This window comes from Callospermophilus lateralis, unplaced genomic scaffold (genome assembly GCF_048772815.1).
Source record: "Callospermophilus lateralis isolate mCalLat2 unplaced genomic scaffold, mCalLat2.hap1 Scaffold_86, whole genome shotgun sequence".
Classification (NCBI taxonomy): domain Eukaryota; kingdom Metazoa; phylum Chordata; class Mammalia; order Rodentia; family Sciuridae; genus Callospermophilus; species Callospermophilus lateralis.
Window position 1 is genome coordinate 2,223,510 of NW_027516693.1, and position 144,179 is coordinate 2,367,688.

At 38.4% G+C, this 144,179-nt stretch overlaps 1 protein-coding gene across 1 annotated transcript; it reads left to right on the forward strand.

The window, feature by feature from the left end:
• Positions 1–21,460: 21,460 nt before the first annotated feature.
• On the forward strand, positions 21,461–111,598 carry LOC143389219 (secretory phospholipase A2 receptor-like). Its single transcript, XM_077108513.1, is given in 20 exon segments — positions 21,461–21,621; positions 31,002–31,255; positions 32,384–32,541; positions 34,395–34,493; positions 37,674–37,786; positions 47,135–47,180; positions 47,183–47,303; positions 47,769–47,776; positions 57,331–57,463; positions 58,185–58,220; positions 58,676–58,833; positions 65,169–65,233; positions 65,720–65,823; positions 67,573–67,712; positions 75,637–75,754; positions 76,402–76,532; positions 77,196–77,343; positions 81,436–81,674; positions 110,799–110,997; positions 111,243–111,598. Coding segments are annotated over 20 exon segments (2,787 nt in total).
• The last annotated feature ends 32,581 nt before the right edge of the window (positions 111,599–144,179 follow it).

The window sequence follows — 144,179 nt, forward strand, 5'->3', positions numbered from 1 at the left end:
AGGGGTGGGAAAAGTGAAGTGTAAGTGTTTAGGTTGCTAGTTCAAAAGCACACAGCCCTGTTTTCCTGAAATTCATGTAGAAATTAGGGTATAAAAGTTCTCCTATAGGGGACATGAGATGAGGGGACAGAGATTGGATCCCCCAGAGTTGGAAGGTTATGATCTTCAATTCCAGCCCACCCTTCACCTGGTCATGCCTCTTTTTTATGAGTGGCATATTTCTGATCTATGTTTTTAAGTTTTTCCCTTTTCTTTCATAAGTGAATCTACAATTTAGTGAAGAAATAAAGGTTAAATGTGTGCTGCTTTCAATCTAATGATTTCCAAGTTTATGACATCTCTTCTTCTCATAAACAGCATCAGCACCTTTATTTTTCCCATCCAATTACTTGAAAACATGTCAGATTTATTTAATTTAACAAAATACTCAATTTTTCAAACTTTGATAAACAAAGAAGGTACTGCTTCCCAGTGGAAATGTGTGCCACCCAGACAGAGCCATATATAATAGCTTAAATTAAGATGCTGAATTTTCTACTGGAGTATAGAAATTCAAATGTGAATTACCATGGGAAATTTAGTGGGTTAAACAAAAGTTTAAATCAATGCATTCACTGTGTATGTGCATAAAATTCTTCAAACCTTTCTTTACAGGTTTTAGTTTTCAATCATGGAATCATTATTGGAATTCATTTCTGTAATATTTTAAAACTCAGGATGGCTATTAACTTTGGGGTTCAGGAGATCTGGAAGTATTGGCTTAACCAAAATCAAAGATTTTCAAAAGTTGATTGAAGGGGTGGTTTCAAATCCTTTCTTATCCCAAAGAATATTCAAGAATTCATCACATTAAGTAAGAAACAGTGAAACAGAACAACTTTATGCTCATATGTTTAAATGAACAGACACAGTTCCACATTTCTTGCACCTTATTTTTGTTTTGGTAAGGTTATACCCCAAAGGACACATGTACAAAGAAACTCCTACCTTGATTTTATACTCAAAAGGACTGAATAATTTATTTACCAAATAGATATATATATAAATTATCATATATATATATATATATATATATATATATACATACATACATATACATACATACATACATATACATACATACATACATATATATGGCATAATTCCTCAGTGCTATTCCTTACTCTGAAAACTCCAGGCAATACTTATTTCACTTCCTACAAGGACAATGTGTGCAATGAGTTGAGTGGTCCCAGAGTGATCCCAGAACAGTGGTGTGGCCCACTTCTGCATATCATGTCTCTATCTCATTCAGGAAAAAGGAAGATGATTATGTCAAGTGGTCTAGAATAGGTACTTGCTTAGGGATTCCAAACATTTTCTCTGTGTCAGGGACACCTTTGGCAATCTTGAATGAATGAAATTTCTTGAATAAAAATAATGAATGTTATTTTTCAGATAAAAAGTACTGAATTCCTAAAATAAAATATATATGACTACAGAAACAATCCAATTAAATTGCAACAGTTATCAAAATATTGAAAAGCAAATTGACATTATTGTAACACATGTACCTTTTTATTAACACTTTAAATAACAAGGCCAGTGGCAGATCTAATGATTATAGTGATTTCTGAAGATTGCTAAGTGTTGATAACATTTCTCAATATCTGTAACAACTGTAAAGTAATATGAAAAATCGACATGATTTATCTTAGTGCAAGTTCCAGGTATTGGTAATATTAACGTAGTTTGCTGCCTACAATGAAGGGAAATGTTTAATTTCAGACTAGGATTGCTGCAAATGAAGATGTAATTTTTCCCCTTTCAAGGTCATAGATTCTACATGTTGTGTTAGTAGACAGACCACAGGAAAAACGGATATATAAGTAAAAGGATTGTTTCTAGGTAAGATATAGGCTATCAGCACTCTGGAGATCATACAGACATCTGCTCAGGCAGCTCATAGAAGGCCCACTGCTGGTTTGAAGTCAACCCCTGGAGCTTGCTGCTGGAACCTAGCACAGCACCTTGCAGGGTTTGCGGCTCACTGCCTCTCTGCTCAACAACTGTCTGAAGAAAGGAACCAAGAGACAATGAAGTAGGGTTGGACTTGGCTCCTAAGGGCCCTAAAATTCTGAGACTGTGACAAATGCAGAAGGAATTCACTGAATCCAGCTCAGAGTCCTGTAGCTGCCAGGAGTGACCACAGGAGACAGCGCAGGCAGTGGGTGGAGCAGCAGGGCAGTGCAATGGGTGGGGTGAGGCTGATGCTCAGCACCAAGCTGGAATTCTCTCCCTTGGGTAAAGATCCTGAGCAGAAAAGGGAAGTGCTGCAACCAGTGACCACAGAGGGTAACCAAAGGACAGAGAAACAGCTGAGCTGCCCAGCTGTTTTCTTTTCTGCTGCACGTCTATCAACATGGGCAAACAAACAGGAAATTCATTCAGCAGCATCCTGGCTTCATGAGGCTTAAAGAGCTTCTGTGTTTCTGACAAGTGTTATTAGCAGAAGGTACCTCCCCCTGCCCCACCTCTGCCACCAAGAAAAGGAAGAGGAGAGGCTGCATTCATACAACCTTGTGGAGATCCTATTAGAAACTACAACGACGATAATGTCAAGCAATTATAGGGTTAATAATAGTCACATAAACTAGACACAGATGAATGAAGTTATTTCATTTGGGACATTTACACAATTTAACATTTTGTAATGGGAGACCTCATATCATACAAAACAGTATTAATCAAAAGTGTTAATAAAAATGACTGTCGTGTTGAAGGCATGCCTACTACACAGGTAGCCTGTGTCATTTTATCTCACATAATTCTCCCAACAACCCTCTATGAGTTGCTAATACCTGGAGTGGGTCAAATGTTGGCTGCCTCCAAAAGATGTGTCTGCCTTCCCAGAATCTGTAGATGTGGATCTTTGCAGACCCTTTATATTTGTTACCATGTCTCCTTGGGCTCCTCTTGAATTCTCCCCATTTCTCTGGCATACAGAGAGGTAAACTAACCTGCCCACAGCTTCATAGATACTACGTAGACGAATTGGCCTCAAATCCAGGAAATCTGACTGAAGGCATGTGGCTCTTAAGATGAAATCATCCCCAATTTTTTTTGGGGGGGATGGGTCCAAATTCATGATAAGTGTCCTTATAAGAAGAAGAGACAGAGAAGGAGAACACCAGAGCAGAGGTCCATGTGGAGATAAGGCATCAGAGCGACGCAGATCGAGGTCAAGGGGTGCCAAGGACTGCTGGTGACTATCAGAAGCCAGAAAAGAAGCAAGGGATAATTCTAGTGCTCCCACGGGAGCCAGGCCTGTAGACACCTTGCTTCTGGACTTATGGCCTGAACTGTGTGAGAGAATCAATTTCTGTTATTTTAAGCCTCCTTATTTCCTCTAAGATCTCCCGAAGGCTCCAAGAATGAGCAACTATTGTTCTATTATTGAAAACTGTCTATGTAAGTCCAGCCAGTCACAGACCACCAATGAAATTACCTGGGCCAGGTATGCATACCACTCCACCATGGTGCTGCCTGAACTGACAAGTAACTCAAGCAATTCAAGATGAAATAACATGATTAAGATATCAATTGTTTAGTACAGAGGTTAGACACATGTCTACAGACTGCCGGGATTTGAGGCCAATGTTTCCTCCTAGGAACTCTGAGGCTGGGGGCAAGTCAGTTAGCTTCCTATATGTGACATCTGTTCTTCTGTAAAATGGGGAGAATTCAAGAGAAATTTAAGGAGACATGACTACAAATACAGCACGGTATCTTGAGGGGATCCTTGAACAGAAACAGCAAAAACTAAGGAAATCTGAAACACTACAAACTTTAGAAAACAATAATATATCCAATGCTGATTTATCAATTGCAACAACTGTACCATACCAACCATAACATGTTAATAATAGGGGATAATAAGCCAGGCAAGGTAGTGCACGCCTGTAATCTCAGTGGCTGGCTGGGGAAGCTGAGGCAGGAGGATTGTGAGTTTTGAAGCCAGCCTTAGCAACTTAGCAAGGCTGTAAGCAACTCAGTGAGACCCTGTCTCTAAATAAACTATAAAAAGGGCTGGGAATGTGGCTTAGTGGTTGAGTGCCTCTGGATTCAATCTTCAGTACTAAAAAAAGAAAAACAATGATGATATGAATCCAAAATTGTTCTAAAATATTAAGTTAAATATTTTTTTTAATATCAGTACCTCACCTCACAGTACGATAAATTTAGAATAGTGTCTGACATATTTTAGGGGCCACTGTTAGCTATTATAATTTTAGGATTAGTAACAGGACCAAAGAATTCATATTTGCAATATTCCATGAAACAGGCTATAAAAAAAAGTAAGATGACACTACATTTTTAGAGTAAAGTTGTTAGAAAATGCTATTATAACTTTGCCTAGTTACAAAGCTAGGTAAAGCCAAATAAAATAACTAAACATTCTTTCTAACTCAGGGTTTCTTGGTTTTTTAGATCTCCTCCAACTGTGTTTCTGACTTCCAACCTACTACTTGCATGCAATTTATGTGAACAAGATCTAGCATGTTTATCTGAGAGATGTGAAAAAGGAAGACTTGCAAATTGCAAATATAACTTTGAAACTTATCATTATGCTTTCCCCCTCCTATCTGCTATGGAATTCAACCTTTTAAAAACACCTATACCATATTTTACTTTTTTCTAGAAAACCAAACGGAATGGGTAATAGTGATTACTATTTTGACATCCAACAGAGTGAACAAATGATGCATTTCCTATGTTCACTTAGATTCCCACAACTAGGAAAGAATTAAACTTCTGATAAAACCAATCATACTAAGAAGTAAAGACTTTTTTCAAGAGAATGATCTAGTATCAAGAGAGGACATTCAGATTCAAGCAGATTGGTCCCACCTGTGTGAAGTCTGCATCTTAAGATACTAAGAAAGCAGCAGAGACAATTTGAGAACAAATTTTGCACACTTTATCACCTGAAATGGTGTGCCCTACCCCAAGAGGAGAGTGCTATTGCTTTAAGGGAGCTACACTTCTGGACCTTCTATAAATGAGACAGGTAGATAGACACACAGGCAGATGAGAGTTTGGGGACATCGCAAAAAGGACAATGAGAGGCACAAGCAGCAACTGATTCCTCTGCCCAGAGAAGGGGACATCACAGGAAAGTAACAGATGACTGTGCTTGGAGCCCATTTCTCAAGGGAAACCATCCTAGGTCATTCATACTAAAACTCTCAGTGTCTGGACTTTTTAAGTAGCCAAGGTCAAAGCCCCAGTCTGAGTCTGGAGATTTATAATGAGCTATCACTACCTCAAGTACTTTGTCTGAATCATCAACAAAATGGATCTGCCTTCTGAGTTCTCTTGGAGAATTTTCTCCCAGAAAACCCATCTTGAAAGGTCTTTGAATTGGAGAATGTATTTGAAAGAGAGCAGTGAACAAATGATTTCACACCTGGGTTTTTTTTCTTAAGAAATGTGGTTACACTATTATGAGAAAACTTTTAAATTTAATTCTGTGTTTCCTTGATGGTAGGCTACATAAAATTCCATAATGCTTCCAGTGTATCTGTTCTCACCATTAGCAGTTCTGAAACTACATTAGGTGAGAAAAAACGCAGGGATGCCCATAAGTGAATAAAGAAAAACACTTTTCTGGGGAAATGGGATTTTGTTTAATTGTTAAACAAAGATTAGCAATTTTCTTCCCTATAGAGCCTCTTGAAGTGTTTACTAGATTAATGAGTATCATGAATTTCTGATAGGGGGATTTAATAGTCTACATTAAATAAACTATAGGAACATATTCATTATCAGGACAAGGATTAACAGCTTCCTTCAGAACACAGTTTGGGAAACCATGCTTCTTCACTAGAGACAGACATAAAAATAAATCATTCTGTCAGTTAACATTTAAATCCCATCCTCCTAATCCTTGATTGCCTAAAGTTAAGGCCATAAATCATTTTAAGAACAACTGATACTGTGCAACAAATGTCCAATAATCCACCAAGGTCTGTTCTGAGACCAGGGCTGACAACTGCATTTTCCACTCTATTGGTCACCATTCCATGCTATTGGGAATTCAAGATAACAATTTCATCAATATGTAATGAAGTTTGTCCCCTACTATCTCCTCAAATATTTGATTTTAACGGCAATTTTCTTCTATCAAAAAAGCTTTTACTGTGTGTGTGTGGGGGGGTGTTTTTGTTGTTGTTTTTGTTGAGACTTTAATATTTTGAACTCCCTGATATATAAAAAAGATTCACTTCCTTACTCCAATGTTGAAATCACTGTTGAGCCCTTAGCAGCATTGCCTGGGTTGAGCAGCCTGTTACACACTCAACAGCTAGGGGGCGCTAAGAGGGGGCTCCAGAATTAGTTGCAAGTGAGGCTCCACCAGAGTAGCCAGGAGGCCACAGTTAGCACTGCCTGTAGATGGGTTTTCTACTCCCTCAAAATCTCTCACATCTGACAGCGCAGGGAAATCACTTTTGGTCTGAAAGTAAGTATGCCCAACAATATATAGATTTCTTACTTCCGTTGCAGTGTAAAAACCCAACATACCGTCTTTAATTAGATGCCAGCTGTATTTGCTTTTAAAGGCTTTTTTTATTTCTCATCTTCTAATTCTTCAGACATCACCAGCTTAATGACATTTTGATTAGCTTGTTAGAATAATTTATTGTTTAGCCTTTTTAACGATTAGGGTGTTCACATCATACTCAATCCTTTACTCTATTTGATTTTGTGTAAACTTTCAGCAGGATTCAGTGAGTGGACATCAGAAACAATCAGGAAAGTTCATAAAATGGGAGTAGAAAGTAATAAATCCTCCACCGATCTCCTCAAGGATGCTCCTCAAACAATCACTGGCCATCGTTTCTCCCAGCTTTTGAAAGGGTAACAATCATCCCTACTGTCACAACTGCATCAATTCCATCTTTAAGGTCAAAAGAAGTATGAAGTCCTTCCACTGAAAGTTTTTTTTTTTTTAAGTAAAATATTTCCATCTCATCTTCCTTCTTACATGCCCTCATGAAGAATGGAGATGGATAGGTGATAGACAAATATACATGTAGATAGAGAGACATACTTAAATCTGTTAAGGGGCACTATTATGTTACTGACCTTGGTGAGTCTACCATCACAGCCATGGAGGATTACACACCATAGGGATTTTCCAGATTTTCTTTTGCTCCCTCAGTGCAAAGTCATGGGGAATTCCAGAACAGAAGAGGCTGGCTAATCAGACTTTCACTGGACTGGAGGAATGTTTGCACAAGCATATAAGCAATCTCACAATAGAGGACTGGCCTGCATGATTCAGACCTCTCTGCTTCTATCCCAGAGAAACTTTTGCAGTTATGACTCCTCATGGCTCCACAGGTCATTGAAGGAGATCAGAGCTCACTGTGACTCCAATGATGGACAGATATTGCACCATGTCTCTCTGATGCAGCTGGAGCAAACTGTCAGAGATGGTGGGGTTATCAGGTGGGGCCTCCACAACTCCCTGAGTCATCCCTGATCCCTTGATTTTTCTCCCTCCCCATGAGCAATTCATTTGCATATCCTGTCTCATAGAAGTATGCTCAGAATCCAACCACTTTGAACTACTTTCCTTGGGTCCACCACAGTTCAAGTAATTCATTATCTGTGACTTTCAGATGCTGAAGCAGCCTCTGGTCAGCCTCCTGCCTCCTGTCCTTGCTGTCTCTACTGTTCACTCAGAGTGATCCTTCCAAACATAAGCTCCTTCGCATCCAACCAAAACTCCACAAGAGCTTCTCTTCTCATGCAGAATACAAACTCAGAGTTCTGACCACAGCGCTGCATCCCAACCCGAACCCAGACTCTCCTTCAGGAGCTCCTGATGGCTCTTGTACCTCTCTGGCCTGGTTCCTACTACCTTCCTCAGATCACCCTCTCACTCCACTCCAGCCTCACTAGCCACATTGCTGGTCCCCAAATATTCCTCCCCAGGTCTTGTACTCCCTCTTCCCATGGCATGGGCTGCTCTTAGAGACAGCTATGTGACACCCTCCTTTACTTCCCCAGGGCTCTGCTAAATGACACCTTTTCAGAAAGCTTTCTCTAGCCATCCCACCTCAGCCATCTCTTACCATGCCTTATTTTTCTTAGCATCTGTGTATGTGTTGTCTGTCTCTTTCACCAGAATGTAAACTCCAAGAGGCAAGATCTTCTTGGCTTTAATCAGAACTGTGTTCCCAGAACTGTGCACAAATTGTGTCTGTTGATGGTTGCTGAATGAGTGAATGAATAAATAAATCAGAATTCATTTTTACTGTAACATATCTGCCCATTGCAACCCTAGAAGACATGGTTCTTATCAGAAAAAAATAAATGCTCAAAATCAAGGAATCCTAATCCTCAGTTGGATTGCTTAACTTATCTTTTAAAATGAAAAGAAAAAGAGATGCTTATCACTTGTGAAGCTGAGTATGAGTAAATCCCTTGGCAATCAATGTCTGTTTGTTCACATGGACTTCTTGCCTTGGCTGACCACTAATTTGCTTCATAGATGGGGAAAGAGCGGCATAACAAGTCTTTTTCTCAGAGTCAAGTCAGGATTAACTCACGCTTGCTAGCATTTACTGGAAAACCTCATCTTTGGATTTATTCCACAACAAAAAGACAAAAAAGAGCTCAGTTCTTTTGGACTTCAAAAGAATTTCCGAACCCTGAGGTGAGGGACTTCTCAAATGGTCTGATCACAAGGATGGTTTTCCTCTGACTCCTGTGCACACTGCGCTCTAGTGTGCATGGGGCCTGGGGGAGCTGAGAAGTCAGGGGGGCTGCCGATCAAGCACCAGGAGTTAATCCTGAGTCATCTCCTGGCCACAGGAAATGCCCTGAGTGCACTCCCCTGTACTCAGTGCCAGGCCTGGCTGGATTCTTCCTGAAGCTGTTTCCTGCTGCCTTAAGGGCCAGGCAGCTTGTTTTGTTTCATTTTGTTTTTAAGTGATTGTACTAGACTTCAAGCAGAGAAGGAATAAGAAAGGATTGTACAATCCAGGATGACATATTTTTCTCATTTTTGGTGATAAATGATTCACAGGATGAACAAATAAAAAAGAGACAGCCAGGTATAGGGCCAGAGATAAAATGAGAGGGCTAAAGATACAGCCCTTTTTTTAAAGTTTCTGGTAGAGTTTCATTTCTTGTGGGCACCTTTTTTTGTTTGTTTTAACTCCATGATTATCTCTTATCCACCGGGAGATGGTTTGCACAGTAATACGACACTCAGGTTGGAGGGCAGTGGCCTTATACCCGGGTGGCCTCTTGAGCAGCTGTGTGATGGTGGGCAGTTTATATAGCTTCTCCATGTCTCAGTTTACTCATCTGGTAAATGAAAATGAAATAGTCCCTATTTTATGAGGGTTTTTCGAGAATGAAATCAGGCAATACTAATAAAATATTCAACAGTGCCTGACACTTGTTGGTGCTTAATAAAGGAAGCTACAGTAAATATGAATCCTAAAAAAAATAAATAAAATATAAAAAATAATAAATAAATACAACTCCTGAGGGAAAACCACAGAGGGGCCCCCATTTTAGGAGTGGGAGCTTAGGAGTGGTGGGACCTGTGAGTGGCTGGAGAATGGGAAGCTAGATTACCATCATGAAACATTCTTAGGTAAGCATCTCTGGTGACTTGCCTAAGGTGATAACAAAACAAAACAAAACAAAGGACTAGAATCTCCAAGGCTTCAGTAACTTGCTGTCATGGCTTTCCCCCCTTATTTGTAATAAACATGCACTTTCACACCTCATTGATTTTCAATTTTACTTTCCTTTTCTCAAGGAAAGCCCCCAAATTGTATATTCTTCAGGTCCCACAAAATCTGGTTTCTTTCCAAAGTGGTATAATTAAATTTTCACCATGATCCTAAAGGTGATAATATCATTGTTTCAAAAATCTGAAAACAAAAGTGTTGAGAAAAAAAAAACATTATCCCCACAGATAGACAGCAGGACCTGGCAGGACTGCAACTTAAACACAGGTTTCTCTATATCTGGAACAAAACTCTTGCCATTATACTGACCTTCCCCCACCACGAGCATCTAAAGGCTTTAAAAAGTGAGATCTAGAAAAAAATAGGCATGTGTACATCCATGTTCATAGCACCACTCTTCACAATTCCCAAAAGGTGAAAATAACCTAAATGTCCATTGACAGATAAGTGAATAAATAAAACATGGTATATCCATATAACAAAATGTTATTCAGTCTTAAAAAGGAATAAAATTTTGACACATCCTACAACATGAATAAACCTTGAGGGCATTATGCTAAGTAAAATAACAGAATAGTTAAATTCATAGAGACAGCAGAATGGTGAAGGGCAGTTGCAGGAGAGGCAGCTACTGGGGGCAACTAATAGGTAAAGGGTGCATAGTTTAATTGGGGAATTAATTAATGGGCAGCTATTAGGTAAAGGGTACAGAAATTAATTTTCGATGTTGAAAAAGTTGTAGAGATGCCTTATGGTGAAGGTTTTACAATATCTGAATTTACTTCATGACACTGAATTACATGTCTGAAATTTGCAGTGGGGAGACCAGGGATTGAACTCAGGGGCACTCGACCACTGAGCCACATCCCCAGTCCTATTTTTTTGTACTTTGTTTAGAGACAGGGTCTCACTGAGACGTTTAGTGCCTGGCTTTTTGCTGAGGCTGGCTTTGAACTCTCGATCCTCCTCCCAAGCCGCTGGGATTACAGGCATGTGCCACCGCATCTGGCTGAATTTTTTTTTTTAAATAGTAAATTTTGAAGGCTGGAGATGTAGCTTGAGCTTGGTGGTAGAGCACTTGCCTAGTACACAGGAGGCCCTGGGTTTGATCCCAAGCACCGCAAACAAAAAAGGGTAAATTTTATGTTATGTATATTTTCACACACACACAGACACACACACACACACACACACACACACACCAAAAACAAATAAGCCCAGCCTAGAATGTAAGGCTTAAGCCATAAAATATTTCCATAGCATTTAGAATATTATGGGCATTATATACTAGGATGACAAAAAGTTGTTACGATAATTCTTTAAAAGAATTTTCCTGAATGTCTTGAAATGTGAGACAAAGATAGCAGCTTCCAAATTCCTTGTTTCCTATGTTACACACAACTACAAGTCAGCCATGAAATTCTGCAGACAATCCACTGTATATGATGTCACAGAGCTACCTCAAAGGTAGACTCTGAGCTACCTCAAAGGTAGACTCTGAGGCAATACACCCATCTGTGCTGTCTTCTTGGAGCTACTTCCTGAGATGTACTTGTAGAGAGACACACAGAAGTAGAAGACTTGTCATTGGTGCTTGAATAAAGCAGGGAGCACGTTAAAGCCCAGCCCAAGGTGATGGTCATTAACTGGTTCCCAGTGTTTCAGATGGCTCCTGGCGGGCTTACTCAGTTTCCCCTCTCCTGGGAGTGTTTTGTGAGGGCCTGAGCCAGACCCAAGTGGGCCCTGGACTGTCAATTTTTGATGTGGCTGAGTGGCAGTTTCCAGGAGAGACCCGAGCTGAATGCAGTGAGCCAGAGGTATATATGGTTCTCTGAAACCAGGGTCAGATGAAAACAGCTCATTTGAAATCTCCCAAGCAAAGTTGCTGCTGAGAGGCTGGAGTGCAGGGGGGCTGCTACCCTGAGCTCTGAACAACTAAGATAGTATCCTATGGGCTCAGCCAGCCTGTCTAAAAGTGTCAATAGCAAGGATACAGAAACTCTCTCCACCACCCTAAGAAATGGGAATTTGTTGTAACAGTATATATTGCTCTAGGAAAGCAGGGTCCTGGAGAAAGCCAGGAAGAACTGTTCTTAAAGAGATCCAACCTGGAAGTGCATTTGGGATTACAGCCACTTGAGACTCCTTGAGAAACTCAGGAGAATGAGTTTGTGGATCTGACTCTACTGCTTTTCAATTAATGTAGCTCAGGGTCCTTCTCTATAGATACCTCAACCCACTCATTTTCAACTCAGTGTTGCTTCCCCTTGCCTTTGGCTTCTGCCTCCATGTAGCTGCTGATTTCTTCTAAAATTGGACTGACACTTGATGCATAATCTTTCTTTCCTCCAGCCTGATACATTCAATCTCTCTCTCCCTCTCTCCCCCTACCCTCCCCCCCCTCTCTCTCTCTCCCCGATCATCCTGTCAGTTTTACCTTCCGTTATGAAACTTTAGATTTTTCTGCCTAAATTTCTCAGTTCAAATTCCACATAGTCTTCCCTTCTACATGGTTTGGCTTTCTGAAGTTTCAGAGTTATCTGGTCAACTGCAATCCAAAAGTATTAAATGATTCCAGAAATAATTCATAAACTTTAAGTTGTGTACCATTCTAAGCAGTACAATGAAATCATTTTTAAACAATTTTTAATATGTTCAGTTTTTAATAACAGGAATGTTTTATGAACTATTACTATGTCGAACAGCAAATGAATACTTACAGTGATTTTTTTTCCAGTGAATTTGAATTTTTTTTCTTCCTTTAAATTTTTTTTGTTGTTGTTGTTAATTGTCTTGCTAGAAATTGAACCCAGGGCTTCATGAGTTTGAGACAGGTGCTCTACCACTAAGCTAAACCCACAATGCCTTGAAATTCTTTTAAAAAGAAAAAGGTTTGGATTATATAAACATAGCACAATGAAGTCTTTTACCATCCTATTCTGTTTCACACAGGGTGTGAATCATCTTTTTGTCCACTGTATCCACTTTTTATATGCTACCCACCTGATTTAGTTATCAGATCAGTTATCAGATCAACTGTCATGGTATCAAAATACTTGTATTAAAGTAACCCATATTTTACTTAAAAATGACCTTTAAGTGCAGGAGTAGTAATGCTGACAATTCAGATATGCCAAAGAGAAGCCATAAAGGGCTTCTCTTAAAGTAAAAAGATGAAAGTCCTTACTTAATAAGGAAAGGAAAAACTTATATGCTGAGGCTGCTAAGATCTATGGAAAGAACAAATCTTCTGTCCATGAAACTATGAAAAAAGAAAAAAGAAATTCATTCTAGTTTTCCTATTGTTAGAAATACCAGGGTGTGCCAGGTGCCATGGTGCATGCCTGTAATCCCAGAAGCTTGGAAGGCTGAGGCAGGAGGATCATGAGTTCAAACCCAGCCTCAGCAACTTAGAGAGGCCCTAAGCAACTTAATAAGACCCTGTCTCAGAATAAAAAAAAATTAAAATTGGCTGGGGATATGGCTCAGTGATTAAATGCCCCTGGGTTCAATCTCTGATACACCCCCCACCCCAATTGTCCCATGCCCAACAAGGAATCAAACATGTGCACTGAAGCAGCTTGGCAAGGCAAACTTTATTTTTGCAGAAGGGCGTGCTACTGATTATGGTAAGCAAGCACACGTGAGTGAACAGTCAACCTGATTATATCCCTAATGCAGCACTGCCCCTTGCTCTGATATGAGGAGCTAAGGGTTATAATCTACATGATTGGCTCATTTTAAATTGGGGAAAGGCTACAGTTAAAGGGAAGAGCTATAGTTAAAATGGCTACCATTGGATCTTACATCCTAATTAAGGCTAAATACTATATTGTGAAAATGGAACACCAAACTTTCTATTTCTTACAAGGTGACATCTCAAACTGAGAAAGCTACAGTCACAGTATGTGATAATTATTACATTCTGATAGAAAAGGCATTAAATTTGTGTGTACATATGTATAAGAAAACAACATAGTATGTATAGGGTTTGGTCCTATCCTTTGTTTCAGGAATCCTCTGAGGGAATTAGAATTTATCTCCCATGGATAAGGTGAACCACAATAAGCAGAAACAGAGGGAAATAATCTGGTTAGTTAAGGGGACATGGTTTCCATTCAGGGCATCTTGAGAGTTCTGGCAAGCATGGATTGGCTGCTCATGGGATAACAAGGCTGCTCCTTTCACAGTAGTGTGAGTACAGCAGTTCCCAGGGGAGGGCACCAGGCACTACATCTTCAGGAAGCAAGACTGTTTCTTCCCTGTGCATTACTGCTTGGTACCAGTTATCCAGAGCAGTGCCAACATGAATACAGAGTGTGAGAATATTTTATTGTACCATTACTTCACTTTATATTTTCTCTTAAATTCCTCTCTGCATTTTCTCTACCCTACATTTTAAGCTTTCATCATAGCCCAAGCAGGGGACATGTTTTACCTCTCCTGGTTGCTTTCTGTACCCTCCTACACCATTTATGCATGTACTCACCTATGTACTCAATATCCGTTGAATGCCTGCCCTGTAACAATACTGGACAATAAACTACTGGAAGTCTTTATACAGTATGGCACAGGGCACTCAATGTAAAGCACAAATTCAATTTCACAGGTTGAATTGGGTCTTGGGAGTTCTCCCAGGACCTTGTTGCTGCCTGCATCCTGTTGGCAGCGGGAATGAAATTTTATCCACTCCCACTCATGTTCCATTGGCAAGAGCTAGTCACTGGGGTTCTCTTAACTTCAAAACAGGCCAGGAGAGTTAGTCTGATTGTCTTCCAAGAGGAAGAGATTTTGGGTGGTAGCAGAACCCCAGAGAAGTTTCCACAGAGTGGGCAGATAGACAGCTGTTCGGGCATCCCTTACTCAGTTCATCCAAAGAGGCTAATAGTAGCTACTAGGGAGGTCTGTGTGCAGACAACTCAGGACTCATTGAATACCACCAGATTCATATCTTTCAATCCAAGCTGATGATCCCAATCTTACAGTTCATGCTTCAAACGTGTCCCCATTTTTTAGACTTCCATCTCCAGTTGCCTAAGTGGCATTTGGTTATCTTCTAGGATCTCAAACTGATCATGTTCTTATTCACATCTTCTTTACCCAGCCTAACCTCTCTCAGTGAAGAGTATCACTCAGTTACTCAGACCAAAAACCTCTCCCTTTTTTTCATGTCCACATCCAATCCATAATCAGTCGATTTTCAAAATATGTCCTGACCACCTCTTTCTAGTTACAACCACCACCGTGTCTGTCCTCAACAGCCACACGTTATTGTTTTGCCCCAAACACCTTCCAACCTTGCCACAGGAGTTGTAACTTCCACAGCAGCCAGAGTGATTCTCTTAAAATGTAAATTACATCAGATCTTTCTAGGTTTTCTATGACACTCTAACCAGTTTAGAAAAAAATTCAAGGTCAAGACTATGTATAATCTGACTTCTGTCTTCAAAACACATCATTTTTCCTTTCCTTTCTTATAGTCTCAGAGTCTTTACACTTTCCTGTGTCATCCATGTCATCGAGAGCTCTGTGACATAGCACTGGTCAAGGAGACTCTCCAACTCTCCTACATAAACCAACACCTCCTCACTGCCCCCCTTCCTTTAACCCAGCTTTATTCTTCATCCTAGCTCTGATCACTGTCTGAATTTGAGTCTCTTTCCACTGCTCTCCGGGAGTATTTGCTGCAAGAGTTCAGTATTTGATTTTTTTTCAAGGACACAATCTGTTTCAAGGAGAATATCTGCATTATGAAAAAGAAAATGGAGTTCCTAAAAAATTAGAATTAGAACAATCATATTTATCCAGCAATCGCACTACTAGGTATATATTTGAAAGAAGGGAAATCAGCCTGTTGAAGAAACATCTGCACTTCCATGCTTATTGGAGCACTATTCACATTAACCAAGATAGGGAACCAACCTAGGTGTCCATCAGTGGGTGAAGGGATAAAGAAAATATATTGTATGCGCAATGGAATGTTATTCAGCCATAAAAAAGAACAAAATTCTGTCATTTGTAACAATATGTATAGAACTGGGGGTATTACATTAAGTGAAATAAGTCAGGCACAGTAGGAGAAATGCCACATATTCTCACTTACATGTGGAAGATAAAAAGTTGATCTTAAAAAAGTAGAGAATATAATAGTGGTTACTAGAAGCTGGGAAGGATGTGAGATAGGGAGGGATGGAGAAAGGAGAATCAATGGTTATAGGGAGAAATAATTCCAACTATTGTAAAGCACAGTAGGAAAACAATGGTTGACAACAATTAATGAAAATTTCAAAATAGCTAATAGAGAGGACTGTGAACACTCCCAACACAAAGAAAGATTCGCATCTGAGGTGATATATATGCTAATTACCCTGAACGGATACATTGTATGTATGTATTGAAATGCCACATTATATAAATAAAATAAATTTATATTTTAAAAGAAATTAAAAATATATATATAATTAAAAGTGATATTTGACACAAAACCAATACTCAGTAAATATTTATTGAATGAATGGATGAATAACAAGCTAATAGTGGATTTTTAAAATGCAGGCAATATCCAGGGCACTGGAAATGGAAAAACAAGCTAAATAAACTTTTAAATAAGAACAGTATATGGGAAATGTCTTTTATCCAATGAAAAAAATAAGAAAACAGTTTTCCCTAACCCTAACTTCTAGTCTGCCTATAAAATTATGTTTATTTTTTATTTTTCAGACTTTATTGAAATTCTCTGCAGAGGATTTAACATGGAGTACAGAAACTTGAGGTATTTTCATTTAGCTTGTTTTTCTTTTTTACCCTCCTTACCTGTAACTTAAATGCTTATGTTTTATTTCACATCTTTGCTGTTTTCATTAAATTAAAATCATTGTAGAAGCAATCCTATTTCAGTTGTTCTTTTGACACTTTATCGATCAACATTTCACTAAAGGTATCAACTTTCTCTAGGATGCAGAGAGACTAATAAAATTTACACAAAAATTTCTCCTAAATGAATTTCCCCACCTTCTTGGTTATTGTACACCTGCCTTCCTTATAAGGAGAACAAGGAAGTAAATCATGTGGAAGTTGCTTTTAAACACAGCTTTTCTTCTTTACCTGTCCAGGTAGCCTCTGTGTTCATTTCAGTCATAATGAAAACTTTTTAATTTACATCTCAAGTTTCATTTCAAAGCAGTGTAAGTAGTATTTAATATTTTACACTTCAAGAAAGAAAGCCTTTAACGATCTTCAGCTTTGGTCTTGTAACCTTGAAGGTAATTCATTTTTTTAATCTGCACTGCGAGAACTGAAACGAATGGGGATTGAGCTGCTCTTCCTGTTCTTTCTATTTCTAGGAAGGAATGATCGTGCACAAGGTAAGACCTAAGTTCTCGGATATGTTGCTTTCACGATATGATTGACAAATCTGTCATTTGGTTCAGAAACTAGAGCCAAAGTCATTTTTTATTTGACCTGTTTGATGGCTCTTTTGCCACCGAGTGAATACTTTCACAAATTACAGGCAAACACAGGGCTGGTCCCACCGTGGATGTTCTAGGCTTAAGGTAAATAAATACAAAGGTTACACAGGCATTTTAATGAGGAGAATTAAACAACATTACTGCACAGTAGGACTTCTTAATGCCTTTGTGACAGTCCTTTTGGAAACTTCTGTTTTATTATACAAAAAGTTCTTCCTCTTGAGAGTAATAATCTTGGGAGAGAAAAAGGATGTTATTTCACAAACAGAAATACCACATTTATAAGAGAAGCATTTTAAATGGTTACAAATAATTTTTAAAATTAAAATGACAGGTATTTAATAAGAATAAAAAACAGGATGATTCTGTATTTGTCAACAACTATTTTTAAAAAAAGGAAGAGGATGATAATTTTTGGCTTATAAGGCACATGTATTTTCAACGTGATAGATGTGAAGTGTAAATTTTTATGTGAGAGTTGCTAGTATTTTGAGAATTGATTTTTGAAGACAAAAATGCATTTTGATATTGTTTTGTTCAAGTAATTTAAGAGGCATAAGTCTTGTAAATGGAATGAATGAAAGTGTATTTAATTCCTTGCATCTTGCTGAATTTAAATGTAGGTGGCTGTGCCTTGGGAGGTGCAGAAACCTGTGGAGACTGCTTTCTCATTGGACCTCAGTGTGCCTGGTGTTCTCAGGAGGTAAAACAAATGACCTCAACATGTTTTTAAAAGCTCTGTGCAGTTAGACTTATGTTGATTTCCTCAATGATAGCTCAGATAATGTCCTTTTTCTGTGGGGTTATATGAGTGAAACAAATCAAGAAAGGATAATAAAAGTATTAGTGGATCAAAGTGGCATTGACATGATTGCTTTCAAACACAATTCATGGGAGGAATGCATGTCAAATTATTCTAAATAAAATAATCAACTCAGGGTCCTTTATTTGACCTGGTTCCTTTTCTTATTTTAAGGTAATTTCTCATGGTTAAATGTAAAATGTCAAGCCTTTCTGGACAATCAGTAATCATGGAGATGTTTTCTGAAGTTAAACACACATTTGATATCAGTACTATAGCTGTATTCCATCCGGGAACCAGGATCCAATGTGAGTCACTGCTAGTTTCTACAAGGAGCATTGTAGTATTGGGGAAAACCTTACTACTCAGACCTTATTCAGTTCTTTTAAAACTTATATTTTCATGAGTTCAGTCACTCTGTATCATACCAATGACAAAGCCCCAAACAGCCATTCCTTTTCTAAAACTGAAAACTATGTAGTGTGAAGATGCCTGGGGGCATATAGCAAGCCATTCTAAGTCACTGCCTGTGCTGTGACACCATAGAGTGATTTGCAGAGTTATCCTGATAAGATAGAGATGCACTAACTCTGAATTTTAAAACAAGTCTTTCCCCAACTGGATCTCATAAAGATAATCTAAACATCTATTCTTCCCATGCTCTAGATAGGGCAGAGGCATGGGAGGGGAAGGGAGGGGGCAGGGGGTTAGCAATGATGGTGGAATGTGATGGACATTATTATCCAAATACATGTATGAAGACATGAATTGGTGTGAACATACTTTATATACAAACAGAGATATGAAAAATTGTGCTCTATATGTGTAATAAGAATTGTAATGCATTCCTGTATAATATATTTAAAAAATAAATTAATAATAATAATAATAATAATAATAATAATAAAAAGAGCACAAACCTGGCACACTTCCCCAGTACTCACTTGATGGATGGGGGCCACAAAACAACATTCAGGTTGAAGAGCATTCAGCTCTTTTGATTTCAAATGCAGGATTGAGAATGTAAATGTGGGGGGTAGGCATAATTTTTTGGACATTGGCTTTCTAAAGAAGACAGCTTTAATTTCATTCCAGAGACAGAAAATGGCAAATCATTCTAGAATTTTTGTTTAAATGCACTTTTTAGCAGTCATTTGAGAGAGTTTCTCATAGCCTTACTTTTGAATGACCCTTGGTAGCTAAATGATTGTCAAATTTTATGGCAAGATTAAGAGGTCACTCCAGTAGTAAAAGTAGTTATCAGTTTATCAACTGAGGTAATTGGAACAAAATGTAAAATAGACTTCTGCTTAGGAAGAACAGAAAATATGTTGTGTGATTAACACCACCCCTGACCTTCTGGCAAAGGTTGTGACTACAGCCGATAGCAACTGCATGGTGTTGAGAAGGCGCCTCTATCAGCCACTGTTTGCCTTCCTTACATTTTGAGACGTTAGAGAGTTTGCCAGAGCCTCAAATACACAAAAGCCTGACTGGTAGATGACAAATTATATTCTCAAAATTTAATTTCAGAAGAAAGATAACTTTCCTACTTGCTGAAAACAAGTGGCCTTGAATTCTAAGGGGCTAGGAAAAATATGGACATTGGTTCAGTTCTCTCTAAGCATGAGAGTCAATGGGTTCAACTTTTCCTAGTGCCAGCTCTAGAGTAACCTTGTCATCAGGTAAGACAGGTACCTCTGGGCTCCATTTTTTCTGCTCTTGATGCTGCAAAAATGGAATGGCCACATATCTGCTGGGAAATACTATACCTCAGTGCTCATGTGAACCTAATGAGGCCTGGGAAACTCCAGAGTCCTGTACAGAAAAGCAGACTTTTAAACCATCTTCTAATTTCCTTCCTTACTTCCAAATCTTGGAGGAAAGATCTTGAACTAGAACACTTTAAGATACTGAGTTTAAGGTCCCTGAGAGGTCAGTTTTAGTGAAATAATGCTAATCAGGGCAACACACCAATGATTAAAACTAGTAAAGTATCAGACAGTGCAATGTCATAATCCTTGTCCTTTAGAAATACATAGAAAAATCTCTATTTGCTACCGGATTTGGTAATAGATGCACTGTAAAGCTTAGACAGGCCTAGGATTCCAATAACCAACAGTTCATTTCAAAAAAAAACAGTAGACTGAAAAATGTCAACTCGATGAACTCAACTATTTCAAGAATCTTGTCATGGCAAAGGAGAATCTTTAAATAAATGAGCTTTTAAAAAAACTGCTAATGAATTCAAATGAACATAATTAAAAGGAGACTCCATCTTTACTCATAACTTTGCTGGCAGAATACTCTGGCTATTCAACTATAACTTAGCTTTAGACCTACAATCAATGTCAGTCATACAGGAATATGATGTATTTAGGATGGCAAGATGCTTAACTAGGAAAGTATATAAAAATTTTAATTACTGCCATCTTATAAAGAAATACAGATTTGTCTTCTTTTTCTCTACTTTTTTCATTTTTAGAATTTTACCCATCCATCTGGAGTTGGTGAAAGATGTGATACCCCAGCAAATCTTTTAGCCAAAAGATGTCAATTAACCTTCATCGAAAACCCTGTCTCCCAAATAGAAATCCTTAAAAATAAGCCTCTCAGTGTATGCAGACAGAAAAATAGTTCTGACATTGTTCAGATTGCACCTCAAAACTTGATTCTTAAATTGAGACCAGGTAAGTTATGATTTTTTAACAGAAGGGGAAGGGTCTTTCAGAAAAAAGAAAAACACAGAAGTGTCTGTTCTTGTAAATAAACATAATGTTATGTGTGTAATATTGCTATTGCTTTAATATGGATGCTACATGTCACAGATCATTGATTATTATGCCTCCAATTGCCCATTTTTAAGGAAATATGAAATTTCGGGACTCACATTTTTCTTTGTTCACGTTGGCCACTTTTACTCCAAATGTGTTACTGAAGAAGTCTTTTCTAATAGTAACCATTTGAATTACTTAAATGTTGCTTAGATTTGCCTCACATTTCTTCAAGAGTTGAAATGTAGATTGAAACTCCCCTTTATTTTGTTCACCTGTTCTAAAACCACACACAAAAAAGTTCAGCTTATCTTTCATCTAAATGGATGCTAATTCTTCCCAGGAGATATAAAATATCCTAACTTATATTTCTTCAGTACTTATAAACTCAGTGCTGAAAGATGTTTGTGGGCTTACTCATTTATAAACTCTACCACTTAGTACATCACATGGTATGTATCTTCAGTAAGTTCTTAAGGGAAAGAAATAGCTAGCTGGTGGGGAGATTGGCCAGTTGCAAATGAACCTTCCTGTGTTTTATGAATTTGCTTTCCATGTGGGGGCTCTGCAGGTGGTGAGCAGACATTGCAAGTGCATGTCCGCCAGACCGAGGATTACCCTGTGGACCTGTATTACCTCATGGATCTCTCCGCCTCCATGGACGATGACCTCAACACAATCAAAGAGCTGGGCTCCCTGCTTTCCAAGGAGATGTCTAAATTAACCAGCAACTTTAGACTGGGCTTCGGGTTTTTCCACAAAAGACCCGTCTCCCCTTTTATGAAAACAACGCCAGAGGAAATTGCCAACCCTTGCAGGTAAGTGATTCTCTGGCATCTCTGTGCACTGATTTCCACAGCGATACGCCGCTGCCCGCCCTGAGCCGCACTTGCCAGGAACTTGCTAACTCCCTGGCATTTCTATCTGGCTGTCTGATCTCACAGTTCTCTCAGATGCCCAAGTTGCTCGCAGCCTCCCAGGATCTTAAATGCATGGTTCTAGCCTTCCAGCCTCTGCAAAGCATCTGCCTCCAGCGATGGAGGGCGTGGCCAGGGGGCGTGGCCAGGGAGGTTTTGTGTTCTGTGGACAAAGGGGACTGTACATTCCATTGGATTTTATCCCCCTCCCTGCCCTTGGGAGACCTTCAATCCCCAATGACCACCACTGAAGCTGTCTGACAGTAACCTCTATTCGTTTTGAGTCTTTTTCTACTGCAATGACTTCTGTCAAAATAATAATTTTTGTGACGTCCTCTGTCGTACTTTGGGAAATATGGGTTTTCTTTCATTGTTTGGAGAAGGCCTTTGCAGCCATCACTGCTACTAAATTCACAGGAAATGAGTCAGTGACTCCATTATAATGTGTTATAATCAGCTATTAAAACCGTGTCTTCTGCAGGATGGCCAAGGACAAATAGCTTTGTGATGGCTTACCTGTGCAGCCAATGATATGTTCAAAATCAAATTATTTAATACCCTTCTATTGAGAAAGAGCCACCATCTGCTCTGGGCCAGACCCTGCACTGAAGGCTTTACATACAGACCTTATTCAATCTCTATAATGACAGGAGGTTAAGGCAGGTTTCATTAGCCCTATATTCAGAGGAAGAAACAGAGGCTCTGCGTGGTTAATAATTTGCCCAAGGGCACATGACTAATAAGTATACCAAGATCTGGTTTGATCCCAAACCAAGCCCTTTACTACTATGCATTTAGTATATATGAAATCATTTTTAAAATGTTAATTTTTAATATTCTTATACACCAGAGCAAGCAATCCCTATAAAAGACAAACAGCTTCTATCGTATTTAAAAACACATCAGTGCACTTCTCAACTATAATCGAACATAGGTAAAAATTATTTAACTGTGAAAGTAATTTACCACTGATTATAACTCTTAGGAATTGTGTTTGGTTAAGAGTATCAGAAACTGTGACTTTAAAAGGAGAGAGTTTTTTTTTTCTCTCTTTTACACAAAGTGAAGTCGGGGCTTGGGTGACAGTTCCACAAACACCAGAAATCCATAACTTCTGTGTTTTTTTGCTCCACCATCTTTAGCACTTGGATTTTGTCTTCATGATCCAAGAGGCTGCTAGGGTATTAAGCATAATTTCTTCACTCCAGGCAGGAAGAAAGGAAGAAAAGTGGGACAGATTAGTTAAGGGCACTATCTGACCCTCTTAAAGTATAATTGACATGTACTTTAAATGCACACATCAAAAATACTGTTTGAAGACTCTTAATAATTGAATATACCAGTATAATCAACACCCAAAACATGATGTAGGTATATTCATCACCTCAGAAAGTCTCCTCATGCCTCCTTCCAGTCATTTCTACTTCCTCAGAGGTACTCACTTTGTGATTTCTATAATTTAGATTGGTTTTGTCTATTCTTGGATTTCATACAGCTAAAATAAAATAGTATACACCTTTGTGTCTTGCCTCTTTTGCTCAGTGTAATGTTTTGAGATTTTATAATGATCTTGTGTATACTGAAAATTTGTTCCTTTTTGTTTTAATAAGTAGTCCATTAATGGATTTGCTACATTTTATTTATTCCTTCTTCCACTGATGGACATTTGAGTTGTGTCATTTCTTGGCTGTCATGAAAAATGCTGCTACATACTCAGCCCTTTTTTAAAATTTTACTTTGAGACAGGTTCTTGCTAAACTGTGGAGGTCAGCCTTGAACTTGCAATCCTCCTGCCTCAACCTCCCAAGTAGCTTGGATTTTAGGCATGTACCACGGTACCCAGTCCCCAGGAGTATTTTTTTAAGTTCATTTTTCAATGGTGTGCTGGTGATTTATAGAAATGCAATTGATTTTTCACATTAACTTATGTAACCTTAATAAATTTTCCCATTTATTCTAGTCTGATTTTTAAAGATTCTTGTGATTTCACAAGGACAGTCAAGTAAAACTAGTATAGCTTTTATTACTATCATGAGTGCTTGCTGGATATATATATATATATTAGGACTACTTTGGACACGGGTTGAGGCACCAGCAGTTGACTACGCTTTCCCATCATCAGAGCTCCTGTCAGCACAGTAAAAAAGGCAAATGACATATTTGCACACTGTGAAAACAGTGTGACCCTAAAAGTCCTCTGGAATGTCCCAGGAACCCCAGAGTCTATGCACCATTCTTCACAAACCCTTTTAGGACTGGCGATGTAGCTCAGTGGTAGAGCACTTGTCAAGCATGTGTGAAGCCTGGGGTTCAATCCCCAACACTGTAAAGAAAGAAAAAAAATGCTACTAGGGATTGAACTCACAGACACTCGACCTTTGAACCACATCCCCAGCCCTATTTTGTATTTTATTTAGAGATAGGGTCTCACTGAGTTGCTCAGAACTTCACTTTTGCTGAGCCTGGCTTTGAACTCGTGATTCTCCTGCCTCAGCCTCCCCAGCCACTGGGATTACAGGTGTGCACCATCACACTAGACAAAATGCTACCTTTTAAATCTAATTTCTAATGGATTTTGGAGTATTTTTTATTTTTATTGGAAGGAGAGTCACTAAAAGTTCATTTTATCGTAAGAAGGCTGAAGCACTAAAAATTCATTTTACCCTGTAAGAAGGCTAAAGCAGCTTACAGTTTTGAAAGAGTTCTCTTTGCTTTTGTCTAAGATACAGAATAAAAGAAAAGTTTTCTTCATTTCATATTTATAAATGAGTCATAATGTATATTTTAAAATACTTAGCAGCACAAAAATTAAATTTTTCCCTCCATCAAACATTTTGAAGAATTTCTTCTTAACATCAATCCGCATACACTATGTTATGATTTTTTTTAATCTCAAATTTGGCTTCAATGGTGAGTAATTCATTGTAGTTTTACAAAAAAGGAGACAGAGCCATGGAATACTTAAATGGATTTCCTATATATATACATACACAAAAGCATATATGAGTATAGAATGTACAGTTTCTTATTGCAAAGTTAATAAGTTCATGTGACACAAAAAGAAGAAAATCAAAATAGGTTCTAACCCTAAGAAAAAGATGATGTTAAACTTTTAGTATATATCATTATAGTTTTTTTTAAAAAAAATGTATTTACTTATTTAATTTTTAAATTTGTTTTAATTAGTTATACATGACAGTAGAATGCACTTATGCACTTTGATATATTTTAACAATATTTATTTTAAATTTAACAAAATATGTAAGTAGTACTTCTTTATATTGTGTTTCTCAATTATCCTACAATTTAAATGTAAATTCGTTGTTGTCTAGGAACTCAACATCCTCCATTGGTAAGAGATTCCTACTCTCTATACTTGCTATACTCAGAAAGCAACATCCAAATGTGAGCATTCATTAGAGTTATTCTAGTCCAAATAAGGGTTTCAGTTCCAATTCCAAGGGCAACCCCCCCTCTAATGCTCTGCTTTGCTTTTGCCACATGTTCTTCCATCACATGAATCCGCTCAGTGAGTTACATTAAGATTTCATCCACTTTTCAAAAGCATGGACTTCTGATAATTAGAATTATCTGCTTGGGACATAATTTTAACCAACAAAGATGCAAATTTCTCACAGGAAGGTAGGACTGCCAGTTCTTTGGTTCTAGGAGATGCTCCAGCATCTTTTGGTACAGGGTAAATCAACAGCCCCAAGTGAAAGATTAAACAAAAAATTTCCAAAAATAGTTAGGTCCTAGGGACAATGGAATGACAAATACAGCTACCTGCTTTTTATCTGAAATAAACGTCATAGCAACTTCATGAAGTAGATGTTATCATACCCATTTTATGGATAAGGGCACTGAGGCCCAGGAAGCTTAATTAACTTGCCCCAGGATAGAACTGTTCTGTCTTTTATTCTAATTTTAATGAATTTTCTATCACTTCAGAGCTACTCTAATCATTACGGGAGTAATTACGACACATGCTGATTTATCATCATCAACCAATTGGAAAAAAAACTAGAGCTCTTCCTCATATCACACTTTAAAATACGTCTCATATTTGAGGGTGGGTGGGGAAAAATTGACTTTAATAAAAAGTTTTAAGGTATGTATCAAAAACATCAAAGACAAAAGGTTAATATTTTTCAGAGAGTTCTTCAAATTAAATTGGAAATAAAAAATATACCAATAAGAAAATAAACAAAGGGTATAAACCAGCAAATTGGTAAAAGAATAAATACAAAATGTCAATAAATATAGACAAGTGGATCAGTCTCATTACTAATAAAATAAAAGTTAAAAATAAAATTCAGATTTCACTTTAGCTAATCAGCTATTTTGTTTTGTTGAATGGTACAGTCTCACATACAATTATCCGAAATGACAGCTGATACAAACTTATCTGAAAAGAATTTGCAAATAAGGGCAAAAAGATAACCCAGCAATTCCCTATCAAAAAATTTATTCTAAGCAAAGATACAGACTAGTTTCCAAAAATATATGAAAAGGGATCACCATATTATCTAATTAACAAAAGATTTCAAAATAAATTCTTAGCAAGAGGAATGATTGAACTCTGATATATCTCATAGGCATTGCAACCTTTTTAAAATTTCTTCTTCACATTTTCATATAAAACCTCATTTTTTTCAATGAACAAAAAAGGCATTTATTTTTAATCAGAAAAAAACACTATTCTAGAGATATCATTAGCCAAATCCATGCATTATTGTCCTGAGGTCTGTGCTAATCTCTATGTGATTGATGTAAGAAAAACACTAATGTTTGTGAAGCCCCAATCCCAAAAAGCTCATTGTGCAGTGTTCTCTGCATATTTTGTTTCTTCAAGCTTCACAACAACCCTTCTAGGTAGATACTATCAGTGGGCAAGACTTCAGAATTTCAGAGAAACCTGATACATGATATTGTTTAAAAAGGGAATAAGATTAACTTCTGGGAGTTAAGGTAAAATGTAATGAATCAGAAAGAAATATAAAAAGTGGCCTGGAAACAGCAGACTGGCTCCTGGATCACTAGAACAGCTGTGTTGGTAGCACTGAAATAATAGATGGTCCTGGTGGGTTGGGGAAAGACAGAAAAAGAAGGGTCACAGAATACATAGGCATTCAAGAACCTCAGCCAAGTCACTTCCAGAGTTTCCAGCCCCATTGACTAAAAGGACTTATGAAACATTTGATAGTTGAGGAGTTTGACCACAGATGAGGGAGGGACCAGATGTAGTCAAGAGCATCTGTTCTTGAGATGGCCATCTTAGGATAGCCCAGGCTGTGCCATTCAGTGTTCTGAAATGTTGGAAAACAATGGATTCTGACCTCTCTCCTTGAAAGTCTACTGACAGGAAGAAAATCACTTCCCTCATGGACACCGACTTGCTGGTCTTCGTGAGAGCTTTACTACTCAGTATAAAAGAATCCACAGCCATTCTGATTTGAATGAACATTCGATTCTCATCACTTATGGTAGTCATTCTATAAACTTGCCTCAGGCACTGAGTTATTCTAATACTGAACATTGCTCCAAAGGGAAAAATAGGTTAGAATCCTGTGAGTCTTTAGTTATAAGTTTAATCAACTGACCAATATATTACCTTGTTTTTTGTGTGTTTATATTTAAAAACATCTTGCTTAATAGATAGTGTTGATTCATTTCTATTATTTACGTTATTTACACTGTGAGCGATGACTCGAGAAAGCAAAACATCATCTTGTTTGACCTCAGCAGGTAATGTGCACATAGGGAAACTCACTTTTTTTCTTCTCTGTGTATATCTACAAACGATGAAGAAAATTATTTATTGATTTGCTAAAGATCAATTTTAGTAAGTAAGTGAAAATTCACAAATGATGAGGATGTATAGGCAGATGAATCTGGTAACAGGAGTCTGACCCTGAAAGACGCACCTGCTCTCTAAGTGCTAACAAGAAAGCCTGCCACACCTGCAAGCTCAAGGCCAGGCCCTATGTGTGCTCCACAAGAATCAACCAAGGCTCCCAGGCAGTGCACCACAGCCTCAATGAAGGCTACTCCTATCTGTCTCTGTGCTGTCAATGGTTGTCAAACTTTAGTGTGTGTCGGAAAGGTTTGGTACAGTACGTGTTGCTGAGCACATTCCTGGCATTTCTAAGGCAGGAGATTTGAACTAGTGCTCCAGATTTTGCATTTCTAACATTTTTCCATGTGATGCTCATGCTGCTGTATCAGGAACCTCACTTTGAGAACCTCTGCTCCATACCATTATCCTGCTTTTATAGATGAAAGCTCAAAGCTCAGAAGGGTTAAGTAACTTGCTCAAGGTTTCGGGCACAGCTAGTAACTGACTTTTAGGATAAGATGTAGCTGAACTCATGATCATCTCTATATGTTCTACTATTAGGAGCAGATTTCATCCTACCATGATATAAGCGGGGGTTTTATTCCCAGGTTGGTCCCCAACAAAGAATTCAAGCATGGTAGAGTTGGACTCTAGAACCTAGGCCCTGCTAGGTTTTTTTTTTCAACCTTCAATAATATCTTTTTTAAAAAATATTTTATTTGCTCTTTTTAGTTATACATGACAGCAGAATGTATTTTGACATATTACACATACATGGAGTATAACTTCCCATTCTTGTGGTTGTACATGATGTGCAGTTACACTGGTCACATATTTATATGTGAACATAAGAAAGTTATATCTGATTCATTCTACTGTCTTTACTATTCCCATTCCCCTGCCCTTCCCTTTATTCCCGCTTGTCTAACCCAAAGTACTTCTGTTATTCACTACCATCCCACCACTTATTGTGTGTTAGCATCCACATATCAGAAATAACATTTGGCCTATGGTTTTAGAGGATTTATTTATTTCACTTAGCATGATAGTATCCTGTTATTATTTCTTCGAGTAAGCTTTCTACCCTTTCAGCATTTTCAAGTCCTTCTTGAACACCAATAACCCCAGATGCCTCATCCACATTTACTGGCCTTGTAGTTACACTGCAAGGTTCTACCTGGCCCTAGGCAGGTAGATGAACCAGCCTCAAGTTCCTATGTCATACCTGTGGCCACCCAAGCTGCATCACATCCTGAGCCCATAGCCCACTAAGACCAACACAAATTGGATAGGAGCAAGGCTCACTCTATGGGCTGCCTATTGATGAGGTGGACTTGTGGCCTATTCTGCCATTAACTAGAATAGAAATACAATAGACTGAGGCCATGTATCTTCCTCTGGCACTGGAGCTGTTCCAGAGGCTTCATCTGTAGGCAGGCCTGGGGATGAACCCACAGGATCTGCCTGGTGTTAAGTTGGTTCACCAAATTAGCACTGAGGTCTAGGGCAAAGTCTTGTACTTACTACCCTCTCCTACCCACAGTCAATGGCATTTTGCCACATATTATACTGCCCAAGGTTGAGGTAGTGTTGTGAAGGCAGTCCCTTGGCCACTAAGACTGTCACTAAGCTTAACACCTGAGTCTCATAGCTGCAAAGGCCTGCACAGTCTCAGGGGTATTCTGAGGCCCATACCACAGATGGCAGAGAAACAGGCCAAAACATGAGTCTGTGCCCCTGGAATGTAGGTCTTTCTAGTTCATGAGCAGTTCTAAATCACTATCTGAGAGCACTGCCCTCAGTGGCAGTGCTGGCTAGCCGAGTTAGGTGGCACACGCCTGTAATTCCAGTGGCCCGGGAGACTGAAACAGGAGGTTTGCAAGTTCAAAGACAGCCTCAGCAAAAGCAAGGCACTAAGCAACTCACTGAGACCCTGTCTCTAAATAAAATACAAAATAGGGCTGAGATGTGGCTCAGTGTTTGAGTGGCCCTGAATTCAATCCCCAGTATCCACCTACCTCACTCCACCCCAAAAAAGAAAAGAAAATAGCTGCTGTCTGAGACTGGTGGTGGAAGACACCAAGGCTGAATTAAACTAGGTTGTACTTGAGTCTCATAGCTGCAGGGGCCTTACATTCTCAGGAAGAAGATAGGTGTACCCGTTTCATTCTACAGCCAGAGATGATGCAGGCAAAACTTAACCGATCTCCGGCTGATGCTGGGGCTGATGCAGAGGCTCTATCTAGGAGTTGTGGCCTGTGAATGAGGTCTTCAGTTTCTAAGAGGTTCTGGGTCTCACTGCAGTGGGCCTGGCACTGGGGCTCCAACACAAAGCCCTGTGCTAGCTTTCATGCCCTGTTCCCCAAGAAGGGAGTCCTGTTCCCTGCTCTGCTGCTGGAGATTGGAGGAAACTTAGTGGAGACAGTCAGCCTAACAATTTGTGGGGGTCAGTCCACAGGAATTGGTCTGGCAATAGGGGCCATGGTCACTGGTTTCACTATGGTGGGCCTGGTATTGGGTTTCAAATTGAAGACCTCGAACATGGTTCTCTCTACTTCCCCCAAGCGGGAGGCATCTCTTTACATGCCAGACTGCTTGGAGTTGGAGAGAGGTGACACTTTCCTTCCTGCCTTCTTCAGTATGCCCTTTCATTTTGTACTAAAAGCAGGGCCTAGAGTCTCTCATCTGATTTCCTTGGCTCTTGTGAAGGTAGTTTGGTGCATGAATAGCTGTTCAGCTTTGTGTTCTGTGGGGAAACATCACTGGAGGATCTTACTCATCTCCATCTTTGGGGTGGGGGCACTGTGCACAGCAAGCACACAAGAGCGAACATACTGAGGAGCAGATCCAGCACCTCCCACATGTCAGGCAGGCGTTCTACCCCTGAGCTGCATCCCAGCCCTCAACCACCATCTTGCTCTGCCACACCAGGTTCTTGCTTGGCTCTACTATTGCTTCCGTAAGAAAAAGTTCCTCCTTCACTTTTTTATCGTACCTTTAGACTGAGGTTTAAAACTCCATATTTTAAAAGGATTCTGTGTGGCTTTGTTTCCTAACTTGAAAACCACCGGATGATGTCTAAATATTCTACATTCTCGGACTATGATTCTAATTGTTGTCAGAGTTCAACAATTAGAAGCAATTTTAAAAGAATGTTTTCTTCCCCAGATAGCAGTGAAATCATTCCTAACCCTGTTAACTAGCCCTGACTTTCAGCTTTTGTTGTACATGATCTTTGTAATGTCTCCTACTGCTTTGTGCCTTTCATTTCTCATCTGGAAAATAAGGAGCTGAGATTCATTAGACCTTAGATGTAGATCTAGATCAGAGACTAGGCCCTTCTCAATTCTGAGGATCTAAAATTCCACAATTTATATGTCATTGCATTTATTTTGATTTTCACATTTTCAAAGTAATCATATTGATGGCATTTTAAATAAAGAGTAATAAGTCATGTTAAAAATAATTGTGGAAAATTACATTGCTTTTTGCTGAAAAAAGATAAAGATGCTTGGAAATATCACGCTACCCACTGTGAGCCTGGCTGGAATCCCTACAACCGTAATTGCTACAAACTTCAGAAAGAAGCAAAAACCTGGAATGAGGCTTTGCATTCTTGCCAGTCTGATAACAGCACATTAATAGACATAGCTTCATTAGCAGAGGTGGAGTTCCTTGTAAACCTCCTTAGAGATGGTGAGTATCTTTGCCTTAGATTTAAGAAGAATGAAACATGATGCAGTAACTTTTTAAAAAAATATTTTATTTGTTAGTTGTAGTTGGGCACAATACCTTTATTTATTTATTTATTTATTGTTTTGTGGTGCTGAGGATCAAACCCAGGGTCTCACATGTTCGAGGTGAGTGCTCTACCACTGAGCCACAACCACAGACCACAGTAATGTTTTATTAGTGGAGTTGAAAAGAAATTTAAGCTATTTAAAAGTGTTTTGGGCACATTTATTTAAAGGTTCTCAATAGTATTCAAGAATGCAAATTCATTGGATTTTTACTAAATACATGTTCAGAAACTTTGTAACTTCTCCACATATGCCAAATATGATTAGATGGCTTTTAATTGTTTTAAGGGGTAATATCATTTTCTGAAACTTCTAATGCAAAATGTAAACCTATGATTTAGTTTTATGCCCATTATGTAGTAGTTGTGTGCTGGTCATGTAAAGGGAATTCCTTAAGCTAATAATTAAGTGAAATAACTTCAGGTATAACTTATGAGAAAGGCATGATTTATTTGGCGTGGTGATTTTCAGGCAGTCTGTCATGTGTGGGTTCCTGGCTTCCAACCTCTTCTACCTTCAGCCCTTCAGATCCAGTCTGCTCCTCCCTGTTCTATAGTTCACAGGAATCCTGCTGGAAAACATTGAAATCATTCATTTCATTTTTCAGTTTTTAAAAGTGAAAAAAAAAAAAACAGATACTACATTTGATCTTCTTTTAAATGTCCCTTTTCATAATCCAATCAACCTTCCCATTTTTTTCCCTTTCTCTAGGCAGAAGCAAAACCATATTTTTCAGGTCTATTTTACTCACTATAATAGGAACTAGAGTCCAAGGAGTCTGACTTGCTTTGGTTTTGTCATTGTGATGGCTTTAGCTCACCCTTTGCCTCACTTAAAAGATCTTGAAGCAGATCTGAATATTGTGGGAGGGGAAAGTTTAGACAGGTATTTATATGAAGCTTAAACGGGTTTCTTCACATAAAGCAATTACATGTAAAGTAGTATGTTTTGGTAATAACTTCAGTGCATTATCACCTTTGCAAATAATAGGATCTCTTAAGTAATTTACAATCGTCTCTTACAGAAAATGCATCCGAAACATGGATTGGTTTGAGCAGCAATAAAATTCCAGTTTTCTTTGAATGGTCTAATGGCTCCTCAGTCATCTTTACTAATTGGCACACACTTGAGCCCCGAATATTTCCAAATAGAAGCCAGCTATGCGTCTCAGCAGAGCAATCTGTAAGTTGATTTGTTTTTTTCAATGCTCATGTTGCTGGACCTGTGTCAAGGATCTCCTATGCCTGGGACTTGGGCCACATCACAGACCAAGACACTTACTTCTGTGACACCTTTATTGTTGTGTGCTTAAGGCCTGCGTAACATATGCAGTCACAATTATACACGTTAATGCAGTGCCTCTGAGTTCCTTTGGGGGAGGGAGAAACAGTGACCTCCTAAATCTTTGTCATGGGTCTGACTCTGCTGAAATCCACCACAGTTCATGCTCCTATAGTAGAAACATTATTGACTCATTGGTTTTGATATAATTAAGATGACCTTCATTTCCTATTGACTGACAAGAATATTTCACTTAGCTTTTTTATAGAACAGGAGCCAACATTTAGATAGATAGTATTATTTTAAAAGAGTGAGGTAGGTGTTCTCCTCTAAGTGGGATATTCTGTAACCCCCTTTGTAACAGCTTATTTCCTTAAGTAGTAGGTATATAAAAATTAACACTTATTTTCGTCAAATAATCCTTACAATGAAATACTCATTATATATAACAAGTTACCTAATCATGATTAACACCTAAATTTGAATGTGAAAGCTTAGGAAAACCACTCATTCATCCATCTATCTATCCAACAGTCATTAAGCAACTCTGGTATGCCTGACTATTCTATAATTGGATGGTTTGCTGGAAGATTCCATGGGGAGGGACAGTGCTGCTCTTACATGTGAAAATGTCAGCCCTTGACAGAGTATGCAACTGAAGGTCACGGAAGGGCTCCATATTCCCCTAAAATTCCGTATACCTGAAATACCAACTGAAATTTGAATTGTGTGGTTTTAATCTAAAGTTCTGACTCGAATTAAAATAAAAAATCATTTGGGAAATTAAAATTTTAATCTGCTGGCAGATATTATATTATTATTAATGAGGAATCTGAGAACAGCCGTTGGTAGAGCTGAGAGAAGACAGCCTGTTATATAAAGAGCTGAGTGATGCTCTGAAAACTTAGTGATGGAGAAGGACTTTAGGGGTTGAACGTGAATTTCAACCATGTGAATGTTATCTAGGATGATTCACAGTGGCTTCCAGGTATTTCCCCAGCATCAAGTTTATACACAAAAGCAGCAGAGGCTTTGATTTAACACTTAGAAGTGGTTGGGAAGAGAAAGCGGCACCCTCAATTGATCAGAGGGATGACTCCATCCACGTGGTTTCTCAAGGCATGACCTTAGACCGACAACATCACCATCACCTGAAGCCTTTTACAATTACAAATCCTCAGGTCCCACCAGACCCACTGAAAGAAAAATCTGATCAAGGGCTACAGCCATCAGTGTTTCAGGAGTCCCTCCAGGTGATTCTGTTACACACTAATGATTTTGAACCATTACTCCATCCCATCTTTTTAAAAGAAAATTTGAGAGCAGCTTAATGCAAAGCCAGACTGACCCAGATATCAATCCTAGCTCTAATTTTTTTTTACTGACTATAGAACTTTGTGCAAAGCATCAAGCCTAATCTTCAAATTAGAATAATTGCTACCTGATAGAAACATTGAAATTCATGAAAATCACCCAACATTGGGTCTAGTACACAGCAGCAACCAAGAAATATCAGTTGTGTCCTCCCTCCTAACCCGTTTCTAAATTGTGGACATCAAAACTGTTGCATGCTGGAGAGAGAGTGGGGCTTCCCATCCCTGGAGGGGCTACTGACCCTTTCGTAGGCAGGGTCCTGAAACATGGCCCCACTGGAAACACTTTCTATTAATCAGATATTGGGTCATAATAAGGGGTATTGCCCACAAGCATGAGCACTGAGTGTATTCATTCATCTCATAACATTTTCCACATAGGAGGGACATTGGAAAGTTAAAAATTGCGAAGAAACCTATTTTTACATTTGTAAAAAAGCAGGCCGTGTTCTTCCTGATGCTGAATCAGGATGTCAAGAGGTAAGTACGAGTAACACTGCAATTTAGGTACAGGGTCTACATAGGTAGAATAATGTATCTGCCCTCAATTTAAAGTAAATCTCTGCCTTCCCCACCTTTCCTTTACCTTCCCTCTCTTGGCTCTCCATTCCTCCTCTCCTTCCCACCCCCTCTCTCTCTTTCTCTCTCTCTCTTTCCTGAGTGTGGGCTACTCTTTACAAACCAAACAATTCCCAGATAGAGGCACTTGAAGGATTTACAACCCTGAGAGAGATCGTTGTCTTGCTGTGCTCTTTGACCCAAGACTACTCTTTTTTTCCTTGAGATAAAAAATGTAAATGATCCTGTTATGCCATCTGTACAAACAATGGCTGTGGCACGATGCCTCCTCTCACACATGTTTTTCATAGTTCTCAAATGGGATGTCAGAGAGAAAGCGAATGTGTTCCTTGGAGTCACCGTGAACTTCGGCACCCAGCATCTTGCCTTCTTCTTCCCCTTCTGAGACTTAAATATTGGAACAGAATAAAATAATGGAGAGGAGAGCATGCTTGTGATATATTCTTTATTTGGAAATGCAATAATAAAGATACTTTAATATAAGTCACAAAGTATTTTAGATGGTTTAAATAAAAATATGTAATACTTTAGGTTTAAACCTAAAAGGGAGAAAATTATCTCTTTAAAATTTCTTGACTATTTCCTGCCCTGAGATAAAATGGCATTTAAAAATCAACTTCTCAGTGTCCTCAGCATATGGATCCATGTTCTCTCTCCTTCCCTCTGCCCCCTCCCTCTTTTTCATCAGAAATCTTCATGCTACGTGTTATTCTCAAAAAGTTCCCAGGGGCTGAGGCTGTAGCTCAGTGGTAAAGTGCTTGCCTCTAATGTGTGAGGTACTGGGTTCAATCCTCAGCACCATATAAAAATAACTAAAGATACTGTAAGTTCATCTACAACTAAATAAATATTTTTTAAAAATTCCCAGACTGATTTTTATGTAACTCCACTTTAAATCTTTTCTTCTTTAATCCAGTTATTTATGTTAAAACTAAACAGTGATCCATCTCTGCAAAAACTGTGTTCCATTTGTTAATGAATGCTTATATGAACTACAGCTTCAAACTCCAGATGGATAATATATGTACCATAGCTGACATATCACCAAACAGTTTATCTAAGGATTCCGGTTCCTGAATTAGTTATAGCTGACCACTGACCTAATCTCTATCTTATGTGGCTTTCAAGGCAACTCCACATGTTTTATTTTTGCTGAATGAGCAATCAACTTCTTATACAAAAAAGCAGAGTGCTCTATATGAACTTTACTGCTTCCCTTTTCTGTCTAGAATTCCCAGTATTTCAAGATTCTGAGTTTAGAGCTAGTTCTTTTGTTGTATAAAAAAATTCCTGATAATTTTTTGCTTTACATCAACCTCTGAGTATGGTTTCCAATGACTCCTTTCTTTTAGCCATTTGTTTTAGTGGAACTCTCTAAACAGTGTCCCCTTGCAACATGAATTTACAAAATCAGTCTTATTCAAAGCCAAAAAAAAAACAAAGTGATTTATTTTTTCCTCTGAGTCACTTTTTGGGGATTGGACAATATAAGCAAATGCTTCAACATTATTACCCTCATCCTTTCATTTAGAAATGAAGTGGCAGATAGAGTATACAAAGGGTGATGCTCCTGTCACTCTCCACTCCTCCAATTAGGTGGACAAGGGCTAGCAGTGCAGAGGTTTTGTTCTCCTGGTTACTACTCAGCCACTTCTTTTTACCCTCCCTTTTCTTGAGGCTGTTCAGTTCTTGGATTTTTGTTTTGCTAAGCTTCCCATGATCCAAAAACTGCTAATAAAGAAGGAATAGTTAGTTAGAAAGGTCAAATTGTCAGCCTCCCTCCACCTGTACTTCCAGGAACAAAAGCAGTCTAACCTCCCTGCCCCTGGCCCACAGAATGCTCACAGGAGTCTCTCTGCAGCTGTCAGTTACACAGAGAGGATCAGGGGTGAGGTAGAGGGGAGTGAGTTCAGAGCAGACCCTGAATGGCTGGATGTGGGAGCCATGTGAACCACATCATTTCATGAAATTTTTTGAACCAAAATATCAGATTTCTAAATTAAGGTTTTCTTTAATTGACAAGACTGAGACCTTTCCAAGAAATATTCTAGAAATCATTTTATGCCTGATCAAAAGCAGGTAAGCATTTCCATGGCACAAAGTGAAAGGTATTTCAAAACTGGTGAATAAGTAAAAAAGAAAAAAAAGGCACATTTAAGCAATGTGGTTTAATAATACTGAAGCAAAAAGACCTAAAATAATTCAGTTGAAATATAATGAAAGTATGACTCCTGTATCATGTGATTTTAAAGAACAGAGTGACCCTAATTTGCTCCTAGGGCTAAACCATAGAGCAATATATTTGTCATTTTTGTCTGAGTGTCAAAATTAGCTTTCTTCCTCTCTAAAAGGCCATCCAGTTAATTTAGGAATATAATCTTTGTCATATATATGTGTATATATTTTTTGGCCATTCTCTATTTGGAAGTATCATGATCGAACTGAGACCATCCTCAATTGCATGAGAATTGGGTTCCAGGCTCAGCTGGTCCACTGGTTGGTGATTTTATTTAAGTCCCTAAGCTCAAAGAGATAACATGAAACAATATGAAAGAAAGTTGAAAAAAAAAAGACTCCAATATTATCTAGACACTTTTCTGCTTTGCTCATACTGATTTCCTGTCTCTACTCTAAGATCTCTGCCTGCATTGATTCTTTTTGATTCACAATAGCCCGATAAATATTGTACTATACCATTTTACAGATGAGGAAACTAGATGTGGAGACATTATACTTATTGAAATTCATTCAACATTAATAGATAAACCCACATTGTGGTTGGATCCAAAGTTGGGGTTCTTTTGTTTGCCATGTTTTCCCCCTTTATTTTCATTTGTGTCAAAGTTTTTGCATTTTTAAGTTAATTAAAATTTCTAGTTTGTTCAGATAATTTTAAAAGTGTCGAAGTGGCTATAGCTATTGGAACCACCAGATAGGAGAAATATAAAGGTAGACAAAATTCAAAGAGATTTGAGTGAGTCCGAGAAAAAAGTTATATATATATGAGAAAATGCAAAAAAAGACCTATTGGTATTTAATTAAAATAAAACACACTGTTAATTTCCCCTTTTCTTGTTTAAGGGATGGGAGAGACATGGTAGATTCTGTTACAAAACGGATACAGTCCTTCGCACCTTTGACTAGGCTTCCAGTGGTTACTACTGTCCTCCTGCTCTTGTGATCATTACAAAGAGGTAAAATTAAATTTTTCTAGCTGAAACATTAGTATTCTTTGATGTGAGGGCTCTTGGGATGATAAAATCTAACCATAATCAGAGCTTCTTAAAATGTAAAGTGCTCTGTAGAGTAGGGTATTCAATTACCTAAAGCATTTATGGAGGTGAATTTAAATCTTCTGATGTTATTCCTAAATTGATTTTTGAATGACAAATAGTAAAATTTAAGATGACTTGAACTTTCCACAAAGATTTATTAATTATTAGCTTTGCTAATATATTCAGTTGTATTTAGGCTTTTATCTTCTAACTGCTTGTCATGGAAAACAAATATTTACCAAGTATTTTTTAAACACAATATGTATAAGCTGCATGGGGTCTTTCTTTAGCACAAAAGGAAGTGTAGTGAAAATGTGGAGGGTATTCAAATACCTCCCCATTGCTGCTTAGGTCTATTTTGTTTAGACTTAGACTTCTTTGTGCACAGATGTCTTCCTGATCCTGCAGAGGGTTGTGCCTTTTTACTCTTCATATAATTTGCAGCATGCTATACTGGGGATAAAAAGTGCCATAACAAAGATGACCTCCTGTAACAATAAATGTCAAGGACAGTGAGGGCTGGAAGGCCAGTTTCTCCATACCTAAAACAGAAGCAGCAGGACAGAATTCTTCAGTGGTTCCACAGGAAAGACACCTGCAAAACAAGTCTCTTGCTTTTGTGCCAAGGCCATTACCTTTGACAATATCCACTGAAAACTGCATGTGGTGGTACATACCTGTAATCCCAGGTACTTGGGAGATTGAGGCTGTAAAATTACTTGTGCAAGACCAATCTGAGTAATGTAGTGAGAGATCTGTATGAAAAAAAATCCACTGACTACTAGGAAATAGGAGAACTGGTGCTTTGGTTTTGTCTAGAGACTCTTCATGCATCTGTCTACTTTGTAGAGAGAACTTGTATGCTTTCTCTGTTCTCCCTTGACTTGGGAGTCAACATTCTTAGTCACCAGTGTTTTTTCTCTTCTCTCACCCTCTTTCTTTCCTCACTCCCTCCATCTGTCCTGAAATCTTTTCCAGTATATACTCCAAAAAAATGCACAGGAATGTGCATGCATGTGTGCAGAGAAATGGATTAATACACTGGGGAATGGGTTGACATCGAGTGGCAGACTAAATGACCTTCTTTAGGGTATAATGCTACCTTTGATGTATCTCAGCATTAGTTTTAGTTCTGCCATTCTCCCTCCCAGGTATAGGTACCAGGCAGAATGAAGCCTTTATTCCCTCAACTTTCTAGGCAGCTTCCACAAGCACTTTGGATCAGAAATCCCCAGTCAGCAAGTCAACACTGGACATTACAGGAGCTTGACCAATGAAATCAGGGTCCTCTGTTCATTATAATTGAATTGTTCTGTATTGAAGAAAATAAGTATAATTGTTTCATCTATTTTTATGTATCATTCTTCCTTTCTTTTTTTTTTTTTTTAATTTGTGTTTGTTTGTTTAATGTTCATGGAGATCTTGTTACATACCAGGCATGCTAGTATTTTATTTTTCATATGTTATCTGACTATGCAAAAAATTAATAGTCAAGAGTTTATTTAAAAAGTATTTATTGAATGCCTGTTTTGTGAGAGGCACCCTATTAAACACCAACAAGATTTTAGTTAGGTAGGTAGATAGATCAATCAATCGATTGATCGATAGATAAATGGTATAATTGTCCAGTGCCTTTTGCAATATAGCAGCTGACGAAAGAGAACACAGACATGTGGAACAAATGAAGAAGATAGAGTAACAGGACAAAGTGATGAACTCAAAGTCACATTATAGATTGTTCACAGTGCCAAAGTGACCCTAGCTAGGGTGGAAATCAGCCTTAGCGTTCAGAGGCTTCATATTCTACCAATGCTTTGGGGACCTCATACAGATGATGAATAGTGTCGGGGGGGGGGGGGAAATCTGTTTTGTTTCCCCAAAACTGGATACAAGTGTATGTTGTGAACATGATTTTTTTCTTTGCTTAACTACATTCAGTAGCCCACATTCATGTGTGTTCCAACTCTGAAGCAAAATTATGGCAGAGGTAAATTTGGTTTTAATCCCTATTTCAGCTACCTAGGCCTGTCCAAGTTGTCTTGCACTGACCACCAGCCCAGTTGCTAACCACACCTGCAGGACCACCTCTGAGTAAATGAAGCCCTTCCAGGTCAGTTAGCAGCAAGTACACTACTGGCAAACAAGACCACATCCAAAGCAGGATGTTGGAAAAATGAAGAACGCTGGACTCTTGGTCTTTATCCATTCAGACCCCAGGAGGCAATAAACCACTCTTTGAGTAACACACACGTTGGAATGTTCTCCAGCAGTATATTCTGTCTGAGAAGGCTGGACAGTAGATGGAAAGCCTCCTCAGACCCAGGGGCGTCCACTAGCCTTAGTAATCATTTTCTTCCATTACTGATTTCCTGTTTGAGTTAAGACACTGCTGTCACTCGTCAGCACCCAGGCTTGTAGTTACTAATTGATTTTCCACTCTTCTGCACAATTGAGTGACGAGTTTGATGGGCACAATTAGAACCACCTGCTACAAATTACTTATTTCTTTTGTTATCCAGCAACCACTCTTGCTCTAGGACTTTTTAACACTTTGTGGAATAGAGAAAGTCAGAAAAACAGACCCTTATTACTAAGTAACAGATTTTTATTTACTGGTGTACTATTACAAAACCTTTTCAGGTCCAGTGACTTTGCTGCTTATAAGAGCAGGAATGCAAAACTCCAATTCCATAGATAATTGTCTAGGTGCTTGTATGTTGAAATCTTGATCAATCAGCTATGGAATATTTAGCAAAAAAATAATACAAATGATATTTGATTTTGTGAAGCTTACCCAGAGAGAAAAATCCTGCAATGTCTCACTTTTTTCTGTTTAAATATTCATTATACTTAAGTATTAAGTATTTTTAAAGTTTTGCCACTTTCCTGCAACTGCCATATCCCAAACACCCTGGCAGTTAACTTTTGTGTCTGTGTGGGTAAAATACACATAGCATAAAATTTACCATATAAACCACTTTAAGTGTATCATTCAATGGCTTTAAGTGCATTCACATTGTGGTACAGCTACTACCATCTCCATCTCCAGAGTTTTTTCATCTTCTCATATTGAAAAAAAAAAAAAAAAAAACTCCCAATTCCCCCTTACCACCAACTCCTGACAACTACTGTTCTATTTTCTGTCACAGTAAGTTTGACCACTCTAGATTCCTCATGTAAATGAAATTATAGAGCGTTTTTCCTTTTGACTCTGGCTCATTTTACTTAGAATAATGCCATCATGGTTTACACATGTTGCAGCATACATCAGAATTTCCTTTGTTTTTAAGGGTAAGATAGCCTGATATGTATATACCACATTTTGTTGACCCATTTGTCCATCAGTAATTATTTGGGTTGCTTTTGCCTTTTGACAATTATAAATAATGCTACCTTGAACATGAATATACAAATTCAAGTCCCTGCTTTGAATTCTTTGAGTATATCCTCAGAAGTAAAATTGCCAGGTCATATGATAATTCTATTTTAACTTTTTGAGAAAGTGTCATACTGTTTTCCATGGTTGCAGCACCATTTTACACTCCCACCAGTAGTTCACAGGGTTCCAAGGTCACCACACTCTGGCCAATTTGTTATCCTCTGGTTGTTTTGTTGCATTTTGATAATACCATGCTACTAGATATGACATGGTATTTCACGGAGGCTTTGATTGCATTTCCCTGAATGAGCATCATTTCAATATTGGCCATTTAGAGACACGTGTATTCAAATATTTGGCTCATTTCTTAATTGGGGTGTTTGTTTTTCTGTCATTTAACTATAGAAGTCATTTATATATTCTGTATATTAATCCTATATCAGATATATATTTGAAAATATTTTCTCCCATTCTGTGGGTTGCCTTCTCACTCTATAGTGCTTTTAATGCACAAAAGTTTTTTATTTTGATGAAGCCAACTTTATCCATATCTTATTTTATTTTCTACACTTTTGATGTCACTTCCAAGATATAATTCCCATATACTGTCGGGAATCACTCTGGAAATACACACCCTTAAGTCCTAAGCAAGAGATACTGAACATTGTTGTGCCCCACAGAAACTTGGGCTTTACCTCCACTTGGATAATGAGGCTTGGCTCCAGGAGTGGGCATTACCCAGTGGGGTTGAGTTACACTCACCTGTTCTTTTGTAATCCTACCCCTTGCCTCGTTTGGACGGCTTCTCCCCAATAAAATAGGGTTCCAGGCATGCTCATTCTCTTTCATGCCTGACTTGCCTCTTTTGTTGGATCTGGGTAAGAGGAGATGTCAAAGAACCCAAAGAAAAAGTTATCTCTCTGTCTCTGTGTGATTATTTCATGCCAGCACAGTTCACCTGGAGTGACCCTGACTGGTTTAGTCATGTGTCACAACAATATACAATATTGTTGTATATTGTTGTGATACATGATTTTCCCTACATTTTCTTCTAAGAGTTTTAAAATTTTAGGTTTTATATTTAAGTTTTTAATTAACTTTGAGTTCTTTTTTTTAATGGTATAGGAATCCAATTCATTCTTTTGCAAGTGTACATGAAGTTTTCCCAACACCATTTATTGAAAAGACTGACCTTCTCCATGAATGGTATTGAACCCTTGTTGAAAATCATGTGACAATATATGCAAGAGTTTTCTCTGGGCTTTCTGTTGTTCCATTGATCTATATGTCAGTCTTTCTGTCAGTACCACAGTTTTGATTACTGCACTTTTTGGTACATTTTTTAAAATATAGTATAGACTTTATTTGGATTCTAATTGTAATAAGTTTTGAAATCAAAAAGTGTGAGACCTCCAACTTTTTGCTCTTTTTTATTCTTTCAACTATTCAAGGTCCCTTGAAATTCCATATGAAATTTAGGATTACTTCTATTTCTGAAAAGAAAAATTATATATATGTATATAGGATGTTGATAGGGATTATTTTGAATACATAGATCATTTGGGATAATACGGACATAGTAATAATAGTAATCCTTCCAGGCCATGAACATGGGAATGTCTTTCTGTTTATTTGTGTTTTTAATCTCTTTCATCAGCATTTTGCAATTCTCAGTGTACAAGACGTTCTCCTCTTTGGCTGACTTTATTCTTAAGTATGTCATTCTGTCAGGTGCTATCCTAAATGCAATTGTTTTCCTAATTTCCTTTTTTGGACTATCCATTGTTATAGAACACAGCTCACTTTTGTGCGTTGATTTTGTATGCTGTAACTTTGCTGACTTCAATTATTAGTTCTAATAGTGTTTCTGTGTGTATAAAAAGAAGCTATTTTTTTTAAAGAAAGAGTGAGAGAGAGTGAGAAAGAGGGAGAGAGAGAGAATTTTTTTCAATATTTATTTTTTAGTATTTGGCGGACACAACATCTTTGTCTGTATGTGGTGCTGAGGATCGAACCCAGGCCGCACGCATGCCAGGCGATCGCGCGACCGCTTGAGCCACATCCCCAGCCCCAAAAGAAGCTATTTTTTTTAAAGTCACATCTTAGTTATCCACTTTAAAATAAGACAATAAAAAAAACTCTCATTAGTAAAAATTAAACACCAAGAATATAGACTAAATAGTGACAGTGCTCCTTCACCTACTGTCTATTCTCTTCTCTTCCCCAAAAGGAACCACCACTAACAGCTTGGAAGTTGTTCTTCTAGGTTTATTTCTTCTGTCTATATTAAGTATGTTTTCTAATTCTACATTTGTTTTCTAATAGTTTTCAAGAAACAATTTTCAAAAATTTAACATTCCTGGTTATTACAGGAGGCCACTAGAAACTTGTGACAACAATGATCATGGTGCGTGTCTCCATCTTAAAACTATTGATAGTCTATTTCCGTTCTTCATTTACAAGAAGGAAAAAGAAGCTGATGATTTTTATATTTTTCAACAACAAAGTCTGTTATTTCAAATGGCATAGAAAATGTTGATAATTGTGTAATTGGGAGAAAGCAAATTGCAGTTACTCAGTTCAAAACCAAGTCATTCCAGTGAAATTTTCAACTTCTCTCACACACACACACACAACCACTATTTTTTAAATTTCATTTGCTAACAATAAAGCTATACTTTCTATGTGTTACTTTTGTTTTTAATTCATTTTGGATAATACAAACACAATCGTTATAGTGCTGCTATCTGCTACGTGCTGTGATGTTCATAGACAAGAAACCTTTTTTCCAATTACATGCCAATTTTTTTCCAGTTAGCCATCACTGCTAAACTGATGAAGAAACATAATGTTCACTTATATATTAAGTAAAAAGTACCTCCTCTTAAAGTATGTACTTTTAAAGTGCAAAATGCTTATTCTGAAGTGAAAAAAATTTATCAATGCATATTAAAAATATGTTGCTATCTTTAAATTGCCTTTTTAAATGAAAATGTAATGTTTAGCACCGTGAACAATTTTTTGGAAACATAATGGAACTTCAAGATGTATTTTTCTTATTTACATTGAAAACACAAGTGATTTCTTAACTTTTTCTAAGGCATTAATTGGAAAAGTTAATTTCTTTCTGACTGCAAGAATTATTCTCCTAGAATATTTGATTTTGTAAGTAGGTGCACCTAAGCAAAATATTCTACCACTTTTTTTTAAGATGACAAATAGTTTTTACTTTATTCAGTTCCTAGAGATAGCATGCTATCCTGGTTCAAATAACAATACAGAAGAATGTACATTATATTTGGTTATTTTTGTTTCCTTAAATCCCAACAACATTTGAATTAAACAAGCTCAGCAAATCAGACAGAGACCAGATAATACAAAACTCTGGAATGTTCTCTTATGAATTATTCTAAAACACAGGGTTAGAAAAGCCTCTGAAAGATGATCTTCTATATTATTGTAAGGCAGAAGTTTTTTTTTACCCTATCAGTGTTTGAAATAGTGAGTAGTAAAGAATATAAAATGACCTCTTGCTTCTTTACCGGCTGGAAACTGATACTCGAAGATATTATCCAGATTTAATATCTTCATATTGTTTAGAAAAAAAGAAAGTTTTTTTAGATTTTTTTTTTATTCTTTAGAAGAAAGACACATTTGTCACATTTCTTCACCTTTTAAAACTGGATCAAGAAAACCAGAGTCTTGTTTTGAGTTGAAGGCTTTAGGATTTAATGTATGAGTATTATATACACTACTTCAAAAATACACTTGCCAGTTCAAAAAGCCAAAGGTTTCTATTGTTTCAAGCAATGATAAATAGAAATAAAATAGCAAATCAAAGGGGACTAAATAAATCTACAATCAACAGGGGACACAAGCAATATGTTGTCATGAATAATGATACCCAAGGCCAAGTTCACAGACAAGGTCATTTCCCTGCATTATCTGATAAATGCCACAGTATAAGATAATGGAAAACCCAGCAACACCCCCAGACTAAACACTGGCACAAGAAGCAGTGCCTGATCATCGCACCCATGGTGCACAGTGCCTTGCTGGCCTCTAACACAGCAATTTCAGGCACCATGTGGGGACAATAACCATGCCATGCTGCCTCGGAGGGATCAGGAAAGCAGACCATATGTTAAGACACACAAACCAACAAAGTATAAGGAAAATTATGACAGCATCCAGGAAGCATTCAGCTTGATATACCTTCTTTCTGAAGCACATTTATGTAAGGTTCTGCCCCTGTGTGTAATTACAAAAGAATCTGTCTAACTTCAAATGGGTGCGATTTAGACTGTTAATAAAGTATTTGCAAAAAATATTTACTAAAGCATGAAGAAAACCCATGAGCTCTGCAAAGATGCATACCACGGATGTTTTTAGTCACTAAACATTTCTAGTGGTGTCATTTCAAATTTTACTTTTTTCTGTTCTCCCCGCCCCCCCCCCCTATTTCCTTTGTGACACCTCTGTTTTCCAATGATCCCATTGTTTTACTTCCCTTACCAAGTTAAGAATGCATGGAAATTTTTAAATTCCGAATAGTATTTTAAAAGTCTAATTTGCTTTCTCATTGTGTTCCTGGGTAACTTCATCAGGACTTCATTTCCCATTGACTCAGCTGAGCTGGCCAGAAGTCACCACTGTTTGAAACTTCTTCTAACTTTATATATTTTGAAAATAGATTTCTCAAGACAGTTTCAAATTTAGCTTTAAATTCTTATCAGGTATGCATTGGCGTTTTCTGTGTGAATGTATTCATGTTGGAAAGGAAGAATTGCTAACAATCATTGAACACTAATTCATTCAGCTGTTTGGGGAAAATGCTAGTGGATGTACTGGCTTGTAGTAGCTCCTTCTGCTTGAATTTGTCATCAGTGAAAATGCACATTTGAATAATCCAAGAACTCCATGTGCCTGTGAACAAACTGATTAGGGAGACACACAGTTACTACTTATATTCTTTTCTCACCAAGCAAGTGTGGTGAGTGGGTGTGTGTGAACTCTGTAGTGTTAAACACAAATTCAGAAAAATTTACTATTCTTCCTTCTCTCTCCTGCCAGCCCCTACCTCCCTGCACATTATGGCATGGTGTGTGGTATGTGGTCTAAACACAAAACAGGCCCCATCTTACTCTAATAAATGTGTGGTTGGCTACATGGACTTTCCCACCTACACTGTGAAACCAAAGTCAGCCTCTGTTCCTTGAAACAATTTGTTAACAATTTGAATATGAGATTCTCCCCAAAAGCTCTTATGTGAATGCAATAGGTGAAATGATTAGATTATGAGGGCTGTAATCTAATCAGGCTATCCTCGTTTGATGAACTAACTGGGTGGTAACTCTAGGAGTGTGGGGCATGGCTGGAGGAAGTGGGTCATTGGGGGGCGGAGGTGCTGGAAGGGTTCATTCCCTGTGTCCCATACCACTCTCTGCTTCCTGGCCACCATGAAAAGACTCTATCCATCATGCCTTCATCACCCCTCTGCCATGATGTTCTGCCTCAACCTGGAGGCCCAGAGCAATGGTATTGGTCAACCATTGGCTGAACCTCTGAAACCATGAGCCAAAATAAACTTTTATTCCTCTAAGTTATTCTGGTTGCTTATTTTGGATACAGTGATAAAAGGCTGACTAACACACAGTTATAAAAGTCTATAAGAATAAAATTCTCCTCATGTATTTCTGGAAATTACACTGACATTTGGCATTTATTAGTAATGTTCAGTGTCTTAGTGTATTTTCCTGCTCCGTGTTCTAAAGAATTAGCAAGAAATGCTTACTCTGGTGCCATTCTGTGCGCTTCATTATGTTTTAATGAGATTTTTTTTATTGCCTAGAAACGTAATGTAACCATTTCCTTTTCGCCTTTTCAAGGTTTGAACAGGCTTTTATTACCAGTTTGATCAGTAGTGTGGTGAAAACAAAGACAGTTATTTTTGGATCACTCTGCAAGACCAAAATGACACAGGAGAATACACTTGGAAGACCACAGGACAGAAGTCTGAGTTGGTACAGTACACGCACTGGAACGCACATCAACCCCGTGAGTGGAGAGGGCTGCAGCACCTACTCCCCCTCACTTTTTCCTTCTCTTTTATTGGTTCCAAATCCCTTCCACCCCTTGGTCACCTCGTTTGAGTCTTCCTTAATGTTTTCTTACTGCCTATGTTAACTAAAATAATCACCCCGTTTGCAGGGGGTAACAAGATAGTCAGTTTCTAACATATAGTCCACATGAAGCTGTATAATTTGGGTAAGTCACTTAATCTCTCCATATGTTTCCTCGTTATTAAGGATAGCAATAGTATCTACAGAATTACTCTGAGGACTAAGTGAAATATTACACAGTTCCTGCTGCACTGTAAATCATAAATACTAGCTCTTACTGCAGAGAAAGAATGTGTAGAATTTTTTCTAAAGACTTCATAGAATATAATATCATGGTTTTCCTGTTAGGATTCCTCACCCATACATTCTAAGATGTGGGGCCTCCTCTGTGCTGCACCAGCCACCAAGGTGAGCACCCTGGAAAATCCCAGGACCCTACAGGAGGGTCTGATTGTTTTCTACATGCTTAGATTTCCTCAACATTTATGAGCCAGATTTAACTGTTTAAAAAAGATTCCCTAAACTTCCTGAGGTTAAAAGAAAGAAAAGAGAGATCAAAGAAAATCCGTTTACAGTCTCTCTGTTGAATGCATGGTTTAAGTACCGGTACTTTTTGAAGACTTCCAATTCCCAGCCCCGCATGTAAGAAGCTTAGAAGTTGCCATGCCATCCTAACAAGCAAAGAGCTGAACAAGCTGAGAAACCAAAATTCTTCTTAGAGCCACCAAAGATATGAGATCACAGAGCAAACCACTGCCCCCAAATTGGAGAGAGAGACAGAGGATACAGACATCACAACTTACTGGAAGAGAGACTGACCAGCAGAAACCTCCACTCAATCCAGTGCTGGGCTTAGAAATCCTGAACTGCAATGGACGAAGTTGCTGGAAGCTCCGTGTAGACAACTCTGAGAGTCAAACTCCAGGAGGGCCTGGGTCACAGGAGGCGCACACACTGTCACAGCTTCTTCCTCTTGAAACTCTAACAGGTCCTCACAGTGAGGATCAGAGAAAATTTTCCTTGTGCTTTCACTTGAAGGAGAAGGAAAAGAACCTCTATTTTTTTGGGGGGGGTACTGGGAATTGAACTCAGGGTCACTCAACCATTGAGCCACATCCATAGCTCTGTTTGGTATTTATTTAGAGATAGGGTCTCACTGAGTTGCTTTGCGCTTCCCCGTTACTGAATCTGACTTTGAACCCATGGTCCTCCTGTCTCAGCCCTTCCAGGCTGCTGGGATCACAGGCATGCACCACTACGCCCAGCCAGGATCCTTTTTTGAATACACAACATTCTGTTAACAGAGTCTCACCAGAGCCTGACCTGCTTGAGTTTAATCAGAGCATAACCTACCTGAGAGGGAGGGGAACTACCGGGCTCCAGCACTCTCCAGCTGTTCTATCACACTGAGGAGAGAAAAACACCTGAGAAGCTCTCACTGATGAGGGCCACAGTCCAGAGGCACAGGGCGGATCATTTAAAGACTGAGGCCAAGTCATAGGATGTGGACACTCCCTTTCGCCCATACTTTCCACCATCTTACTAGAGGCCTGTTTCCTGGAATTCCTTTTTCCAAGTACATTATGTCCACCTTTCAACAAAAACATTACAAGGCATACTAAAAGGCAGAAGACAGATGGAGAGTCTAAGAAAAAAAGTGAAAATGAAATGCTATATATAGATATATGTATTTATCAGAATAGAAGAATGTCTTGGCGGGCTAATGATTCACTGATGAAAGAATCTTTGAGTTTGAGGATGTGACCATAGAAATTTTCAGAAGGAAAGGTAGCAGAATACAACAGTCATTAATATGGTATTATGTAAAAATGTGGATGTGTAACCGATGTGATTCTGCAACTTGTATTTGGGGTAAAAATGGGAGCTGATAACCCATTTGAATCAAATGTATGGAAGATGATATGCCATGAGCTTTGTAATGTTTTGAACAACCAATAAAAAAAATATTTAAAATAAAAAAAAAAGAAATTTTCAGAAGTGAAAAAAAAATTTTTTTAAGAAACAGAACAGAATATAAAAGAACTGTGAGACAACTACAACTGTATAAATACTTGTAATAGGATTATCAGAAGGAGAAGAGAGAAAGGAACACAAGCAATACTTAAAGCAACAGTAACCAAGAATTTCCCCCAATCGATGTCATTACCAAACCACAATCCAGGAAGCCCAGAGAACAACAACCAGGATAGTTCCCCCAGAATAACTATAGCTAGGAAAATCAGATTCAGACTTGAGAAAATAAAAATATAAAGAACAATTCTTGGACGAAGCCAGAGAGGGAGCAAAGATGATAATTAATTCTGACTGCTCCTCAGAAACTATGCAAGCAAAAAAGAGAATAACGTGAAATTTATAAAGTATTGAGGGGAGAAAAAAACCCAACCTAAAATTCTATAATTTTTAAAGTACCCTGTAAAAGTGAAGGAGAATTTAAATCTTTCATGATTTTATTGAATGTGTGCCAGTAGGCTTGCTTTGCAAAAATATTAAATGAACTTCTTGGGAGAGAAGGAAAATGAAATAGAAACTTAGGCCTATGTAAAGGAAGTGCATTGGGAATGAATAGTGAAGATAAAGTAAAAACTTTTATTTTTCTCATTTTTAATTATCTAATATATGTTCAAAATAATAATGACAACAATATACTCAGTTATAAATCATAACAACTAATTATCAAATATTTGCTTCTATGTAAATGAAACAAATGACAGGGATAAGAGGGACATTGGGTGGTTGTGATGTGTCAGAGTAGCTTTAGTTGTGACAAATTTGGCACTGTGATATGTGATGTCTACTGTGAGGGAGATTGTGTAGGAGGCAAGGGAGAGGGATGATATGGGAATTCCCTGTGCTTTCAGGTTCATTTTGGTATGAACCTAAAACTACTATAAAAATATTCATTAATTTTTCAAAAATTATATATTTTAAAGATACAAGCAAGGTGTAATCAAGACAAATATTTTTTGTGTGTGTTTGCATATAAATGGTACACCTGTAATCCCAGCAACTCAAGAGGCTGAGGCAGGAGGATCACAAGTTTGAGGCTAGCTGCAGCAACTTTAGCAAAACCCTCAGCAACTGAGTGAGACTCTGTCTCAAAACAAAAAATTAAAATGACTGGAGATATAACTTAGTTCAATCCCCAGTATCCCTCACCAAAAAAAAAAAAAAAAAAGCATTGGTTTAGGAAATTGTATAGAAACTGATGATTTCCCATAGCCCAAAATAAGAAACATCACAATTCACTCAACAGAACAATCTTCTGGTTCTGCAACTCTGTATTATTAAATTGAAAAAAGAAGTAAAGTTCCATGTCACACCATTCTACCAAAAAAAAAAAAAATTAAAGCTCAGGTATCATTTCTATATACTTAGGAATTTTAATGGGAATATACCTGTCAAAATAAATTAATACATTTTGAGAAGACAAAATTTTTGGTTTTTAATGTTAACTTCCTTGGGGCATATTTAGATGTCTGAAGTCTGGAACTAAAGCAGAGCTTCTTGTCATTCATAAGTTTCTGCTGTAATTTATTTGAGTGGCACTACTCTTTTTCTCTTTTCCCTGAAGCAAAAATAATGCTGTGATGCTCAGTTTGGCTGCTCATGCTGATTGACATTGAGTAAATTGTCTCTGAATAAGATGAAAATGTAAATCTTTTTTGAAGAAAATAGCAATAATAAAAGCTCCAGTGTTCCCCCTTTTTCTTTTAAATTACAGCTTGTAGAAACACCACCCTAAATCACATTTTCTTTACTGGCTGTCAAAAAAGAATCCATTATCTTGGGCCTCATATGAGAATCTTAATCCAGCAGAAACTGACTGTCTGAACTGACCACTGAACAGGAAGCCTGTAGGTTTTTATAAACTCGGATCTCTGTCCTTATGTCCTACTAGCAAAATATTCCATCTGTGCTAGAATCACAGTTCTGCCATTTTTTCTCAATTTTGTATTATGTTCATCAAATAGCACAATACACCACCACGTACCCTTTACCAAGAGTCAGCAATGATCAACTTCATGGTCACTATTGTCTCAGCTTTACCCTCACCCACGTCCCATATTTTCTCATAGCAAATCCCAGATATATATCATTTCACCCACAAGTATTTCAGAATTATTTAAAAAAAATAAAGGCATCTTTTATAAAAACATGATATAATACAATTATCAAACCTGAAAATAATTATAGTTCCATAACATCATAAATCTTCAATTAATGCTCATGTTTCTAAGTGACCCATAAATATTATATAGAGTATTTTACACTTTGTTTCAATCAAGATCCAAATAAGTTCACACACTGCAATTGATTAATAGATTTCCTAACATCTGTTTCCCACCTCCTTCACCCATCTTTTGTTTTTCTTAGAATTTATTTGTTGATGATGCAAATGAATTATATGGCTTAAATTTCCCTAAAGTTTATGTTTTATTGTCTAACACATATTGTGTAATGGGTTACTCTATCCTCTTTATTTTTCACACAAAAAAACAACATTTTTTTTTCTTAAACAGAATCAGAGACCTGATCAAATTCAGTTTTGCTTTATTTTATTTTGAAATACTATTTCTCACAAACTTGCATGTTTTGTCTGGAGATGCATAATGTCCAGTTTTCTTTCTTTTTATGTTATTAGCAGCTTTTTAATTTTTTAATTTTTCTTTTTAGTTATACCTGACAGTAAAGTGTATTTTGACATATTATACATTCAAGGAATATAACTTATTTTAATTAGGATTCCATTTTTGTGTTTGTACGCTATGTGGAGTTACACTGGTCATTCATTCCCCTTAGTCTAATTCAATGGACTTCTGTTCTTCCCCTCATACCCTCCCTAGTTGTGGATTAGCATCTACATATCAGAGAGGTCTTTGATTTTTTGGACTGGCTTATTTTGCTTAATATGACAGTCTCCCATTCCATCCATTTACCAGCAAATGCCAAAATTTCATTCTTTATTGCCCATTTTTTTATTAGGTTTTATTGTTTTGTTTTGTTTTGATTTGGTTTTTTGGTGTTGAGTTTTTTGAGTTCTCTGTATATCCTGGAGATTCATGCTTTACCTGATGTACAGGTAAAGATTTTCTCCCGTTCTATAGGTTCTCTGTTCATGTTCTTGATTATTTTCTTTGCTACGAAGAAGCTTTTTAGTTTGACACAATCCCATTTATTGACTCTTGACTTTACTTATTGCACTGTAGGAGTCTTATTTAGGAAGTCGGTTCCTAAGCTGACATTGGGCCTACATTTTCTTCTAACAGGTGCAGGGTCTCTAATGCCTAGGTCCTTAATTCACTTTGAGTTGAGTTTTTTGCAGGGTGAAAGGGGGTTCAATTTGATTCTACTACATATGGATTTCCAGTTGTCCCAGCACCATTTGTTGAAGAGTCCATCTTTCCTCCACTGTGGCACCTTTGTCTGGTATGAGAAAACAGTATTTATATGAGTTTGTCTCTGGGTCTTCTATTCTATACCATTGGTCTTCTCATCTGTTTTTGTGCCAATACCATGCTTGTTTGTTACTATAGCTCTGTAGTATAATTTAAGGTCTGGTATTGCGATGCCTCCTGCGTCACTTTTCTCTTTAGGGATTGCTTTGACTATTCTGGGCCTTTTACTTTTCCAGATGAATTTCATGACTGCTTTTTCTATTTCCATGAAGAACATCATTTGAATTTTAATAGGAATTGCATTAAATCTGTGTAGCACTTTTGGTAGTATGGGCATTTGACAATATTAGTTGCCTATCCAAGAACATGGGAATCCTTCCATCTTTTTGTGTGTTCTTCAGTTTCTTTCTTTATTGTTTTATAGTGTTCATTGCAGAGATATTTTACCTCTTTTGTTAGATTGATTCTCAATTTTTTTTTGAGGCTATTGTGAATGGGATAATTTTCCTGACTTCTCTTTCAGCTGATTCCTCATTGGTGTATAGGAACACAATTGATTTATTTGTGTTAATTTTATATCCTGCTACTTTACTGAATTCTAGAAGCTTTCTGGTGGAGTTTTTTTTGAGGGGGAGTTTCGAAATAGAGAATCACTTCATTAGCAAATAGGGATAGTTTGAGTTCTTCTTTTCCAATTCATATCCCTTTAATTTCTTTCTTTTTTCTAAATGCTTTGGCTAGGGTTTCAAGAACTATGTTGAATAAATGTGACAAAAGAGGGCATCCCTGTCTTGTTCCAGTTTTTAGAGGGAATATTATTAGCAGTTTTTGATGATTGATGCATAGGCCCCTTGACTCATTATGGTTTGTTTGTGTTATTTTGTTTTTCTGGAGATGGAACCCAGGGCCTTAAGTATGTTAGACAAGCACTCTGCCACTAAGCTATATCTTCAGCCCCCAGTAGGGGTTCTTGATTCATAGTTGGAATACTCCTATAAGAAAAAAATTCTCGGCCTGTATTTTAGTAACTTTGTGGTATGGTTTTTATAGGAAAGCCAGAATAAATGCTTAATTCTTTCCCTTTACAAAATAATTATTTATTCATTAGCATCTTCCAGCATTGATCAATTAGAGGTTTGCAGGATTTTTAAAAGCTGTTAAAGAGTAAGCACTTTAAAACATATTTGATATGTTGATCTGTTTTAGTTCATTTAACCTCCCCTACCCTGGAGGCTGAGGGGTTGAACCCAGTGCCTAATCACTGGACCACATCCCCAGACCTTTTTATTTTTTACTTTATTTATTTTTATTTATGTTTTACTGTGTTGGGGATTGAACCCAGGGCCTTGTTCATGCAAGGCAAGCACTCTACCAACTGAGCTATATCCCTAGCCCTTTTAGTTCATTTCACTTATCCTTTTTTAATGCTCAAGTTGCCCAATCTTTGTAATGGGGATCTCCTCAACAACTACCTCCTGAGTCCTCCTGATGTGATGTTAACTGTCTCTGATAGCATCCTTGCTATCTGGCATGACAAGATGTAAATTTCTGCCTCAGACTTCAAATCATTCAGGTCATCAATGAATCCTGGTCATTTTAATGGGAAGTGGTATTATTTTCATATGCAATCTGAGCATATAGGTATTTATTAAACTTTTGTGGTTTTTTTTTTTTTCATTTCTAGGCCATTTTGGTGGGCGGATATAGGAAGTAAATGATGTGTCTATGTATGTACGCTCGTGTGTGTTTGTGTGTGTGAGAGAGAGAGAGATGAAATACTTTTTTAGTTCAAACTGATAACTGATACTTTCAATTCAAATTCAGGACTACAAGGTTTTTAACCTTTATCTGTATTTCCTTTCTTTCACTCCAAAACTCTCCTTTATCAAAAAAAAAAAAAAGAAAAAAGAAAAAACCAGGAAACTCTGGTATATATTTTTTTAAACAACAACAACAAAGGCACTCTATAGCCCTTGGTATTTTGAGAGAAATAAAATATTCAGGTAAAGCAGGAAAGGTTGTTTTGATGTCCACTAACCATTGCCACTGATTAAAGGGGAAGATGATAAGGTATTTTCTATTAAGGGAGAAACTAATGCGTCAAAACTGAAATATACTTTGTACTTAGATTAAAGGTACCATTGTAAATGAAGGCTGCTCTATGGGAATGAAAAAGGTGAATACATCGTTGTTAAGATATTACAAAAGCTTTTCTGGGTTACACGAGAGTTTCATAGGAATCTTAATAGAGGGAAAGAAACACTTGAGATCGCTGTTTTGCGAACATGCATAACTGATATCTAGATGCGGAAGAAGACAACTTCAGGGCCCATTTGCCCCAATTGGTCCAAGTTAGTGGAAATCTGCCAAGGGCAAGAAAAATGGGATCCTAGCAGAGCAAGTCAGATTTGTTCTCCTGAGAATGCCATACAGATAGTGAGTACAGAGAAATCACCAGGTCAGCAGACACAGCTAGACTGATGATCTATTCTAAGGCTCATCAGAGTTCTAGAAGAACCACATAATGAGGACAAACTCAGCCTTGTTTCTGAGCACCTTTTGGACATTTTCATGTCTTTTCAGAACCACACAAGTAATTGCCATACAAGTAAAAATGTGATTGTAGATCTTCAATCTACAGAAACATGACCAGGGAAATGAGAGAGCTCCATGGAGAAGGAGGAACATAATTTGAGCAGAATTCATTCATTCATTCATTCATTCATTCAACTACTCTTTATTGAATACCCACCCACTCTGTACCTTGACATTGTCTCATAATAGTCTCAAGTAAAATATGATTTCAAATCCTGGATTAAACACTCACTATGTGGCCTGTGGCAACTCACGAACCTCTGTGCCTCAACTTTTCCACGTGCAAAATGCAGATGCTAATCGCTGCCTCAATGAGCTTCTGAAGTTAAATAAGGGAAAGTTCATATAAATGCATAACACAGTTCCTGGCAGAGGTACAGAGCTATGAAAGCTCAGCTTCCCTGCCTGCAAAATTCCACTTTTTTTCTGTAGATAAGGAGAGAGGGAGGGAGAGGGAAGGTGGGGAGGGCAGAAGACTTGAGAGGTGAGAATATGAGAGGGTTATTGCATGGAAGGGGACAATAACTAGAGAGATTCAAGTAAAATATTCACTCAGAGGCACAGAGGTCTGCCTGGCACAGTTCCCTCCTGCCCTGAAGCCACAGGTTGGCTTGCAGCTTAGAAATCACTCAGCTGCATCTATTTTGTTAATGAAGAAACTGAGACCAAGAAACAATGGAGCATTAAAGTCAATACAGCACTTAAAAAAACAAACATTCACCAGGTGGTGCACGCCTGTAATCCTAGCAGCTCTGGAGGCTGAGGCAGGAGAATCGCAAGTTCAAAGCCAGCCCCAGCAAAAAACAGATGCTAAGCATTTCAGTGAGATCCTGTCTCTAAATAAAATACCTAATGGAGCTGGAGATGTATGTGGTTCAGTGGTCAAGTGAAGTTCAATCCCTGGTACTCCAAAAAATAAAAATAAAGACAAACAAACACGCTACAGGTTGAGAATACTTCATTTTGTTTTACTCAAACACATTCATTAGTAATAAGAGGAAAAAAGACTATGGTTCAGAAAACAATGACAAAAAGGCTGTGAAACTATAGACTGAGGTCCTATGACCACTTCCTGCTGGGCAGAATGAATTCACAACATTCTCTGAACCTGAGGATAAATATATTTATGTCATATAAATTGTTGCATGACTGTATATATTGAGGAGGACTATAAATGGTTTCACACATCCTTTTTTTCCAATTTTTTTATTGCAATTTTACTTGTGATCCATCCACTCTTCTGTCAGAGTAAGCATTAAATAGTTGAGAAGGCTAAATCTTTATTTATGAATTATGGAGCTATATGACCTATGTGGTCACTCAGGGAAATTTTTGGTAGTTTCCTGACTGAAAAGCTACCTATGGATTAGAATTTAGTTATGAGAAACTAAAAGCTTAGCATATACACAAAGGAACCAACATCAAAGGAGAAGCCCAGATCTGGTCCATTCTTGTGCCTCTAAGAAGTTTACCCAGGATCCCAGGGTGAGACTAATCCTGCCAGTTAGAAAATAGTGCTAACTCTGAACAAAGCTTGCACCAGATTTCTTCCTTCTGGAGAAAGGAGTCACATTCCCCCTTTTTAAGAAAAAGCATCTTGGGGCTGGGGATGTGGCTCAAGCCGTAGCGCGCCCATCTGGCATGCGTGCGGCCCAGGTTCGATCCTCAGCACCACATACAAACAAAGATGTTCTGTCCGCCGAAAACTAAAATAAATAAATAAATAAATAAAAGTAAAAAAAAAAAAAAAAAAACAAGCATCTTTAAGAAAAAAGATGCTAAACACTAATTAGCTTGTTCTTCACAAATGTGGAACAACCTTTAACTAGAACGACACGCAAACATTTCTGAAGCTTCCTCTAGAAATCTATAATGATTATGTGCACGGAATTCTTCTTTGATCTTCTGATACTTCAATCATTAAGGAATAACAAACTTCATCTGCTGCAGGTTGTCTCTTCATTTTTAGACAGTATTTATTTTGAAGAAGATCCAAGAAATTGTGCTGTGTATAAAGCAAATAAAACATTGCTGCCCTCACACTGTGGTTCCCGCCGTGAATGGATATGCAAAATCCCAAGAGGTAAAAATATTAATAAGGTTTTTACTTTATGTTTGAACTAATAATGTGTATAGCACTTTCCCTATTGAAGAGATCTAGAGACTCAAAATCGAAGCACCCTGAACCACAATGCCAACAACCTGCATGATGAAGCAAGTTTCACTATTTTAGTAAAGAATATATCACAGGGAACTGATGAAAGATAACCACCAGTGCTGTATGCTGTTAGTTCACTGGGAATTAGGGCAAACAGCCAATATTACAGAATATTTATTATGCAAGTACAGTTAGAAAGAAACGTCACTGACATTACAAGCAAATAGGATTACTTGGGGCTGGGATATAGCCCAGTTGGTAGAGTGCTTGCCTTATATGCACAAGGCCCTGGATTCAATCCCCAGCACCACACAAAAACAAATAAATAAATAAATAGGATTACTTGAACCATGAGTAAGTAGAAGCCTGTAGTACAGCATGTAACATGCAGTAGGCTCGTGCCCTTTCTTCTTTAATCAGAAACCTTTCTGGGGGAAAAAAAAGAAAAGAAAAGAAAGAAAGAAAACTCTTTGGAGCCTCCTTTTCAAGATGCAACTTGAACTGACCATATTCCAACAACACAAAGTACCTGTTTTTTATAAGATTTTTTTTAAGGTGAAGTGAACTATAGTATGTGTAGAGCTGAAGTGAGTCAGAGACACCTATGAAGAAAGGTCAGTCAAGGTGGTTTGCTTTCACTTTACAGATGTGAGACCCAAGATTCCACCCTGGTACCAGTATGGTAAGAACTACCTTGGCATTTCTCAAATTTCTAATTATAAACTATCTAGGTGCTATTTTATACCTTTATTATATTATCACCTTCCTCCAATTGAGCCTCTCTCTTCCCATGTATATCTAGAGCTAATTTGTTCAAATTAATAAGTCAATAATTAATTGAATAATTAATAATTAAAGTCATTAAATATGATTGAAGACTAATATCATAACTTAATTCCATTTTTATGACACATGATTTTAAAATATCCTCCACCCTTGAACTTTGAATACTAGTATAAGTTTCTTATATGATGTAGAACAAAAAAGTAAATTATGTATTTATTTATATGTGCCCATGTCTGTGATTGTGTTTCTGTGTGTGCATATGTCCTGACCAGATTACAAATTTGATGTCAATCATGTATATTATAACTTTCAACAGATTTGGCACCATTTGCAGGTTTATTTTTCTTTCAGATGCGCCCTGGCCCTTTTATCAGGATGCAGAGTACCTTTTTCATACCTATGCCTCTGAGTGGTCTGCCTTTGAGTTTGTCTGTGGCTGGCTGCGCAGTGATCTTCTCACAATTCATTCTGCACATGAGCAAGAATTCATCCACAGCAAAATAAGAGCGGTACTTGAATATAATTCACCTTGAGAATTTCTCATTAGCACCTTCTTCTGTCCTTGTACAGGATTTTTTTTTTTAAATTTGACTTCAGACATTCATTTAAATTTCAGTAAAAGCCATGGATTTTTGAGAATTGTTTTTCTTCCAGTTATAGAGATTAAGAGAAAATACTAGAGAGATTTACTATGTTGCTTAATCATTTCACATCTCATTATTTATTAGCAACGTTAGTGAATAAGTAAAGTTTATTGTTTTGTAAGTGCACTGATTATTTAAAACATATTTATTGAGAGCTCTCTAGGAACTAAGATTCCATCAGTGATTAAAACTGACCAAAATTCCTTCCTTTATGGAGTTTATAATCTAGTCTGGGATGAAAGATCATAATCAATACAAGTAAACAGAATTACATAATACATTAGAAAAGCATAAGTGGATAAATGCAATGAAGGAAAATATAGCTCAAATGAAGGATGAGGAATGCCTGATTGGGTGGAGGGATGACAGTTCTGATGTTTCAAATCTTACATGAATATATGACTTTTAAATTTGTAAAGATTCAACATATAGAAAATTACAATTTTCAGTTTCCACTTAAGATAAAAGACCAGCCTGAATCTTTTGAGGAACTAGGAACATACAAGACCTGACCTGATAAACAATAAAATAAACTGCCAAGGAATAGCATAGTCTTCAGTGCATGTCTACAGTTAAGATTTTCTAAGTTATCGAGCATGTTCCAGGCACTGTGAGATTTGTCACAAAAAAATGACACAAAAATGTAGGAGACAGTCTCAGTTTTCAAAGAAGCTGGAGATACACACACACACACACACACAATACACACACTATATATATATATATATATATATATATATATATATATATATACACACATATATACTTCAAAACATCATGTTACACATGATAAATATATATACTTGATCTGCCAATTTTTTTCAGAATTATAAAATAAGATGCTAAAAATGAGAATGCAGTAAGTAAATTGGCAGCTCTAAGGAGGAAAAAATCTCCTTCCTAACTTCCCCTGAGAAAACTTTTAAAGCAAAGCCAGTCATTTTTTTAAATTTAACCATATTTCATAATCTCTCCAACTCTTTTAATAATATTTTCATGTCTTTGTAAATTGATGGTTAAAATGAAGCATGAACTTATAGGAAAATATATTTTCCCACAGTTCATGGAAATTTTCCATTTCTTTATCCTTTGCGTTACACATACAGCCAGCAAGACACAGGCAAGTTGGGACTTCTGCCTCCTTATGATGGAAAAGCCAAGAAACAGAGATTAGGTGACAACCACTCCGTCCCACATAGACTCAGTAGCAGAACAACCCCTACTGCCAGCACCCTCCCACTATTGGATCATATGCTATTTTGCCACCTCTTTACTGCTACAAATGGAATACTCCAACCAAAACTGTCATTCATGTTCAATATCAACACATCACATACCACAATGTCAGAAAATTCATTTTTTTCTTTAGCCATATACCAGATTCTGGCTGTAGGTGGTGATAACAGGAAATCAGGTGAATGGCTGAAAACCTGTCTACCACATGCAAAGTACACGTTCCAAAAGGAGCTATGATTTTGCAATACTTACTGAACAGAGCCAGGCACTGGGCTAAGTACTAACATCTAATTCCACTTAATCTTTCCAAAAGCCGTCTGTGGAAAGTCTATTATTAGTATATTTTACAGATGAGGAAGCTAAGACTCGGAATAAGCTAAGCAACTTGGACACATAGCAACTAAACCAAGGCATTTGGAAAGGAACCCAGATCTTTTAAAAACCCTACACTATGCTGCCTGTGACAGCAGACAGCAGGTTCAGGGTGAATAAAAGCACAATATCTACACTATATTAAAATGCTCATTATAAAATCCCTTCCCAAAGGTGGCTGTCAGCTATGTCTCAGATGTGAACAGTGAAGGGCTTCTTTCCAACAGAGCTGACCTCTTCTTGGTATTTCTGTAGGTTGTCCCTCTTCGTCTTGCCTCTTAATTCATCTCCTAATTTGGGGGAGGTAGGAAGACAGTGGAGATAGCAAAGTTAATACCTCCCGTAGAAGAGAATATAAGGCTCCATGGGTTTAGCAGTTTGAGAAGTGACAGCCAATGCCATAATGTAGTTGAAGACTCAGATCTAACCTTGCAGCGCCTTATTCAGCAAAACTGTAACCCTACCTATGCCTGTGGGAATATAGAGTGCCCTGTCAGTGTTATAGGTGACCTGCCCTTATGGGTATAGCCTTCTGTGCCACAAAAGAAAATTATTGGAAGATACACATTGTGGAGACTAAGAAAGGAGAATGAGGGCTGTCTCTGTCCATTTGGGCTATTATAACAAAATACCATAGCCTGAAGGAGGGGGACTCACAGACAGCAAAATTTTATTTCTCACATTCCTGGAGACTGGGAGTCTAAGATCCAGGCACTGACAAATTCAGTGTCTTAGGAGGACCTGCTTCCTGTCCAAAGACAGCTGTCTTCTCACTGTGTCCTTACATGACAGAAGGGATGAGTTCACTCTCTGAGGTCCCTTTTAAAAGGGCACTAATCCCATTCATAAATACTTCACCCTTGCTACCTAATCACCTTCCCAAAGGCCCTTGGGGATTAGGCTTAAAACCTGTAAATCTGGGTGAACACAAACATTCAGCCTATAGCAGAGGCCAAGGGAAAGAGTATCAAATTAGAAAAATTAAAGTTGTAAATTTCCAAGCAATTAGTGAAGGTGATGGTGGTATTAATGGTATCTGTTAATGTATAAGTAAGAAATCCCATAACTAAGAATGTCCTACTGCAATGGGTCAATCTAGGAGAAATTATTTTATTCAAGAATGAAGAGCCAAACTCATAGAGGTAATGCCACTTGCTTCTGTGGACCATCTCACTCCAGTAAGATTGGCAGCCATTAGGAAGTCAAACAGCAACAAGTGCTGGCGAGGATGTGGGGAAAAGGGTACTCTTGTACATTGCTGGTGGGACTGCAAATTGGTGCGGCCAATTTGGAAAGCAGTATGGAGATTTCTTGGAAAGCTCGGAATGGAACCACCATTTGATCCAGCTATTCCACTACTCGGTCTATTCCCTAAAGACCTAAAAAGAGCACACTATAGGGACACTGCTACATCCATGTTCATAGCAGCACAATTCACAATAGCAAGACTGTGGAACCAACCTAGATGCCCTTCAATAGACGAATGGATAAAAAAAATGTGGCATTTATACACAATGGAGTATTACTCTGCATTAAGAAATGACAAAATCATAGAATTTGGAGGGAAATGGATGGCATTAGAGCAGATTATGCTAAGTGAAGCTAGCCAATCCCTTAAAAACAAATGCCAAATGTCTTCTTTGATATAAGGAGAGTAACTAAGAACAGAGTAGGGACGAAGAGCATGAGAAGAAGATTAACATTAAACAGGGATGAGAGGTGGGAGGGAAAGGGAGAGAGAAGGGAAATTGCATGTAAATGGAAGGAGACCCTCAGGGGTATACAAAATTACATACAAGAGGAAGTGAGGGGAAAGGAGGGAAAATATAAGGGAGAGAAATGAATTACAGTAGAGGGGGTAGAGAGAGAAGAGGGGAGGGGAGGGGGGAGGGGGGATAGTAGAGGATAGGAAAGGCAGCAGAATACAACAGACTCCAGAATGGCAATATGTAAATCAATGGTTGTGCAACTGAAGTGATTCTGCAATCTGTATATGGGGTAAAAATGGGAGTTCATATCCCACTTGAATCAAAGTGTGAAATATGATATATCAAGAACTATGTAATGTTTTGAACAACCTACAATAAAAATTAATTAAAAAAAAATCAAAAAAAAAAAGAATGAAGAGCCAAACTCATAGAGGTCATGCCACTTGCTTCTGTGGCACATCCATCTTATAAATGTAGGAAAAACTGTCATAAATAACTAAATGCTTTTTAAAAATTGTGAATGTGTTTTATATAGCTTCCCTCCCCATGAATAGTTATTATTAGAATAGCAAAGAAAAAAAGGTTTAGTTGGAGTATAAAAGAATTATGTACCGAAAACCTGGATACAATTTTTAAAATCTGAAGGAAAAAAAATTTTTTAACAAATCTTTCCATCTTGTGGAAGAAATTAGCCAGTGCTTTCTCCCTGAAGTTTTGAATAATAGAAGGCCACAGACACCATCAGAGTGAATTTTGAGTATTTCTTTGTTGAGTATTCTTGATAATTAGATAATGCCTTCGGTAAAAAGCACTTAAGAGTTGTTAGATATGAACACCTATCATCAGTTCACTTAGCTGTATTATATTTTATATTATTAACACAAAATTCGCATTTTATATTATATTACATAATATTTGCATTTCAAAATGAAAACAACTTATTACCATTATTTTTTTTTATTTTTTTAGTTGTTGATAGATCTTTATTTATTTTTATTTATTTATATGTGGTGCTGAGAATTGAACCCAGTGCCTCACACGTGCCAGCCAAGTGAGCTACTGCTGAGCCCCAGCCCCAGCCCCTATTATCATTATTTTTATATTTTATTTCTAAATACCTACAAATATATATCAAATCCATTAGTCCTCCTCCAAAATATAATTTTAAGCCCTTAAGGTAACTTGGTTTTTGCCATTTTCTATGGAAATGTTTTAAAAGGTGACAGGCTGTTCCTCTTTATATAGTTTAGTAAATTAAATATATTGACTGTTGTATTTTATATCTTTTTGGTAAGCTCTTCCCATATGATGTTACCTAGGTACAACAAAACACAATTGATTTTATAAAATTCATGATCATATCACATTTATTAATAATGTTTCTATTGTTGTGATCTTGTACCTAAGCTTAAATGCAAAAGATCCATTTTTCACAGGGATTTTTCTGTCTGGGTATCTTCTAGCTTGTCCTGTGAAGCTTTGTGCCTTATCACAACAGGTCATGATGGGCTATGTGGGAGATGACTGTACCATAATTGAGGTGGTAATCAATATGCCTCTTAAGATGCAATAGTTACCATTTCCCTTTAGAGATCCTTAATTGGGGGAGTGAACAATCAGGCTATGATTTGCACTATCGTGGCACAGGAGTCCTCTTTAGATGGAATGAAATTGTTGTGGTTCTCCCACTAAGTTCCCAGGCAGTCTCAATGGACCCATTCCCAAGTCTGACAATGAGAATCTAAATTCAGCATGTAGGAACATGTCCACGAAACGACACCTCAGGGATCCAAAATTACAATTGTTCCACCTTGCATTATTCTCAAATTGCTGATGTGGCAGACAGCCACACTGTTTAAGGAGTAAGAATACCTGTTTACAAACTGGAATGTTAGCAAGCTATTAGGTTTTGTTGTATGATGACCTGAAATTCATGTGGAAATATAATAGATCTTAAAATTTATTTCCATCTTTACAAAAGAAACAAGTGCAGACTTAAATATATATATCTTCAAATTAACAGATTTTAGCATAGAAAATTAAGTTCCAATTCAACACAAACATACAATTCATACATCATAAAAAATACTGACTCAGAGATCTCAGAGAAACTCCCTCCTTCTCTCTTATGGATAAAGAAGAAATTATAATTCCCTAGGTCATGAGTCCATTATTACATCACCTGTAATGTGTGTTTATGTGTGCATACACACATGCATGTAGATTATATTTCAACTTTATACTTTTTGTGCTTAAGACTGAAGGATTACAACTGGTATAAAATTAATAAAACATATAAAGATAATTTTCTACTTGTCAGACACTGGAATTCTGTAGTATTCTTTTGTCCTGTATTCTATCTCTCTATTTGAATGCTATTACTGTTTAAAGCTTAACAATCAGACTAACACCTAAAATTCAAAATCTTTATTCTATTGATGTCTTTGTATCTTGAATTGTTTTTCAAATAAATGTGACATCTGCAATGAACTTCTATAATTCACTGAGAGGAAAACAACACTAATTTTTTAGTCAGAAAAAGAATCCATCTTCTATTTTACTTTTTAAAAACTCTTTAAATCCCTTTTACAGAGTTAGAAAATTTAGTTTCCATGTTGTATGGAACTAAAGTGATTTCAGTATTTGATTCCAATTTTCCTTCATAATAAAGGGAGAATATTTTAGAATAATAAAGTTTCAGGCTTTCTCAAGATCCTAGGCCTTAGTTCCTCTTTCTTAGATAATTGGGTGAAGTATTCAAGATTAGAAAGCTATTAGCCATAACTCCATTAATCTTAATGGTGAAAAGGGAAAACAAGAAGAATAAATGCTGACAGTTTCTTTATTTTATTTTATTTTTGTTGTTGTTGTTGTTTTCAATAGCTATCAAAGTATGGTGCAAATTGGTGGATTGGACTTCAAGAAGAAAGAGCCAATGATGAATTTCAGTATGAACCTAGATTAATTTGCACTTAATTTTGTTTGACAAGTTTTATGTAAAAAATGATTAGACTATATTTTAGCAATCAATTTGTTAAACAACCTTCAAACATTATCTTTAACTTATAAATTTTCATTTCCCTAGACAACGACATATTTTCTGAAGTCTACACCCATGAAAACATTACCCCATTCTATGCCATAAACATATTCACACCTTAAAAAGTTTTGTCTTGCCCTATTTCTTTGCTTATTTTTGTGATAAGAACAGTTAAAATAAAATCTACCCTCTTAGAAAATATTTATGTGATACAATATTGTTAACTATAAGTGCTTTGCTGTATAATAGTATTTTTCTGAGTTTCACAAAATATTATACCTTTAATCCATGCCCCAGAACTCCAGAATGGTGTTAAGAGTTAATACTGTTTAAAGCTTAATGATACTTAAAGATGTAAAATGAAAGGCCCTTAAAGATTTTAATTTTCCTACAGTTGGAGAGATGGATCACCAATAACATACCAGAATTGGGACAAAGAAAGAGAAAGATCTGTGAATAATCAGAGCCAGAGATTTGGCTTCATTTCTTCCATAACAGGTTATTGTATTTATTCTTGATTCAGTTTATACTACAGACTTTTCTGGAGGCTTGAAATCTCCTTTTTTATTATATCAGTTCAGTGAGGAGTTTGGTGACTTTTCCGTTGACTGTGTTTAATGTCATAATCTTAAGGCTTAATGACATTCCTTCCATTTAATCCATGTACTTGTGTCCTTGAAAATAATGTACATCTAGATAAGTTCCTCCTCATGAGCCAAAACAGCACAAAAATGGGCCCATTGAGACTGCTAAAAAAAGTGCCTGACAAATCTGTTTTCTCTATGAAATTTCAATGTAGAACCATGTTTTTTCTATTTCTTGTATCCAATCTAAAGATATTCAGAACTTGAACCTCTATGAAATTTACTTCTATTTTCCCTAGCAAACATTTTGATTCAATTCGGCATTCTTTTGCTTTTTTTTCTTTTCTTTAAATACCTGGCATTGACTAAGCCTACTTTGTGAGAGCAAGGGTTTACAAATTGGGTTTAAAAGCACACTGATGCTGAAGTCTGCTTTATTTTCATCAGCACAGAGCTTTTGGGGTTGCTTGTCCACTGTATCCTCCCACACTTTCTAATTAAAGATCACAATATCCTGGAATCTAACAGATTCATAACTAACCTGGGACCCGTGTCAGGAGAGGGAAAGCAAACCTGAGTGGGAGGGCCTCTGCAGAGAGTTAGGAAAAGAAAACAACAGTGTGGTTAATCAGCTTGCTTTTGCCAGCAGGTGTCACAATAGCCTACAGAAAAGGGCTATTTTTTTGAGTCTGGGAAACAAGCAGCTCATCTGCATTGAAAATAGCATTCCAGCCCCTACTTTAAAGCCAGCATCTTTTTGGCTCATATTTCTGATACTAGACTCCTGAACTTGCCCTTACAATTTTCATGCATTCTGCCCTGTTCTAGAATTTATTACTTGAATGCTAATGAAATGCACTCTATATTCTGAAAACAACTCTTCTACAATTAAAATCAGTTTTCAGGAAGCTAAGGACTTGAGGATGTATCTTGCAGTGGACATGTTTATATGAGTCTGATTTTGTGAAGGGTCAATACTAGAGAACTACTAATTTCTTAGAAGTTCCTAAATTAATTTTTCTAAATTATTATACAGGTTGAGCACCCTTACAGGTAATGCTTGGGACCAGAAGTATTTAAGATTTCAGGGTTTTATGGATTTGGGTTATTTGAATAGGTTATGCCAGGTGAACATCCCTAAATCAAAATTCTGAAATCTGAAATTCTTCAAAATATGAAACTTATTGAGCATTATTGCAGTGCTTAAAAAGTTTTAGATTTCAGATTTTTGGATTGAGGATGTTCAACCTGAATTTTCTAAAAATAATAATAATAATAAAGTGGAAATGATCATCTGTTGTTTTGGAACCTTTTTTTCTGATCATTGAAGCTATATATCTGGAAACAAAAATATTACTCTATTAATATTATTCTACCCAAGTCAAATATTCTTAGAACTTTAATCAATTCTGGGATTTTAGTTGAGTTACTTTCATTTACTTATTTATTTATTTTTTGCATTAAAAATTTACATTCTTAAGAATTACTGATTTAGCACCTTTCCCAGATAGCTGGTGTCACTACAGTCAGTAATTAAATTTAATTTCATTTCTATATTTAAAGTAATAAATTTTGGAAAACCATAGCAGTTGCATAGCATGGAGGATACCTACAAAGAGTCACCACTGTTTCTGAGCCATTTCTAACCCACTCTCTCCTCCAGGACTCTGGGGCAGTGCAGACTGTTCAGTCTCTATGCCTAGAATTTGTAAGCGAACCAAGTTTTGGATCATTGAGAAGAAGAAAGAGATACCAAAAGAACATGGAATGTGTCCCAAAGGATGGCTATATTTTAACTCTAAGGTAAAATTGTTTTCAATGAGCTGCCTCTGTTGTAGCTTTTCACTTTAGAAAGTATTCAAAAATTTGGGGTGACTTTAAAAAGCCATGAGTTATCCATCAGATCTAGACTGCTTTTGTCCAAGTTTCAAGAGATTGGAGAAGTTCTCCACATAGGAACAGATCTTTTGCAACTAAAAAGACTTTGACAAAAACAGTCTTGACACCACTCCTCATTGAATGCTCAGTTTGGTTCTTATTTTTGGCACAGCCCTTCACTGTATTGAATGTTTCATCAGGTGTGATGCATGTTTGTGCATGTGTGGTGTGTGTATTGTGTGTGCAAGTGTGTATGTGTGCATATTCAGTGTGTATGTGTGTGCAAATGTATGTGTGCACATGTGCCTGCTCGCCTATGTGTCTAGGCTCTGCTCCAAATGAGCTGTGAACTCCAGAGGACCCAGACTCGGTCTTCTCCTTTTGTGTCTTCCCTGCCTGGAATCAGCAAAGAGCTCTATGCACCTGCAAATTGATGAACTAATAACTAAGCTTGGTCAATGTCATCTTGAGCCTCATAAAGCTGATGCTTCCATGCAGAATTGAATTTAAGAAAAAAAAATCGCCAGTGGGGATATTGTAAACCAGATTTATTATTTCTGATACTGCCTTCAATTAAGGCCTAGACTTTCCTTCCACTCCTTATGTTTTGTAATAAAAAAACTTTATAGGCCTTAGGTGGAAGTAATTAAAATGCATCCCAAATTTTAATTGTTTAACTCCTAGAGAATTAAAAAACCCAAACTGTGTCATAATTTTATATGCTAATATGGAATTGGTCTTCAATTGTGGACAGCCAATTTTCAATCTGAGTGTTCCATTATGTTGGCAGGGCATTTTCTCCTTCTTTGTGATTTTCCTCTCATTGTTAATACATGAAATGAAGTCACTTGGATTTTCTACACAATTATTGAGCACCCTCTATATATTTGACACTGACTTAATTTTAATTTTTTTTATTCTGTGGTAAAATACATATAACACCAAATTTGCCATTTTAAAAACCAGTAAACAGTTCACTGGTGTTAAGTACGTTCACATTGTTGTGCAAGGAATCTCCAAATTCTTTTGATCCTGTAGAACTGAAACTCTACACCCATTAAACAATAACTTCCTATTCTTTTTCCCCACACCACCCTGGCCCCAGACAACCACCATTCTGCTCTATAATCTATAGATTTGACCATTTTAGATACCTCAAATAAGTGGAAGCATACAATATTTGTTTTGTAACTTGCATATTTCACTTAGCATAATGTCTTCAAGTTTTGTTCATGCTGTAACATGTGACACAATTTCCTTACTTTTTAAGTCTGGATAATATTCCATTGTATGTAAATACCACATTTTGTTTATCCATTCATCATCCATTGGTAGACATTTAGGTTCCTTCCACCTGACTTTGTTGAATGATTTCATATGCATTTCTCCTTCCTATTGAACTTTTAAAAGATACAGAATTACTATTAAAAATTTGCATATTGAATAATTGTGTTACCTTTCTAAATATTCACAGTAAACAGGCATTAGACTGAAAATCAACCTCACATTTTCTGTCCTGAATCTGGCAGTCCTACTCTTTCCTACACCATCTACTTCATATTAGAACTTAAGGACTGCATTGCAAATGATGATGGAACACACTGCCTTTCTGTTAGAATGGCCAAAACCTAGTACACTGACACCATCAGATGCTGATGAGGAGATGAAGCAACCAGAATTCTCATTCATTCCTGTTGGAAATGCAAAAGGGTAGAGCCCTGGTGGAAAATAGTAGGAATGTTCTTACAAAACTAATTATACTCTTACCATACATTCCACAATCACACTCCTGGACAATTATCTAAGGAAGTTGAAAACAACATCTGTGTGAAGTCTTGCTTGTGGATAAAGCAGTTTTATTCATAATTACTAAAATTTAGCAACCAAAATGTCCTGAAGTAACTGAAAGGACAAATAAGAACTCTGATATATCCAGACAATGCAGTATCATTCAGTGCTGAAGTGTCAAGATCATTGTATTGTCTTGAACAACTAATAAAAAAAAAGAAAAAAAGAAACAAGCTATGGAGCTATGAAAAAACATGAAAAAAAACCTTAAATGCATATTATTAAGTAAAAGAAGCCAATCTGAAAGTACTCCAATGCTATATTATTCCCACTACATGACATTCTAGAAAAGGTAAACTATATAAAGACAACTTAAAAATCAAGGGTTGAGGGCTAGGGAAATAGCTCAGTTGGTAGAGTGCTTGCCTTGCATGTACAAGATCCCGGGTTCTAATCCCCAGCACCACAAAAAAAAAAAAAATTAAGGGTTGAGGGGAGAGGAAAATATGAACAGGCTTAGCACAGAGGATGTTTTAGGCTCTGGAATACTCTATATGACATTCCATAGGGGAATACACCTTGTTATACATTGGTCCAAACTTATTCAATGTACAACACCAGGAATAACCCCCTAATGAAAACTATGGACTTTGGGTGATAATTACAGGTCAGTGTAGGTTCATCAATTGTAACAAATGTGCCTCGCTAGTGGGGGACCATGATCATGGGGGAGGCTCTGCATGTGCAGAACTGAGGATATTATGGGGAAATCTCTGTGCCTTTCCTATTAATTTTGCTCCAAAACTAAAACTGTTTTTAAAAAATAAAGCCTTCAATTATAATAATATAAATAATAAAAATAATTGCTACATCAGCTTAGCCCCATGATAAAGTTGGCCTGGTGGCACTATGCAATATTTTCTAGAGTACACATTACTGTAGCATTGAGGTATACTATTTTTAGTAGCTAGTATTTTCTGTTATTTCCCATTTTCTCAAGCTATAGACTCTTTCTACCAGTCGTAAATTTTACATTCCATTATGAAAATTGTATCACTTATATTCAATAAGACACTGAGTGTTACTAAGTCTTTCACTAAAATGTTTGGCAATTGGTTTTTAAAGTATTTTCATTGTGTGTGCCACCATACCCATTCTCTCTAATCTATTTTCTATCTCTGTGAATTTGCTTCTTCTAGATATTTCATTTAAGTGAACTCACCCAGTGTTGTCTGGCTTATTTCATGTAGCATGGTGTTCTCAAGCTTCATCTATGTTTTAGCATATATCAAAACTGCCTCTTTTTGAATAATACTCCATTTCATATTCTATGAATTACCATATTTTTGTATATCCATTCATTTGTGGATGGGCACTTTGGTTATTTCCACCTTTTAACTACTGCAGCTAATGCTGCAATGAACATTGATATGTACATTTCTAAGTTCCTATTTTCAATTCTTGTGGAGATATACCTAGGAGTAGAATTGCTGGTTCATATGGTAATCCTTTGTTTAGCTTTTTAAGGAACAAATGGTTTGCCACAACAACTAAGCCATTTTACAATTCTGCTAACAGGGTATGAGGGTTTATATTTTTCCCCATTCTTTTTCTCCATTCTTGTCAACACTTGTTATTATCATTTTTGAGTGTAGGCATTCTAGTCCACCTGAGGTGTTATCTCATTGTGGTTCTGATTTGCATTTCCCTATTGGCTAATGATGTTTAGGTCTTTTCAAGTACTTATTGGCCATTTGTTTATCTTCATTTGGAAAAGATGTCTATTCAAGTTATTTGTCCATTTTTTAATTGGGTTACTTGTCTTTTTATTGTTGAGTTATAAGAATTCTGAATATATTCTATATACTAAATTCCTATCAAATATTTCCCTTATTCATTAGATTGTCTTTTAACTGTACAATTTCCTTTGATGCACAAAAGTTTGTAATTTTAATGAAACTCAATTATCTATTTTTTCTTTCATTGTTTGTGTTTTGGTATCATACCTAAGAATCCACTGCCAAATCCAATGCATGAAGATTTACCTCTGTTTTCTTCTAAGTGCTTTATGGGTTTAGCTCTTATATTTGGATTGTTCATCCATTTCTGGTTCATTCCTGTATGTGATTATTAGTTTTTCACAACTGGGTGATAATGACTGTATAAGTATATCCTAGAGATACTCACTTTCTGGGTAGAAAATGGTCACCAGTTATAGAAGGGGTTTGGGGTTTTACAGGTTACACTGAGAGGTGACTTGTCAATTGGGGCATTCAGGAAAGAGATTGTAAAAATTTGAGACTTTTTTAATATTTATTTTTTAGTTATAGGTGGACACACATCTTTATTTTTATGTGGTGTTGAGGATCTAAACCCAGTGCCCCACACTTGCTAGGTGAGCATTCCACCTCCGAGCCACAACCCCAGCCCTTGAGACTTGTTTTACTGAGCAAGGATGGAAGGTTTAGAGCTTAGTGCCCAATGCTTATCTTGTCCTCTGGGGGTCATTGTATTGTGACTGGGACAGGATTAATGTGTAACTTTGCTGTCATTGAAAAAGAATTTACTGGGAAAGGATCAACATTTATCCTCTTTCTAGGTACTGCCCTTTTAGGATTGATGTATGTCTCCTTCCCGGGGATTGTCTTGTCACTGGGAAAGGATTTACTGAGGAAGGATCAATGTTATACCTCCTTCTTCCCTCCCTCCTCCTGGGGCACATTGGATTGGGGGTTAACATTTTCCATGTCCCCACTTTCCACTTTATCCATTCCTTCACTTAACTATGTTGCATAGTGAGAATTCAAAAACAGGACACAATGTTTTCTCTTTTGGAGTTTACAGACAAGAGGGAGAATAAACTTTAATAAGCAGCCAGGAAAATTACTATATAATTTAAAACCATGATGTATGTGATAAAGTCATGCAGTTTTTTAAAAGTATGTCATAGGAGGCCCTGACCAAGGTGGTCATAAGATAAAGATCATTAAAAGTAGCATGTGTTAAAGGTCCTATGGTGAGGGGAAATGTAACAGTTAAGAAACTAAAGAACTAGGCTAATAGAAGATGAGACAAAAGAAGTAGGCAAGTGATATCATTGTAGTAGAGTTTCTGGTTTTATCCTAAAAGGAATGAGAAAATCCTGAAAGGTTTTTAACTAAAGAGGGTCATAACCAGGACCAAATTCTTACAAGTATCACTCTAGCTACAGTGATACTTTTAAGCCAAGGATAGATTAGAGGCAGGCAGGGTGAGAACAGTTAGATAGCCATTGCAATAGTACAGGCAAAATTAGTAACTTGTGCTAAGAGGGTGGTAGCCAAGATCATGGGGTAGTAGGGGTAGGAGAAGGGGGAGTGCTTTGTAAAACAGAAATTCCAAATGGTAGTGCAGGAGGGCTGGTGAAATGCCTATGAGGGCCCAGGCTTACTGTGTGCTGACTGTGCCATTCAGTTGTCAGCAGGAACACTGGGGAACCACCCAGTGTCAAAGAATTCCATTTCCAAATGTTGAGTTATAAACAATTTTGAGACCAAAAATAAATGAATAAAATAATCTTATATGTGAAACTTGTAGGGAATACAATAGCACCTCCTTAATTCACAGCAATATACAAGCGATGCATTATACGAGATGATCATATTTTGCAAATGAGTCAGTAAACAATGTTAAGGATGTTGTACTGCCTCTTACTGCTGTGCTTTAATTATTAACAACACCATTTCAGAGAGTGTTAGTAAATATGTTATATTTTCAGAAACAATGAAGTTGTGGGAAAGGGGAGGCCACACTCCACACTGCCGAGCTAGTTAATCCTGGCTGAGGCCAGCATGTGGGGAGCGAGGACGGAGTGTTTTTCTGGAGAGATTTAATGTGCTAACAGAACCAATGAAGTTCCTTGGTATTTGTGAATGGTTCATTAGTGTGACTATCTGAACACAAGGTGAATTCACATTAAGTGATAAGACTTCCCAATAATTAGTGTGTGCCACTCTTCGGAATTTTTAATTAGAAGAAAGAGGCAGAATGAAAAGAAATAGATAAAAGGATAGTTGTTATAAAATTAAACTCCTTATAGCCAATTCAGTTTCTTTGTGAAGCAAACAAGGGAAAGAGAAGCAGAAGAATTGAAAATACACTTCCTCCTTTGGTTGGTAAGTCAACTTCAGGCCAGATCAGGGGTTCTGGTTTTTATCCTAAAAGCAATGAAAACCCTTTGAGGAGCGTAAACTCAGGAATGACATGTCCAGGCTGGGTTAGTGGCTCAGCGGTACAGCGCTTGCCTCGCACATGTGAGGCACTGGGCTCTATCCTCAGCATCACATAAAAATAAATAAATAAAATAAAGCATTGTGTCCATCAAAAATAAAAAATATTAAAGAGGAGGAGGAGGAGGAGGAGGAGGTGGAGGAGGAGGAGGAGAAGGAGGAGGAGGAGGACATGTCCAGTTACTTTCCTATGTTCATACATGAATACACAAACAGTGTAACTCCACATCACGTATAACCAGGAGAACAAGCTATACTCCATGTATGTACAATGTGTCAAAACACACTCTGCTGTCATGTATAACTAAAAGAACAGCAACAAAAAAATAATGATATGTCAGAACTGAGTTTTGAAAGGATGATCTCCTATGATTGACACTTTGAGCTGGGCAGTTCTTGGCTGCAGACTAGTGACTTGTTCTGAACCTTGCAGGGTGGAGCTTCTGTCCTGGTCTCCACGGCCAACGTCAATGGCAACCCTCAGACATTGTCACATGATCCCTGAGGGGCTAAACTGTTTGAGAACCACTGGGCTCAATCTAGAATGACTGAGGATGTCATTTGACAACCATTTTAGGATCTGTTGTCTAATTTTTTTTTCAATAAATATTTATTAGTCACATTCCCCTGATTTGACAAAAAGAACAAGACTTACTCTTCACTTTTAAGGTGTATATGATGGTGGGGAAGCAGTGGGAAATGATGAATTTAGAAGAATGATGGGAAAGGATGGACGTCGTTCTAAGGCAAGATAGGAAGATTGCTCCCTCAAGTCGGATTTCTACATAATGTGACATCATCCTGTAACTGGAAATGTCTCTGTAACAAGATCTTGGAATCTGACCTATCTAAAGACTAGGGTTGCTATGTTCATTTATAAGCAAATTGAGCATGAGAGAGGAATTCTCAGGAAATTCTAGATGGACTGTGCTTTGCATAAAGTCTCTCCTGACTTCTCTGGAACTTTGCCTTTTCCGTTATAACCTTTCTCTTCTGTGTCTACCTCTCACCTAAGCCCAGTTAGTCCTACCAACATTTTAAATTTCATTGAGCTTTAGGGGTGGCGGTGGGGAAGAAAAGCTTATCTTCAGTCAGGCCAGTCCTCCATTTCTTACCCATCCCATAATAAGAAGCCTCCACCATGATAGAGACATGAACTCTCAGTGCCAAATCCCATATCCTTTCTGTGTTCCATTTAACACTGATGGCAGGCCTTCCTTTGTTTCTACTTTTCCTGGGTGACCTTAGTTCCACCCTAGCTTGTCCTCCCATTGGCTCATTTTATTTTTTTTTCCTTTTCTGGCTTTTCTGATGGACTTACTGACCTAATGGCTGACTCTAAATATGTGGTAAATTGAAACACCTGATGTGGCTCCATCTCCCCATATTCCTTTCTCACTCAAAGTGAGGAAGGATGCTTGGAAATCAATTCAAGCTAAGCTGTTCTTTTCCACTCACAGACTTCTTTTATTAGATTAAATCTGCCACTGCAAACTTTGTGAGCAAACTGGCTCCTCTTGAGGATCCATGGCCACTGCTCTGACATCCCACATGACAAAACACATCCTTGTTTCTTATCTGTCTGATGTCAACACAGGCATTGGCCACAAGAGGAACAAGACTTATTCTTTACTTTTAAGGTGTATATGATGGTAACTTTAATGTCTTTGGAGCAACTGAAAGAAGAATGAGTTCTTTCTGCCTAAGTAATTTTCAAGGTTGATCTATGGGAAATTTTTAATTCACTTATAAAACTACAGAAATGAGCACTTTGTTTTGGTGTTTTTTGATAGTGCTTTTTGGTGAGGATCCCCAAAGACTGAAGTGATCTGAAGAACTGGATGGGTGCTCAAGATTTCTGCATTGAAACAGGGGAGACACTGGTTGCCATTGAAAGTGAGGTGGAACAAGGTAGAGTATTCAGGGTGCAGCCAGGCCAAAATAATCATTTTTATTCAGGTATTAATTAAAATGTTCCAAAACATTTCCAAATCAACATTTAAAACATTGTACTCATGAGACACAAATTTTCAGTTTACCCAGTAAGCTTTATGTCATGACATCTATATATGTCTGCATACTGCATTAATCATAAGCTGCTGAGTTTTGAAGGTAATAGAAAGAATAAGATCTGCATTTCAAAATGGCTAAAATTATCTCAAGTATAGTCTACTATAATTGCACAGTATGATTTTTAGATCCCTTTAGATTTAACTACACACTTTTATTTGATATTTAGGTAAGTATATACTGTAGCTTAACTACAATAGATAAATCCTCTTTTGTTTAAAAAGGCATTGAATGAGCACTGGAAATTGTTTTGTTAATGATATGATAAAATTTCTTGTTATCCAGCTAATTTCTGTCAATTTAAACTCAAACAAAAGTGCAGAAAAAAACTCCATTACCTTAACAAGGACAAAGTAACACATTCCTACAATTGATTCATAATTAAGTTTCACTGTCATTTAAATATAATTACAGTTATAAACAGAATTCGATGATTACCCTAATGGTTTATATGGTGTTAAATTAGATAATGTATTCCTATCTTTCAGCTTTCATCACTATGAATCTTTTTGGCCATAACACTAATGTGTGGATAGGGTTACAAAATAACGATTATGAAAAATGGCTAAATGGAAAGCCTGTGACATATTCTAACTGGTCTCCATTTGATGTAATAAATGTAAGTTTTAAGATTTATTTTGGGGCTGGGGATGTGGCTCAAGCGGTAGCGCGCCCGTCTGGCATGCGCGCGGCCCGGGTTCGATCCTCAGCACCACATACAAGCAAAGATGTTGTGTCTGCCGAAAACTAAGAAATAAAATATTAAAATTCTCTCTCTCTCTCTCTCTCTCTCTCTCTCTCTCTCTCTCTCTCTCTCTTCATTCTCTCTTTAAAAAAAAAATTATTTTGTGGAAATCATTTTAGCCAGAACTCTCATTCAAGACTTGCTTACTAAAGCGTTTTTCTTCCTATATTTTTAGGTCTAAATTTATATTAGTATATTATTAACATATTAATTTTTAATAATGTAATTTCACCTAATTTTCATGTGTTTCATAAATGTAATTATTTTACTCATTACAATTATTGTTTATTTTGGAGGTTATGAAGTGATTTGTGAACTGACTTATTAAATGCAAAGAAAGAGGGGCTGGGAATGTCGCTCAATGGTCAAGCCCTTGTCTACTATGTGCAAGGCCTTGAGTTCAATCCTCAGTACTCCAAAAAAAAAAGAAAGAAAGAAAGAAATGTTAATAAGAGAGTAATGCTCTTTTGATTTCCTAAGTACAAATTTCAATGTTTTATATTTTCATATTTTTATAACATTTATATCCTTTTAAAGATTCCAAGTCATAACACTACAGAAGTTCAAAAAGACATTCCTTTCTGTGCCTTGCTGTCAAGTAATCCTAATTTTCATTTAACTGGCAAATGGTATTTTGAAGATTGTGGAAAAGAAGGCTATGGGTTTGTTTGTGAAAAAATGCAAGGTAAGAAACATGTTTTTCTTATTCCTTTTTATTCCATATATAAAAATATGGTTTTTTATTCCTTTCATTTCCTTAGTCTCAGCCCCCTTATCTTCCATATTTGTTTTGCACAACTGCTTAGCAGTTCCACAGCTAACAGTGGGAGGCACTTATTCTTTCTCTTTACCTATGGTCATGTAATCCCCAGCACCCTGGGACTATGCTATACTATGCCATACTATAGTTGTGTTCTAAGGACTGCAGAGACCACTTGACTGGTGACTAATTTTATGCATTTACTTTGGCCTCTTAAAGAATTTTCCTGCTTTGTTCTGGGTTACATGTATGTGTTAGGCCATTTTCTGACACTATAATGAAGTACTGTAACAAAGTTAGCAAGCTAACTTATAAAGAAAAGAGTGCTATCTTGGCCCATGGTTCTGATCTCAAGTAAAGGGCCCCTATCTGGTAATGGTCTTCTTGATGGCAGACTTAAGGTGGCACAGGGCATCACATGGCAAGAGACAGAGATAGTAAGTGTACCCTCTGGTCTGTCTCTCCTTATAAAGCCACCAGCATTCAAATCATGAGAGCTCACCCTGATGACCTCATCTAATCTTAATCATCTCCTAAAAGTCCCATTTGTAAAACTCATAGTCAGATAAATTCTGTACCAGCTTCATACCTCATTAATGAGAATGAAACTTCAACATGTGGCTCTTAAGGAACATATTCAAACTACATATAAACCATAGCAGCATCTATTCAAGCAATTTTGTAAAAGTCACCAAGGAAACATTGGAAAAGAATCAGAGAAATAAACCAACTCATACACCTTCTTGGAACCCTAAAAATGGTCTCTGTGGCTAAATATGACATATAGTATGTTTCTAGATCTAATAGGCAGAACCCCCAATACTTCTGGTATAAATTACCAAAGCCATGTGTGTTTGCTCATCATCTTTCCATCAGTGTAACAAAATACCTGAGATCATCAACTTATAAAGAGATAAGGTTTATCTTGGCACATAGGTTTGGTGGTTCTAGTCCATGATTGATTGGCCCTGTTGCTTGGGGCCTATTTCAAAGCAGCACATCATGGCTAAAGCATGCACCAGAGCAAAGCCACTTACCTCATAGCCAAGAAGCAAAAAGAAAGGAAAAAGAAGAGACTGGGGTTCCACAATTCCCTCTTAGGGTATGCTTCCAATGACCTAAAGACTTTTCACTAGGCCTTACCTCTTAGTGGTTCCACCACCTCTCAATAGTGACACCCTGGGGTCCAAGCCTTTAACACTTGGACTTTTAGGGGATATTTATCGTCCAAATCTTATCACCACACTGTTACACATAGCCAATGGGTTCAGCAAGCAACACGAATGCATTTGAGTGATCTCAAGTAATAAATATAGAAACAGCAGCTTCCTTTCATTGCGCACTATTTATCCCTGTATGAGAGCACTCTATATGGTCGCAGTTTGCATCAGGCTATGTGGAAATCTGGGAAGCCTAGCCTATGATGCTTACCAGGAATATGAATCACACTTCTTAGTTCTGTACACCTGTGAGCTCTCTGAGGATGCTAAGTATCAACCCATCCTCAGCAATTCCAAAGAAGCTCCATTTCTGGTACTCAGTTATCACTGAGGCACAATGGCCAGGAATTATAAGAAGATGCTGGATCAGTAATGGCAAGAATAATATGGAAAGCACCTTGTAAGGGAAGAAATGATATCAGAATAGCATGTACATTCACATTTAACATGGATCTGGCACTGTGCCTTGGGTTTATGAGCATTATGCCATAAAACCATAAAGAATTCTATGAAAGAGGTCAAAGTCTCCCCATTTTACAAGAACTTGAGGCTTAAAAAAAATAAGTAGCACTCAACCTTGAGGGTGATCGATTTCTCTCAGTTAAACACAATGATTCTATTCTACTACTGTAACACTGATTTTTTTCTTGAAATTTAACCTCAGATCACTTGCTCTCTCTTGATATTTTGGGATGTTCTTTCCGAGATAGTTTAGAGCAGTGGTGGGTGAGAACTGAGACCCTGGAGTGCCCCACTCAGGGTTTCTTACCCCACCTCTGTAAACAAGCTTCTGTCAAGTTACTTATCTTCTGCAAACTTTGATTTCAGCATTTATGCTCTGTGCATATATAATGCTTAGTACTGTTCCCAGCACGTTTAAGGAATGATAGAATACTTTCAATTATGACTATTTGACTTAACAAATGCTTGCAAATTACAATGAATACACAAGTTCTGCTCTTCTATCTTATAAATATGTACTCACTTTGGGCTTGAAACTAAATCACTTGTCTGCCTGAAAGAACAAAGAAATCTGAATAAAAAGAGAAAGGCAAAGGCAAGAACCCCTCCCTTTCCACTAGGCCTTAGTTTGGGGTTCGGGATGTAGCACAGTGGTAGAGCACTTGCCTAGCATGGACACCACCATGGGTTCATCCCTGGTACTGCAAAACAAACAAACAAATCCCACAAAAACATCTAAGAGCCCCCAATTTGGAACTTGGCTTCCAAGAGATCTTTCTTTTTCAGGGGAAAGAATGGAAAGATCATGTTGCTCAAATTCACTTATTTTGAAATTTGATAGACTAGATTACATAGGAAGAAATTCATATGTGTAAAAATATAGATATATAACTCAGTTGGGGGGCAGTCAAATTGGTATTTGGGGCACCTATGTAAGAATTTGTGTCTTAAATTTCACTAATCATTTATAAATAACTACTTCATTATTATATTGATTTTATAAAAATAACCATAGACTGTGCATATAGACTGGAAAACAGACTTCTAGCAATAAATAAACTGATAATAAAATTCAAATCTTCACAAGTTGGTAAATATATTAGTTTCACTTTGATTTTGCAATATGTTGCTATATTAAGATAAGAGTTTCAGGTAAAAGTCAATTTCCCACTTTGCCACTTTTACGGGTTGCGCAGTAAGTAGAGGGTAGGAGTTATGTCCAGAAGTAAGGAAAGGGAAGCAAGAAGCAACATTTATTGAGTGCCTGCTGTTTCCTAGGAATAACAGTATGTATCCCGTGTGGATATCTCAAGGAATCCTACTCACACTCCTATAAGGGAGATCATATCAATGTCTCATTGACCAGAAATTTGAGTTCAATTTGCTCAATGTCTCTTAATGAGTTAGAAGGAGGAATGGGATTGAGCCCCAGACCTTCTGACCTATCCACACCTGGCCATGTTCCTTTCTAACCCTAAGTGTTGAAAACCACAGAGAGAAACTCAAGGCACTTTGGATAGTGCAGAAACTTTTATTTTGTTTTCATGTTTTAGTTGCTCTGAACTCAGCCTATCCTAGTACACAATGTAATACAAAACAAAAAGGTAAACACACATATTAAAAAGAAAATATCTCTAAGTCAAACAAGACTCTCTTTCCCCATGATCATAGCCACTCCTAAACAGGGAAGTACTGATAATTACAGGCTGGAAAAACTTCCCCTTTAAATTATAAATCTTGACTCTCACAGGTGACATATTAATAGTAACTTTTTATAGGAAGTATATGTTTCTAGCATTTGTTAACTTGAGTTTTTAAATTTCTTTTTAGAAATTATATACTAAATATGATAATGAATATAGTCTTAAAGTGTAATAAGTGTTTTATTTGAGAATATATACTTGTAAAACTAGTTTTGCAATGCAATTGATGACAACACAATATATATTAATACTCTTTCATGAAGTGTGAATTTCTGCCATAACAATGGGTTAAGCTAGTGTTGGTAGCTACTGAAACCTGTCCAAGGAGATAACCGGCAGCTCTACTAAAAGTGGTCTATTTGACAAAAGAGGGTCAAAAATGGGAAATCTTTCAAAATTAATGCAATCTATATTTATAATTTTGAAGAAACTCATTTATTAAATTCCCTTAAGATTCTGATTTTTAGCATCCCATATACTTTCAGGTAGTACCCTCATTTAATACATAGTCAATTCCCGAAGAAAAACTCTCTGGTCAACCTGGATCATCATGACAGGGATCCATGCTAGATTTTTCCTCCTCCTTTCCCATCCAGATGCTACAAATGATTTTGTTGTTCTTCTTTTTGTAGTTACTTCCGGACACCATGTGAATACATCTGATATGTACCCAATCCCCAATACCTTGGAATATGGAAACAGAACATACAAAATAATTAAGACAAATATGACTTGGTATGCAGCAATAAAAGCCTGCCTGATGCATGGAGCAGAGCTGGTTAGCATTACAGACCAGTATCACCAGTCCTTCCTCACTGTTGTCCTCAACCGGCTAGGACACACCCACTGGATTGGACTGTTCACCACAGATGTAAGTGTCCTAAGTGCCCTGGAATATCTTTACATAATTAAATTTCATGTCTACCTCCTTCATTTTTTTTACCTCCTTCATGATGGGATCAGTGAAATTAGCACAGAAAAAAAAATCCCAGAAATAACAGTAAATGTAACATTTAAATAATTAGTAAAACAACTGACTAACCTTGTGAGCGGCTTAATTAGAAAACAAAAGAGTGTATGTCTTTGGGGGATAAACATCCACTTGCCTGATTTCTAGACATAATAAATAGCCTTCAAAAGTCTCTGAAATTTTCCAGACACATCTGAATTCCATCCCATACGAATACTGGAACACATTTTAAACCCAAGCTCTGCAATTGGGTCAAATTGGATCATTTGTGATATTTCAGGAATCACCAAGAAAAATGGCTCACACTTCTTGCCTGATTTTTAAATAATTCCATGCCTCTTAAAATTTAAACATTGTTTTTGTTTTCCTGTAGGAATGTAATTTGGAGAATAAGGTTCTTTGCTTTATTGTTTTTTAATAAAAGTAGTGAAAAGTAAATTCTATTCTCTCTTGATCCCTAGTTCTCCTCCCTGTGTTGTAAGCAGTTTCTTGTATGCCATCTAGAAATTTTCAATGGATATACACGTATGCCTCTATAATGAGTGAATATGTACATTGTTTTTAAAATACAAATGAGATCACACTGTGTCTGCTGTCCTTAAATTTGCTTTTAATTTACTATAGTTTTTATAACCTTCCTGTAAGCACATAAAAATCTCAAATATTCACTTGGAACAGCAGTATGTTAGAATACACCCAAATTTATTAAACTATTCCCCTGAGAATGGGCATTTGATTTTTTTCTCATTTTTTTTAGAATCACAATGACAACAAACATTCTTGTACAGGTAGGAAAATTTCCTAGAAATAAAATTGCTGAATACACTAAATTTTAACAAGTACTGCCAAATTGCCTTTCAAAAATTTGCACCACTTTATATGCCAAAGGATTGCATCTAACTTTTACATCTTTTTTCTTTTTCCTGGTACCAGGGATTTTTTGGTACCCAGGGGCCACTTTGGTACCCACTTAACCACTGAGCCACAACCCAGCTCTGTTTTTTACATCCTTAACACTATTATCAAAATTCTAAACCTTGTCAGTTGGGTAGCTAAAAGAATAATATTTTATGATTATTTGTTGTATTTTGTGTTTTACAGAATGTTTTATCTTTATGTTTTAAATTTTGTATTATGGACTCTGGATTTTGTATGACTTGGAAAGATTTTCCCCACATCAAAAGTATAAAAAAAAATAGCAAAGTTTTCATTAATGCTTTTATGTTTTCAACATTATGCTTGAATCTTCAATCAATCTAGAATTTATTTTGGTGTAAAAATCAAGGTATTGACCCAATTTCCCTCTGATTATTTACTAGGAAATTATGGTTGCAAGAAGCCAATGATTCCTCAGAACCAAAAAAGATATCAGGCATTACAGGGAGGTTTGGTAGAGGCAGCAAAGGGGCGCGGAGGGCCAGAAGTGAGTCCTGTTGCTCAGGACTGTCTCCCTGTTCTACAGGCTCCATAAAGGAATCCCAAAGCTACCTTTTCAGAGTCTTTAAGCTCTACATGGCTTTGCAAATCTGCCACTCACACCACAGTTTCCCCATCCTGGACTTTGTCCTGCAGAACTGAGTATGGCCATACCTCCCTGCCCCTAAGGTGGCCATGCAGGCCCAAGGAGGCAGCACTCACGGCACCAGAGGGGAGCCATCCTGATCCCAGGAACACAAGGTGCTCAGCTCTGGCTCAGAGGCTGGAGGTCCTCCCAGTTGAGGGATGGAGGAGTCTCCTAAATGAAAACCATGCTCAGGAGGCAGGCAGTGGAGAGTTTTGCCTCTGAAGTAGTGAAAACAAGTCAAAGTGGACAGGAAGCGAGAGATGGATAAGACTGAGATAAAAGATGCGTCACTCAAGTAGATAAATTTGGAATCTGAGGTTCTCCAAGTGCTTCTGCTTACAGATTATGGTTCTCCTTTCTTAACACCTCCACCTGTACCCTCTGCCCCTATAAATGTGCACTTTCAGGAGTCCACCTACCTTCACAACCACCAGAGTAAGATTTGGTCTATCTGTTAAAGACATGTTGCAGCTTTAAAATTCATTCATTTAGGGTGCATCCAGAAAGGATGCAGACCAACTATCCAGAATACAAGCAACAATAAATGTTGGCAAGGATGTGGGAGAAAAGGTACATTGCTGGTGAGACTGCAAACTGGTGCAAGCATTACGGAAATCAGTATGGAGATTCCTCAGAAAACTTGGAATAAAACCACCTTTTGACCCAGTTATCCCACTCCTTTGTTTATACCCAAAGGATTTTAAATCAGCATACTTCAGCAACATGGCCTCATCAATGTTTATAGCACCTCAATTCACAACAGCTGAGCTATGGAATCAACCTAAGTGTGCTTCAAAAGATGAATGGATAAAGAAAATATGGTACATATACACAACGGAATATTACTCAGCCTTAAAGAAAAATGAGATTATGGCATTTGCAGGTAAATGGATGGAACTGGAGACTCTCATGGTAAGTGAAATAATCCAATCCCCCCCAAAAAAATAAAGGTCAAATGTTTTCTCTGGTATATGTATGCTAATTCACAACAAGGGGATGAGGGCTAGGGAAGAACAGAGGTACTCTGGATTAGGCAGAGGGGAGTAAAGAGAAGGGAGGGGATAAGGAGGTGAGAAGGGCAGAGGAATGAATCAGACATTATTACCCTATGTGCATATATGATTAACAATCAGTGTGATTCTACATCATGTACAACCAGAACAATGAGAAGTTTTACTCCATTTATGTAGGATGTGTCAAAATGCATTCTACTGTCATGTATAGCAAATTAGGGCAAAAAAAATGCAAACCAGTAGCCTTTGGGAATACTTCCTGGTACCATGCATCAGAACTGCATACATTCTGACACAATCACCCCCTAGGAGATCCTGTGATTGAGTTCCTTCTCCAACACTAGCACAAGTCTGTATGTAACACTCAGGATTTCCCACACTGTGGGCCCACACCTGAGGCACAGGGAGGAAAATAACTATTTTAACATAGCCTCATAAAAGTACTCCTGGCCACAGGAACAAGGTGGCAAATGCCAAGCCTGTCTTTCTGGCAGAAGGTATACCCCAGGATTTCCTTGGGATAAAAGGATAAGAAAATCCGATGCCACTAACTGGACTCTTCAGGAATTAAACCCCCAACCATGTATTACTCCTCCTCCAGTGTCAAAGACAAAGATTAAAAGGTCCAAACAAATTTAAAAAAAAAAACACTCTCTCCCTCTGAATCCTTAAGTCACTGTCACCCAGGAGTTTCCAGGAATCAGGAAACAGTCAAGGCATTTTGTGCCTTTTTCAATTAACCTCGATTCTGACAAATTCACCAACATAATCCAATCAGAGGAAATATCAGTGCAAAACCCTCCTATTTCAGAAATGTGTGCCAAAAGATTTTAAAAAATAAAACTTGGTGGTAACTCATTTCTGGACACACCAGTGATCAGAAGCTTTTATTCTTGTTAGTAAAGTAAGTAGTTAGGTGGGGATTCTAGCCAGATCTACTTCTGAATTACAAAGGGACCAACGTATCATATCATAAGTGGCCTGTCTCCCTCCCTCAAGGAGACAAAGAAGGAAATGAAAGTGGATTGTCTTAAGCAAATACATTTGTACAAACAACAGCTTACCTTAATGTTACTGGACTCTCCTTCCTCCCCCACCTCCATACCAAATTACAAAAAAAAAAAAAAAAAAAATTAAAGGACAAAAGAGTGAAGCCATTCATAAGGAATCCCCTGGACAAGAAAGCCCACAGGCCCACAGGTGGCCCCATCACTTCCATTACTTGCCCAGTTCCTTTATCTTTAAATCGAAATCACCCCCAAAACATCTCCATGACCTCTCTTCATGCCTGTGTGAAGCCTGAGCATCTAGAATCTATAAAGCAAATATAAAACTCATGCTGCTTTGGCCTGGATGAAGCGCGAGGTTCCTTCAAACATTTTCTAGTCTTAACCTGTCTCCCTTTTCTGGATTCTCCCACAACCAAAAAAATGAAGGCCACTTGAATCCGGAGATTTGAGTGACCTTCAGCAACTCAGTGAGACCTTCTCTCTAAATAAAACATAAAATATGGCTGGGGATATGGCTCAGGGGTTGAGTGCCCCTGGGTTCAATCCCTGGTACACCCCCCCAAAAAAAAAGTGGATCTTAGCAGTAAATTTTACTTCTTAAACTGTATCTCAGCCAATAATTAATGCTGTACCTACAATAATTAATCCTGTACCAATAATTAATACTGAAAGCTCTCAACCAACCAAATGAGAAAACAGAATCTACCCACAAATTTTCAAGAGCTGCACGAGTATCTCTGGCTAAGTATTTTAAAGAAGATGTAGGGCTGGAAATATGGCTCAGTTGGTAAAGTGCTTGTCTCACATGCAGAAAGCCCTGGATTCAATCCCCACCACCAAAAAAAAAAAAAAAAAAAGTTGCAGAGCTCTGCAAGGTCAGCTGCCCAGTGAGTCGCAGACTTTAGTGGCTAGGTTATCAAAGTGGGATCTCATGCTGCCCATTTTTCCATGGGGCTTTTTAAGGTTTATGTGTGCTATGAAATGCTCAGCTGGAGCCAAAAGGCAAAAGTATTTCTTTCTATAACACTATGAGATAACCAAACACTCTCAACTTTAAAGACGATTTTCCCCACCACGGTGGGGCAGTGGCAAGACCTCAACTGCTGGGTGTTGAAATGCTGAGAAGATATGAAATCCGGTTTGACAACACAGCATTTCAGCAGGCACTATTTTACAGACTGGTTTCTTATTAAAATATGAACTTCAGCACACCTGTCATCCCAGCAGCTCAGGAGGCTGGGGAAGGAGAATCATGAGTTCAAAGCCAGCCTCAGGAACTTAGTGAGGCTGTAAGCAACTCAGTGAGACCCTGTCTCTAAATAAAATACAAAAAAGGGCTGGGGATGGGGCTCAGTGGTTGAGTGCCCTGGGTTCAATAACTGCCCCCCAAAAGAAACTTCACATGCCATGAAATGACAGGGATAAAGCATCAGATAATCTGTGTGACCTCCATCCTTAAATACAGTCAAGTTTTATGTCAATTGGAAACCTGCCTGTGGTTTTCTTTGGGGTTCTGTTTGTTTTGGCTCATTCATTCATCAAGGCCTCTAAAAAGATGCCTCACCTCTTCCATATGTCCTGTATCTACACTCAACAACATTTGTGTGCAGTTCCAGGTCATTTACTCCCAAGGCATCTGTCTTAAGAGTGGATCCTGTCAGGTGGGCATGGTGGTGCACACCTGTCATGCCAGCCACTCTGGAGGCTGAGGCAGGAGGATCACAAGTTCAAAGCCAGCCTCAGCAACTGTGAGATGCTAAGCAACTCAGTGAGACCCTGTCTCTAAATAAAATATAAAATGGGGTTGGGGATGGGGATCAGTTGTCAAGTGCCCGTGAGTTCAATCCTGGTACCAAAAAAAGTGGATCTTAGCTGTAAATTGTACTTCCTAAACTGTACCTTAGACAATAATTAATACTGTATGTACAGAATGTGACTCCTATTTTTTTTAACAAACCACCTTACCAAAAGACAGTCCCACTTACAGAAATGTAAAAACACACCCTTACCCTGTGGATCTGTAGATAATCTATCCACACTGTGCTGACTCAGTTCACAGGGCTTCTTCACATCTGAGCAGCAAATCAAACCCCATGGTTCACACCAAGCCCAGACATTCATTGAGGCAGCTGCCCTGGGAACATTGGGAAGTCTCTGCTCACAGCTTTCTATTTAATGAACACAGTCTCCAGTTCTAGCCATCACCTTTGCAAGAAGACAACATTAAGTCCAAGTTTGTCAAAGCCCCTGCTCATCTTGTCCTGTATCAAGGAACTCTTACACAACTTTGCTCCCACAAGAACAACAGCCTTGGGGTGAGTATGTTGCTGCATATTTCACAGGAGCAAATCCAGCACCCTCTTCCATTGTAGGCTGGTTCTGTTCCATGCCCCAAAAATATAGGAGATGAAAGCATGGTTCAGGATGCAGGCCCAGTTGGCTCAGAAGGGCATCCAGATATCAGATTCAACCCTTATTTCACCAAGTCTCCAGGACTGGCCTCCCACTCTGAAGTCCCCCCGCACACACTCAGAGCTCCCACCCCAGATCGGTCTGTGTAGTCACACAAGCATGACTCGGCAAAACTGTGCTGGCAACATTTGCTTGCAACAAACACAACTGGAATCAATAAGCCAAAGCAAGTTTAAATCTGATTAGGCTAAAGCTTGCACAAGCCCAAAATGAAAACCACCCACTCTCAAACCCCGAGTGGCAGCACAGAGCGCACCTGCACCGACTTGTCAGTGTGGTTTATAAGGTCACAAGCACCTGATAAAAGAGCTTTTCTTCCTAGGGGCAGGAGACAAATGGTAGGCCTGTCCCACCATTGGTGTCAATATTTATCTACGGCCTGGGTATTCATTGCCATATAAAACCAGGCACCCTTTTCAATCCACTCATTCACATCATTTGCCACTACAAAGCCCCAAAACTTTCATTTATAGCTTGAGTTTCCTCTCTGCCACTGCCGTAGAGGCTGGCTGGTTGGCTGCAGGGCCCGCGATCTATGTCAGCTGTAATCCTGGCAGTTTGAGAATAATGCTCTCCAAGTATTGCAGAACATCCAATATTAAATGGCACTGCACCTGAGGACAATCAAGAGGCTGGGAAAGGAGACGAGGCACCTGCTCTCTCCCTTCCCAGGTCAGGCATGGATCCTATGCTGGAAATGAGCAAGGCTTAGACCCCGCAGGAAAGTAACTGAACCCAGGCATTTCTGAGTGTCACTTCCTCACCCAGCAGGCAACTCCAGCCAGCATGAAAGAAGCTATAAAGAAACCTTCTTTATGCTCAGCTCCAAACTTCCTCAACATCTTCCTCCCTCCCCCCTTCCCCTTTAGCCTCCAATTTTCTGCCCCCTGCCACACGCACCACAACTAGTACCACTCACAGTAAAGGTGAGTCGCAATTCATCTTTCCAGGTAAACATCAGATGAAATAATTAGCCCGTTAATCTCAACTGTTAACTCAATTCACAATAGCTAAACTATAGAACCAACCTAGGTGCCCTTCAACAGATAAATTGATAAAGAAAATGTGGTACATATACACATTGGAATATTACTCAGCCATAAAGAAAAACAAAATTAGGGAATCTGCCGGTAAATGGATGGAACTGGGGACTATGATGCTAAGTGAAATAAGCCAATCCTCCAAAAACCAAAGGCCGGATGTCCTCTCTGATTGGTGGATGCTGACTCACAATAAGGGGGGGCAGGTAAAGAAGAATAGAAGTACTTTGGATGAGACAAAGGGGAATGAAGGGAAGGGAGAGGGATGGGAACAGGAAAGACAGTGGAATGAATGGGACAGAACTTCCCTGTGTTCCTATGTGAACACAGGACCAGGGAAACTCCACATCATGTCCAACCACAAGAATGGGAAGTTAGACTCCATGTATGTATGATGCCAAAATGCACTCTACTGTCATGTATAACTAATAAGCACAAATTAAATATATATCAACTGTACGAGGCTCTGGGGACTCTGGAAATATCTGTGCATAGTGAAACCAGGTTCACAGATGGATTTTTCTCCAAGTCTCTCCCCAGGACTCAAAGTCTTCAACGGGGTGCTAAGCTGGAGCTCTCTCAATGAGCTTTGCTGGCTTCCACCAAGGGGACACTCTTCTGTGTAAATCAAAGCCCTAGTGAATGGCTCTCTGTGTAGTGACAAATTAAAGAAGGATCTACGAGACCAGGACAAGTGACAGGACAGATTTCTCAGGCTAGCTCTCACCAACTTGCTACACTACTCTTCTGATGACACAACCTTCCCCAGCAGATGGACAGTCCTCCCATGTCCCTGTTCAGGACTCTGGGCACTGGTAAGGGACTTATACCTTCACCTTTATACCTCCCAACAGGCTGCAAAACACTTCCACTCCCTTCTAAGCAAAATGTGACTGCGAGTGATGAGCTGACATGATGCCCGTGTGCCCATGTGCCTGTGTGGTCTGCCAGTGGCCAGCCTCCTGCCTCTGCTGAGAGCAGGCCCACAGCCGGAAAAGGTAGCAGCAGAGGGTATAGTCGGCTTTCATTCTTTCCTTATATAAAAACTATATATAACATTTAAATGGCCAGTATTTCCTCATGTACACTCCTGTTAATAATTCACAAACTCACTGACTTTTATCAAGGATCAGAAATTTTAAAGGTGGTTTGTGCAAACACTCCTTTCCTTGCTCTCACTGAACAACTGTTTCATTTAACCGATGGCTTCTGTGGCCATTAGGCAGCACTGCAAGCATATGAAGCCAGGCACACCACAAGCCCAGTCTCTTGGCCTCTGGGTTACACAGTCCAGGTAGGCAGCTTTGGCAATGCAGAGATGCAGCACCAAGGGACCCTGCTTTGCTGATAAGACATTATAGTGATCATGCTTTTCCCATTTCTCATTTGGCCCCTCCAAATAGACGATCTCCAAAGATGCCAAGGCTCAAGGCAGCCTGTCTCATTCCATGAAGACACACCTTGGCACCCCAGACACACCCCTGCATTCCCTCTCCCACAGACCATCCATGTGCCACCTCTCTTCCTTGAGCCAGAGACAGAACCATAAAATCCTGTCTAGGTGTACTGGGGACAAGGTAAGGGGAAAGGGGGACCCAATGCAGTCTTCTCCAGCCACTAATTGAGTGCCTCCAATATGCTGCTTGTAGGAGGATTACCCAACAATGTCTGGTTGTTGTTTTAACCAAAGGGAATTAAACCTCAGACCCTGACTTATCTCCAAAGCTAGGGACTTACTGTAAGCCACAGCACAGCCCAGGTTTAGGAATCCTCAATAGCAACAAGGCCACATAGGTCCGTGTAAGCCTCAATAAGAAGTCACATATTAACCACCACACATGTGAAGGGAAATTCTATCACTTGCACCATCTCCACACCTTTTCCATCATGCCTCTGAAAGGACTTTTCTGCAAGTTGTGACCATGGAGTTTGAAATGAATGGAAATGAGTGCAGGTTTTGGTTTTGGTTTTATGGTTTTAACCAACTACAAATCTCAGTGTGTACAAGTGGTCCTGAAAAGGCAAACAGTTAACCCCAGGGGCAAAAATGTAACAGCCAGCGGAGTACAGTGACCCATGCCTATAATCCCAATGGCTCAGGAGGCTGAGGCAGGAGGATTATAAATTCAAAGCCAGCCTCAGCAAGTTAGCAAGGCCCTAAGCAACTCAGTGAGACCCTGTCTCTAAATAAAATACAAAATAGGGCTAGGGATGTGGCTCAGTGGTCGAGCGCCACTGAGTTCAATCCCTAGTACCCGCCCCCCCCCCCTAAAAAAAAGCAGAAGGTCAGATGTATAGGGCAGCCAACAGCGGGTCACCTTGACAGGTGTGCAGAGGCAGGCGCTTCACAGACAGGAGAAAAGTGTCCAGCAGAAAAGCCAAGGGCTGTACACAATTGGTTTAAAGGTCATTGAACAAAAGACTGTGTCTAAAGCACCTGATATGTGCCAGGAGTGGTGCTGGACTCCAGAGTTACTTGGGTCAACAATATAGGATCAGCCCTCAAGGAATTTGCAATCAGAAGAAAACCAGGCCAAGCCAGGAAGCAGAGACACGTTCCAGAGGCCTTATTGATGAAGACATTAGCCAATCTCACACCTAGGTGTTCTGGAATGGCCCTCTGTGGTGAAAGGAGATTAATCTGCAACCTGAAGGGGAATACAAGGCACACAAGAAAAAGCTCTGCAGGGGAATCTACCCAGTCCTACTTGGACCAGAGCTCAGAAAGTTGCTAGTATCAAGAAACCACAGGAGAAGGCAGGGCTTAGGAAATACAAGGACCTGTAGCTAAGCCCAGGAAATCTAGGGTGGGGGCTCTTGCACACAAGATTCCAAAGCAATGTTCCTAGTAGGTTTTAAAATGCAGATTCCCAGGGCTGGAGTTGTGGTTCAGTGGTAGAGCGCTCGTCTAGCATGTGTGAAGCCCTGGGTTCAATCCTCAGCACCACATAAAAATAAAATAAAGGGGGCTGGGGATGTGGCTCAAGCGGTAGCGCGCTCGCCTGGCATGCGTGCGGCCCGGGTTCGATCCTCAGCACCACATACAAACAAAGATGTTGTGTCCGCCAATAACTAAAAAATAAATATTAAAATTCTTTAAAAAAATAAAATAAAATAAAGGTATTGTGTCCAATTACAACTAAAATATTTTTTAAAATGCAGATTCCCAGTTTCTAAACATCATAAATGAAACTCCAAGGTCTATTCAGGAGTTTTAAAATGCCTACTATTACATTCTGGAAAGCAGTACGGAGAGTCCTCATTAAACTTAGAATGAAACTACAATTTGACCCAGTTATCTCACTCCTCAGCATATACCCAAAGGACACAATATCAGCACACTACAGTGGTGCAGCCACATCAATGTTTACAACAGCTCAATTCACTATAGCTGAGCTATGGAACCAACTTGGGTGCCCTTCAACAGGTGAATGGATAAAGAATAGGTGGTCTCTATACACCATGAAATATTACTCAGCCATAAAGAAATTATGGCATTTGCTGGTAAATGGATAGATCTGAATATTATCAGGCTAAGTGAAATAAGTCAGTCCCCCAAAACCAAAGGTTGAATATTCTCTCTGATGTGTGGATGTTAACTCATAATAAAGGAGTGGGGAAGGGAAGAAGTTCACTGGATCAGACAAAGGGGAATGAAGGGGAGGGAGGGGGTGGGAATGGGAAAGACAGTGGAATGAATGGGACAGAACTTTCCCATGGTCATATATGAACACACAGCCAGGGAAACTCCACATCATGTCCAACCACAAGAATGGGATCCTAATAAGTTATATTCCATGTATGTAGAATATGTCAAAATATACCCAATGGTCACGTATATCTTTTAAAAAAGAAAGAAAAAGGAACAATAAAGTAAAAAAAATTAAAATGCCTCCTGGAGGGCCAACCAAGGGCTAACTCACTTGCCTGCAGAGGTCAGCCTAGAGAGGTCAGCCCAATGACCAGCCAGCTCACTCAGCAGTCCCCTCAGGTGAGGCTGTCAGGATCCTTTCAAAGTGCGCCTAAAAGGTCTTCTTGCCAGTTTACCACTCCCCAACCCTCCCACACTGCCCTTCACTCAGTTCTAAAATGGGACTACAGAATAGAAAATCAAAACCAAAACCAGAAGGTCTTATCATGCACACTGAGGTCAGAGGTTCCAAATGTTTTGCAGAAATTCAGTGCTGACCTCCTTGAGGGACTCCATGAGGTACTTTCCCTCTGGTTTCTTGCTTTCCCATTAAAAGTCACCAGGGCCATAGTTTTCAATTAACTGTGTCAGCCCACCACCCTGCAGCCACCCGAGTTCGAGATGTCATCCCTCCCTCAGCTTCCATTCTGCACCAAGCATTTCACACCTCCCTATTGTAAACCTGTCCAGAGTAATTACCCTGCCCACCTTCAGACAGCCTCGGTGGTGCATTTCTAATTCATAGCTGCAAAGCTCAGGTGGCAGCACAGGCAGGATCGCCCTGGAGTGGAGAAACCAGTCAGACGGGGAGATCAATAAATGCACACACACACACAGCAAATCTCCTCAAGTTAGAGCAGAGCAGATTCTCCCATTCTCCTACTAGCAAACACTGTGATAAGCTCCCCTGAACAATCTGTAATTGCGAATTCACTCCAAGAATCACCACTGCTTGGGCTGGGACTGGGGCTCAGTGGGACAGCACTTGCTTAGCTTAGCCCATGTGAAGACCTGGGCCCAATCCCTAGTACTGCCAAAGAAAAAAAAAGAGAGAGGGAATAATGACTGCTCTTTTCAACCAGATGGGGCCAGTTAATAGACAAGGATAGTTATAACATTTTTTTTTACTTTTTTTTTTTAACTTAGATACTGAAGATTGAACCCAGGGGCACATAAGCACTGAGCCACGTCCCCAAACTTATTTTGTAATTTATTTAGAGACAGAGTCTCCCTGAGTTGCTTAGGGTCCTGTTGTTGCTGAGGCTGGCTTTGAACTCACAATCCTTCTGCCTCAGCCTCTGGAGGTGCTGGGATTACAGGTGTGCACCACAGCACCCAGGCCACTTAACTATTTCTTGACTTTACAGTGGTTCAACAGCCAGATACGTTCAGGAGAAATCATACTTGATCTGGAACAGAGGTAGAATCCCCTCTGGGTGGTTTGTGGGCAGTGGTAGTGTATCTGCGGCTCCCAGGGGGAGCCTTGTGACTACAGGGGGGAAACAACCCACTCTGCTGACCCCCCCTTGCCCCCGTGATGCTCAGGAGGTTGGGCCTTTTCGATGCATCTCAGACTTACAACATTTTTAACTTCTGAAGGGTTACTGAGCTATGACCTCTTCATAAATTGAGAAGCAAAGGTAGTACCTCTTTACAGTTCCACTGGAAGATCTCAGAAATCTGAAAAACCTTAAAAAGAAATCTCTTCTCACCTGAGGAAGGTAAGCTGGAGAGGAGAAGCAGAACTATCTGGGGTGTGAGACTTGAAACTGGAATATCTGGGTCTTTTTATGATGAGCTCTGCCCACACCGAACAAGAGGAAGACAGCTGACCCAATTAACACATGGCAAAGATCTGAGTAGACAGTTCTTCTATAAAGACATACAACTAGAGAATAAACACAGGAAAAGAGGCTCAACCTCATCAGTCAACAGGGAAATGCAAATCAAAACTACCTCACATCCTCTAGGATGGCTGAAATAAAAAAGGTAATACTGAGTACTGGCCAGGTCATGGAGAAATGGGTCACTTCATACAATACAGGTGACAGTGAGAAAAGGTGCACACAGCCTCGTTAGGAACAGCCTAGCAGTTCCTCAAAGTTTAAGAGTTGCCATCTGCCCCACCAACCCCATTCTCCACTAAGTACCCAAGACAAAGGAAAACATACACCCATGCAGAACTTGTAGACACATGTTCACAATAGCATTGTTCTTAACATCCAGGAAGACAAAACAACCTAAATGTCCACCAACTGGTAAGTGGATACATGAAATGTGGTATAGCTCAACAACTGCATATTATTCAAACATAAAAAGAAATGAAGAGCCAGGCACGGTGGTGCATACCTGTAATCCCAGTGGCTCAGGAGGATGAGGCAGGAGGATCACAAGTTTGAGGACAGCCTCAGCAACTTAGAGAGGACCCTGACAACTCAGCAAGACCCTGTCTAAAATAAATATTAAAAAAGGGCTGAGGGGGGCTGGGGCTGTAGCTCAATGGTAAAGCACCTGCCTCGTGTGAGGCATTATTGAGTTCCATCCTCAGCACAACATTAAAAATAAATAAAGATACTTTGGCTTTATCTACAACTAATTAAAAACAAAAGCGGGGTTGAAGATGAGGCTCAGTGGCTCGGCACCCCTGAGTTCAATCCCTAGTACCAAAAAAAATTGTTTTTAAACAGAATGAGGACTGATACACACTACACATGGAAAAATCTTGGAAACACTATAGTTAAGTATGAAAGATGCCACACACTATAGGATTCCACTTATATGAAATGCCCAGAATAGGTGAATCCACAGACACAGGAATTAGGTCATGCCAGAGAATGGGAGGAAGGAGGAACAGGGAGGGACTGTCTGCAGGTACAGAATTTGGTGTGGGTGATAAAAATGTTCCAGAATGAGTGGTGATGACTAAATGATTCTGAATATCCTAAAAACTCAGGGTCTCACCTGTGTATAATAACTTTGACTTGGGACACTGACACAGGATTTCAGGTTTGACATCAGCCTCAGTGACTTAGGAAGTCACGGGTTCAGGAGGCTGAGGCAGGAGGGTCACTAGTTCAAGGCCAGCCTCAGCAACTTAATGAGGCCCTTAGCAACTCAGGGAGACCCTGTCTCTAATTAAAATACAAAAAGGCCTGGGGAAATAGTCCTGTTGTCTTAGCAGGCTTTCAAAAGCCCAGACGGGAAAAAGTTGCCCAGTTTCTTCTGTACCACAAAAATGCAGAAATAACCTTTTCCTCTAAGTACCAAATGAAGTCGAGACCCGACAAAATATCCAAATTTAAGATGGTGAAATCATGATACTACCACCCAAACACCCCCCCACCAAGTTCTCTTCTCTCCGCTTCCCAGAAGGAGCCAAGAGCCCTCAGCTGGAGTTTATTCCTCACCAGAAAACAATTTCTCAGGATTTCATAAGAGCATCCTTTTTTCTTCTTTTAAGTAATTATTTAATAAGGCTGTGGAAAGCAGGGCTCCCAGTGGCCTGTCATTCAGAAATTAGGAAAAAGCCAGAAGGCAGGAGTAAATGTCACCACAATAGGGGAAATAAATTAGTTAGATTAAGATTAGGATCTAACCCCTTCCTGTGGTTGGGCAGGCACAGTTGACAATAAGAGCAAGCTATTTCTGGAGAAGTCCTTGCAGAGGAAAAGTGTGGAGATTGGGGGTTTCAATGTCACTCTATTTTTTTAAATTTAATACCAGGGATTGAACCACTGAGCCCCATCCCCAGCATTTTTGTATTTTATTTAGAGATAGGGTCTCTCTGAGTTGCTGAGGGCCTCACTAAGTTGGTGAGGCTGGCCTTGAACTTATGATCCTCCTGCCACAGCCTCCCAAGCTGCTGGGATGACAGGCAGGCACCACCATGCCCGGCTAATGTCACATTCAAATTTAAGGTGACTTGAAATGGGTATGAATGGCCAGACCTTTGCATGCACAGGTAGACAGGTACTCTGGGCCATGAACAGTTCTCTCAACACCCAGGCACTACCGCATAGCACTGCCAGGCTAGCAAAGATGCAGTTCACTGGGAAGTCCCCAAACGTAATGGGGCCAGGATGCTAACCCACATCAAAGAGTCCAGTTGCTCCTCTTATGCAATAAACCCCTTCCACCCAACATCATCCACACTCTAAGAGCAAAGTTCACTCTGATACAGGTGGCTTTCTCCCTTTGTAGCTTTTTTGGCAAGTGCCCCTTGGCCTGGTTGTTCATTAATACATAATCAGGAACTTAAAAGCATTGTTTTGCCTTCTAGGGAGGCTGTGGCCAATTTAATGCAGCTGATATTGTCCTTGGGGGTGGAAGAACCACCTTGAAGCCGGCAGAGAACTCAAGAGATGCACAGTCTAGAGGGTGGCAGTGTACGTACACACACACACACACACACACACACACACACACACACACACATAGTGAAATATTTTGCAAGATGTTTTTGATTTCCCCAGATGGCAAAGGAGCAAAATGAAATCAGTTATCTCACCATAGACATTGACTGGGTATTTCTTTCCCTTTAATCCTTTCAACACCAAAGGACTTCTCACTTTTAAAACCTTTACAGGTGCCAGATGCTATGGTGCACACCTGTCATCCCAGCAGCTTGGGAGGCTGAGGCAGGAGGGTCACAAATTCAAATCCAGCCTCAGGACTTGGCAAGGCCCTAAGCAACTCAGGGAAACCCTGTCTCTAAATAAAATACAAAAAAGGCTGGGGATGGGGCTCAGTGGTTAAGTGTCACTGGGTTCAATCCCCAGTATCAATCAATCATCAATCAATCAATAAGTAAGTAAATAAATAAATAAAACCTGGGCAGGAAGTGGTAATTTCGGTGGTAGGAAGATAAATGACTGAGAAATGCCACCTTCCGATGTCAGAACTGTCTGTGAGACTCCCTTTCCATGCATGCACTACTTTTACTTTTCGAGTCAGACACACACAGTGACAACTCACTTTTGAGACCCATGCTTACTCTGCTGAAAGCCACACTCTAAACACGGGCCTGTCTGTCGGAGGGGAGCAGCTTACAGGCCAACATTGTTTATGCTCCAAGTAGGTCTGACAGAAAAACCACATCAATTTGTTTTAAAATAATTTCCATTTCCTGGAAGCTGTTCCTGAAGGGTTCTCAGCCACACTAAACTGCTCTGATTCCTACCAGCTGTAGGTACCCAGCACACTGAGCCACAGACTGGGCAGCCAGGGCACGGGAGCCAAGCCGGCTGTGCAAGGGCTCAGGCAGCCTGGGAGGGCTCCAGAGCCTGAGAGCCACTGCAATGTTCTCCTCCAGAACTCCTAATCAGGATGGGATAAAGAGTCAAAAACATAGACCATGCCCACTGGAAGCAGTTTTCCACAGAATCACACCTGCACTTGCCCAGGAACACCTCAGCCCTAGTCCTAGAGGTACAGACTCCTACTCATGCTCAAAGTCCACACCAAGGTCATTTATCAAATGGAGCATCAAAAAAGGAAGGAAACTCAAAACGAATGCATGTGGGTAACCTGTGAAAAGTTTTCAGCCAAGGAAATGCAGATGAACCCAAAGCAATCCTTATACACCACACAGGTACATGGTTACAGGAATGGAAAGCAGCATCTCATGTTGGTGAGAGTGTGAGAAAGGCAAGCACAGGTTCACAAGTGAATTGACTGCCTTTTGGCGGGGAGCAAAGTGACACCAGAAGTCTGAAGAATTTGCATATCCAGAGCACGCTGGACTTGGTAACTTAACCTAAGAAAAGAAATGCATAAACATTATGCATATAAGGATATCTGACAAAGTTTTAGAGAAAAACTAACTTATAATGCTCAATATAAGAGACGTTTTAATTAAAACTTAAATCAGCCAGGGAGCAGCAGCACATGCCTATAATCAGAGGCTAAAGAAGGAAGATCACAAGTTCAAACCCTGCCTCAGCAATTTAGTGAGACCCTGTCTCAAAATAAAAAAATAAAAAGGGCTAGGGATGTGGCTCAGTGGTTAAGTGCCTCTTGGCTCAATTTCTGGTATCAAAGAGAGAGAGAGAGAGAGAGAGGAGGGGGGGAGGGAGGGAGGGAGAGACTTAAAGACTTAAACCATCCCTTTATAAACATTTAAGCCTGGAGAAAATATTCCTGATACTTAATCTTTAAAATATAGAACTTCAAGCCCATCATGGTGGCACACACCTGTCATCTCAGTGACTTGGAGGCTGAGGCTGCAGGATAACAAATTTAAGGGCAGCCTTAGCTACTTAGCAAGACATTGTCTCAAAATAAAAAAAAAAATAATAAGGGGCTGGGATAGCGCACTTACCTAGCATGTGTGAGGCACTGGGTTCGAGTCTCAGCACGACATATAAATAAATAAAGTTCTATCAACAACTAAAAAAATAAAAAATAAAAAGGGTTGGGGATGTAGTTCAGTGGTAGAGTACTCCTGGGTTCAATCCCCAGTACTGCAAAACTACTTGTTTGTTTGCTTATAGCTTTGAACAAGTATTCAACCAGAGCCACTACTAGAGATTTATACAATAAAGTGAAAATAATTATCACTAGTTAATGAGATCAATGAGTCTTTTTCCTATTGTAGTCTTCTCCTTATTCAATAAATACCTAACATTTATCTCAGATAAAAGTAACTAAACCTCCGAACTAGAGTAATGGGTACATATCACAAAGATTCCTCCCACCCCAACCCTGAAAACTAGTTCAGCTCCTCAGGTACAAAGGCCTCCCTGCAGAACCACAGCCCAAGCCCTCAGTGACCGTTAAAAGCAACATCTGAAAAGGGGCAGAGCCCAGCTCTCCAACTGTTCTTCCTTAGCTTCTCTGGGCGACGACCCAGGGAGGACCCACACTGAGCCAGGTCAGCAATAATCCTGCTGCTGTGGAGGAAAAGGCCGTGTGCCTCACCTCTGAGATCCACAGAAGAGGGGCCTGATTTACATGCTGATCTGCCCTGAACCCTCCTGCTGCAGAGGTTTCCATAAATCAGTACTTTGGCTCTGTCGACTGAGGGCACGGTCACCCACCCTGAGTGCTGAACAACTACCTCTGGTCAAGGAGAGCAGTCATTCCCTCTGCCAGCAGAAAAGAATGAGAAAAAACTACCTTGGCCTGGTCATCATACTTGTCAAAGCAGAGGTCTTAGCAAAGGCACTAAGAGCCCCAGCAACCAAAACTAGCTGCCTGGTGAGGGCTCAGCATAAACTGAGCAAAATGACCACAAGGGGAAGGGTGTCTAGACAGCCTTGGTCTATGTGAGAAGCAACCCTCCCCACAGCCAGCTCCACAACCCAGCTCCAACAAAGGGGCAGAGGACAGACCATGTCAACAGTGGGGAAATGTTCAGTGGGCACCCTGGCCAAACCACCACTGCGGGGAGACCTGTGGAGGCCCGCCCACCTGCCAAGGCCAGCCACTAGGGATCCCCTGTGAGAGACAGGTCACAGGCACCTCGTCCATGAGAAAGGGATTTCAGTGACAATACCTGGACATGGGATTTCAAAGTCATCTCAGCAAAATTGAGAAGTGCTACAAAGACTGCCTATCAACATGGCAGGTAATCAGCTGGCCTGTCCATCTTCTGTAAGTTCTAGCTATCTGTTATTCTTTCCATCCTTCTAAATTCCTCCACACCTGTATCTTGGATGAGGGGGCGGAGGAAACTAGAAAACACTGATGAGCCCTGGGAGGTCTAAATGATTCTACTTGTCTGGGAAAGGCATATCCATAGGACTTTGAGGACTATATAAAATGAATACCCATGTTCTTATCTATATTAGCATCTGTGCTAAGCATTTTTAAAAAATATTTATTTTTTAGTTGCAGTTGGACACAATACTTTTATTTCAGTTATTTATCTATATGTGGTGCTGAGAATCGAACCCAGGGTCTTGCACATGTGAGGCGAGCGCTCTACCGCTGAGCCACAACCCCAGACCTGTGCTAGCATTGTAAAACATTTTGTGAGTTGATGATGGGATACCAGACCTTTATTTATTTATTTTTATGTGGTGCTGAGGCTCAAACCTAGAGCCTCACATGTGCTAGGCAAGCTCTACACCATGGAGCTACATCACCAGCCCTGTGTTGAACATTTTATGTGCCCCAGGCTTCAGATTCTGGGAAAATAACAGTGAATCAGAAACAAAGCCAGTCTCTGTGCCTTCAGGGGGCTTACAGTCTAATCCCTTAAAATGTCTATATTAAGGAATGCAGAATCCCCCAGGTGGACAGTCAAGTCAAATGGGATGTCAGCCATGGTTTCTGGGGGAAGATGTAAGGCAAATGTGGAGCAACTTTCTCCAGACAGAAGGAACTGCATGTAAGTTTCATGGGACTCTCAGAGTGTTAAGAAGTGTGTGTGGTTTTTTTTTTTTTTTTTTTTTTTTTTTTTGTACCGGAATTACACCCAGGAACACTCAATCACTAAGTCTCATCCCCAGCCCTTTTTTATATTTTATTTACAGACAGGGTCTCGCTGAGTTGCTGAGGCTAGCTTTGAACCCACGATCCTCCAGCCTCAGCCTCCCAAGCTGCTGGGATTACAGGCGTGCGCCACCACTCCCAGGTGTAAGGGAGCTTAGGACAAGATTCACAGGGTTACAGAGGCAGGTGGAATCCAATAGAAAGGAGCTACAAAACCTGGAGAGGCCAGTGGATGGCCAACAGCTGGATTCGCAGGTTCCATTCTGTAAATCTGCAAAGGCCCCCTGTGGCCAGAAATGAAGTGAGTCAAGAGGTCCTCTACTCCCCACTAAAGTCTGCATAACCTGACCCAGAAAAAGCATATAAAATGAAAGTTTAACATAAAACTGATCAACAAAATCACTGACAATCTCCCCTTCCTTCCCTCTCTCTGCTGCACACCCCCCTCCCCTGTTTTAAATGAATGGTGGGACGCAGAGGGTGGCCACAGCATTCTCCCAAGACCATATGTACCTATCAGCGCCACCCAGCCCAGAGCATGCCAAGGATTTCAGGCAGAGTATAAACTCCATTGGCAGGCTAAACTGTTTATATGTACTTGATTTAAAAATACACCACCTGGGTCAGTGTTAACACCAGGGCCTTATCACCAAGGCTCTTTGTGAGCTGGTCACACAAAGCTGGGCAAGGACTCACCTGTCTTTGAGATATGCCTCGGATTGCAAACTGTCTAACGATGATGCCTCAGTGAGATTACAGTAAAGTCACCAAATATACATGCATTTGAGAAAAACTCTTTCCAAACCCAAGAATTCTTTACTGTTTATAAATAGTTTACTTTTTTTTGATCCCCCAGCATATAATATTCGCAGTTGCTCCAGAAACCAAAGAAACATGGAGCAGGGACACAAACCACAACTAAAAGAAACAATAAACAACAGATGGCAAGGCATATGTACATGCCACCAACCCCCTTCACCAAAGAGGAAAACCAAAAATGAATGGCAACACACACGCCTAGAGAAGAAGCATGCTCTTCATAATCACATTCGAGACACCATTTATAGAGCACCAGCTGTATGGCCAGAACTGTGCTAGGTGCTTTAAGTCACCCAAGAGTTATAGGACCCATGACTGGCCTTAAGGGACTTAAAAACTTGAAATGGAGTAAGTGCAAGAAGAGCAGTATTCTTTCTAGATACCATCGGGTAGATACAGGTTTGAATCCCAACAAGTCATTCAACCACCTGGACCTCATATGTATAAGTCAGAGGTGAGCCAGGTGAGGTGGGTGCACTCCTGTAATCCCAACAGCTTGGGAGGCTGAGGCAGGAGGACCATGATTTCAAAGCCAGCCTCAGCAACTTAGTGAGGCCCCTAAGCAACTCAGTGAGACCCTTTCTCTAATTAAAATATTTTTAAAAGGGCTGGGGCTGTGGTACAGTGGTACAGCACTTGCCTAGCAAATGTGAGGCCCTGGGGTCGATCCTCAGCATCATATAAAAATAAATAAATAAAATAAAGGTAGCATGTCCCTCTACAACTAAAAATATTTTTAAAAAAATGATGGAAGTAATGTCTCATAGGCTTAAGATGATGATTCAATTAGTTAATGACAATGGATCCTGCTGCCAAAAGAATGTAAATTGCTATTACTGCTGTCATTTTAATTCTAACATTTCCTCAAGTTTCTGCCTTGTCCTAAAAATCCTACATTACTTCACTTTTGTCTTCATAACAAGTGTAGTGAGGTAGGCACCCACTAATTATCCTCATCTTACAGAGGGAAACTAAATACATTGACCAACTTTGACCAGAGGCCACCACTCTTATTATTGAGCCCCATAACAACATGGCTGCTCCATTCCTTCCCCCACACCTCTCACACCCAGACACCTAGGATGCAGGAGTTCAAACAGGAAGAACACACAGTGTTATCCCCCTGAAAACCCTGAATCATTGCTCTGGGCTAATCACAGGTGAGCAGGGCCTGAACTTATTTGAAAAGCTCAAAACAAATGTTTCAATTCAGACTCTCAAGTCACATTTGTTTTAAGTATTGATTCTGATTAGCCAATGCTGGTGACTTTTTTAAAAAGATGTCATCTGTCTCAAAAGGGAGGACTATCAAGAAATAAGTGTAGTGATCATATTGCTTTCCATATATAGACATGTCTAGTTTAGGCATCATACTCTCATATCCAATCACTCTGCCAATTTCCATGCTAAATTTTTTTTTAAAAAAACTCTGACTAGAATTTTCCAACTACAGTGTAACTTTAAACTTTTGTGATTCTTCTACATTTAAAAGGAATGCCATTTCACAATATATAACTCCCAGATGTAGAATTCACAGATGATTCATCTCACAGAACAAGTGTTCTGAGACATCAGCTCCAAATAGAGGAAAAATTTGGAATTTCCTTCTCTCCCTCAAAGTAAGAGCTCACCTCCATCTGCTTTTTTGCTCCACCAAAGTTTGCTTTCAATTATATTTCCAAATTCTTTTAACAATAACTGCCCAGAGTCTGGCACCAACACATCTGATACTTTGAAGTGGTTCTCAGGAAAAAATTAGGAGAAAGGAGGGGAGAATCATCCATAATTTTCGTTTTAGGTCAAATAGTCTCTCTGATGTACAGAATCAAACAAACCACAAGCCATGGCTTCTCGCGGAGGGTCTACATTGCAAGGCGCACCAGCAGTGGAGGAGATTTGGATCTGTCTCTGTACCTTCTGCTGGCTCCTGAGAGGAACACAGGCCATCAGCGCAAAGAAGATGGTCCTTCCTGCATATCTGTGTTCCCAAGTCACTTCTGTCAAGGGCTCCCCACTTGCCAATTAGGAATACTCACACTTGAGGGTCAAGGCTTGTTAGAACCCCCCCAAGATAAACAAGAAAATCCTGCAACCCTTTCTGCCCTAAAAGAACAGGCCCATCCCCAAGACAGAAAGCCCTGGGGAAATAAGCAAAATATTTTTTAAGGATTCCAACAGACATGAAACTGAACACCCCAAATTTCCAAGCATAATGGAGAATAAAAAAGGGAAGCGTGAAGAGTTCTCTAATCAGAGAGACTTAAAGGATCCTCTGGGAGAGGAGAGAGATAAATAATAGATGCACCAGAAGGAAGTCCCAGGAGAAACAGAATGATTGACAGTGACATACTAGGCTCCTGGAAGGGTAGGAAGATCACTTGGCCTATTTTGATCCTCAAAAAACACACTGGAAAAAAAGCTCATCTTAGGGGCTTACAGGGGAAAAGCTTTTTTGAAAACATAATTTTTTTGGACTGTTTCCTTTGGTCCTTAAGTAGTCTAAGTCCTGTTCAACTTTTGGTCAAGAAGTTCCAAACCACTAACTGTGGCTCCAATTTCACTTCTTTTTAGCTGTACTCCTAAACAAAGCTCCAAATTATTAGGACATGTTCTAAAGGGGTGAAAAAAAAAGAAAAAGTCAAAAGTGAGTTTCAACTTAGGAAAATTTACATGATAACAAATGAGTGAACAATCCCGAGGCTGAGGTAGGAGGATCAGAAGTTCAGAGCTAGCCTCAGCAATTTAGCAAGGCTCTTAGGGAGACCCTGTCTCCAAATAAAAAGGGGTTGGGGATGTGGCTGGTGGAAGAGCAATGCTGGGTTCAATCCCCAGTATCCAAAAAAAAGAAAAAAGAGAAAAGCTCAAGAATTTCCACTGAACACAGTAACAAATTTCATGTGGAAGAAATGTAGATATTTAAGGCATAGAAAATAAAAGCTTCTAGATTCTGCACGGTAAGTAAATCTTGTAGGAGTCTAATTTCTACAGGAAACAAATTTTTCAAAATTGGCACTGGACGAAGAAGCAACCCAGACACATCTAGGGAGACTGGAAAATTCTGTCTGAACTGGATCAATAAAAGGAGGAGAATGAGATTCAAAATTTCAGAAGGAAACCACTGGGCTCTACATACTAGGCTGCTGAGTTTCCACCCTGAAAGGTACACTTGAGAGGTCTCCTCTGAAACCTGCCATGTCCCCTGCTTGGAATTAGTCAACATTTTCTTTGAGCCTAAAGGGAAAAGGAAGCAAGGTTGAGCACCCTTTATCCAAAATGCTTCGGGCCAAAAGTGTTTCAGATAACAGATTTTTTCGATTTTAGAATGTATGCATGGCAATGAGACCCAAGTTTATACATGAATCCACCTATGATTCATATGACCTGGAGGTAATTTTATATACCATTTTAAAATACGTCTGTGTGAAGGAAAACAAAGTTTCACAGTATGGAATTTTACACTCATGGTGTCATGCCAGGACTCAAAAATTTCAGATTCTGGACTATTTTGGATTTCAGATTAAGAATGTTCAACCTCTGCTTTCTTTGTGGGATATTTGCTTTTCCTCAACAACACCTAAAGGTCTATGCAAGGGTCCCTCACTGAGGCTCCTACCACACACCCTCTTGCTCTTTGCTGCCTGAGGTTTCAATCTAAAGATTCCACTCAGTGGCATCAAACATGCGAACATCATTCTATTTTATTTTATTTTGTGCTAGAGATTGAACACAGGGGTGCTTAACTACTGAGCCATATCCTCAGTCCTTTTTATATTTTATTTAGAGACAGGGTTTCACTGAGTTGCTTAGGGCTTTGATAAGATGCTGAGGCTGGCTTTGAACTCACAGCCCTCCTGTCTCAGCCTCCAAGCCACTGGGATGCAGAACATTTTTAAAAGTGAGTGCAGTGGCCTGTAATCCCAGCAACTTGAGAGCCTGAGGAGGTTCACAAATACAAGGCCAGTTTGGGCAATTTAGTGAAAGCCTGTCTTAAAATTTAAAGAAGAAGAATAAAAGATTGAAGATGTAGCTCAGTGGTAAAGTAACCTTAGTATTGATCTCCATTATTGCCCCCAAAAGAGTACTTTTTAATTAAGTATACTAAACACCGACCATCCTGTGATGTTATTCCCTCTTTGTTTCAATCAGAACAGAATCATAAACCTGAACATGCTTTTGTGTGCTTTTCCACACAAAGCACAGCAACCATGGGTGTCCTTCCCTTACACTCAAGTACCCTGCAGTAAACACAGAGCTCAGCAGCACTGCAAATACTGCCATCACACAACCCAAGTTTCCAGGCACTTCAGGTAGAGATGAAAGTCAAATAGCCCTCAACAGATAGGAAATTAAGGGACCAGCCCAAGATCCCATTGGCAATCAGCAACAGAGAAACCCCAAGGTCTTCTGAAACTCAGCCACATGCTATTTTTCCATTATACCACATTCCTGCCCTCATAGCTTTAGAAAATTAAGTTTTTTCCTTTTAGGTCAACATCTTTCAGCACTCCCCCGAGTTAAGAAACTTACAAGATTTCATGCTCACTAGGTGCAGTGACACACACCTATAATCCTAGTAGCTCAGGAGGCTGAGGCAAGAGAATCAAGAGTTCAAAGCCAGCCTCAGCAACTGAGTGAGGCCCTAAGAAACTCAGTGAGACCCTGTCTCTAAATAAAATATAAAAAAGAGCTGGGGATGGGGCTCAGTGGTTATGTGACCTTGAGTTTAATCCTTAGTATCAAAAAAACAACAAAAACAATAAAAAAAGATTTCATATTCAACCAAGTACTACTGGAGACCCACGACTCAATAAGATTTCAAGTTGGCTAGTCTTTAGGACAGTGCAGAATAGAGTATGACTTAGTCATTTCTAAGTGCTGTTTCCAATGGAGATGTGAAGAAATCCAAACGTCTCCACATTAGAGTGCCTAATTTTTCTCCTAGGCAAAGCATAGCCCTTCAATGGAGCCAAACTACTCATGTCCTATACACAGGCACTCAATCTGAGAAGCCAGTCAGAGGCATTTTGCATGAGGAAGCCCTTGATGGCTACAGAACACTTATTTTGGTTAGCTCTCTGCATCTCCTCTCCTCCAAACAAGGAGGAGCACCCACCCCATGGGGCAGCAAGCCTCTGCATCCATCACTCAGTTCCATCAACAATTCACTTCCTGGAAGCAGCATGCTCTTCTGGTTGTGTATACGGTTTTGCAAGCACTGGGAGCTGGTGTGCCAGACACTCACACCAGTCCAGGTGTTATTTACCAGAGACCTCTGCTGACTCAAAAAAAAAAAGTGCTAAGGGAACTAGCCACAGATCACCACTGCTGAGAGGAGAGGAAGGCCCACCTTCTACACTTGCTGGAGAAAAGAAAAAAATAGACTCTGAACTCAAGTTGTCCTAAACTTTGAGGGCTTTTGCACCTTCCAGGATTTTCTCTGCCATGTCTGGGGCTTAAAATAGTCCTGAGAGCTGGGGGTGCAGCTCCAGGGATGAGCCTGTGCTTATTCGCATGTGAGAGGCTGTGGGTTCCAGCCCCAGCCCCACAAAACAAACACATAAATCACTCCCTATTCAAAAAAAAAAAAAACCCCTCAAAATCAGATGTTCAAGGTCTGTTGAGCTTGATTATGTGATATGAAGGCAAGGAGATAAAAAGACAGAAGTGAATACCAAAGGACCATCTAGACAAGCTGTGTACTTAGAGAAAGACAGAGGTGGGGGAGAGGAAGAAAGGAAGGAAGGAAGAAAGGAAGGAAAGAAAGAAAGGAAGGAAGGAAGGAAGGAAGGAAGGAAGGAAGGAAGGAAGGAAGAAAGGAAGGAAGGAAGGAAGGAAGGAAGAAAATAAATCTCAGTTTAAGTTCTGGAAGGATTTAGTCATCTAATTTGCATAAACAGAATGGGAAGTGGAAAAAAATTCCTTTTTTTCTCTTTAGCTTCTCCAAAAGAATTGAAATCAGCATACTAGAGTGATGCTCTTGCTTCTGAATTCAGGTCCTCTTCCCTCAATAAAGAACAAGAATGAAGGTTTGTTCTGCCTCCAGGACCTCCCTGCCTCCCCACTCACAATTCCAATGGGCCATAATTCAGTTTTCAGAACGTTTAAGCCAACATCATTCTGTGACTAAATATGGTGCTTATATTTACGTCACAGGTAAGAGTCTAAGGTAGAGTGTATTTAAAGATCTCCTGAAGCCATGCTCCCCAAAATAATTTCAAAGAAATCAAACATCTGAGTTCTAAGAAGTTCAGCTTCTACTAAGGTTCTTGGAAGCTGGAATAAGGCTTGGCAGTGTCTGCTGCTATTTATGAATGTGCTGGTTGAACCATGCCAATCTCACCTAGGTAATGGGATTGAGAGACTCAGTTATGGCTCTGCTACTATAAGTGACTGCACTGAATAAATTTTCTTCAGGCCCTATGAAGGAAATTATGTTCCCCTCAACCAGCTCTATTCTTTCTATTCACAACACATTCACATTCACTATTAAAAAGTTTGACTTCCTTTATGATAGGCTTAGAAGCAACTCCCAAATTAGATGCACTGCTTGGGGGGCAGGGAGGTCCCATAAAGCCCCAGGTCTCCTGCTATCTCAAACCCACAGCCTGAAATTGTTTGAACTGGCTGAAGTAAAATCTGGTTCATGTGCTTATAAACTAGCTCAAAGCATTTTCGAGACATGATGGACTTAGAGGGTGTAAACGTCATGAAAATACAAGAAACATTATTGTATCAGATACAGAAACTTTCTCCACTCCTGCCTTGCAGAATCACTGCCAGGAATACAAACTGTATAAATATTCTCACAGAAACTTCAGAGTAAGACTAATGTTTTGACACATCTAAAAATTAGAGGGAAAACACATCTACGTGACTCCTTTTTAATCAGAAATAAAACTGCACAGGGTTGGGGATGTGGCTCAAGTGGTAGCGCACTCACCTGGCATGCGTGCGGCCCGGGTTTGATCCTAGCACCACGTACAACGATGCTGTGTTCGCCAAGTACTAAAAAATAAATATTAAAAAAATTCTCTCTCTCTCTCTCTCCCTCTCTATCTCACTCTTTCTTTAAAAAAAAAAACTGCACAGATATTTTTCAAAGGATACTGTATGCCGTGTCACCCCATGTTAACCAAAAATCACACGCTGCTCAAATCTTGAGATCTAATCAGTCAACACCATAATGAATGTAATCAAGTCTCCTGAAGCTCTAAATACCCAGTTTGGTATTTATTGATCATCAAACGTGTGAGTATAAAAGAGTGCAATTTTCAAGGCATTTATTTAAAATGTGTGAAATGTCACCTCTAGGCAACAGAACAGCCTTTAAAAAAACAAACAAACAAAAAACTGTTTTCTGCTCCCCAAAAGGACAAGGAAAGTGGATCTTGTGACTACAGGAAAGTGCAAACAAGAGGACACTTTGTCCTCTCCCGGAAGTTACTATTTGGGAGCTAAAGAACCTTCCTCACAGTGCCTCTGACACATGGCATGGAGTCACACTTCCAACAGGTGAACATACTCACTAAAGGAAAAACCACAACTCTCCAGGCTGCCTCAACTGAATAAAATACTACTTCAGGGCAGTACTGGATTCTGACTCCCAGTACCCTAGGACCACTGATTTTTCCCTGAGTCAGTGAACTCCTCTGGGAAAGATAGCACCTAACCACAACTAAGGGGTCCTCACCAGCTTCTGCATTGTATAGCACTTGCTTGTGGAGCAGTGTGTCCTGTAGGCCAAGCTAAAGATGTGCCCCATTGTGACAGACACAAGATCTTCACCTTAAAAAAAAAAAAAAAAACTTCTCTTCTTTCCCTCACAGTAGCCAGGCTCAGTCTGTGTGTTCTGTGATGGAACCACAGGTGTGTTGGTTAAAACTTGTATCACCAGTTTTCTCCTTTTTAAACAGTGAATGTCATGCCTGAGGTTACAGCTGTGCCTCCCTTATGTTCTGGGAAAGATGACATCTATTCACCTGAGAAGTGGACTATTTGAGCAAGGCCTTTTCTGGAAGGTACTCAGAGGTCTACAGAGATGCTGCTCCTGATAAATGGACAGGACTTGACTCGTGGACCGAATTTTTTATAAGTAAAAAAAATTAAAAAAGGTTATTCTATTCCACCCTATTTACAGAAATTGAAAGTCTTTTTTCCCCCCTGCCAAATCTCCTCTAAGAAGTGTCCCACCAACTCCAGACAAGTTAAAATCCTGACAGCACAGAAATGTGCTCTTTTGGGAGAAACAAACTGCTAAAATCAGTCAAGACCCTGGCACATTCTCCTGATGCAGCATGACTCCAAAACTAATTTGCACCATTTATGGAGGAGAAACTGGAGGGTGGGCCTGACCCCACTGGATCATGAAGCACAACTGGGGCCCCAGGGAGCACGCAGGAAGGATCTGGAACACAGTTCCCTAACATGCCAATCAAGCAGAAAAGGACAAATTCTGGGTACTCCCAGATCTCTAAGAACTCTTAAAAAGCTCCCTTTCCCCTGAGTACCTTCTGGAAGGGATCCCTTGACACCCCACCACCACCACAACCATCTCAAGTCACTATGGTCCTTCAGACCTGGAGGCTGCTACACACATACACTCATTAATAAATAATGCACGTGGAACACTGGAGTCCCCTTCATTCATCCCCACTACAATACTAAGGAGTACCAACACCAAAGAGGTGGGAGAGGAAAAAAATCATATCCACAGAATTCTGCACTCTGCTCCAGACTTCTCCCGCCCTCCATCCTCAGCCATAACACAAATATGCTCATCTCCACTTTTCACTCACTCACTGACCCTACAACTTCTCACCTCCACACCCAGAGGACCCACACTCACGGGCCTGCAGACCCCCATGAGGTACACATGCTCACTCTCAGGATCCACAATCTGCTCATGTCCATGGGCCCATGAGGCGCACTTGCTCACCTTCACAACCCTAAGAGACTTACACCACCTATTGCTCACTTTCAGACCTCCAAGACCCATGCTTTCTCACTCACCTCCAAACCTTCACTGTCCACGACCGCTTTCCAACAAACCCCACCAGTCCAACTCGTTAACCTCCAAACCGCCACAACCCATGATGGCTGGCCTCCAAACCCACAAGAGGTACATGCTGACCTTCAAACCTTCACGACCCCATCTTCCCCCGCCCCCCGCAAACCCCAAAGTGAGTCACTCACTTCCAGACTCTCAAAAGATACACACACTCCCCTTCAGAACTTCAAGACCTATGATCATCCTCCTCTTAACCCCATGGCAGGCCCACTCACCTCCAGATCCCCACAACCCACACTTGCTTAAGTCCAAACCTTCATGATGCACGCTCTCTCACCTCCAGACCCTGACACACGCTCTCTCTCTCTGCCCCCCATGCACGACCTCGTCTCTGCCACCCCAAGCAAATTCCTGCAGCCTACACAACTCCAAACACAACCAATCTGCACCCCTTCCCGGGTAAGAAACCCGGGGGCCCCGTGTCGTGCCCTAGTGACAGAGCCACAGGATGCAGGGAGAGCGGAAAGGGCGGCACTCACAGGCTCTGTGTCCAGGCGGGTAGGTCCCCGGATGGCGTCTCCAGTCCGCCCCCGCTGCAGTCCAGCGAGTCCCCAAAGCAAGTGCAGGTGGTCGCGCAGGGCGACCGGCTTCAGCCGACGCCGGCTTCAGCTGAAGCAGGAGCAGCAGCCACAGGAGGAGCAGGCAAGGGGAGCATCGTGGGGCCCCGAGCACTCCCCGGACCCGCCGCGCCATCTTGTCTGGAGAGCGCCTAGAACTCCAAGCTGCTGGCCGCAGGCGCCGGCGGGCATCTTCCTCTGGGATGGGACGCAAAAGTTGTAGACCTGGGGCTGGACGGCTTCTTGGGGCTCGCAGGGCCCCGTGCACCTTGCTGCGGCAGCGCCATGAGCAGGGCGCGCGCCGGCAGGGTGGAACTCACACTGCGAAAGCCCAGCTGCCTTCGCGGAGGAACAGTCAGCCGCTCTCTGCAAGCGTCCAGGCTGTCCAGCCCGGGCTAGTCCCCTAGACCCCGCCCCCGAACTCCCGGCTGCACACACCCACTTGCCCTGGGGCCCGTGGCGGCCCAGGTTGGATGTTTTGCAACAGTGCTGCTCCACGCTCCCTCCTCTGCTCATTGGCTGCGGTGTCCACAGCGGCCAGCCTGGAGGGCTATTGGAGCGCTTGCAGTGATCCCGCCCTGCGGCCTGCCTGGGCGTCCCGCCCCCACCCTCTTTTCCCACCCTAGGTGTGAAGTCGGGAGAGTGGGAGGAGAAAGGGAGGAATGTCCTCGCCTCTGCTGCCCATCCCCCCCTGTTTTTTTTTTAAAGAGGCGACGGGGTTGCCCTGACTGGCTGCACATTCCTGGGCTCCAGTGACCCTCCTGCCTCGGCCTCCAGAGAAGCTGAACTACCAGGCTTGCACGCCTAGCACCTTTCCTGCATCTTAAAGGAAACCTACAGGGTATTGATATAGAATGAGGTCTCAGGATGCAGAGAGAAGTCATAAAGATAGGCGCTCCAGGCCTTGGGGGACAAGGGAAGTTCAGTTAGGAATGTATGGCTGGCACTTTGGAGCTCTCCAGCTTGTAAACAGAGCTATGGATTTAAATCAAACTCATACCCATTTTCCAGCAGAAAAGACAGATTTAAGACATATTTCCTTCTTAGTTATTTCCTTAGGGATGGCTCCTTCCTCCTAGCACAATCTGGAGCTGGTTTCTGCACCTGCCTTGTTCTTGACATCTTAAATCCCTCCATATGTCCTTATTTACCAAAATGAATGTGCACTGCAGAAACCAAATCTCAGAGGTATACCCACTGCCTCGCCCCTAGTTAGTTGAAGAATACTTGTGGAAATCCTGCAGACTTCGATAAAGGGGTTGCTGTCTGGTTGTTGTTGCTGAGTTTATTTTGTTTTGTTTTGTTTTTTAAATCAGATGTTTTAAAAGACAATTTTCAAGAAGGCATGTGTCACATACTCCAAAATACATGGAGAAATAACAGTAACAAAAATTCTAACTTTGGCTCTTACAGATAAGAGTAGTAGCCATGTGTAATAACAGTGCATGGAAATAAGGTTTACACACACACAAAAAAAAAACTTTTTGAAAAAAAGAAGAGATTAGCACTGTAATATATATATATATATATATATATATATATATATATATATATATATATATATATATATATATATATATCTGCCCCTCTGGGCGTTTTGGCTTGCCAGTATCTTTCTATCTTTTCCCAAGAGTATGCAAGTTTTTAACATAACTGCACACATTGTCAGGAAAATTAAGCAGGTTCATGTCTGTTGAAAAACATTTGCTTCAGACATTGTGACTTGTGCTTTTTGGAAACATGCAGGAAAAGAGGGTCCTCAGGAAGAAAAAGCAAAAAGGGGGGGGGATTTTTCCATATTCAGCACAATTTAAGGGGTTTGTTTAAAGATGAACTAAATGGGTTCTACCTTTCCTCAGCCATCTGAGCACTTCTTGTCTTTAAGAAAAATTGGGCTTGGACTTGGAGACTAGGTAATTACTGTGTCCTCTCAAGTCTATTTCCAATTCTATCTTCTCTGAGAAGTAATTCATGATCTTCCTTTTCCATTTGGAACTCTTGAACATTTCCTTGCTCCCTTTTCCATATTTTTAGAACTGGAAGGGGCCTTAAATTTGGTTTGGCCCAACTTTCTAATTCAGCATATGTGAAAGCAAAACTTCAAACATCCCGGGTTTTCCATAAGCCACTTGATAGACTGGAGGGCCTGGGTTTACAGATCATGTCTCCTGTGTTCTCTCCACTGCACAGTGCCACCTTCCCAACCTCATCATTGCTGACACATCTGATAGACATGTGGGTATTCTCTTCAACTTAAGTAACCACAGCAGAGATGCTTACAATTTGAAAGTGCTGCCCTACTTTCTGAAAATACTTATCCTCACTCAATATGAGTTTTTCTTTTTAATCAGGATATTCATATATCAGAAATGTTCACAGTGAGATACATTTCTATCCATGAGTCTAATTCTTAAGCATTTCTCTGTTTCATAAATATGAACTGAATATATTTGCCTAGGTTCTAGACTTTTATTTTAATAAAGCACTTTAAAGCCAAATACATCATGATGATATTAATTTCCAAAGAGAAGCTTTTATGAACTCTTCTACTACAATCAGAAATTATTTTCTGAACTAAACTACAGCTTTCAGCTTTTATGATGAAGCGGTTAGCAAAGGTTGAAGATGTGCTGAAGAGGCACTATATTCTCTCCATGACCCCCACAGTGCTTTGTTAATTTCCATTATGATCTTTCTGCCTGCTTTTCTTTTGGTTTAACCTGTTAACATGTTTTATTGTCAATGTGCCCATTATTAGCAAAGATTGGTTCAGAGTCCCTTGCAAAAGATAACATAATAATAGTCAATTAGCAAGACCTTTTTATTTTCTGAACATCTTATTATAAATCCTGTATGCTCTTCCTTGTTAACTCCATCTAGCAGAACCATTCATATCTTTCAAAGCCTAGCCAAGTTTATGACAGAATGTATATATATTTACTCTTGCCACTATTCCATACCACCTGCATGAAGATGCAAAATAGATTGATAACCAAAAAAAATAGTCCATGTGGGAATTATGGCAGAGATGAGCAGGGATTTTGCTATGTGTTTTTTTCTGACCAAGAAGAACTGTCACCATACAAGCTTGTCACATAGATTGAAAATAAAGTTGGAGGAATTTCAAAAACCATAGCTTAGTATGGTAGTAATAGTAGTCTGTCTTTGATACAATTACAATATTATTATTAAGCTAATGTCAGCACAAGACAATTGTAATCAATTATAACAGTAAACATGAAGTTCTGGAATTAAAAGTTATTATACAAAATATCCAGTTAGACTATGCACCAGATATATAATTTTATGTGATGTAATTATAATTCTAAAGTTCTAAAATTTTTATATGAAATAGTGTTTTAGGATAAATAGTCACTGAACAAATTTTAGAAGTGTAAGCCTATAATAGGCATGAACATATCATTTAATTCATCTTTCTCTGTCTTGGGAAAGGACTTTATCTAAATGTAACTTAATAAAACTTTTCTCTTAAAAAAAAGAAGAGGAAAAAAGGATCATGCCTTTTCTTAGAAGAATGTTAGTATTCTTCATTAAGAAATAAAAATGGATGCAGCAGTCTCACTTCTGAGTTTTTACCCAAAAGGTCTGAAATTAGTTTGTCAAAGAGATATCTGCTATCCCATGTTTACCAAAGAATTTTTTACAAAGTCAAGTAATAGACAACCTAAGTGTCCACAAAGTGATGAATGGATAATGAAAATGTGGTATATACGTACAATAAGAATACCACTTATGCTTAGAAAAGAAGGGAATTCTGTTATTTGAAACAACATGGATAGAATTGGAGGACATTACACTAAGTGAAATAAGTCTGGGATAGATAAATACCACACATTTTCAGTTCCTATGTGGTTTTTCCTGACCAAGAAGAATTGTTGTCATACAAGCTTTTTTACTGTGAAATCTAAACTAAACAAACTAATTGAAGAAGAGAGTAGAATTTGGGCTATAGAGGCTGTGAGTGGAGAAGGTGGGGAAATGATGGTCAAAGGGTACAAAGTCTCAGGAGTTTATGTTTTCTCCATGAGATCTATCACACAGTATAGTTCAAAGCTATTGAGAGTAAACATCATGTTGCTACCACAAAAAAAAAAAAATATTTGAGATGATGAATAGCAATTAGCTTGATTTAATTATTGCACATTATATAATAAATCATAACATTACTTTGTACATCATAAACATACACAATTAAAATTGTTGATTTACAATAAATTTTTTAAGTTAAAAAAGTTTTCTTTTTATTTATTTAAAAATTGTAATCCATATATGGATAAAAAAATTTTTTTGAAGCATACAGTTCTGATTTTAAGATCTCAGTTGGCCTTTGGGGAGTGTTGGTTCTGTGTGACATCTTCACACATGCATAATCACACTTTGTTTATATCCATTCTCCCTCTTGCCCCCTCCCTCAATGTTTTTCTCATATTAGTAAAAAAGATAGGAATTCTTTTATTATTTGGGAAATAATTCACTTTGTAGCGATTTTTTTTCAATGCCTGCAGTATTTTATTGCTTGCTGTACATCTTTATAACCCTCTGCATTTGGAGAGTGAAGAATGCAAAATCATAAAGATTGTGGAGCCAGCAGCACAGGGAGCTTGTTAAGCCTACTGTACTCACCTGTCTGGACCTGCTGATTCCATCCCACCTTCCCAGCCAGCTCCACAATGTGGAGATGTTGCCCTATGAAACCTTTTCCATTGCCACAGCCCAGCAGGTTGCAGATGAGGAATAGGGAATATTACATGCAATAACACATATCGCATCAAGATGTGACTTTGCTGTTGCTAATTTGGGTCTTGGCTCTAACAGGAACATTAAACTCCAGCCTTTTCTCCTAATCAATTCTGCTTCACTAAATTTGCTTCACTAAATATTGGTTTTCTCAGGTGGCTTTAACAAACTACTGCAAACTTGGTGTTGGCTTAAAACAACAGAAATCTACTCTCTTAAAGTTTTAGAGGATTAAAGTGTCTGCCTGAATGTGCTCCCCCAAAGGATCTAGAGAAGAATCCTTCCTTGCCTATTCCACCTTCTGGTGGCCTCAGGGGATCCCTTCTAGTGGCTGTATCACTTCAATCTCTGTTTCGTTGACTTTCCTTTCCCATCTTAGATAGGTTGAATTGACAAGGCTTATATACTTCATGGTGCACAGCAAGATGTTTTGATGTAAGTTGTGAAGTCATTAGCACAATCAATTTCATATTCATTACCTCAAAAAGTTATTTTTATGGTGAAAACACTAAGATCTACTCATGTAGCCAATGCCACATATTCAATACATTATTCTTAATATAGTTCTCATGTTGTACATTAGGTCTCCAGAGCTTATCTTATAACTGAAAATTTAAACCCTTGCACCCAGATTCCATTTCCCTAGTCCCCTCCCCTCAGCTCTAGACAACCACTTTTCTACTCCGTTTCTATGAATCTGTATTGAAATGAGATCATGCAGTATTTGTGTATGTCTGATTTCTTTCACTTAGCACAATGACCTCCAGGTTCATCCATGTTGTCTGTCTTCACATGGATTTTCTTCTGTCTCAAATTTCCCTGTGCCTTTTTCTTCTAATGTTATCTCTCATTGGGTTTAGTGTCCACCCAGATAATCCATGATGATCTCATCTCATAATCTTTACCTTATTTACACTTTCAAAGATCCTTTTTCCAAAGTTATAGATTTTCAGGGATTAATAGATGACATAGATTTTAGGAGCTACCATTCCACCCATTATTAAGATATTATTTTGGTTATCATTCTTTTGCCTGGATCTGGTTTCTTCAACCTTCAGCACCTGGTTGATACTTTAAGAGCTTCATCCCAACCACAAGTTTTCTTCCACCTAGAAACTCCATTCTCATGTTCCATCCATCTTATAAGACAAGGGGGATTCCCTGTGGAGGCTTTGGAAGCAGAGGGCCTGGGTTTGAATACAGATTCCACCACTCCATTCATTTGTTCATTCACCCATTCATTAATAAATACTTACACCTACTCATTGCCAGATACTGTTCTAGGCATTTAAAATAGAGCATTACACAAATAGGCCAAGTCTTCATTCTTGAAGATAACTTTGAGGGTAGGAGGAGACAAAAAATAACCAAATAATACAATATATAACATGATCCTAATGTCAACAAGTGCTCTAAAGAATAATATAGCAAAGTAAGTGCAATAGAGCCACATGCCTGTGGAGGTGCACCTTTATTTTTATTTATTTATTTTGGTACTGGGGATTGAACCCATGGGTGCTTAACTACTAAGCCACATCTTCCTATCATTTATTTTGATACAGTGACTTGCTCAGTTGCTTAGGATCTTACTATGTGGCTGAGAACTGACCTTGAACTTGTGATCCTCCTGCCTCAGCCTCCTGAGCTGCTAGGATTACAGGAATGCAACACAGACAGATGCACTTTTAGATGAGTTTGACAGAAACAGCCTCTTCTTCTAGCAGCTAATATTTCAGCAAAGAGTTGAGCTAAGTATAAGACTGATCCAGGAGAATTTGGGAAGTGCTTTCCTAGAAGAAGGATAGCAAAAAAGCTGTAGGGTAAGAAGAACTTTAATGAGGTCAGTGTGTTTAACAATAGGCAAGAAGATCAGCTATTACACTATTACACTCATGTTCACAACAGAATATTGTTCACAATAGCCTAAAGCTACCAGCAACCCAAGTGTCCATCAGTAGAGAATTAATACACAAAATATGGTATATATATATATATATATATATATATATATATATAATGGAATATTATTTGACTTTAAAAAGGAAGGAAGTTATGACACATAGTAAAACATGGAAGGACTCAATTACATTGATCTAAGTAAAATAAGCCTGTTACAAAAGACAAGGACTGTATGATTCCATTAATATGAAATACTTAAGACTGGTCAGATTCATAGAGGCAGAGGCTAGGAGGAGGAAGGAGTGGGTAGTTGTTTATTGGGTATAGAATTAGCTTTGCAAGAGCTGGGGATCTGGCTCAAGCGGTAGCGTGCTTGCCTGGCATGCGTGCGGCCAGGGTTGGATCCTCAACACCACATATAAACAAAGATGTTGTGTCCACCGAGAACTAAAAAATAAATATTAAAAAAAATAATTCTCTCTCTCTCTCTCTCTCTCTCTCTCTCTCTCTCTCTCTCTCTCCCCACCCCCAACTCTCTCTTTAAAAAAAAAAAAAGAATTAACTTTGCAAGACGAAAAGTTCTAAAGATTGGTTGTACAACAATGTGAATGTTCTTAATATCATTGACCTATACACTTAAAAATGTTTAAGATTTTAAATTTTACATGTATTTACTGCAATTAAAAACCAAGTTTAAAAACGTTATTAAAACTTTGTCTTAGTGTCTTCATTTGTAAAATGAAGATAATTGCAGATATCTCATGCATTTGATGAAAGAATGAACAAAATCATCCATGTGAAATGCCTTTACATGCCCTGGCTTGTAAATGCTGTTACATGTTGACTGTACTTATTATCACAGTTGCTGTTCTTTCTGTGATTGTTCTTCCTGTGAATGAAAGAAAATATACAACCCTTGATGTTCTGCATTTGGATTATTTTCTTAACATAATAGTCTCAAGTACTACCTGTTTTATGCAAATGACATAATTTCATTTTTCTTAATGGCTGAGTGAAACTCCATTGTGTATGTGTATATTTTCTTTATCCATTCATCCACTGATGGACATCTAGGCTGGTTCCATAATTTGGTTATAAACATAGTTATTCATGTATCACTACAGTAAAATGACTTTAATTCTTTAGGATAAATAGTGAATCATATGGTGGTTACATACCTAGTCTTTTGAGGAACCTCCATACTGATATACCCAGTGGTTCTACTAATGTATAATCTCACCAACAGTGTAAAAGTATTTTTCTGCACATCCTCTCTAGCATTTAATATTGTTTGTATTCTTGATGACTGCCATTATGACTAGTATGAGATAAAATTTCAATGTAGTTTTGCTTTGCATTTCTCTAATTTCTAATGATGTTGAACATTTTAAAAAATATATTAGTTGCACATTTGTATTTCTTCTTTTGATAAATGCTGTTTCATTTGCCCTTTTATTAATTGGTTTATTGGGCGGTTGAGGAGGGTTTACAAAGTTTATTGAGTTCTTTATATGTCAGAAGTGTAGCTAGCAACGATTTTCTCCTACTCTGTAGATTCTCTATTCACATTCTTAATGGTTTCCTTGCTGTACATAAGCTTTTTAACTTGATGCCGTCTCATTTATTAAATTTTCACATTATTTGAGGAGCCGAAGGTGTCCTATTGAGAAAATCATTGCCTGTGCCTCTATGCTGGAGTGTTGACCCCACATTTTCTTCTAGTAGTTGCATAGTTTCTTGTGGAATTCCTAGGCCTTCAATCTATTTTGAATTTATTTTTGTGCACGGTGAGAGGGAAGGGTCTAGTTTTATTTTTCTTCAAATAGTTAACTGGTTTTTCCCACCAACATTTGTTAAAAGGCTGTCTTTTCTCCAATGTATATTTTTGGGATCTTTGTCAAGAATCAGATGACTGTAGATATGTAGGTTTGTCTCCATGACTTCTATTCTGTACCATTGGTCTATGTGTCTGTTTTTAAGCCAGTACCATGCAGTTTTTGTTACTCTAATTCTGTAGTATAATATGAAGTCAGGTATTATGACACCTCTAGCATTGCCTTTTTGACTTAGTATTGCTTTGGCTATTCTGGGTTCTTTATTCTTCCGAATGAACTTTAGGACTGTGTTTTTTTTTCTAATTCTGTGAAGAATGTCATTGGTATTTTGATGGGGATTGCATTGAATCTGTGTATTGCTTTTGGTAGTATGTTCATTCTAACAATATTAATTCTGCCTATTCATGAACATGAGAGGTCTTCTGTCTTCTGAGGTCTTCTTCAATTTCTTCTAGTTTTCATTGTAGAGGTCTTTTACCTCCCTGGTTAGATTTAATCCTGGGTATTTTATTTTATTTGAGGCTATTGTTAATGGGATTGTTTTCCTGATTTCTTTCTCAGCAGATTCATTGTTAGCATATAGGAAAACTATTAATATTTGTATGTTGTTTTCTAAACTGCTACTTTGCCATATTTGTATATTAGCTCTAGCAGTCTTTTGGTACAGCTTTTTGCATTTTCTAGGTATAGGACCATATCATCTGCAAATAGTGATAATTTGAATTTTTTTAGATTTTTCTCCATTTTATTTCTTTATTGTCAACTGGTTGTTCTTAGGAGCCAGCCAGTATAAGAGGGCAAAAGGAGGTAAAGAGAAGTTCCTGATATCACCATTTTAACCATGGAGTGTGGTCTTGCCCAGAAGAGTCATCTGCAGCATTTTAGAGTTTTGTTACAGTCTCTCAGTGTTGGTTTTAGCTGTCAAAGCCACTCATACTTTGGTTCTGGTACTTAACACTAAAAGTATTAGACTAATATAAATATCATTCCGTGTTGATAAAGGTGCTGGGCAATAGGAATTCTCGTAGGACTGTTTATTGCTGTAAAATTTTTTGAAAAATAAAATGTTCCTGATCTTTAGAAAAGCCCATTAAAATTTTGCAACTAAAATTTAAGAAAGCACACACATATAAAAATAAAAATAGTTCAAGGACTAAAGGTCCTTTCTACTTCTCAGTCATAGGACCCAGTAAATCATTTGATGATTCCCTTTTTGAACTCCATTTTCTGACTTCTATGGCCACCCAATTAACTGGATCTTCTCCTCCCAACCACTTCAAATATGTGTTTTGGATTTCATTCACAGAATATTTTCTTTTGCTTAAATTTTAGTGCCTCAGGATGGTACCCTCAGATCTCCAATCTACTCACCCCACGTTCTTCTCTTGATGCCTTAATTATTCACATACACTTGATGGTTTTTCAGTTCTCATCTTTCATTTGAAATCCAGATGAGTTTTTCCACAAGTCTATTTTCTACCTCCATCTGGAAGTCCTCAAATTCAACTTGTGCCAAAGGGCATGTGTTTTCATTACTTCCTAGTCTGCTACTCATCCTGCCTTCTCTCACTATGGGGACCAACTTCCAAACTAAACACTTTGTCAACATCCCATCTCGTTTCTACAAATCACTGTTCTGCACCCTATGGATTGGCAACTCTTGTTAATTTACCCTCTAAATCTTTCTCAAAACATCTCCTCATCTTTATTTCTCAGATGCTCTTTCATTAAGAATTCCAGCTTTTCACTATAGACTTTATGGAGGATCACTGTGGCAGGTGCCTGGGGTCTGCAAAATTATGGACCCAGAACTCTGGCCCACCATGAGAAGTGCATAAATATGAGAAAACTGAATGGCAGACTTAATATAGATTATTGAAGGGAGTGGCCTATAGTAAGGTTGCATATTAGCAAAAGGATCACCAGCAGCTGAGTACTAAAGCCTGGAACATTGGGTTTTCATGAGGTTTTGAGAATGGAGTGCTGAAATACAGGCTATAGACCTGGTGGCAGTACCTCAGCGCAGGGGAGGCTGTATCTCCCAGAGGATGGTCAGTTCCAGGGATCAGTAACTGCCATTGATCTGGGATTCTGAAAACCTAAACAGTCTCAACATTTGGAAACATGCTCACCCGTGTATCAGGCTGTTCTCCACAGTCAAGAGATTATCTAGCAACTTTATCTAGGATAGGCCCATTTGGTGTCATTACCTGACCCAACAGGAACTTCTAGACCTTCTAATAAATTTATGTGTACAACAACAATAAGGAGTTCCACTACTGTTAGCCAAGTGCAGTGGTGCACACCTATAATCCCATGGATTTGAGAGGCTGAAGCAGAAAGATCACAAGTTTGAGGCTAATCTCAGCAATTTAGCAAGGCCCTCTGCAATTTAGTGAGACCCTTCCTCAAAAAGGGTGGGGGTTCTGCAGTGGAGGGGTAGCTAAGTGGTAAAGCAGCCCTAGGTTCAATTCCCAGTACCAAACAACAAAAAAGAATTCTACCACTTTTAGATTAACAATTTACAAATACAAATGTACAAAAAAGAACCACTTGGGCCCAGTGCAATGTAGCACAACTATAATGCCAGCTGCTCAGAAGGTCAAGGCAGGAGGATCACAAGTTCAAAGCTAGTTTTATCAGGCCCTAAACAACTTAGCCAGACCCTGTCTCAAAACAAAAAAGTGATGTGAGAAATGGCTCAGTAGTTTAGTGCCATGGGTTTAATCCCTAATCAAAAAATAAAATCCCCAAAACCTGGAAAGCTTACTAAGAATGATACCCCAAAGTACAATTCCTCAAGAAGTTCTGATGGGCTTGGCCTGAGAAACACTATATGAATCACAACAGTAACTCTTCTGATCAGTTAATTGGCTCCCCTGCTTGAAAATATTCAAAGATTCATCCCTGCCTACAAGACACACTACAACTCCTTCACATGGGAAACCATGCTTTCAAACTGCAGACAACTCCTCAAATTCTATTTCTCAATTCCTCAAAGAAGCCATCTGTCTTAAGGAAATGTCTCTGGAGATTAGATCTTTCCTTCTATCACTGACTTAGATCAATCCCATAATAGTTAATACTCTTTCATTTAATTCCCATTAATGGTGCTTCTAACTGTCAGGCTCAATGCTAAATTCTGATCTATAGATCTTATTTAGTTGATCTTATTTAGTTAATCTTATAGCCATATGGAGCAAATGGCATTATTATTATAAATTTACCATTTGAGGAATCTGAGGCTAAAGGAAATACTTGCTTATGATCATGGAGCTATTAAGTCCTGAAGTGGGATTTTTAATCAGGCAACAAACTTGCTGCTACTTCTGAAATACAAATTCCTCAGGACCTTGACAGGGTACCAAACACTAATACCAAGTCTTTCATATAGGAAATGCTCAATTTGTGCAACTGACTTTCTGAATGACCAATGCTAGAAGGCAGACAGGACAAGAAAGCAATCATACTGTTTATTAACTTTGACAAATGTAATTTAATTTTCAGGTATTTTGCTCTTAAGACTAAGTAAAGATCATATGTATTGTTTACTTAATTTCCCCCAAAGTTTTACAATTTGGAAAATTGTAGTACTTTCAAACCAGAATATTGACATGAATACTGTCAAGTAAAAACAATTCCTGTTGCTCTTTCATAATCACACCATCTTCCCTCCTGTCTACACACGAATCTGTTGTCTATTTCTATCATTTTGCTGGTTGAAAATTTTTGTATGAATGAATGATACAGCATGAAATCTTTTGCAACTTTTTTTCAGAATTCTTTTCTTCAGAAACTAGTGATTTATGTGATGGTTTTCCACTTCTCTCCCAGTCTGCAACTCACTTTTCATTGTTTTCAGATAGGCTTTAAAATAGAAAATGTTTAAAATTTTGATAAGGTTCAATTTATCAACTTTCCCTTTTATGGATCATGATTTTCTTTATGTCAAGGCTCAAAAAATCTGTCTAGCTCTAGATATTTAAGAATTTCTTCTCTATTTTTTCCTTCAACATTTTGTAATTTTATATTTTAAATCTAAGTCCACCATGCATTTCGAGTTATTTTTTTGTGTGTGTAGTGTGTAACATTTAGTTGGAGGATCATTTTCAGGCCTACAAACATCTAACCATCCCAGCCCCATTTGTTGAAAAGGCTATCCATCCTTCATTGAACTGCTTCTCCACATTAGTAAAAAAATGTGAATCTTCAATTGTCTCAATATAATATAAGCTTTAATTTTAGAATTCCCCATTTCAGGGTGATGAGAACTATTTGTAAGTAGATAAAGGTGACATTGTGAATACACTAAAGGCTGTGGAACTCTGGATTTTAAGATAGATAATTTTATGTTGAGAATCTCAAGAAGAGAATGAAGAAAAGAAGTTTCTCCTAGCAAAGCATCTGTTTAATGACTTATACAACTCAAATAAGGTTTTCAAAATTGTGTGTAGAAGCCTCTCAGCACCTTCCAGTCTAGTCATCATTCAGTATTTTCAGCTTCCAGTTTCTAGCTCCCTCCTTGCTAAAGTTAGGTAACGTCCTAATGTCTAACCTCCGGTAAACATTTTTAACAGTGAGGCAACATGTGGGCAGTCAGAACAGCAGCAGTTCTTAGTAGACCTAATATTTCCTGGTAATCAATCCCCACATGTCCTTAGTCATTCTTTGACCATTATTTATGTTCTCACTTGTCTTCATCCCTCTGAAGTAAAGTGCCCTCAACAGAACACTCTATTATGTCATGGGGTAATTACTCCCTTTCCCTCTGAGTACACAGCTCTGGAATAATATATTTTATCACTTTTCTGGCAAGGAGTTCACAGGCTTCTGCTAAATGAGAGCAACATAGTGAGTCAAGGGCAGAGAGTCTAAGACGTCTAGGACTTGCTGAATTTCCAGGCAGTCTGGTACTAAAACTTGCTCCCATGGATTCACAAGGAAGAGGGTCCACATTTAGTTATCTGGAAAATTTCAGATTAAAAGAAATCTTGGAGGTGGCATAGGTGAGACAAATATCTTTCTAAATCTAGGGGTTTATACTGTCACAGTATGACCTGGCTTTGAGAAATCAATCAGAATTTATATTACTACATTTAGATAATCTTCAAGTGGTCAACCAAGGTCAAGCTGGAGAACCCCATACAGTCTATGTATTTTTAATACTTCTTGTGAAGAAAAAATTAGTCTTTAAGTCATCTAACTTTTGATACCTAGGCCATAGCTATCAAGCATTCTAAATTTAGTCCAGAAATCAGAGCAAACTGGAGACAAATTTTAACATATCAAAGTGTCCTCCAACCAGATATCGCATCACATGACTAGGCATGGGAAGGGAGAGGATACCTTTGAATTCCCGTGGAATAAGCTCTTCCTGGCCATGGTGTCCTGAACATAGGTTCAGGGTGAAAGAATAATGCTTTTAACCCTAACTTGCTGTGACTTTTCACTTATGTAAATACTTGTCATCTCTTCCTTCAAGCCTCAGTGACACCCCATCAGGTAAACACACTGCCATCCCCATTAGTGTGTTAACTATTTTTTTTCCTTTCATGTTATTTCCCAGAATAGTTTCCCCATATTGTCCTTTGATGAATACTTGAATTTCAGGGAAATATTAACAAGTCTTCCACAAAACACATCCCATTTTCTCATGAGATCAAAGAATACTGCATACCACGTCTCTCCTCCAAAATCACGTTTGTTATTATGACATTAGGAGGTTGGGGAGTCCTGTAATAAACTTGCTTAACTTTGTGTTTCTAAAACCTAATTTTACCCCCACACACACTCACACAAATCTTTTATGGTGTGTGCCTGGGTGCCTGTATGTCCCAGGAACATCTCTGTAACACAAGGGGCCGGAAGGCTATTTTAAAACAAACAGGCTACACTTGCTGATACTATTTTCTCACTCTTATAGCAGTATTAAATTTGCCATCTCAGAGCCTACTAGCAATCTGCAAATAGTAAAATCCAGTTATTGATTTTTTGCTTCTTCCATTAGTATTGTTTTTGACATTTCGAAAGCTAGCCCACACCTTCAACAACTACAGACTCTTCAAGCTTCCCACTTGGAATTTTTAATTCCTTATCACTGCCATCAGCTATTTATCTCAATTTTCTTATACTCTCCATGTCCAGACCTCTTAGCCCAGCCTTCAGAGATACACAGCAGCCAAACCCCATCTTATTTTCCATCTGTCTTTTTCTAATCACATTGGCACATTTTTATCCTCTGTCCAGACGAATCTGTTCACCACCCTACCAAAAATACCAGTGCATTTCTGTCTTTGAGTCATTCAGTTCTAGCTAACAAGGTTAAAAAGTTTCCCTTATCCTGCTGCTTAATTTTATTTGTCCTGAAAGCCACTGCCCTTGCTAACCTAGCCTTCTCCCATCATTTTTATATTAATATCAATGTTTCCTCCTTTAGCCTGTAAACTCCATTACAACAATGGCCATATATGTGTTTCTAGTTACAAATTCTTCAGCTTAGCTCAGTAGCTGCTAAGTAATCTGTAGATGTTCCAGAAGTTCAAGTTTAATTGAATCTAAATTCAATTTCTATTGCCTGTGCTTCTCATTGCTTTCCATTGGTAGTTAACATTTTGATCTGTGCACTCCATGAATCACCTTAAATATACCTATTTCTTTAACCTTATGTTTAGGGAATTATGTGTATTTGTAACACCCTCAGCAACCAGGAAAATGGCTCATACATAATTTAAGAACTGGAGACTCCTTGAAAGCTCAGCTAGTTAATTCAGAGAACAGCATAGGTCTTATCTCCCATGAAGTTTCCTATGCCATGTCTCATTATCAAGCTTCTTATTCTGGTTCCTTCCTAGTAGTTCCTATCTCTCCAGCTCATGTTTATACATTTGCTTCATGTACACATATCAACTTTATTCTACTGAGCTTATGATATTTTTAATATCAGGGATTGAACCCAGAGGTGCTTAACCACTGAGCCACATCCCAAGCCCTTTTTATTTTCGAGATAGTGTCTTACTAATTGCATAGGTCCTTGCTAAGTTGCTGAAGCTGGTTTAAAACTTGTGATTTTCCTGCCTCAGCCTCCCAAGTCCCTGGGATTCCAGGCACACCCCACAGAGCCAGTCAAGTTTGTGAAGTCTTGAAGGGTGAAAAAAAATCTGTTTCATAGTTGGTCTTTTAGTCAGGGAAGAATGTAAGAGGAATTAATTACATGTAAATGAAAATAAGCTGAACTGCTTACACTACAATTCCCTTTATTGTTGATATTTATGATACAATGTTACTATTTCAATATTTAATGCACACACAAATAAATGACATAAAATACATAATGCACTCTGATAATTTTAATTATACACAAAATATGAAGTGATCAGAACTATATTACATAGATATTTTACAAGAAAAAGGGCTAATCACACATTCAGATGAAATATATCATTAAATTTGGGATGTTATATGATGTTAAATATAGATATACTTAAAACAATTACTATTTATAGAACCAATTTGATATTTTGCTATTTAAAATAATGAATACTGTGTAAATGAGTACTTATAAAAATATTTTTTTAATCAGAAAGCTACATTCTACTCATTTACTTGGCAGTTACAAAAATATATATTCATCTGAAACTCTAATAAATGTGCTTGAAGCATTAGATATTCAAATTTGAAAGTGTTTTCAAGAGTATTTCACCAACTTAGTATTCTTGACTACATACAATATTTATATGCACATGATATTAGAATAGGTTTGTTACAAATATTGCCATTTTAAAACATACAAGTGATAAATAAACACAGACACACTGAAGATTTCTGAACCAAAAACCAACACAAACACTTCACCCACCAGCTGCACCATGTACAACACAAAATCTTGAAAGCATTTGTTGAATATCTACATGACATTTACTCTGATATTTGCACCTAAAATTAACTTTCAAAACCTTCCTGTTTCTAGTAGAACTGTAATTTTAAAACTTAACAATTTTCTTTTTAATCAGCTACTTCTTGATGGCAAAGCCAGATCAAATAATTTCAAACTGAATTGTGAGTAGTATGGTTTGTATTCTGAATTTCCCTCAAAGATCCAAGTAGTAGAGGGCACTACTGGTGGAACCATGCAAGTGGGGCTTATGAGAAAAAGTTATGTCATTGGGGGGTGTACCCTTGAAAGGGACTGCAGGACCCTGGTCCCTTTTCTTTCCTTGCTTCCTGATCACAAGTTGTGTGGATATGCTCTGCCATGTACTCCTGCCAGGATGTGTTGCTTTGGTGCAGGTCCAATACCATGAGGCCAAATGATCATTTAGAACCTCTCAAACTGTAAGCTGAAATAAAGCTTTTTTCTTTATAAGCTTATTATTTTAGGCATTTTATAATGGTTACAAAAAGCAGACTAACATATACCAAACCAGCATCAGTGATTGAAAGATGTTCAACCAAGTACATTTATTACTTTGGACAGCTCTGATGTCTACATTACATACACTGAACAATTTCATTTTTCACATCTTAATGTAAAACAAGACATAAGAATCTCAGTGACTTCTATAATGAGTTATCATAAAAACAAAAGTAGTAAATACATACAATATATATAGACATACACACAGATATATCTCATTTTGTACACCTAGTAGACTTCAGAAATTTCTTTTCAGAGAGAGACGCAAACTATCCTGAGTGAAGTAGGCCTTGTGTCTATGGAACAAAGGCTAAAAGATACACAGGCCATGTAACAGTCTTCCATGCTTGGTCATAGATGTTTGCCAATATTAATGTTGGCATTGCTTTTAATGGAAAATTGTTGAAGTAGCCAAATTCTTCTGAAACCAAAGATTAGCCATAATGACTACTATGGAATTGTAGCACCAAGGAAGATAGTGGCGGCCAGTATTTGTAAAGGGAATCACCTGGGGCTATTTTTGGCACAACCCCTCTTATATTTTTTCCAACCTGTTCTGAAAGTTAAAGCTTTGCTGAGAATTATCACTAAAACTGCAAACACTTGAGAGAATACAAAATATTTTTTCATAATTGAAATTCAGATCATCCTAAAGTGTTTCAAAATCTTTTCCCCTAATAGTTAAAGAAGACAACTGACAACCCATTCAAGAAACAGGTAAATGCATATATATATATATATATATATATATATATATATATATATATATATGATATATATATCTTATATATTTGAAGTTTTATATATATATTAAGTCACTATTAATATGAGTTGTCAAACTATAATTTAGTAAGATGTTACACATAAAATTAGTCCTTAAATATTAAATATAGTTTCCAAAAATTCAGGAGCAACTCAGTCCACTCTAGTTTCAATAGTACTTGTAAAGGAAAATGACATTTAAAGTAAAATATAAAGTACAAGCAACCTGAAGGATGACTATTGATTTTACATTTTCTTATTATGAGTTTATAAAAACATAAGTGAATAAAAATATGCCCAATAATCAGCATTATACCATGTTATACAGAAAAAGATCTACTTCATCTAGTGAAAGAATATTCAGTATTTTAGGTAAAAATATATTCTTAGTTTTTAAATTCATGGAGCAATTATTCTCAACCTAATACTTCCAAATCAATACATACTAATCTTGCCTATAAAATGTGCTGCCAGAGGACTTGAAAAGGGTTTGCTTTCCTTAAATCAGTTTGTCCCTTACAATTTTCTTGCCTGTTCATTTTCTTGGCTAGTACAGTTATCATTAAGATCAACTTCATTTCCTTTTTCGTTTAATGATCACAAAATTTAAATGAATAGTTGTAATCAATGTCATATGTTTTTTAGTATCCTAAGAAGTTGACCTCATTTTAAATTGAATATTGTTGCTGTAAGAAGAGTAGCCAAAATGCACAGGACTCTAAACCACTGGAAAAATGTACTTGAAGGGACAGAAGAGAGTGTGGGACTTCAGGTTGGGATAATGGTTTTTAAAATAAAGCTTACAAACTAAATTCAACATCACATAGCTAACAAATGTAAAACTAGTACAGAAATTCTTCCCCATCTTTAAATTTTAATGGAAATAGATGTTTTCAAACTCCTCATACTCTTTAACAGCACACTAAATTTTATAATATTAAAAAACATGTATCAGTTATGATAGAATATTTATGATGCATTTATTTTGAATTACTAATCATTATTTTAAAAATACTTTTTAGTTGGAGATGGACACAATACCTTTATTTTATTTATTTATTTTTAAATAGTGCTGAGGATCAAACCCAGTGTCTCACATGTGCCAGGCAAGTGCTCTATCACTAAGCCACAACCAAAGCCCCACTAATTGATTATTTTTAAGTCAGGTCCTATGCAGAGATCCCAAATTTCGAAACATGACCCTCCTTCCCTTTTAGGTAGGAAGAGGCAGATGTCCAAATCCCGAGTTTGGATGAACAGTTAGCAGGTTTTAGCAATACTTGAAGGAACCATGGTTACAGAGGAAGATGGTTCTAAAATTCAAAGAACTTAAATGTCCAGTATCTTAAGGAGACATATTTATATTATGGTATTGAAAAAAATTGATCCATTAGATGATTTTTTGTTTTGTTTTTCTACTATTACCACTGTTTTGGAATTAACAGTCAAATTTTATATCATTACATTCCAGACATACAATATATATCTAAAACTGCCATCTTAGATTATAAGGCAATGATATAAAATATTTTGTTCAGTTTGCAACAGCCCTGGGTTTCCTCAAAATGTGTATCCAAATGGTAAAATGTCCAGGAAATCCTGTGATTTTCATGTGTTAAAGGCATTTCACATAGTTCCATTCACTTTTTTAAATTACAGATGGACACATATCTTTATTTTTTATTTATTTTTTTAATGTGGTGCTGAGGATCGAACCCAGTGATCTATACATGTGAGGCAAGTGCTTTGCCACTGAGCCACAACCCCAGCCCCCATTCACTATTTTTTTCAGCTCAATATGTATATTTTCATGGCAACACATGCCATATAACTCCAACTTTACTAACAAGTAATTGGTAATATTACAATAGTTGTTATATCAACATGGAAAAGCAGCATAACATATTCAGAAAAAGGATTTCCTGGGTTCGAATTTTGCTTCTATCACTTGCGAGTCATACGAACTTGTACAAGTCACTGGAACATTCTTTGCCTCAGTTCCTCAAATGTAAATAAAATGGGAATGATAAAAAGAATACTAACTAATATCAATGTAATGAGGATTTTGTGAATTAGTAATAAAATGTGGGAAAAGCAATCAGAGGTGCCACTTAGCACACAGTGATCATTTAGTAAATATTAGTTACAGATATTATTACAGTAAAAAAAAACAGTGACTCATGTTAATGTAAACCATTCAGGCTTTCATGAATTTAGTAAGTGGCATATACACTGATAGATTGTACACTTACATTTAACCCTGAAATATTATTGAGCATATTCTATTATAGAGATTAGACCCTTTAAAATATGTTAATTTGTAAATAACTAAAGAGCAGATAGTGGGGCCCAGGAGATGTGGCAAAGTAAAATGTTTAGGTGACAGGCCTCTGATGAGGATCACTGCCAGGATGGTGATTAGAAGACAATAATGACAACATGATTAAGTACCAGCTAATTATCCAGTTGTGTTCACTCATTAGCCCTGTGTTGAAAGTTATTGAATTTTTAGAACAGGAAAAAAAAATCACAAAGTAGATGAGCCTTCAGGATCACTTGCTGAAAATGTCAAGAATGTGAGACCTCTGAGAGTCAAGAGTTATTTAACATAGAGACTTATGTGAAGGTCATTATCTTAATTAAACTCAAAATGTCCAACTTTTTCTCTGATCTTGGTTCCCTTGTTTATCGCTGTACCTATGGGCTCAACAGAAGAGTCTCAAGTGCTTCCATGCCAAATGACAACTATTACCTTGACCAGTAAGTTTACAGACATAATATAGAACACATTCTTTTTGTTATTCAAAACACAACTGCTAGTGATGAAGATTTTTAATGATAATATGAAAGCCATTATTAGATTTTGCAAATTAAAATTTAATAATGATTTGCCTAAGTCATAGTTATTTCACATATTTAGTCTAAATCCACATGCAGTCATGTGCTGCATAATGACATTCTGGTTAATGAAGGACAGTAAATATGACAGGGGTCCCAGAAATTACACTATCTAATGATGTCATAGCCATCTCAGCTTGTGTAAGCACATGATATCTGCATGATGATGAAATTGCCTAGTGACACTTTTCTCAGAGCTTCCTCCTGTTGTGAAGCAAAGTGTGGCTCTAATTATTATAAACACAAGAAGAATCTTTCCATTATTTTGAGAATTATGAATTTAAAATAAAATGTTAACTATTCACAATGATAAAACCACACTATTATATCAATGCAGAAATGACAAAAATTACACATACTTTAGGATGAACATGGAATATACTTTGTGTCCACAATCAAGGTTTCCAGTGGTCCTTTTAAAGTATAACAAGTAAAGCTTTATTTTTCACATCTTGTACAATACTTGGATGAAAAAAGCACTACTGATGGTGAATTCTTTTGAGTCTGACATCTTGTGGAAAGGCTTCAAAAAATTGTGTTTTAGGTTTCTTTCTAAGGTAGACATGTGAGTTTTTGCATAGGTTTATTTTTTTCTTCTTGACCCATTCCCCTTCCCCTCACCTTCCTGATCCCCACACCATGCCCTACCCAGGGCCACTGATGCTACAGCATGTAAGACAGGTATCCTTGGGAAGCCAGGCCCACAGCAGAGACCAAGGACAGCACCAGCTCACTGGACTTATTCATGAGCATAAAGTACACTTGGAAGTAATGGGAGAAAAGTCTTGCTGGAGGCCTGAAAACTCTCTTCTCCTCTACTGAGCAGCCCTTAAGACAAAGAGAGAAGCATGTGTTTCCACATTCCACACATATACCCTCCTCTGACATGAATGGGGGATGGAAAAACCTATGCCTCTCAGTCTATACCATTCTTAACTTTCAAATGAGGATGTGCCAAGTGTGACCATGTGTTTTTCAGTGACAGACTTCTTCAAGCAAAACTATCCATTATTACATGTGTCCATTTGGGGAAACTGAAAACAGATACAATCAAATGAATGAATCCAAGAGGAGACCAATAGTTAATATTTTTATCTTGGACATTTTTTTTCTATAAATTCTGGAGATGAATTTTTGTCCAAAAATGAAGACATATATCAATCTTCGGAGATCACTTTGTGAGGCTGAAGTCTGAATGAATTCCTACCCATTTCCAGCATAAATATCCAAGTATAAACTGAGCATTAGTTATAAAACACCATGGGAAAACATATAGAGGAAAGAAAAAAATGCAGTTCTTTTATTTTCAGTGGAGAATGCTGAACCAGCATGTATTGGTTAAGGCCACTGTTCAGAAGCTTCTACCTGCTTGGTTCCTTGGGATTCTCTTCATTCTTCTCTAGCCAAGGGAGGGGGCTCACTCAGCTTGTACAGCCTAGAAGAGGCACAGGTAAGTTTGACAGCTGCCCACTTTTTGTACCTTACCTGATATAATTTTATTGGTAAAACAAATACATTGAAAGTAATTATTTTTTGTTCTACGAGTCAAGGATGCATTGTTTACTTCACTAAACATAGCATATGAATAAACAAACTCTAAAATTTTGGTTCTGTGATTTAGAAAACCAGGTTTCTTTGCATCTCTCAATGGCTACTGATTATGCAACATTGCATTTTTAAAAACCTGCTGCTCTGCTCCAGTGCTGCCAATCCAAGCCTGCTTAGCTTGCTGGTAGTAAAAAATCTATGCTCTGAGTTCCAGGAGGTAATATTATTATAATTGCCATCACCTCTATCATTATGAATATCTTATTTACAGGAAGTCAGCTCTTATCTCACAGGGTTCTGCTGGTTTTTTGACCAGTTTTGAAGTTAACTGCATTTTGGACTATGCCTGTAGTGTGGATGTGAATAGCCTGATATGGCAGATTCCTGAAGCTTGAATCTCAAAGGCACACTAGCTGGGGTTTCCTAAGAACTGGGCACCTGGTTCTGCCGTCTATCGCTTACCTGGTCAGTGGATTCTAAAGTGGGTCAAAGAATCAACATTAATTGTGGAGATGCCTGGAGATGCTCCCCTTTGCAGCCCAGGTCTACTTGTTTGAGCACTAACAAAAAATTCTAAGGAATTTTCTAAGGTTACACAAGTTCCAGTCTCTACCTTCTTTTTAATAGTTGAATCCTAATTCCAGAACCAAAGTAAAAGTGAACATGATAGCTGCCAGATAACCCTAACTCTAGTGACCTCAAGGCCATGTGCATAACTTTCAGTGTATCCTGAAAGAAGAGAGGCTGAACTAGAGTGGTTGGATATTGGACTACACCTGTTACCCCTAATAGTGACCAAGGTGCCACACTGGTGCCACTGCAGAGCTTAAGCTAATGACTTTTTTAAACGCAGAATCTGACACTACCCCTTCATCTGTTTATTTATTTCTGGTGCTAAGGATTGGACCCAGGATTGCATGCATGCTAAGCACACACTCTACCTTTGAATACACTCTGAGCCCCAACTTTTCCCTTTTTCAAAAGCAGTCCAAACTCAGGGCTAGCTGAAGTGATTCACTCCCATTTACACATTACGTTGAACACGGCTTAAATGAATTGTTAACCTATTTAGTAAATTATAAATTCCCTCTCCTTTGACATTTAATTTCATGCTAATTCTAAATCAATGGGGAAGAATGAGAAAGCTTTAATTTAGAGTTGAAAATTTGGTTAAAAACATGAATTTTCTTAGGAAACGCAGAATGTATTATCTTTGAATTTACTTCAAGTGTGGAAGGTGGTTTATGTTCTATATGTTATCTACATTGAAGAGATGAATTCTGAACTAAGGACATGTCACATTATAAAAGCTTATTTCATCTTTACTAGAGAAGAGAATGCATTAAATTGAGCTGGTGTACTTGAAATGTTTTTTTTGCAGCTGAAAGATTGGGTGTTACTTCAAATTGCTTTCTCAGGTTTGAAAAAATTGGATGATCAGAAGTTTTTTTTCCTCCTTAATTTCTGTCCTCTTATTTCCCTGAAAGTGCTGCATAAGGAGTAAGAAAGCACAGTGGCCTTTCTCAGGTAGAAAAGAAAGAGGAGGATGGGTGGTGGATGTCCTGCCCCATGAGATCTGCGCTGTGCCACCACATCCATTACCTTGCTCTTCATGTTTTCACAGAATGTAACTAATGCCACTGGGTAGATGAGTCTGAAATGTCTGCCTTGCAAATTGGAGAAAGGACTACTCTCTGTGATCACCTAATGAAATAATAGCTCTGGGTTCTGTGGAGCTGGACAGATTCAGCTTCTGAGACTTCTTGGAAGAAACTCACAGTTATTTGAGTTCAGACACATTTGTAATGGAAATTGTAGAGCTCTGGGAATTCAGAGCAGGCAGATGAAGCTTGGAAGTAAAATGTAATAGGTAAAGAGTTGGACTCCAACTGTGCTCTGAGGCATTTGTATTTTGGCAGCTAAATTGTTGGGCACCGGGAGGCCTTTTTTTGCCCAACATCTGGGGCTCTTGCTTTAGTTCATTACACTCATGCCTACCAGTGCCCTGCAGGAGTGAGGTCTGTTCCTGGCTCCATTTTCTTCTATTCCTGTTTGGGCTCAGGGAGCCATTTTTGGAGCTGGTGATTCAGTCCAAATTTAAATTAGCAGAGAGAAAAATTTTCAAACTTTATTCAATAGATCAGGCTTTTCATCTTTCTTTTTTTAATATTTATTTTTTAGTTGTAGTTGTAGTTGGACATAATACCTTTATCTTATTTTTTTTATTTATATGTGATGCTGAGAATAGAACACAGAGCCTCTCACGTGCTAGGTGAGCACTCTACCGCTGAGCCACAACCCCAGCCCACACTCTTTATCTTTCAATATGGGAAAAAAATATAACATGTATTAATAGAGACGACAAAGTAAATGCCTCTTCTGAGGTTCTCGTACCAATGGTACTCTATCTCAAGACAATTGTCTTTATCCTACAGATTGGAAAATAGAATCTCAAAAAACGAAGACTTCACTAAGATCATATAGCAGAATCTGGGATTCCTCAAAATCACTTTTCTTCTTTTCTTCATTTTTAACCACTATAGTATGATGTGGTCTTCCCATTACACAAATAAAGTCTTTACAGCAAAATACTTCCAGATTTTCTGTAACAGAAATCAAGGCCAATATGCCACAACTAGTAATATGACATCTGGAGTGTCATATTTGGTTGTTGATGAAAATTTGACAATTGCTTTGCAAATGAGGGAACCAAAGAGAGGAAGTCTGCCCTCAACCCTTACTTCAGCACCATTCAATCAAAACACATTCATTGATCACCCAAATCTATTTTTATTTTCCATTCTATTGGACTGCAAGCGCCTGGAGCACATGGAAAGCTTCTCATCCACCTTGATATCCTAAAACCAAAAAGTAGTTTCTGACACGTTTCAGACAATGATTCCTAGAGGGGGAGTATGCAAAATGTGATGAAGCCAAGATGTCCAGGAAACCTGCTCCCAGGAGTAGACTTTCCGTTGTCACTACTCAGAACCAACCTACCTCAGCACTATTAAACCCTAACACTCCTCTCTAGCATTCTGATTCCCAAAATTATTACATTCACTCTTTCTATTGTGTGACAAAGCCACTTCCTCCGTTTTTGAATTTCAGAACAACCAGCTCCTATTTTACTTCCACGTTTCCAATTGCTCTTCTTTGACTGTCACTCCTGTTCCTTTGCTTTCTCTTCACTATTGGCATTTCTCTGGTGGGTTCTGGATCTTCTCTCATCTGTTATCCACTCACCATGGCAATAAAATTCACTTCTATATCCTCACTGACTTTCTAAATATTGATGACTCATAGAACCACAGCTCCACCTATTTGCCTCTCCTTGGCTTTGGACCAATGTGTTGAACTGCCCACTAATAAAACCACATGGAAGTCCCTGTGATCCACTATCTCAGGGGCAATAACCGCCAACCCTTTATTACCCAAGTCAAAGATTTTATAGTCACTCTGGAATACTCCATTCCCCTATTTATCTTCATTCAATTTGTGTCCAAAGACTAGTAAGTCTGCCTTCTAAGCATTGTTCTAATCCACCCTTCCATCAGGGTTCTCAATAGTCCCTTTCAAAGTTCTATCTTCAGTCTTAGAAATAGACCCTTCTAATATCACCTGAGACGAATTCTAAAAGTCAGATCTTCTTCCAAGTAGGAAGATTGTTGATGCTGCCCTATTGTCTTCAAGTTAAGATAAAAACTCTTCAGTATTTCTGGTATGTCTCTTTCTGGTCTGGCCCCTGCCTGCATCTCCAGCTTTGCTTTACATTATTCTTAAATCACTTTCAACTGTCAGTCACACAGACTAAAGTATGGTTTGCAGAATGTGATGTTTTCTCTGGGCCCCCATGTCTAGACCAGGAGCATTCTGTGACCTTCCTTCTCCCTCCTTTGGCTGGGCAGGATTCTTCCATGTTCTCACGATAATTTATGCTTGGTTTGTGTCACAGTTATTATCACATGTAGTGTACTATGATGTAGATGGGCGGGGGATTTGAACCAAAGACCATCTCAGGCAGAGAGAGCACACTAGACTTTTGTGAAGGTACCTTCCAGAAACACTACCCTAGCTTTGCCTTTGGGTGGTCTGAGCTTGAGAGGCAAATGTGTCTTTCAACTCACTGCCTTTGAAGATGGGGTGCTGTTCCAGCTGAGGAGGAATCCCAGCCCTCTGTGCTCAGAATTCTCTTTGCACCCTCCAAGGACAGCTTCTCACATTCCACCTTTGTTTACAATGATGTTTTACTCACTAAGCCTACTTAACTAAAAGCTCCTTGAGGGACAGGGCTACTTCTATTTCAATTTTACATTTTTCATGAGGCATAACAGAGTGGGCTGCATTTCTTGGGTCCTAAATAGATGCTTGTAGAATGAATAAAAGAGTAAATAAAATCCATTTTTTAAATTACTCTTAATCTCTCTCTCTCAGGGTTATTATTTTAACTTTATAGCAGGCTAATTTTATTGTGCTTCATTTCAAGTATTACATAAACCAATAAAGAAGAAAGTGAGTTCATCCATTGCTTTTCTTGTGTTCAGCTTGCATATTGGCTTATTGATCAGGATGCTAAAGTCTTATCCCAAACCCACTGTTTATTAGTTCTTATAAGATCTAGCGAAAAACATCCTGTGAGCCATTATCTTGTCTTTTTTTATTGAGATTTTAACACTTCAGTGGGTCTGTTATATAATATACCATGTCTGCTCAAGGCATTGAGGAGACAATGCTTATGAGAAATGATTCTTCAGCAATAGAAACCGGTAGATTCTAATCTAATCAAATGTGGAAGATAATGATAACAAGACAAGGATTAAACAGAGTTAGGAGTTAGCACTAAGAAAGAAATGCAACTATAAAATGAGTGCTCCATCCATTTCCGGGTGGGGGATATGTTTTTTTCTTTTCAAAGAAATTTCACTTCCCATGTAGTTTTTCAGAATGAAATATAACTTCACAAATGCTCCAATCTTCATTCTTCCTCTGGTAATGGTGCTGCAAATAAAAACAAATAAAAAAGTGTCTTGTCTATGACAGTGTTTGCAGGAGACTACTTCCTGTCCAAAGGCAAATGTATAAAACCAATTGAATGTAGAAGAAATTAGTTAGCTTTGTCCCACTCCAAGATAGATGACTGCCTACCCTAATCACCAGGGAAACTGAGAGGAAAACATTTTTTCTGTGGATACTAACTATGTTCATTTGTCTTAAAAGTAGACTGGTGTCCTTTCTTATGATGCTGTATGAACTGTGAATATTTAGCATCTCATACAATAGCCCTGTTAATATGCTTACTCATTCAAGTGTTCTTGAAATCAGTTTAGATATTGCATGTCTGTGGTGAGCAAAGGAATAAAACTTAAAATCCATACTGACTCCTGAAAACTCTTACTCAGGTTGGGCACAGAAACATGTTAACAAAATACCACAGCATAATATAATAACATAAGGGCTATCATACAGCAATATACAAGATACCTAGGACAACCAGAGAAAAGGAACACAAACAAGACTACTAGAAGGAGATGATAACTAAAGTAGATTTTGTGGGTTAAGTAGGAGTCTTCTATATAGACACAGATAGGAAAGACAATACCAAAAGAGGAAAGAATATGAATGATAATAGAAGAATAAATGAAAATGACATCTTGGTTATTGGCCCAGCTGGATTAAAATTGTTAGTTGTATCCATGTGGATTTTTTAAAACTCATAATGGAATGTGCAAAATAGGAGGGTATCCATTTAATTGTGATCATTTATCCCTAATCACATTTAGTGACTGGGTGTTTATGAGGTCAATTCCCAGGAATACTATAAGAATGATAGTGGGCATACTCTAAAGTAGGTATATTAGTCATGCAGAACAAAAGCTGGTGAACCCTCTGGAAAGAGAAGGCAGGGATTTACTTTTCTTGGAGCTGATCGAGGGGTCCAGGCTCTCACTTCCAAATTCTTTGCTGTGTTCTGAACTCTTGCTCTCTGAAGTCAGGAAAATCACTTTTAGCTCTATACTGGATTACTATTTATTTAAATATCATTAATATGTGAATGTATAATACTTATTCCAACAATATATTTAACATCAAGAGAGACTGGCCAAGGACTAAGAGAAATCAGCACCTGAACATCTTTGAAATTAATGCTTTTAAGAATCAAAATATGGCATGAAGGTTTTGTAAGGCTGTACCTGGTGGTATACACACGTATTCCCAGTGATTCAGGAGGCTGAGCCGGGAGGATACCAAGTTCAAGTCAGACTCAGCAATTTGCCAGAGATTTAAACAAATTAGGGAGACCTTGTTTCTAAGTAAAAAATAACAAGAAGTGGGGGTATGCCTCAGTTGTAGATCCCCTGGGTTCAATTCCCAGTGGCAAAGGGGGGAAATAAAAGAAAATATGCTATGTTGTTCAAAATGATTAATAATTATTTCTAAAGACATCTGAACCATTCAAATAAGTTTAACAGCTTCCTGTTCAACATCCCATCTATATCTTTATTTTTAGACTCAATAATTAATAACTTCAAATGCTGAAAATAGGAAACAATTAAGTATAAATACCTGCTGTCCCACCACCTTCTTGGAACAGAAATCACAGTCCTGTTACAGTCAGGCACCTATTTTCCTTAGCTAAATAGTTGACAGTACAATGATAAAAACCAGGAACTGTATTGGTACAATACAATTAACTATATGGCACATCTTATTCCAGTTCTATATTTTCCCCACTAGTATTCCTTTTCCAGAACCCAATCCTGGAACCTGGTACTCTAAGAGAGACACAATACAATAAAATTAACGATGCAAATACAATTCTAATGTGACTAATTATAAGTTTATTTTGATTTACTTTTTAAAAGATAATTTGCATATTTACTCTCCAAAAATTCTTCCTGAACCCTCTGGCAATTTGCATCTGTGTTTGTCCTTTGCAGCTGGACAACAGTTTATCCCATACTTCTGCTAGATCTAACCTTTACTCAGTAAATCCTTTGACCTTCTAAGATCTTGGTTGTCAATCTTCGGTTCTTGGGTTCTTACCCAGAAGTGTCATGTATATGCCCTCACTGTACCTGATCTCTACAGCGCAGGTGCCAGCTCAGTGGTAATCTTTTGTTGATTTTTTTCATTGGCTTGGTTGTCATTCTGTACTGTTATCTTGGGAGCAAGCCCATAGGGATATAATGTGTCTCCTTAGGAGTTATACACTAAATCTTTGGTAAATGCAAGCAGTCATAATTGCAAATGCATACCTTAAAAATTAATCACTCACTATCACTGGACAACTTGAACCAAAGCAGCAAATAAAGAGTTTTGCTATTGTGGTAGCTTAAACGTGATAGAATAAAGTAAAAAAGAAAAAAAAAACTAATATCTTTTAATTTTTTGTCATTCTGTAGGTTGCCTTTTCTTCTAGATTAAGCCCATTTCCTAATTAGAAAACTAAAATTAGTTAATTTTTTATTTTTTTAAAGAATTTTAAATGTTAAAAACTAAGATAAAAACTAAGCTATTACTCTTTAAAAAAGCTACTGGGTGATGGCATACAAAGTTCATTCTATTAATTCAGAGAGTACATTCTCAACTATGAGTATTCCAGTGACCTAAACACAGCCCAAAGGCTGTTTATTCATTCTCTAAAGCAAAATTTGAAGTCAGCACTTTATCCTTGAAATAAAACATATACTTCTTAGCATAGCATGGAAGTCTGAGAGATCACCAGAAGTATGTAATAAGTAAACATATTGCTAAATTTTTTCCATCTTTTTTCTTGCCTGTCCCTCTCTCAATCCATTCTTCAAGATTTACTAAATCACCTACAACTTCCAGAAAATTCCAAATGTCCTTTATCTTGTCCCTTACACAGGCCCCTAGTCCATTCCTGTCTATTTTCATAGCCGATTCCCTTTTCTCCTTGAGATTATTGCATAGACCTCCTTTTGCCCAAAATTCTTGGAGAACACTTACCTAAGAGTCTGTACCAAGTTCTCATCCCACGGGATTGCTTCTCACCCATGACTTACCTTACCAAGTCATGTGTCTGGAAAAGTGCCCTAAACATCAAGGCACCAGTCAGACACCTGACCTGATGAATGAACAAAGGAACCTTCAAACACAGGGAGTTCTAAAATTCCCCTAAACAAGCATTAGACTCACCTGCTTCTGCGTCACATCTGTAGCCTGCATAATGTAGCGAGGTGGCAGCCCATGGATCCTGGCTAGAATGATGGCTTGCTCCAGTGTTACTCTCATGGTGCACCTGTGTGCCGAGGAAAGAGGAAGTGAGAACACACTGGTTTCTAAAACACTCTTCCAGACAGTGTGAACTATTGATTACAAGATCGGAAATCCACCAAAATCAAAGGGCTAGACAATGAATCACTGATTTCTTTCTCCAGAATCAAAGGGCTAGACCATGAACTACTGATTTCTCTATCCAGAATACCTGAAAACAGGTTATAGAGTCAAAACTAAGAATTCAAAATTGAAACAAACCTATAATGAGTTGGTTGCAAAAGAGCTCCTCCAAAGGCATTTAAATAACTTTTATAATTAACTATTATTTTTATTGATATTTTATGAAACTTAGAAGAAATGAATTTGTAATGTTTATCATTCATTTCTACATATTGATAGTTATTGCATTTAAATGCATGCACAAATATCTTAGAAAAATAAGCAGTGAAATCCACTGTTTCACTAAGTTCAAGTTTGATTTTAAAAAAATATTTTTGGACCCAATCTAAAACATTATTTGTAAAAATTTTAAAAGAAATTTAAATTAGTTATATGGAAATATAATGCAAGAATAGCCCTGAGAAATGTGTTTTAACCAGAAGTGAGGGGACTTGTCAGCCTTTGTTCTTTTCCTTCCACTTAAGCCTTTTTTTATACCTTTCCACCTTTTCTCCACAGCACCCATTAAAGCCCATGTTTATTTGTTACTATTTTCAGGTACTGGCCTCTGGATTGTTTAGGGTTATTTTTGTACACACTTTCAAAAACAAATGCTCATTATGTTGAGATGTTTTCCCTAAAATTTGTATTAGTGGATTAGTGGATTTTAATTCCTTTCTTGACTTGTTGATAGTTTGATTACAGTCTTTTCTCCACTCTGGCACTGACCCCTGTATGGTTTGGTATCCTACTCATGTATTTTTTTCCAGATCAGTCCAGTATTTTCTTCTATAAAGAACAGTAATAAGCAACAAACAAATAACAGTGGAATTGCTTCTGTGTAAGGAATATCTAACTCCTGATCCTTGGTTATGAGGCTGTAGCACAAAAAGTCCAATACCTTTGGTAGATTTTGATACTGATGAGTTGAGAAAAAGAGAGATTTAAAACATTACTGTTTAAATAATAGAATTTGACAAAATATGAATATATATATATATATATATATATATATAACATAAATTATATATATATGGAGAATTCTTTGGAAAACCTTAAATAATGAACTTTTCGTTGTACACGATGTTCACGAATATTTAGTGTATGAGTCTTATAGGAATGCATATTGTTTTCTGTGCAAATTCTGCAGAAGAATCCATGCTGATGAAGGCCAAGCAGAGTAACTGACAGTTCAAGTTTAAGAAATCAATTTTCTACAAAGCTTTCAATTGCCTCCCTACTCAACAGACCATAACCTTTTTCTCCTCTGTAAGGTCTCCTCTACTGTAACTTTAAATCTTTATTGATCCTAACATTTTAATCAATAATGCTCATTACACTAGCTGAATGACAGTAAGGAAAAAATCTTTACCTTTTTCTAATCATACTGAAACACGACTGTGCTTTCCTGGTAAAACTCTACTTTTGAAAAACACACACTATCAGGGTATTTTAACAGGCAGCCTATAATTTTTATCTTTTATCTTAATCCTTTCAAACTGAACTATTCCTCCCTTCCTCAAGCTGCAGTGAACAGCTGTACAGCAGCAAATTATCTGCCAGAGACTAAAAAGATTTTACTATGGCTGGGGATGTGGCTCTAGCTGGTAGTGCGCTCGCCTGGCATGCGTGCAGCCCGGGTTCGATCCTCAGCACCACATACCAACAAAGATGTTGTGTCCACCAAATACTTAAAAAAATATATTAAAATTCTCTCTCTCTCTCCCTCTCTCTTTAAAAAAAAGATTTTACTATGATCAGAAAATCAATATGGCCAGTAACATGGTCCTTGACAGGGTACCTCAAAGTTTTCACTGCTTTAGAACCAAAGCACATCACCTCCCAGAAAAATCCACCATCAAACGGATACACATATTTTCCTTCCAAAATATCCAAAATGAATAGCTGCACCTACATTTGTCCTTTCATATTGAATACTGTGTATATCCAATTAGGTCCCAAGATTGTCTTGAAGTTTTAAAAATATGTGAAAGTGACAAACATGTAAATGCTGGAAATATTTTCTGTATTTGATGCAGGATTGCCTGGTATTTTCACTCACAGCATCACAAAAATTCTGTCATCTTAAATTAAGCACACATATAAAAGCCTAGCAATAATCCGCAACTTTGCTGTCAATAGATCATTATTTGCCTCATAACCTTTTATCTTCTTTCAACTATATCCATCTGAATGCCTAGAAGAAGAAAAAAATCAGCTTTTG